The 133,528-nt window shown below is 37.6% G+C and overlaps 22 protein-coding genes across 22 annotated transcripts; 12 read left to right on the top strand and 10 right to left on the bottom strand.

Moving 5' to 3' along the window:
- Window positions 1-33,165: 33,165 nt before the first annotated feature.
- PG994_013620 (uncharacterized protein) lies at window positions 33,166-33,874 on the top strand (the record flags this gene model as incomplete). The annotated part of the gene is made up of 2 exons (XM_066865029.1): window positions 33,166-33,414; window positions 33,548-33,874. The coding sequence occupies 2 exons, from the start codon at window positions 33,166-33,168 to the stop codon at window positions 33,872-33,874; spliced, it is 576 nt and encodes a 191-aa protein (XP_066709990.1).
- A 407-nt stretch (window positions 33,875-34,281) lies between these two features.
- PG994_013619 (glycoside hydrolase family 17 protein) lies at window positions 34,282-35,281 on the bottom strand (the record flags this gene model as incomplete). The annotated part of the gene is made up of 3 exons (XM_066865028.1): window positions 34,282-34,460; window positions 34,550-34,892; window positions 34,919-35,281. 3 exons carry the CDS (start codon window positions 35,279-35,281, stop codon window positions 34,282-34,284), a joined length of 885 nt encoding a protein of 294 aa, XP_066709989.1.
- Window positions 35,282-35,808: 527 nt separating this feature from the next.
- PG994_013618 (terpene synthase) lies at window positions 35,809-36,693 on the bottom strand (the record flags this gene model as incomplete). The annotated part of the gene is made up of 3 exons (XM_066865027.1): window positions 35,809-35,935; window positions 35,995-36,068; window positions 36,151-36,693. 3 exons carry the CDS (start codon window positions 36,691-36,693, stop codon window positions 35,809-35,811), a joined length of 744 nt encoding a protein of 247 aa, XP_066709988.1.
- Window positions 36,694-36,987: 294 nt separating this feature from the next.
- Window positions 36,988-37,878, bottom strand: PG994_013617 (lanosterol synthase; the record flags this gene model as incomplete). Its single annotated transcript, XM_066865026.1, has 1 exon — window positions 36,988-37,878. The coding sequence occupies one exon, from the start codon at window positions 37,876-37,878 to the stop codon at window positions 36,988-36,990; it is 891 nt and encodes a 296-aa protein (XP_066709987.1).
- A 756-nt stretch (window positions 37,879-38,634) lies between these two features.
- Window positions 38,635-39,946, bottom strand: PG994_013616 (uncharacterized protein; the record flags this gene model as incomplete). The annotated part of the gene is made up of 2 exons (XM_066865025.1): window positions 38,635-39,278; window positions 39,601-39,946. 2 exons carry the CDS (start codon window positions 39,944-39,946, stop codon window positions 38,635-38,637), a joined length of 990 nt encoding a protein of 329 aa, XP_066709986.1.
- Window positions 39,947-41,318: 1,372 nt separating this feature from the next.
- Window positions 41,319-41,807, top strand: PG994_013615 (uncharacterized protein; the record flags this gene model as incomplete). The annotated part of the gene is made up of 1 exon (XM_066865024.1): window positions 41,319-41,807. The coding sequence occupies one exon, from the start codon at window positions 41,319-41,321 to the stop codon at window positions 41,805-41,807; it is 489 nt and encodes a 162-aa protein (XP_066709985.1).
- Window positions 41,808-63,466: 21,659 nt separating this feature from the next.
- Window positions 63,467-64,186, top strand: PG994_013614 (uncharacterized protein; the record flags this gene model as incomplete). Its single annotated transcript, XM_066865023.1, has 1 exon — window positions 63,467-64,186. One exon carries the CDS (start codon window positions 63,467-63,469, stop codon window positions 64,184-64,186), a length of 720 nt encoding a protein of 239 aa, XP_066709984.1.
- Window positions 64,187-64,845: 659 nt separating this feature from the next.
- Window positions 64,846-65,291, bottom strand: PG994_013613 (uncharacterized protein; the record flags this gene model as incomplete). The annotated part of the gene is made up of 2 exons (XM_066865022.1): window positions 64,846-65,077; window positions 65,209-65,291. 2 exons carry the CDS (start codon window positions 65,289-65,291, stop codon window positions 64,846-64,848), a joined length of 315 nt encoding a protein of 104 aa, XP_066709983.1.
- A 1,033-nt stretch (window positions 65,292-66,324) lies between these two features.
- Window positions 66,325-66,966, top strand: PG994_013612 (uncharacterized protein; the record flags this gene model as incomplete). The annotated part of the gene is made up of 1 exon (XM_066865021.1): window positions 66,325-66,966. The coding sequence occupies one exon, from the start codon at window positions 66,325-66,327 to the stop codon at window positions 66,964-66,966; it is 642 nt and encodes a 213-aa protein (XP_066709982.1).
- Window positions 66,967-69,871: 2,905 nt separating this feature from the next.
- PG994_013611 (uncharacterized protein) lies at window positions 69,872-71,494 on the top strand (the record flags this gene model as incomplete). The annotated part of the gene is made up of 3 exons (XM_066865020.1): window positions 69,872-70,246; window positions 70,310-70,447; window positions 70,538-71,494. The coding sequence occupies 3 exons, from the start codon at window positions 69,872-69,874 to the stop codon at window positions 71,492-71,494; spliced, it is 1,470 nt and encodes a 489-aa protein (XP_066709981.1).
- A 1,282-nt stretch (window positions 71,495-72,776) lies between these two features.
- On the bottom strand, window positions 72,777-77,594 carry PG994_013610 (transporter SEC7; the record flags this gene model as incomplete). The annotated part of the gene is given in 3 exon segments (XM_066865019.1): window positions 72,777-76,193; window positions 76,211-77,074; window positions 77,136-77,594. 3 exon segments carry the CDS (start codon window positions 77,592-77,594, stop codon window positions 72,777-72,779), a joined length of 4,740 nt encoding a protein of 1,579 aa, XP_066709980.1.
- Window positions 77,595-77,640: 46 nt separating this feature from the next.
- Window positions 77,641-78,414, bottom strand: PG994_013609 (guanine nucleotide exchange factor; the record flags this gene model as incomplete). Its single annotated transcript, XM_066865018.1, has 1 exon — window positions 77,641-78,414. The coding sequence occupies one exon, from the start codon at window positions 78,412-78,414 to the stop codon at window positions 77,641-77,643; it is 774 nt and encodes a 257-aa protein (XP_066709979.1).
- Window positions 78,415-80,594: 2,180 nt separating this feature from the next.
- PG994_013608 (dihydrolipoamide acetyltransferase component pyruvate dehydrogenase complex) lies at window positions 80,595-81,973 on the top strand (the record flags this gene model as incomplete). The annotated part of the gene is made up of 2 exons (XM_066865017.1): window positions 80,595-80,903; window positions 80,948-81,973. Coding segments are annotated over 2 exons (1,335 nt in total), but the record flags the coding sequence as incomplete, so codon positions are not given.
- Window positions 81,974-83,595: 1,622 nt separating this feature from the next.
- PG994_013607 (uncharacterized protein) lies at window positions 83,596-85,640 on the top strand (the record flags this gene model as incomplete). Its single annotated transcript, XM_066865016.1, has 3 exons — window positions 83,596-84,309; window positions 84,359-84,464; window positions 84,559-85,640. 3 exons carry the CDS (start codon window positions 83,596-83,598, stop codon window positions 85,638-85,640), a joined length of 1,902 nt encoding a protein of 633 aa, XP_066709977.1.
- A 559-nt stretch (window positions 85,641-86,199) lies between these two features.
- PG994_013606 (uncharacterized protein) lies at window positions 86,200-87,306 on the bottom strand (the record flags this gene model as incomplete). Its single annotated transcript, XM_066865015.1, has 1 exon — window positions 86,200-87,306. The coding sequence occupies one exon, from the start codon at window positions 87,304-87,306 to the stop codon at window positions 86,200-86,202; it is 1,107 nt and encodes a 368-aa protein (XP_066709976.1).
- Window positions 87,307-87,855: 549 nt separating this feature from the next.
- On the top strand, window positions 87,856-88,867 carry PG994_013605 (DNA-directed RNA polymerase III subunit RPC7; the record flags this gene model as incomplete). Its single annotated transcript, XM_066865014.1, has 2 exons — window positions 87,856-88,743; window positions 88,793-88,867. 2 exons carry the CDS (start codon window positions 87,856-87,858, stop codon window positions 88,865-88,867), a joined length of 963 nt encoding a protein of 320 aa, XP_066709975.1.
- Window positions 88,868-89,056: 189 nt separating this feature from the next.
- PG994_013604 (uncharacterized protein) lies at window positions 89,057-90,558 on the bottom strand (the record flags this gene model as incomplete). The annotated part of the gene is made up of 6 exons (XM_066865013.1): window positions 89,057-89,177; window positions 89,246-89,544; window positions 89,649-89,755; window positions 89,866-89,947; window positions 90,024-90,149; window positions 90,223-90,558. 6 exons carry the CDS (start codon window positions 90,556-90,558, stop codon window positions 89,057-89,059), a joined length of 1,071 nt encoding a protein of 356 aa, XP_066709974.1.
- An 886-nt stretch (window positions 90,559-91,444) lies between these two features.
- PG994_013603 (aconitase family protein) lies at window positions 91,445-94,190 on the top strand (the record flags this gene model as incomplete). Its single annotated transcript, XM_066865012.1, has 7 exons — window positions 91,445-91,514; window positions 91,567-91,947; window positions 92,027-92,421; window positions 92,475-92,582; window positions 92,657-93,114; window positions 93,165-93,199; window positions 93,268-94,190. 7 exons carry the CDS (start codon window positions 91,445-91,447, stop codon window positions 94,188-94,190), a joined length of 2,370 nt encoding a protein of 789 aa, XP_066709973.1.
- Window positions 94,191-98,040: 3,850 nt separating this feature from the next.
- Window positions 98,041-100,791, top strand: PG994_013602 (uncharacterized protein; the record flags this gene model as incomplete). The annotated part of the gene is made up of 6 exons (XM_066865011.1): window positions 98,041-98,396; window positions 98,457-98,637; window positions 99,377-100,110; window positions 100,162-100,291; window positions 100,351-100,481; window position 100,791. Coding segments are annotated over 6 exons (1,533 nt in total).
- Window positions 100,792-101,217: 426 nt separating this feature from the next.
- On the top strand, window positions 101,218-101,598 carry PG994_013601 (oxidoreductase- short-chain dehydrogenase/reductase family; the record flags this gene model as incomplete). Its single annotated transcript, XM_066865010.1, has 1 exon — window positions 101,218-101,598. One exon carries the CDS (start codon window positions 101,218-101,220, stop codon window positions 101,596-101,598), a length of 381 nt encoding a protein of 126 aa, XP_066709971.1.
- Window positions 101,599-102,563: 965 nt separating this feature from the next.
- PG994_013600 (uncharacterized protein) lies at window positions 102,564-103,146 on the top strand (the record flags this gene model as incomplete). Its single annotated transcript, XM_066865009.1, has 2 exons — window positions 102,564-102,620; window positions 102,706-103,146. The coding sequence occupies 2 exons, from the start codon at window positions 102,564-102,566 to the stop codon at window positions 103,144-103,146; spliced, it is 498 nt and encodes a 165-aa protein (XP_066709970.1).
- A 1,075-nt stretch (window positions 103,147-104,221) lies between these two features.
- PG994_013599 (uncharacterized protein) lies at window positions 104,222-104,785 on the bottom strand (the record flags this gene model as incomplete). Its single annotated transcript, XM_066865008.1, has 1 exon — window positions 104,222-104,785. The coding sequence occupies one exon, from the start codon at window positions 104,783-104,785 to the stop codon at window positions 104,222-104,224; it is 564 nt and encodes a 187-aa protein (XP_066709969.1).
- Window positions 104,786-133,528: the final 28,743 nt, after the last annotated feature.

Genomic DNA, 133,528 nt, shown 5'->3' with positions numbered 1-133,528 from the left:
TTAAAATAACTCTAAGGGCTCGGATTCACGGCCGCAAAACTATAAAACAACGGAATAAGTCCTTCTAAGCCTTAATAACAGCGGAAAAGTCTTAGATCGTGACTTAGTACCTTATATAGTATAATTTAAACTACTTACCGGCGTATATTATTTTCCGGATATTCGCTTAACGGATTTTTTAAGTTAACGGGATTAATATAATCCTTGGTAAATACTAGGTTAAAAGATTTATTACTCGTTATTTATTTATTAATACTACTTTTTTTAAAAGGATGGATTTTTTAAGGCTTAATGTAACTTTTATAAAAAAAATTATCGAGTTTTTCGAGCGGCTTAATAATCCTATTTTAAAATCGATCCCTTTAGAGTTTCGGTTTAACGTTGACGAGATCGGTAACTAGTTCGGCTATAGAACGAATATAATAATTATTAAACTTATTAGAATAAAAAAAATATTAGTTATAGACTCCTTTAATCGAGAATGGGCTTTTACGGTCGAATATAATAACGTTTTAAGCCGAGCCTTGCCTCCTTTTATTATATTTAAGGGTTAATAGGTCTAGTAGCAATAGTTTCCGGAAAAGGAGGACTCGCTAACGGATGCTATAGAGGATTAGGTTTTTACGATATCCCCTAAAGGCTAGACTAATAAGGAGCTGGCCTTAGTATAGCTAAATAAGGTTTTTATCCCTTATATAAAGCTTAAAAACGAGGACTAGTAGCGGTTTATTATTTTAAATGGTTACGCCAGCCACGTAAACGAGGATTTTATTATAACGTATTTAAAGTATAAGATATAGCTTTTCTTCTTTCCGGCATACTCGTCGTACCTATTATAACCCTTAGATCTTAATCTTTTTAATATATTAAAGAATATTTACTATTAAAAAATAACCCTATATTATATAGGGCTTAATAATATAAATATAAGTAAGAGGGACTTTTTTCGGTATTACGAGCTAGTTAGAAAGTTTATTTTTCGGCCGTATATAATAACTGGCGGTTAGGCCGTAATTAATATATTTCCTCGCGATATTAATAAGCCTTTTAATAGCCGGAACCGGAGGATAGAAAACCAGGTAGAGGCAGGACTATTTAAGCCTCCCTCCGACGTTTCCGATAAATAATTCTCCTCTATAGCGTTGCTAACACTTACGACCAGCCGCTAAATTAAAGAGTTAGCGGATACGCTTAATGGTAATAATATTATTTTCGATGGCGTAACGCGCCGGGTTTTATTCCGGAAGCTCTAAAAAAGTCTAAATACTTTAAACGGCTAGATCGGCTAATTAAAGCACGAGAAGTCAGTTTTAAAAGGTAATTTAAAGAAAGAAAGAGGTAAAAAGAGGAAAAGAGTAATACTTAACCTTAACTAGAAGTTTACGCGTATACGAGATGCTATAATAGTTAAGAGGGAGATAAATAGCGTTATACTGGAACCCTAGGCTATTACTTTTCTATTATCGGCGCCGGAAGCCGTTATAATTAAATCTAATTCTGAATCTAAGATTAAGAGTGTTATAAAAGCGTTTCGGGACTGAAATAATGTTTTTAAGATTTTATATTAATTTTTAATTAAATTATTCGTATTATTATTATATAGTATTGTTATTAGTTTTTAGGGTCGCCGTTGTATGGGGTGACCGTAGCACCGTCAGCTGGCTTATACTTACCCGGGTTAAATCGAAGAAATTTAAAAACTCTTTATACGGCGAGATTATTAATCTCTTCCGCGTTGGATTTCTAAAATAGATATCCGGATAAGGTAATAACGTCGTGTTATTAAAACTTAATTACTAGGTCGTAATTCTCTTATTTTTTTTAAGTAAAAAATACGGCGGTTAAAACGTTCCGGGGTAAATATTTTTTAAGTCGTTCCCGGCTACGTTATACGAGAACTACCGTAATTTCTTTAGTTATCGGTTTAATATCTAGGGTATTTACCGGCTATTTCGAATCTAGTTATACATCCGGCTTATTATATAATTTTCCGGCCTCTTTTTAATAGTACGGCTTAATTTAAGTTATTTAAAAAGCTTTCGGGCCGTTTAGGGTGTTTACCTAGATCGTACGGTTTTCGATAGTTACTATCTTATATAGTCCGGTTTATCCTTCTCTTTCTCGCTAGATTAAAACTTCACTTCGAAGCGGGAATATTAAGATATTATAGATAGCCGTTCTATTTTAAGTGTTTAGAGCTCGGTAAATATCGATATTTATACATATTTTCCGGAGTATTTTTATTACTTTTTATACGGCTTCTCCTCGTGCTTAGATCTCCGATAACGGTAATAAGTTCTCGTCGATACGAGGGTATATTTCGAATACGAGTAAAGTAAATATCAAGCCGTCGGGGCTAGCCGTATCGTTTAGAGTTTTAATAGCTATTTAAAATATTGTTTTAATATTTATTCGATAACCGAGATTTTTTTTATAAAATATCGAAAGTCTTACGTAACGAAACGTACGCTCGTTTAATTTTATTTATTATTTAATAAGTTTTAATAAGTATTTATTTATAAATAATTCTTATTAGTTATATATAGTTTCGAAATTCTTTTTAAAAATATATACCTAGATCGTACGAGATATAATTAAAAGGTTCTTAATATACGTATATTTAATATTTATAAAGAGTATTTTAAATGTTTTATACGCTAAATAAATATAGGAATATAACTATTTAAAAAAAACGTACTTAAATCGATTACGTAAAATATATTTTATTTATTAATATAAATAATATTTATAATATTTTCGTAATTAAAGTCGTATTCGTTTTATAGCGAGAATTTAAATCTTTATAACGTCGGATTATATAACTAGTATTAAGAGTAAAACTTTTAAATCTCGTCGAGAATAATAGGGTTAATTATAACGAACGCTATCCAGGTTCTAAAAAAAACCTAGTAAAATGTACTAAGGTTTATATTAATAATACGAGAAAGTATCTAGGCGTGCGATAAAAGTCGCTTTTATCGATATAATAAATAATAGCTCGTAAGAACGAAAATAATTAAGGTATGTAAACGTTTAAAAATATTTATAATAGTTTTATTAAAGCTATTTATTTTATTAATAAATTAAAATTAATATTTAAATTAATTATTAAAATAAAGAATATTTATATAAAATATATAAACAACGTTCGTAATTATATATTTAATCCTTTTTTTATTAATTCGTTTTTATTTAATAATCTCGTTTAAATACGCTCCGTATTATTTAATAATCTCTTTTAATTACGCTCTACGCTATTTAATAATCTCGCTTAAGCGCGCCCCGCGCTATTTAATAGTTTTTCCTAAACGTTTACCGTACTACGTAACTTATTAACGGTCGCCGTTATTTTATAAACGTATTTATTTTATTATTAAGCGTAGTAATATTATTATTACTCGTTATTAAAAAAGGTTTAACTCCGTATTAATATAGTTAGCGGTACGGTTCGTAGTTATAATATTATAACTTATTCGGGGTATAATAATTTTATACCGGTAGGTAAGGTTTTTTAGCCGTATAATTAAGTTAAGTTATAATACTATCCTCCTTTTTTTAATTATTTTATCCTTAAAGTATCGATTTTATAAATATCTTAGCCGTCCGTTATCGTAATTTATAATAAGTTTTTCCCTTCCTTATCGTTTTTATTATAATATATACTTATTATAAATAATCGCGTTAAAAAATCTCGAATTAAGCTTAATCGTTTTTTTACCGTTCGTTATACGGATTTTATCGAAGCCTTTTTTAAATTTAGTTTTAAAGTTATGTTTTATAATTGCTATTTCGTAAAGGGGTAATTTTATATAATAATAAAAAATATTAGTAAGTATAAAAAATATACTCGTATTAATTATACGTATAATAGTACCGAGGTTTTATTATTTTTTTTACGGCGTATATAAGACGAGCACGACCGCTTATTTCGGGAAGAGTCCGCTGTAAAAGCTTATTTCTTAGAGCTTTAACGCCAGATTAATAAAGCCGTTACTCGCTTTATTCGTCTCCGTAAATAGAAGGAGATAGCTCGTACTTAAAGGGTTAAATTAGTATAGTGTAGCTTGCGCTCTTTAAACGAACTAGAAAAGTAAAAGCGTCGGAAGTTTAAAGCCGTTATAACCATTTAAGTTTAAAGGGGGTTTAATATTATTAATTAAAACGCGACCAACTTCTTTTTTAAGCCGATTCCCGAGGTTATTATTTAAACGTCCGCAGCTCTTTAATAATATTCGCTAGGTGTTTCTTAGGTTCCTAGGTATTATTCTTTAGTAGGTAGCCTTTTTACTGGACGAGGTATTAAAAGCTTCGTCCTTTTTTTTTTTATCGATAATTCCGTCGATTTCGTACTCGTACTAATATGTTTCGACTTCTAGCTATATATCGATTAAGGTTTTTTCGGCCGCTAGTTTAAATAATAAAATATAAAATATAAAGTATATTTATATTATTTTAAATAGTAATAATCGGTAATTAGTTTTTAAAATAATTTTTACGATTTTAAATAATCCGATCTTTTTAAAGTCTAATTTATTATTTAGTCGTTTTATTTTAATATTTTATTATAAGAAGTAAAATTTTTTTTTTATAGGTTAATCTTTTTAACCTTATTTAATTAACGTATCTTTTTCTTTATTATTAAAAAAAGGTAAAGTTTTATTATAATATAATTTAAATTTTTTTTAATTTTTTAATTTATATAGTCGCGATTAGTATTAATTCTTTTTTTAAGGGTTTATTAATAATTTTTAAGTTATATTTATAGTTCGCTCGGAATAATAAAATATATATAGCTTTATTATTTATATTATTATAAATAAATTAAATTATAAGTAATAATTATATTTAATTATTTTATTTATAATTAATATAATAGCGTAGGTATTATTTTAAGGTTTAATTTATTTATTTGATTTTTTTATCCGTTTAGGGGTAGTAGGCCGTTTAGGGGTAGTAGGCCGTAAATAGTTTATATTTAATACCGAGTTATATTATAAATAATTTTTAAAATTTAATAATAAATAATTTATTTTTATTAGAAATAATTATTTCGGGTAACCCGTATTAATTAACGATTATTCGAAGAAATATGTACGCTAGGTTATTAATATCGCTAAATTTTTTATACGATAAGAAATAAGTATATTTTATAAATTTATTTATAATTATTAAGATATTATTATAATTAACCTTAGTTAGGGGTTTTTTTTAATAAAGGTAGCTTAATAACGAAATTAAGTGCGATAGTTTTTTATATTTTATTTAATAATAGGATTAACTGTAGCTCTTTATATAGCCGGTATCGAGTAGCTTTAATTTTATTATAGAGGTTATATTTATTAATTATTTTAATTACGATTAGTTTAAAGTTTTTATAATCGAATTATTTAATAATCCGTTTTTAAGTTTTAAATACTCTTTAATATCCGTAAGTAAGGTGTTTATAGAATTCTTTAATAAAGTTTTCGCGATATCGTTTAGAGATATAGATCTTATCTCGGTAGAAGGTAAGACCGTTATAATTTTCGAGGTAGTCTTTAAGGTAGCTCGCGGGGTTAGGGGTTTAGTTAAGTCGCTAGAATTTAATAACTTAATTGTTATTATATTAAACGTAGTTCGTAACGTTTAGTTATTTTAATAATATAAGGTTACCGTTTTAATTATAAGTAAGAATAGTACGTATCTCGGGCGAAACCTCTTTTTAGTGGTCCGATTATTAGTTTAATACGTCGACGCAATTGTTCTCGTTACTTTTTCGATAAATAATAATGAGATTAAATCTTAATAAGAATTTAAATTATTATATTTATTATTTATTTAATTTTTTAATAATAATAAACGTTATAAAGTTCTTATAATCGGTATAAACTTTAATTAGTTTTATTATTTTATTAAAATAATATCTTTATTTTTCGTAAATTTTAATAATAATTATTAATTCTTTATTATAGATTTAATAATTAAGCTTTAATTTATTAAGCTTTTTTAAAACGAATACGATTAGGTGTGATTTTTCGTTATTATTTCGTTAATTAAGTTATTCTCTAATCGTATAGTTCGATACGTCGGTTTCGATTTTAAAAAGCTTAGACAAATCTATTACGCGAAGTGTTAATTCGTTAAGGATTCGCTTTTTAATATCGCGAAAAGCCTTATCTTTTTTTTCTATTTATTAAAATAGTTCGTCCTTTTTTATTAAGTTTATTAAAAATATCGCTATCTTATTAAATCCGGGGACGAAAATCCGGTAATAATTAGTTAGTTTTAAGAAGGATTTAATTTCCGTAGCGCTTATAAGTGTAAATTATTTTTTAATTATTAAAATTTTTAAAGGTTTTATTCAGATTTCGCTTAAAGATATTACGTATTTTACGAAGGTAACGGATTATTAATAGAATTCGCTTTTTTTAAGTTAATTAATAGGTTAGCGTCCTATAGTTTTTAGAGTATTAATTTTATATATTTTCGGTATTATTTATCGTTCTCGGAATAAATAAGGATATTATCGAGATATATTATAATAAATTTATTAAAATATTTTTATAAAACGTAGTTAATTATAAATTAAAAGTTAATTAATATATTAATTAAGTCGAACGGTATAGCCTAATATTCGAAATAGCCGTACTTAGTTTAAAACGCGGTCTTTTATTCCTCTCTTTTTTTAATTCGGATTAAGTTATATATATTAAAGAGGTCGAGTATTATAAAAATCTTAACGTGTAGTAATTTATTTTATAAATCGCCGATTAAAAGTAAAGGGTATTAGTTTTTAATAATAATTTCGTTAAGTTTTTAATAATCGATATATATATATTATTTAGGTTTCCCGTTTTTACATTTTTTCGAAACAAAGAGGATAAAGAAGCCTGTTAATAATATAAACGGTCATATAATTCTTTTCTTAAAACTTTCCGTAATATACTCTTTTAAAGCTTATTCGTGTTTTTAATTAAGTTTATATATAGGTATAAATAAGGGTTCCTTCTTATTTTTAAGGGGTATTTTATAATCTTACCGTATATAAAACAGTAAACCTATTTTTAATTTTTTACTAAAAAATGTTTCGAATTACCGATACTTTTTTAATATAATCGTTATAATATTCGGCTTAGGTTTTTTAATAATAATATATATTTTAAAGATTTTAAGTTTATTAAAGGGTCGCTTTTTAAACCGTTATTTATTAATTAAACCTTTTTTTAATATATTTTATTAAAGTTAACTTATTTTTTAATTAATTTTAAAATTATTTACCCGTAATTAAAGTATTTTTAAAATTATATCGTATTTTACGACGTCCGTAATATTACACGTAATTCATTTATAACGTTTTCTAATATTGATCAGAAGGTTTGTAACTTCTTTTCGTACTTCTTTATCGTTATAAGTTATAAGTCCTTTATCGACGGTTTTAAATCGGTATAAAGCGTTTTTCTCCTATTATTCGAATTTAAAACAATTAACGATTTATAATAAAATATAGTTTCCTTACGCTCCGCTATCGAGTAACGTTTTAATATAAACTCCTTTTACGCTTATTATTAATATGATATACTTATAAATAATTTAATTATCCGTTATTTAACACAAGAACTTATCTTAATCCGCTTATTATCATCCTTTTATAATAAGCGGCGTCCGTTTCCCGAACGCTGCTCTTATAAGTAATTAATAATCTCTTACGATTAATCCTCGTATTATTATTATTACTCCTTCTGTTTTTTATAAGGCGCTTTTTAATATATTAATAAAAATATTTTTATACTCCTCCTTATATAAAATACTATCCTTAATATTTAAAATCCGGGTTTTTTAAATAATTTAAAAGTTTATTAAATTCGTAATAATTTATAAACGCTTTATAAATTCTTTAATATATTAAAGGGGTCCTTTTATTAAATATATATTTATACGTTTTAAAAACATTAAACGTTCTCTTTTAAACGTTTATAAGCTCGTAATTCTTTTTAAGCGTATTTAAAGTATTAGTTTTTAAAATACTCTTTTTAATTTCGTTTTTTTAAGTAATATTATCGTAGCCACCGTAGGTCTTCTTATACTGAGTAGGTATACGCGTCGTTTATTAGGGATCGACGTTCGAATTTTTTTAATAATATAGTCCGGGTATAATTACGTAATAGGTTATTTATTAATCCTTCGAAAAAATTATTCATACTTAAGTTTCTCCGCGAGGTATTCTATATAAGCATTGTGTACGTACGAAATCCATAAGAATATAAAATACCCTTCGTACGTAAAAAAAATTCGTAAATCGTTCTCTACGGCGTAATTACCGTGGATTTTTTAATTAAAACCGGCCGCGATAAGTATTTAACGTAAATATTTCGAGTCGGGGTAAAGAATATTAAAGATAGCTAACTATCTATTAGTTTTTAAATTTCTAAACTTAGCGATCTTATATATTAATTTATTTATTAATATATTTACTAAGCGTTTATAATTTATAAATTATTTTAACTAGCTCCTAATATTATTTATTAAATTATTATCTTTGTTATAAAAGAAAGGTCGTTCCTTTCGTATTATCGCGACGTTTTAACTATGGTCCTTCTTATTTCCCGGGGTTTTAAAAAATTATCCGATACTTTCCTTATCCGTTAAATAAGAGGTATACCTATCTATTACGACCTGACCTAAGCATGCGGCCAAGACCCACAAAACCACCGGGCCGGATTTACGATGCCCCCCCCAGGGTACGATATCACGGCTACCGACCGCGCCGCCAGTTATACCAACATAAGCGTACTAATATTATAAAAGCGTACGGCGATCACGACGATAATATCCTAAACCGTAGCAGGCTAAATACGGCCTAAAGAAGTAGTAAGGATAATATTACGTAATAGATCATAGGGATTACTAGGAACGGCGAAGTGAGTCGGTAATCCAACTAATAAGGGGATCACCCGGATTATTAAAATACGAGGGTGAACTAAGTAATTTAATAGATTAATAAAGGAAGAGATTAGATATATAATAATAAATGTTTCCTTTATATATTTTATATAAATACTCTTTATTTTAATAATTAATTTAAATATTAATCTTAACCTATTAATAAGGTAAATAGCTTTAATAAAACTATTATAAATACCCTTAAACCTATACACCTTAATTACTTTTTGTTCTTATAAATTATTACCTATTATATTAATAAAAGCGACTTTTATTATATGTTTAGGTACTTTTTTATATTATTAATATAAACCTTAGTATATCTTATTAGGTTTTTTTTAAAACTTAGATAACGTTCGTTATATTTTAATTACTTTTATTCTTACGAGTTATTATTTAAATTTTTAAATAATAATATTGTAAGAACTATATCTATATCTAGCTTTAATAATACCGTCCGGTAAGGAAAAACTCTTATCGCCACTTTTAGTATTTCTTAATGGGACTTTGTTATAGATATCGATAATAACGATAATAACGACAAGCTTATATAATAAGTGTTAATTAAATAAATTAAAAAATTTAAATAAAAAAGCGCTAATTATTAATATTATTATATTAAATTCGAAAAAAAGCGCGACGAGTTCCTAACTAAGGGTACTTTAAAATAAATACTTTATAATATTAATAAGTTACGTAAAGAAGTACGTTTCTTTTATATAGTTATTAATATTATTTAAACCTTTATTATATTAAAAAAAAGTATAAAGATTAATATATTAACCCTTTTTAACGGAATAACCGGAAACCTCTGAAGTTTCTTTATTTAAATTAAAGCCTATTAATAGTTTTATAAAAAAACGTTTTAAAACGCTACTTAGCGAGTCGTTTACGCCGCCTCGTTTTTTAAAAATAAGGTACTCGCTTAATTTAAACTTTATTTAAATAAACTCGTAAAAAACAATTAATAAATTAAGCTATACTATATAAAGGTATAACGTATTTTTAAAAGTTATGACGGTTTCGAATAAGCTTTTAAATTATTTTTTTAAAACCCCGACGAAAAGCGATAAGCGGAGAAAGAACTCGAAACCTTTAAGTAAAAAAGATTAACCGCTTTTTATATAGCCGAGTTCTAACGTATTATAATTCGATTAAATTATATCGAAGTTATAGAAATTATAATATATTATCGAGGATTAAAAAATAATATTAAAAATAAACTTAGCCGGCTTAACGCCCTTAATAACTTCTTTTTGTATATAGAATTTATTATTAAAATCGATACTCGTATATATAAGCGACGCCGTAAAAAATAGGGCGGACTTTAGCGGTAAACTAGTCAAACTTAAATTAATACGGGGCGATTATAATAATATAATTATATACCGCTTAAAAATATTATGGCGTATAGTTATTATAATAAATTTATAAACTTTAATATTATTAAATATAATAAATAGGATAAAAAGTTACGCGGTATTTATTATAATTATTAAAAATTAAGATATTATATTCGAAAATATTAAATATTAAAGAAAGACTTTTAATAAGTTTTAAAAAAATAATACGTTAACGTTATTAAAATAAAAAATATTTTTATAATAATTATTAAAAATAATAACGTTATTATTAAATATAATAGCTTATTCTGAATAGCTTATTATAATAATAGGTACATTTCTTATTTGGCGGATAAGGAAGGTACCGGATAATTCTTTAAAGCTTCGGAAAGTAAAAAGGATTATAGCCGAAGCGTTGCGATAATACGAAAGGAGCAACCCCTTCTTTATAACGAAAATAGTAGTTTAATAGATAACACTATAAACTAATTAAAATAATTAATAAACTATAAATATTTAATAAGTATATTAATAAACGAGTTAGTAAACAACATCGTTAAATTTAAAAACCTTAAAATCGATAAGTAATTAATTATTCTTAACATTTTTTACCCCGACTCGAAATATTTATATTAAATACTTATTACGGCCGGTTTTAATTAAAAAATTTATAATAATTACGTAATAAAGAACGATTTATAAATCTCTCTTATATATAAAAAATACTTTACGCTTTTATAAATCTCGTATATATATAACGTTTATATAAAACACCTCGCGGAAAAACTCGAGTACGAATAGTTTTTTCGAAAAATCGGTAAACGACTTATTACGTAACCGTACCCGGATTATATTATTAAAAAATTCTGAACATTAACCCCTAATAAATAATACGTATACTTATTAATATAAAAAGATTTATAATAATTACGATAATATTACTTAAAAAAACGAGATTAAAAGGAGTATTTCGAGGATTAATACCTTAAATACGCTTAAAAAAATCGTAAACTTATAAACGTTTAAAAAAAAGCGTTTAACACTCTTAAAATATATAAATATATACCCGATAAAAAAACCCCTTTAATATATTAAAAAACTTATAAAACGTTTATAAATTATTACGAACTTAATAAATTTTCGAATTACCCGAAAAACCTAAACCTTAAATATTAAGGACAGTATTTCGTACGGGGAGGAGTATAAAAACACCCTTACTAATATACTAAAAAGCGCCTTTTAAAGAACGGAGAAAACAATAGTAACGACACGAGGATCGATCGTAAGAGATTATTACTTACCCACAGGAACAGTATCCGGAAAATAGACGCCGCCTATTATAAAAGGACGACAATAGGCGGATTAAGACAGGTCCTTATACTAAATAATAAATAATTAAGCTATTCATAAATATATTATATTAATAATAAGCGTAAAAGGGGCTTATATTAGAGCGTTACTCGATAGTAAAGCGTAAGGAAATTATATTTCATTACGAATCATTAATTACTTTAAATTCGAATAATAAGAGAAAAACGCCCTATACCGACTTAAAACCGTCGATAAAGGATTTATAACGTATAACGATAAAGAAATACGGAAGGAAGTTATAAACCTTTTAATTAATATTAAAAAACGTTATAAATAAATTACGTATAATATTACGGACGTTATAAAATACGATATAATTTTAAAAATACCTTAATTATAGGTAAATAATTTTAGAATTAATTAGAAAATAAGTTAATTTTAATAAAATATATTAAAAAAAGGTTTAATTAATAAGTAGCGGTTTAAAAAACAACCTTTTAATAAACTTAAAATTTTTAAGGTATATATTATTATTAAAAAGCTTAAGCCGAACATTATAACGATTATATTAAAAGAGTATCGGTAATTCGAAATATTTTTTAATAAAAAATTAGAAACAAGCTTACCGTTTTATACACGGTAAAATTATAAAATATTTTTTAAAAATAGGAAAAAACCCTTATTTATAATTATATATAAACTTAACTAAGAGTACGAATAAGCCTTAAAAGAGTATATTACGGAAAATCTCGAGAAAGGAGTTATTTAATTATTTATATTATTAGTAGGCTTTTTTATTCTCTTCGTTTTAAAAAAAAGTAAGGATGGGAAACCTAAATAACGTATATGCGTCGATTATCGGAAGTTTAACGAAATTATTATTAAGAATTAATACCCTTTTTTTTAATCGGCGATTTATAAAATAAGTTATTATACGTTAAAATCTTTATAATACTCGACCTCCTTAATATATATAACTTAATCCGAATTAAAAAAGGAAAAAAGTAGAAGACTATATTTTAAATTAAGTATAACTATTTCGAATATTAAACTATACTTTTTAATTTAATTAACGTATTAATTAGTTTTTAATTTATAATTAACTATATTTTATAAAAATATTTTAATAAGTTCGTTATAATATATTTTAATAATATCTTTATTTATTCCGAAAATAACGAATAGTATTAAAAGTATATAAAGCTAATATTTTAAAAGCTATAAAATACTAACTTATTAATTAATTTAAAAAAGAGCGAATTCTACTAACGATCTGTTATTTTTATAAAATACGTAATATTTTTAAGTAAAATCCGAATAAAACCTTTAAAAGTTTTAGTAATTAAAGAATAGCTTACGCCTATAAACGTTACGGAAATTAAATCCTTTTTAAAATTAATTAATTATTACCGAATTTTCGTCCCCGGATTTAATAAAATAGCGATACCCTTAATAAACTTAATAAAAAAGGACGAACTATTTTAATAAACGAAAAAAAAAGATAAAGCCTTTTATAATATTAAAGAACGAATCTTTAACGAACTAATACTTCGCGTAACAGACCTATTTAAACCTTTTAAAATCGAAACCGACGTATCGAATTATACGATCGGAGGACAGCTCAATTAACGAAACGATAATAGGAAAATATACCTAATTATATTCTTTTCGAAAAAGCTTAACGGGCTAGAGCTCAACTATTAAATTTATAATAAAAAGCTAATAGCTATTATTAAAACTTATAAAGAATAGAGGTATTATTTTAACGGAATAATAAAACTAATTAAAGTTTATATCGATTATAAAAACTTTATAACGTTTATTATTATAAAAAAATTAAATAAATAATAAATATAATAGTTTAAATTCTTATTAAAATTTAACCTTATTATTATTTATTAAAAAAGTAACGAGAACGGTCGCGTTAATATATTAAGTCGATAACCGAACTATTAAAAAAAAGTCTTACTCGAAACGCGAACTATTCTTACCTATAATTAAAACAATAACTTTATATTATTAAAATAATTAAATATTATAAACTACGTTTAATATAATAACGATTAAGTTATTAAGTTCTAATAATTTAATTAAACCCCCGACCCCGTAAACTACTTTAGGGATCACCTCGAAAACCGCGATAATCTCGCTTTTTATCGAAATAAAATCTATATCCTTAAGTAATACCGCGAAAACTTTATTTAAAAATTCTACGAACACTTTATATATAAATATTAAAGAATATTTAAAACTTAAAAAAGGATTACTAAATAATTTGATTATAAAAACCTTAAGTTAATTATAACTAAAATAATTAATAAATATAACCTCTATAATAAAATAAAAACTACTCGATACCGGCGTATAAAAAGCTACAGCCGATCCCATTATTAAATAAAATATAAAAAACTATTATACTTAACTTCGTTATTAAGCTACCCTTATTAAAAAAACCCCTAATTAAAGTTAATTATAATAACATCTTAATAATTATAAATAAATTTATAAAATACACTTATTTCTTACCGTATAAAGAATTTAATAATACTAATAACTTAATATATACGTTCCTTTAAACAATCGTTAACTAATACGGGCTACCCGAAATAATTATTTCTAATAAAAATAAACTATTTATTATTAAATTCTAAAAATTATTTATAATATAACTTAAAATTAAGCATAAACTATTCATAACTTACTACCCTTAAACGGATAAATAAACCGAACGGATAAATTAAACCTTAAAATAATACTTACACTACTATATTAATTATAAATAAAATAATTAAGTATAACTATTACTTATAATTTAATTCGCTTATAATAACGTAAATAACGAAGTTACGCATATTTTATTATTTCGAACGAACTATAAATATAATATAACGAACGTTATCTAGGTTTTAAAAGAAACCTAGTAAGATGTACTGGGGTTTATATTAGTAATATGAGAGAGTATTTGAACGTGTAATAAAAATCGCTTTTATTATTATAATGGGTAATAGCTCGTAGGAACGAAGGTAATTAAAGTGTGTAGGTTTAAGGGTGTTTATAATAGTTTCGTTAAAATTATTTATTTTATTAGTAAATTAAAATTAATATTTAAATTAATTATTAAAATAAAAAGTATTTATATAAAATATATAAGGAATATTTGTCGTTATATATTTAATTTTTTCCCTTATTAATTTATTAAAGCGTTTATTAGTTTATAGTAATCCCGTTATTAGCTTACGGTAATTTATCCTTTAGATTACGGTGATTTATTCTAGCGGTTTATTTAAGGGCGCCGTAATTCCGTTATTTTTAGCTTACTCGTTAGAGCGGTAGTTTAGTCGCTCTTCGTCCCGTAGCTCCTTCTTAGCTGCTTTCTTGGGTCGGGTTTATTCTTTCGCTATTTAGAATATTTTCGTAGTTATATTTGCGCGTTTTTATAATATAGGAAAGTTTATATTAATATAGTTAATAATACGGTCGGTAGTTATAACGTTATAGCTTGGTTAGGGTATAGTAGTTCCGTTTTAGCGAATAAGGTTTTAGCCGTATGGTTAGGTTAGGTTATAATATTATCCTCCTTTTTCTAACCGCTTTATTTTTAAAGTATTAATTTTATAAATATCCTAATTACCTGTATTATTAAATTATAATAAGTTTCTTTTTTTTATTATTTTTTATTATAATATCTATTTATTATAACTAATTATATCGAAAAATCTCGGTTTAAAAAAACTATCGCGCGTTTAGTTCTTGCTATTAATGTGGAATCTATGGGTAACTTAATTAGTATATTTTATACTCGTTATTTTCGTTAAAACCTAGCTTATTATATAAGCGAAAAGTCGTTTCGTTATTTAGAATATATTCGGGTTAGCCGTTCTTATAATAGTATTTTTATTACGTTAGCCCTAACGAAGCTAGCTATTTAATAAAAAAAGCTAGAGGAGGAAAAGTTAAACGTAAAGGAAACTTTATTTTTTTTATAAACGTAGTTATCTACCGCTTTAGGTTATTTAGCCCGTTTTTATTATATAAAAAAGGTCGTAATAAAAAAGCGTTCGGAAACGTTTCGTCGGGGAATATAAAAACTAAATAAAAAAAATAATATTTTTTCCTCGATTATTAATTAGAAGAACTTCGTTTTTAATAATTTACGTTTTTTAAATATTTTTAAGGATATTAATTAGTCGTTTCTTAATTTAATAGGTTTCCCCAGCTTAGGCCGTCGATCCTCGCGGGGGAAGCTCCTCTTCAAACTTCTAGAGTTTTTCCGCGGCGTTCGCCAAGTATTTCCTAGGCTCTTAAGTATTATTTTCTAACGGGTAGCCTTTTTATTAAACGAGGTATTAAAAGTTCTATCCTTTCTTTTTTTTATTAATAATTCTATCGATTTCGTACTTGTATTAATCTATTTTAATTTTTAATTATATATCGATTAGGGTTTTCTCAGCTACTAATTTAAATAATAAAATATAAAATATAAAGTATACCCGTATTATTTTAAGTAATAATAATTAATAATTAGTTTTTAAAATAATTTTTATAATTTTAAATAGTTTTATTTTTTTAAAGTCTAATTTATTGCTTAATCGTTTTGTTTTAATGTTTCGTTATAAGAGGTAAACTTTTTTTCTTTCTTTAAAAACTAGTCCCTTTAACTTTATTTAGTCGGCGTATCTTTTTATTTATTATTAAAAGAAGGTAAGGTCTTGTTATAGCGTAATTTAGAGTTTTTTTAATTTCTCGATTTAAATAGTCGTAATTAGTGCTAGCTCCTTTTCCTTTGGTTTTTTAATAATTTCTAAATTATATTTATAATTTATTCGAAATGGTAATATGTGTGTAGCTTCGTTATTTGCGCTGTTATAAACGAATTGGGTTATTAGTAATAATTATATTTAATTATTTTATTTGTAATTAATATAGTAGCGTAGGTATTATTTTAATGTTTAGTTTATTTATTCGGTTTATTTATTCGTTTAGAGGTAGTAAGCCGTAAATAGTTTATGCTTAATTCTAAGTTATGCTATAAATAACTTCTAAAATTTAGCGGTGAATAATTTATTTTTATCGGAGATAATTATTTCGGGTAGTCTATACTAGTTAACGATTATTCGGAGGAATGTGTACGTTAAATCGTTAATATCGTTAAATTCTTTATACGGTAAGAAGTAGGTATATTTTATAAGTTTATTTATAATAACTAAGATGCTATTATAGTTGACCTTGGTTAGGGGTTTTTTTAATAGGGGTAGTTTAATAACGAAGTTAAGTACGATAGTTTTTTATATTTTGTTTGGCGGTAGGATTAGTTATAATTCTTTGTATAGTCGGTATCGGGCGGCTTTGGCTTTATTATAGAGGTTATATTTGCTGATTATTTTGGTTACGATTATTTTGAGGTTTCTATAGTCGAATTGCTTAGTAATCCTTTTTTAGGTTTTGAATATCCTTTGGTGTTCGTGTATAGGGTGCTTATAGAATTCTTTAATAAAGTCCTCGCGATATTATTCGGGGATATAAATCTTATTTCGGTAGAAGGCGAAACCGTCGCGGTCTTCGAAATAATTTTTAGGGTAGTTTACGAGGTCAGGGGTCTGGTTAAATTATCGAAACTTAGTAACCTATTTATTGTTATATTAAACGTGGTTCGTAATGTTTAATTATTTTAAGGGTACGAGGTTGCCGTTTTAGTCGTAGGCGAGAATTATTCGCGTTTCGGGCGGAACCTCCTCTTAATGGTCCGGTTATCGGCTTAGCGTATCGGCGCGACCGTTTTCGTTACTTTTTTAATAAATAATGGTGAGGTTAAATTTTAAAAGGAATTTAAACTATTATATTTATTATTTATTTAATTTTTTAGTAATAATAAACGTCGTAAGGTTTTTATAATCGGTATAGACTTTAATTAGTTTTATTATTTCGTTAAAGTAATATTTTTATTTTTTGTAAGTTTTAATAATAATTATTAGTTTTTTATTATAGATTTAATAGTTAAGCTCTAATTTGTTAAGCTTTTTTGAAAAAAATACGACGTGGTACGGCTTTTTGTTATTATTTCGTTGATTTAGTTATCCTCCGATCGTATAGTTTGATACGTCGGTTTCGATTTTAAAGGCTTTGGATAGATTTGTTACGCGAAGTATTAATTCGTTAAGGATTCGTTCTTTAATATTATAAAAGGCTTTGTTTTTTTTTTTATTTATTAGAATAATTCGTCCTTTTTTATTAGGTTTGTTAAAGGTGTCGCTATTTTATTAAATCCGGGGACGAAAATCCGGTAATAATTAGCTAGTTTTAAAAAGGATTTAACTTTTATAACGCTTATAGGCGTAGGCTATTCCTTAATTATTAAGATTTTCGAAGGTTCTATTCGGATTTCGCCTGGGGATATTACGTATTTTATAAAAATAACGGATTATTAATAGAATTCGCTTTTTTTAAGTTAATTAATAAGTTAGCGTTTTATAATTTTTAGAGTATTAATTTTACGTATTTTCGGTATTACTCGTTATTCTTAGAATAAATAAGGATATTATCGAGGTATATTACAACGAACTTATTGAAATATTTTTATAAAATATAATTAATTATAGATTAAAAGTTAGCTAGTATATTAATTAAGTTAAACGGTATAGCTTAATATTTAAAATAACCGTACTTAGTTTAGAACGCGGTTTTCTATTTTTTTTTTTTAATTCGGATTAGGTTATATATATTAAGGAGGTCGAGTATTATAAAAATTTTAACGTGTAGTAGTTTATTCCGTAAATCGCCGATTAAAAGTAAGGGGTACCGGTTCTTAATAGTGATTTCGTTGAGCTTCCGGTAATCGATGTATATACGCTATTTGGGTTTCCCGTTCTTGTTTTTTTTTAGGACGAAGAGGATAGGGAAGCTTGCTGGTAATATGGATGGTTGGATAACTCTTTTTTCGAGATTTTCCGTGATATATTCTTTTAAGGCTTGTTCGTGCTCCTAGTTAAGTTTATATATAGGTATAAATAGGGGTTCCTTCTTATTTTTAAAAGGTATCTTATAATCCTATTATGTATAAAATAGTAAGCCTATTTCTAATTTCTTATTAAAAAATGCTTCGAATTACCGGTATTTTTTTAATATAATTATTATAACGTTCGGCTTAGGTTTTTTAATAATAATATATACTTTAAAAACTTTAAATTTATTAAGGGGGCGTTTTTTAAACTGTTATTTATTAATTAAACCTCTTTTTAATATATTTTATTAAAATTAGCCTATTTTTTAATTAATTTTAGGATTGTTTACCTGTAATTAGGGTATTTTTAAAATTATGTTGTATCTTGCGATGTTCGTGATGTTATACATGATTTATTTATGGCGTTCTCCGATGTTAACCGGAAGGTTTACGACTTCTTTCCGTACTTCTTTATTGTTATAAGTTATAAGTCCTTTATTAACGGTTTTAAGTCGGTATAAAGTATTTTTTTCTTATTATTCGAATTTAAGGTAATTAATGATTTATAATAAAATATAGTTTCTTTACGTTCCGTTATTGAATAACGTTTTAATATAGACTTTTTTTATGCCTAGTATTAATATAATATACTTATAAATATCTCGATTATTTATTATTTGGTATAGGGACCTATTTTGGTCCGCCTGTTGTTATCTTTTTATAATAGGCGGCGTCTATTTTTTAAACGTTATGTCTATAGGTTATTAACGATATTTTACGATTAATCTTCGTATCGTCGCCGTTATTCCTTTTGTTTTTTATAGGGTGCCTTTTAGTATATTAGTAAGGGTGTTTTTATACTTTTCTTTATATGAAGTATTATTTTTAATGTTTAAGATTCGGGTTTTTTTAATAATTCGAAGGTTTATTAAATTCGCGATAGTTTATAAACGTTTTATAGGTTCTTTAGTATAGTAAGGGGGTTTTTTTGTCGGGTATATATTTATGTGTTTTAAAGGTATTAAGTGCTTTTTTTTAGACGTTTATAGGCTCGCGATTTTTTTTAAGCGTGTTTAAGGTATTAGTCTTCGAAGTATTCCTTTTAATTTCGTTTTTTTAAGTGGTATTATCGTGGTTATCGTGGGTTTTTTTATATTAATAGGTACGCGTGTTGTTTGTTTGGGATTGACGTTCGGATTTTTTTGATAATATAATCCGGGTATGGTTACGTAATAGGTCGCTTATTGATCTTTTAAGGAAATTATTCGTGTTTGAGTTTCTCCGCGAGGTGTTCCGTATAAGCGTCGTATATATACGAGATTTATAAAAACGTAAAATATTTTTTATATATAGGGGAGATTTATAAATTATTCTTTATTATGTAGTTATTATAGATTTTTTAATTAAAACCGGCCGTAATAAGTATTTAGCGTAAATATTTTAAGTTGGGGTAAAAAATATTAAAGATAATTAACCACCCGTTGGTTTTAAAGTTTTTAAATTTAATAATTTCGTTTATTAATTCGTTTATTAATATATTTATTAAATGTTTATAATTTATTAATTATTTTAATTAGTTTATAGTATTATTTATTAAATTATTATTTTCGTTATAAAAAAGGGGTTATTTTTTTCGTATTATCGCAACGTTTCGGCTATGGTCCTCTTTATTTTTTAAAGTTTTAAGGAATTATCCGGTACTTTCTTTATTTATTAAATAAAAAGTGTACCTATTGTTGTAATAGGCTATTCAGGATAAGCTACCATGTTTAATAATAGCGCTATTATTTTTAATAGCTACGTTAAGGGTAGCCTTTATTTTAATAATATTAATATGTTATCTTTTTAGGACTCGTTAGAAATCTTTTTTCGATACTTGATTTTTTTAAGCGTAATATTTTAGTTTTTAATAATTATAATAAATATTACGTAACTTTTTATTTTATTTATCGTATTTAATAACGTTAAAGTTTATAAGTTTATTATAATAACTATACGCTATAATATTTTTAAACGGTATATAATTATATTAATATAGTTACCCTATATTAATTTAAGTTTAATTAGTTTATTGTTAAAGTCCGCTTTATTTTTCGCGGCGTTACTTATATATACGGGTATTGATTTTAATAATAAATTCTATATACGAAAAAAAATTATTAATGGCGTTAAGCCGGCTAAATTCGTCCTTAATATTATCTTCAATCCTCAATAATATATTATAATTTTCATAGCTTCAATATAATTTAATCGGGTTATAATACGCCGGAACTCGGCTGTATAAAAGGCGGCTAATCTTTTCTACTTAAAGGTTTTAAGTTCCCTTTCCGCCTATCGCTTTTCGTCAGGGTTCTAAAAGAATAATTTAAAGGCCTATTCGAAGCCGTCGTAACTCTCGAAAATATATTATATTTCTGTGCGGTATAACTTAACTTGCTAATCGTTTTTTATAAGTTTATCTAAGTAAGGTTCGAACTAAGCGAGTACCTTATCCTTAAAAAACGAGGCGGCGTAAATAACTCGTTAAATAACGTCCTGGAACGTTTTTTTATAAAACCGTTAATAAGTTTTAACCTAAATAAAAAAGCCTCGGAAGTTTTCGCTTATTTCGTTAAAAAAGGTTAACGTATTAATTTTTATACCTTTTTTTAATATAATAAAGGTTTAAATAATATTAATAATTATATAACAAAAACGTACTTCTTCGCGTAATTTATTAATATTATAAGGTATTTATTTTAAAATACTTTTAATTAAGAGCTTATTACGCTTTTTTCGAATTTAATATAATAATATTAATAATTAGTACTCTTTTATTCGAATTTTTTAATTTATTTAACTAATATTTATTATATAAATTTATTATCGTTATTATCGTTATTAATATTTATAATAAGGTCCCGTTAAAAGATATTAAAAGTGGCGATAAAAGTTTTTCTTTATTAAACGGTATTATTAAAGCTAAATATAAATATAATTTTTATAATATTATTATTTAAAAGTTTAAATAATAACTCGTAAAAACAAAAGTGATTAAAATATAACGAACGCTATTTAAGTTCTAAAAGAAACCTAATAAGACGTATTAGGGTTTATATTAATAATATGAGAGAATATTTAAACGTGCAATAAAAATCGCTTTTATTATTATAATAAGTAATAACTTGTAAAAACGAAAATAATTAAAGTACGCAGGTTTAAAAATGTTTATAATAGTTTCGTTAAAGTTATTTATTTTATTAATAAATTGAAATTAATATTTAAATTAATTATTAAAATAAAAAATATTTATATAAAATATATAAAAAACGTTTATCGTTATATATTTAATCTTTTCCTTTATTAATTTATTAAAACGTCCGCTAGTTTACGGTAATCCCGTTATTAGTTTACGGTGATCCATCCCTTAGATCACGGTAATCCATTTTAGCGGCTTATTTAAGGGCGCCGTAATCCCGTTACTTCTAGCTTACTCGTTAAAGCGGTAATTTAGTCGCTCCTCGTCCCGTGGCTCCTTCTTGGCTACTTTCCCGGGTCGGGTCCATCCTTTCACTATTTAGGATATTTTCGTATTTATGTTCGCGCGTTTTTATAATATAGGAGAGTTTATATTAATATAGCTAGTAGTGCGGTTAGTAGTTATAACGTCGTAGCCTGGTCGGGGTATAGTAGTTCTGTTCCGGCGGGTGGGGTCTTGGCCGTATGGTTAGGTCGGGTTGTAATATATAACCTAAAAATTATTAAAAAACCCTTAAAAAAGAGTTAGCACTAATCGCGACCATATAAATCGAAAAATTAAAAGAACTCTAAATTACATTATAATAAAACCTTACCTTCCTCTAATAATAAATAAAAGGATACGCCAACTAAACAAAATTAAAAAAACTAACCTTTAAAAAAGGAAAAAAAGTTTACCTCTTATAACGAAACATTAAAACGAAACAACTAAGCGATAAATTAAACTTTAAAAAAATAAAACTATTTAAAATCGTAAAAACTATTTTAAAAACTAATTACTAATTATCGCTACTTAAAACAATATAGATATACCTTATATTTCATATTTTATTACTTAAACTAACGGCCGAAAAAACCTTAATAAATATATAATTAAAAATCGAAACGGATTAATATAAATACGAAATTAATAAAGTTATTAATAAAAAAAAATAAAGTTTTTAATACCTCGTTTAATAAAAAAGTTACTTATTAAAAAATAATATTTAAAAACTTAAGAGGTACTTAGCGAACACCGCGAAAAAATTATAAACGTTTAAAATAAAACGAGGTTAAAATTTATTATATTTTAATCCATTGCTTTAAACGTTTCGAAAAACTACGCCTTAATAACCGCCTTAGACTTAACGTGCTCGGCCGCCTCTAACTCGTCTAAAGAACGAAAACCACGCTTAGCTATCTCTACGCCACGCGTTACTAAAGAGTTCCGCTACTACCGAATTCGTTCCAGGCGCTGAAAAGCCCCTTAAGCCTCCCGATAAGCCTTCTCTAGAGCCGCGCTCGCCTCACGCAAAGAGTTGCTAGCCGCCTGCTCTTTAGAGCGTAGGCGACGGGACTTATTAACGACCCGAGACACCGTAAAAATCGATAAATCGGAACTATCGTAAGACCGACTATAACGAATATATTCTTTATAACGAGAAATACTATTTAATATAATATATTTTTACTTTTTTTTTAAATAAAGAGAGTACGGTATAACTTCGAAACTAAACTCGTCGAGAAGGGTAACTAAGTTATAACGTTATTCGGTTTTTTTAAACTTTATATAAAAAATAAATTTTTTAACTCGACTTAATATAATAAATAAATATTATAATAAAATATAACAAAAAAAAAAGAAGGAGTTTATTAAGAATTAATATAATAAGCGAGTAAAAATATTTAAAAAACTTAGCGCTTTAAAAATAAAGTAATTAAAAAAAAAAAATTATAACCTAACTTAAATATACGGCTAAAACCTATAAAACTACCAGGCCGGATTTACGATACCCCGCTTAAGGTACGATGTCACGGCCACCGACCGCGCCGCTAGCTATACTAATATAAGCGTACTAATATTATAAAAGCGTACGGCGACTACGACGATAATATCCTAAACCGTAGCAGGCTAGATACGGCTTAAAAAAGTAGCAAAGATAATATCACGTAATAGATTACGAGGATTACTAAAAACGGCGAAGTAAGTCGGTAATCTAACTAATAAAGGGATTACCCGGATTACTAAAATACGAAGGTAAGCTAAGTAATTTAATAAATTAATAAAAGAAGAGATTAAATATATAATAATAAATATTTCCTTTATATATTTTATATAAATACTTTTTACTTTAATAATTAATTTAAGTATTAATCTTAACTTATTAATAAAATAAACAGCCTTAACGAAACTATTATAAATACCCCTAAGCCTATATACCTTAATTACCTTCGTTTTTATAAACTATTGCCCATTATATCGATAAAAGCGACTTTTATCGCACGTTCGGGTACTCTCTCGTATTACTAATATAAACCCCAGTACGTCTTACTAGGTTTCTTTTAGAACCTAGATAACGTTCGTTACACTATCGTTATAACAAGCTATTTAAAATAGGCTACCGTATTTAATAATAGCGTTATTATTTTTAATAACTATTATAAAAGTGTCCTTTATTTTAATAATATTAACGTATCGTCCGTCGGGGACTCGTTGGAAGTCCTTCCTTAGTGCTCGATATTTTCGAGCGTAATATCTTAATTTTTAATAGTTATAACAAATATCGCGTAGTTTCTTATTTTACTTATTATATTTAATAATATTAAGGTTTATAGGCTTACTATAATAACTATACGCCGTAATATTTTTAAGTAATATATAGTTATATTAACGTAATTGCCTCGTATTAATTTAAGTTTAATTAGTTTATTGTTAAGGTCCGTTTTATGTCTCGCGGCGTCGTTCGTATATATAAGTATTAATTTTAATAATAAGCTCTATATACGAAAAAAAGTTATTAAAAGCGTTAAGTCGGCTAAGTTCGTTTTTAACGTTATCCTTTAATTCTTAATAATATATTATAATTTTTATAGCTTCGGTATAATTTAATCGAGCTATAATACGCTAGAACTCGGCTATATAAAAAACGGTTAATCCTTTCTATTTAAAGGTTTTAGTTCCCTTTCCGCTTATCGTTTTTCGTCGAGGTTTTAAAAAAATAACTTAAAAGCTTATTTAAAGCCGTTATAGCTTTTAAAAATATATTATACCTCTATACGGCATAGTTTAACTTATTAATCATTTTTTATAAGTTTATTTAAATAAGGTTCGAACTAAGTGAGTACCTTATTTTTAAAAAACGAGGCGGCGTAAATAACTTATTAAGTAACGTTTTAGAACATTTTTTCGTAAAATCGCTAATAGGCTTTAATTTAAATAAAGAAGCCTCGGAGGTTTCCACTTATTTTATTAAAAAATATTAACGTATTAATCTTTATACCTTTTTTTAATATAATAAGGGTTTAAATAATATTAATAGTTATATAAAAAAGACGTACTTCTTTACGTAGCTTATCGATATTATAAAATATTTATCTTAAAATACCTTTAATTAAGAGCTCGTTACATTCTTTTTTAAGCTTAACGTAATAATATTAATAATTAGCGCTCTCTTATTTAAATTCCTTAATTCGCTTAGCTAACGCTTATCGGGTAGGTCCGTTATTATTGTTATCGCTATCTATATTTATAATAAAGTCTCGTTAAAAGGTGTTAAGGGTAGTAATAAGAATCTTTCCTTACCGGACGGTATTACTAAGGCCAGGTGTAAATATAGTTCCTATAATGCTATTACTCGAGGGTCTAGGTAATAACTCGCAAGAATAAGAGTAATTAAAATATAACGAACGCTATCCGGGTTTTAAAAGAAACCTAATAAGACGTACTAAGGTTTATATTAATAATATAAAAAAGTATCTAGGCGTATAATAAAAGTCGCTTTTATTAATATCATAAGTAATAGCTCGTAAAAACGAAAATAATTAAAGTATATAAACGTTTAAAAGTATTTATAATAATTTTATTAAAACTATTTATTTTATTAATAAATTAAGATTAATATTCAAATTAACTATTAAAATAAAGAGTATTTATATAAAATATATAAAGAACGTTCGTAGTTATATATTTAATCCCTTTTTTATTAATCCGTTTTTATTTAATAATCTCGTTTAAATACGCTCCGCGCTACTTAATAATCTCTCTTAATCACGTTTTACATTGCTTAGTAATCTCGCTTAAACGCGCTCCGCGTTACTTAATAGTCTTCTTTAAGCGTTTACCGTGCTACGTGACTTATTAACGGTCGCCGTTATTTTATAGGCGTATTTATTTTATCGCTAAGCGTAATAATATTATTATTACTCGTTATTAAAAAAGGTCTAGCTCCGTATTAATATAGCTAGCGGTATGGTCCGTGGCTGTAATATCGTAGCCTGTTCGGGGCATAGTAGTTCCGTGCCGGTAGGTAGGGTTTTTTAGCCGCATGATTAGGTCGGGTTGTAATATTAATATTATTATAGCCGGCGTTTTTTAAGAGCGTATAAAGCTTCTTTATACGAGGGTGTTTAAATCGTTAATAGAGGTGTTAAAGCTATTTTTTAATAAAATATAATATTATTTCCGTACGGCCGGGATTAAAGAACGGATATCTTTATATCTTAATTATAAAGAATATTTCGTTATTTTTTCGTATAATAAAATTAAAGATATTATTATAATACGTTTTAAGCCGGTTAAAGTTATATATTAAAATAAGAAAGAGGTTATAAAATTTAAGATATAATATTTAATTATTTTTAATTAGTTTCGTATATCGATTATTTTAATTAACGAAATAAGCTTTAAGCTTTTAAACTTAATCTCGGCGCTGACCGAGGTTTAATTAATTTATACGTCTAGGTTCTTTTATATATAGGCCTTTGCTTAAGGCTTTTCGATTATTAAAACTAAGGCGGCGCCGGTATTTTAAAACTCTTTTATAAGTTTAATTATACGAGTTATTAAGGTTAAATTAATCGGCTTATATAATAATTTTTAAAGAGTAGATATCTTTATTAATAAGCCGGTAGTAGAACGCGGCGTTCGTTAAATAAGTAATACCTTATTATACGTTTTCCGGATTAAAATAATTATACTCCTTTTTGTCGTTTTTTAGCTCCTTTTTTTTTCCTTTTTTAATCTTGGATAAAATCTTCGTATTCGTTTTAAGTAACGAATTCTTATTTAATATTATTATACGCTTAAAGGTATTAGGTTATTATACGAGTTCGCTTTTTAGCTATGTAAATTATTAATTAATAACTTTATTTATAGTAAATTCGGCAGGTTCTTTATTTAAACTGCCGGTTTTTATACGATAGCTTAGCTCGGAACGTGTTCGTAAATAGTTAGTTTTTATTCTATTTTAGTGGTCGGTTATTATATAGTAATTTATTACCGTAAGCTACTTTTTTTTTTCGTGCGGTTTTTTATAAACCGTTTATTAATAAAGTATATATTTATAGCCGGGTTTCGATATAGTTCCTCCGTTAAACATTATTCCGCGAGCTTTTAGTCCGCTGTTATACTTAGCGATACGCGAAGGTCTAAGAATAGCGTTTCGTATATTAGTTTTTAGTTAATAAGGGCCGGTGTAAGCTTTAGAACTCCCCGGTAGGCTCGTACGATTAAGGTATAGAGAGCGATATTTTTTTCGAATCCCTTTCTAAGGGCTCGTTATACGAGTTAGAGCTTATTTAGTAGGATTTCTAAAATCTCGATAAATTACTTCTTAGGGTTTTTATTTTTTTATTTATACGAAAGAAGTTATTATTTAATCCGTAAAGTATTATACGTAGTTTATTATTATATTAAAGTTTAAATTTATAAGGTGATATATCTCGTTTTATCTCTTTTCGAGTCCGATATAATTAAAATAGAATACCTTTACACGGCCGGAAAAAATATTCGAAAAGATTATATAATATTAATCTTTTAATATATCTAGCCGTCGGCATGTTTTAATAAATATCCGTATTTTATTATAAAAGATATCGTATAGCTTACCGGTATAGTTCTTTTTTTTCGAGAAGGTAACGATTTTATTTTAATCGATTTTATTATTATAAATAGCTCGGCTTAAAAATATATTATACTCTATAACGTATATTAGATTAAATAATTATACGGTTTAGTCCGGCGGTATCGAAGTCGGAGAAAAAAAAAGATAATATTTTATAACGCTTGGGTACTTATAAATCTAGGGTTAAACGTCGGGCCTAAAGTGTCCCGTAGTATCGCGAACGATTGTTCCGTACGGAGACCGGGTGTTTCTCGCTTAAGCGGCGGTTATTCGATTATTTATTCTAAGGAAGAGTATAGAACATCCTCTTTTTAAGTTTCCGAAATCGGTTCTATCGGTCGGTCCTATTAGTGTATAAAAGCGGCCGGTAGTACTAGGCTTACGAGTTTAGTTTTAAAGGATCCGTTTATTAATATATCGATTTCGTATTTTTTAAAATTAAAGAGCTCCTTTTAAAACGTATAGTTAATTTAATCGAATTAGTGCTTAGTTTATTCGTTAAACTCGGTAATAAACGATTTTTAAAAAGAGGTCCTTTTTATTTTTAATATATAATATTTTAAGAAGTATTATATAAGGTATATTATAAATAATTTAAGTATTATTTTTAAAAAGTATGTTTAAAGGTTCCAGTTTTTAAAAAACGAGGTTAACGTTTTTTTTTAAACTAATAAAAAAATCCCGGTATTTTAAGAATTTTTTTTATATATAAATAGTTTAGGGTTTAAAGTCGTTAATTTATTTAAGTTCGATACGTTCGAGCTTAGTTTCGATTTACTAATCGTAATTAATTTTATTTTAATAAAGGTTATAATTTTATAAATTATATAATAAAGTTATTTAAATATATAATTATATATAATTTAATTAGTTTCGCGTATAATTTAAAACTTAGTCTCTTTCTTATAATATATATTTAAAAAAAGGGGTTCCTCTTCGTACGGTTAATTTAATTCAGCTCTTCCTCCGAATTTCTAACGGGCGGAAATTCTCGAGGCTCTTTAGCACGGTCGCCCTTACGTTAATAAAGACGTAAAACCGTCTCTTTATTCTTATTAATTTATAATTATTTTATATAATTATTAATTAATATTAAATAAGCTTTTATACGTATATATAAATAAGTTTTAAGTTTAATCGAGGTTATATTACTATATTTTTTTATTTATATTTATTTCTAATACTAGCTACGAGGGGTATCGTATACCCCTCTTAATAAAATAAAAAAGGGGTTCGTACGCGCAGGTACGTAGTACTCTTTTTAAATAAATATAAAAAACCTTAGTTCTTACTGTTTTAATAATTACTTTAAACTCGATTTTTTAATTATTAAAAAAGAAATAACTTTATTAAATACTAATATATATTTTAAAAGAATTATTTAATACTTTAAACTAAGCTATTTTTATTAAATAAAATATAACTTTAAATTATTTATTATAAAGCTATTATTTCTTTAGCTTTTTAAAATACTATACTTGTTTATATTATACTTGTTTTTAAGTTTAATAATATAAATTTAAGTATACGTAATTTAATTAAAAATTAAAACTTAATTACTTTAATTAATACTTTTATTAAATAAGCTTTTATATATACGTATAAGTAGGGGTTCGAGTTAGTGCTATATTACTATATTCTATTATATATATCTCTCTATTCTTACTAGCTACGAGGGGTATCGCATACCCCTCTTCATGAGGTAGAAAAGGGGTTCATGCGCACAGGCACGTGGCACCCCCTTTTAGGGTAGTATAACGTATCTTATAAGCGAATGTCCTACACAAGCGAATGTCTTATTTTCATAAATTTCCTTATAGCCTTAACCTTTTTTTATATTCTTATTACGATCGGCGGGTTGGTCCCCCGCGGGGTAGCACTTAAAGCGTAGAATTAGATAGAAATAACCCGAAGAGTCATTTCCGAAGCTTTTGCTTTATAGCGTAGTAGTTAATTTACACATATTATTATATAATAACTCTTCGCCCTTACTAAATAAAAGACGTAGGTTCGATTCTTATACTTATTAAATAAGAGCTCTTTTTAATTACTTAAGTAAGATCGCTAATAAGTAAGCAAGGCTTTATACGAACTAATTACCCGTATAAAAGCTTTAAAGTTTTTTTATATCGAGCTTAAATAAATCATGTAGTATTAAAGGTTTATTGCCCTAAATATAAGGGTATGCCTTTAAAGAGAGGGCATAGTATTACGATCGGCGGGTTGGTCCCCCCGGGGTAGCACTTAAGGCGTAGAATTAGACAGAAATAACCCGAAGAGTCATTTCCGAAGCTTTTGCTCTGTGGCGTAGTGGTTAGTCCACACGCACTGTTATAATTCTTTTACGTCTGAAAATGTTATAACTTTAAAAAAAGAGTAATATAATTCTAGCGCTTTAAACGCTTTAAAAAGACTTAATTTTAAACGTATAAAAGGCTATATTAATTTATTACGTCTTATTGAAAACTTTATAGCGTAAACGAAATAGTTAACCTATACGATGCGAAATATCTACGAACTTTCGAAAGCTTTTAAATTCCGAAAAAGATACGATTATTTGATATATTATTAATTTAAATACGCGATCGTTTCTTTCCCGGTTAAGTAATATAAAAGATATAGCGAATCGATTATTTAATTTATATAACGCGAGACGCGTCGATATTAATTAAGCTTTTAACTTTATATAATAATAATTAGACCTCTAGACGCGTTTTAATTAAAGAATCGATTATTAAAAAGTCTTTTATAAAGATCTCGACGCGTATCGCGCGTAATTTATTTTCGTACGAAATATAATTTATAAATACGAGATTTAAAAAGAGGATATTTATAACTTTGACGAGACCGGCTTTTTTATAAACTAAATCTCGTCCGAAATAATCGTAACTACCTTTAATTAAGGCGGAAAGCTTAAGGTAATATAATAAAAAAACCGAGAATAGGTTATAATTATTTAAAGCGTCGGATTACACGGTTATGTTATCTTTTCGTATATTATTTTTACCGGGAAAACGCACCTCTTTTTTTAGTATAAAAATAGCTTATTGCCGAAAGACTAGGTAATCGTAATTATTAAAAATAGTTATATTACGAATAAAAGAGGCGAGGATTAAATTTAATACTTTAATTAATATATTAAGTCTTATACGAAAAATTATTATCGCCTCTTAATCTTAAACGGTTACGAAAGCTACTACTCGATAGCTTTCGAGCTTTATTATAAAAAGAACTCGATTATTATATTTTATATATCTTCTCATTCGTCGTATAAGCTCTAACCTTTTAATATCGGCTATTTTCGTATATTAAAAAGGGTGTACGAGAAAGAAATTAAATATTTTATACGGGCGTATATTACTTATATTTTAAAGGAGGATTTCTTACTAGCGTTTTTAAAAACGTTTTAAGCGATTTTCACCGTTTTAAATATATAAGGAGGCTTTTAAAAAATAGGACTCGTCCCGTATAATCCGGAATATATTATTTTATAATTAAATATAAAGCTACGTATTTTAATACCTCCGGGGACATCTTCCGGCCTATTTATTCCTTAAAAATTAAAAACTTTAAATAGCCCGATTAAAGCTTAATCTTAAACCGAATACGTTCGAAACCGTATTGTACGGCATTAAAATAGCTTTTTAACGTTTATTTTAATTAGTTTTAATTAGATCGTAAAAGTTATAACGCATATTATATACCGAGTTACTTTTTTAAAAAGTAAAAACGCGATACTTCGAAAGGTAAATAAGATATTTAGCCGGCGCCACCGTACGAAAAAAAACGGCTATAAGATAAAAGATTATTTCGTATATAAGCTAAAGAAGACCTACAGTTTTAAAGGGACGTTAATAGATAGTTATAAGACGAATCGCGTCGGAGGAGTGGTTATACGAGGACGTTTAGGATACGCTTATAACGTTATAAAATCTACGGAGAGCCCGGGTATAATACGCGTACTTATTAAAATGATATAGAAGTATCTAGAAATAAAGATTTTAATTAATTTAATATATTAAATACGTTGTGGTAAAATTAATTTATATTTTATCGAAAAAGATGTAAAAGAATGAGACATTCGCTTATATGAGATATTCGCTTGTGGGATACGTTAAACAGCCTTAGTTTTAGCTGTTTTAATAACTTTATTAATAAGTTAAAAGTTAATATAACGTTTTTTTTATAAAGCTAGGTAATGTTAAAAGAATAAATTTATTTAATTTTCACCTTATAATATAAGGTTATTATAAAGGGTTAAAACGTATTAAATTAATTCTTTAATTTATATATACGTTAATATAACGTTAAAAGCTTTTTAAGCTAAAATTTAATCTATTAAATTTTTTTTTAAAGTAGAGAGAGCTTTTAATAAATAGATTTTAATCCTTAATATAATTATTAGCTATAAAGTTAATTAATAAAAGTAGACCGTAAAATACTTTAATAAAAAGTAACCTTATAAATAAATTTACCGCTTATTATATTTTAAATAATAATAAAAATATCGGTTTTAATATATAAACGTATTATTAATAAATTAAAATATATTTAACAGAATAAAATAATTTAAATTAAAACTCGTTAAGAAATCTCTTTTTAAATCGAAATAGCGGTGAATCGTGGTGGAGGTCAATTATAGTGTAACGTACGTTATATGTACTATAATCTACGTATACCTAAATATTTTCGATAGTAAACTTATGTTCGTTCTGGTACTTCGTGTTTCCCCATATCGCTTACTATCATGACTGCCTGCAATCATAGTAAGAGCGAGTGAATGGCATCAGCCGGAGAATTCAGCGTTCTATGCTCAGTACAGCGGGCTATCGTTTCCAACACAGGGGTCTTCGGGGTAGATTAAAAAATAAGCCACATAATCGGCCCACGCGGGTATTGGCTGACCGTGTCGACTCGGCACCGATGACCGTAGCAAACAAGGGATACATTAGATGGGTGAGATGTGGATTACGAAACATTAATAATCCCAGATTTTGGTGGCTTGCCGCCAGCTAAGCTGGCATCGTGTAAGATGCCGTAATGGATTAACCCCGCTTGACAAATGCCAACGGGAATGAGCTGGAATGCATGTCGGCATGGAAGAGGTCCCAATAGACCAGTCCAGCCAGGCTCTTTTTGCGTCCCCTTCCTTGCTTGTCCCGCGCCTTTCTGGCTCCGTCCAACCCCAAGAGCGCCTCCCATGCTGCAGTGTGCTCGCTCACCTCGACGATTTGTAAGACTGAAATAAGCCAGCCCAGCTCGGGTGCGGCTAATAATTACCTGGCTTGTTTGCTATGGCTCGGCTGTAACGCGGGAGACATCTAGCGATTGGTAGCTAAGAGTTGTCGTCGACACGGACCAGATGAGATGCCTACCTAGGTTGGCCGAGTACATAATGGGCCATGTTCTTTCTCTCTCATCAAGAAGTCTTGAACCTCATCGCTTCCCGTCACAGTCAATAGCAGACAGAGAAAGCAATAGAGACAACTCGAATTCATCTACACAACCTAACAAAAAGAAAAAAGCCACAACCAAAATGGCTCCTCCCGGTATTGTCACCACAGACCAGTTCTTGCAGACCGCCAAGTACCGCCGCAGCGTATACGCCCTCAAAAGCACCTCGCCCGTTTCTGATGAGCGCATCGAGCAGGTCGTCCAGGAGATCCTCTCGTTCGCCCCCTCGTCCTACAACACGCAGCCCGTGCGCATTACTCTCGTCCTGTGCGATAAGCATGCCGAGCTCTTCGACGAGATCATCGCGGCCGCCCAGCCTTTTCTCACCCAGGTCGCCGGCGAGGCGACTTGGGCGAAGATGAGTGGGCTGTTTCAGGGGTTGAGGGGGGGTTACGGATCGGCTAGTCCTGCTTTTTCTTACTTAATAAACACTTGCGCCCTTGCTTATAAACGCGCCCAAAAAGGTCCTCTTATGGGAACGCACCACCACCCTCGCCGAGTCCGGCCAGGCCCACCCCTCGGCGGCCCACATGTTCGGCCAGTGGAGCGACCACGCGCACGGCATGGCGCACCTGCTGACGTGGTCGGCGCTCGCGCTCGAGGGGCTGGCGGGCTCGCTGCAGCACCACAACGCGATGCCGCCCGTCGAGGCCGCCATGAAGCGGTACGCGGGCGTGCCGGACGAGTACAGTCTCAAGGCTAACCTGGTGTTCGGCGAGGAGGCGCAGGCGCACCCGGTGGGGCCGCCGCCGAAGTTGGCGTTTGGGGAGACGTTGAAGGTGCTGAAGTAAGTGAAGGGGTGGTTGGGGGAGAGATCTTTGCTTGGAAGTCTGGATGGAGGATTTGCGAGATTTGTGGCCCGGAGAAATGGAAATCATGACTCAATGTCTTTCTTGTGTTGTGGGAGCGATAACATATATGAGTGTGACATTGCCAAACATAGAACCCCCACTTGAGATTCGGGCCAAGCAAGCTAAGGTGTTTTGTCGTTCTGTAAGTAAAATATTCGTGTCTAATCTCGCCGTTACTAGAATTCCACGTGGTCGCCTCCTTAGATATAAAATCAAGTAATATAACAAGACTGGCATATATGTCCCCTTGAGCATGCCCAAATAAAAGAATAGCGATTTTATACAGCATTGCCCACAAATCCGAGCAAAAGAGCCCATACTTCATATTTAACAGTTCTATGACCGCCTCAACACGTCAGATCAAAGTAGGGCGTATTATTTTCCAATGGCGTGACCGCAAACGATATATCGGTCTGCGCCGTGTTCGCATCCTTCAGGGTATACCAGAAGGTATTGCGAGACCCAAAGAGGGGGCATCCCACGTCGTGCCAGTAGCGGCGGGCATTGTCGAGGTTTGCGACGGCCGCTCCAGAATTGGGTCCAACTTAGTGGCCCCAACATGTCAGTTACCTTTGCAGAAACAAGAAAAGAGAAACAGGAAAAAACAAGGGGGACTCGACTTGCCGTGCGGCCAACCAGTCTCCGTGACCCAGACCTCCTTCCCACCAGCCACGCTCTCCGTCTGCGCCAGCGCCGACCAGAAGTTGTCGGCCGCCTGGTCGATCGAGTTGGCCCGGGTAGTCTCGAAGTACGGGAACGAGTTGTGGCCCAAGAAATTGACTGAGTCGGCGACCCCCCGGTTCCCCGGCAGGACCCACGCTGTCCAGGTATCGACGTGGCCGACGGGCTTCCCCTCGAGCGGCGTCCCGCGCGCCCAGTCGCGCAGCCACCCGATGTAGCCCTCGATCTCGGCGCCCGTCGCGCCGGCGCCGGCGTTGTTGGCGACGCCCTGGGGCTGCTGCGGTACAGGTCCTCGGACCCGACGCTGACGCCGACAACACGGTCGGCGAGCGGGGCGCCCAGCTCTTGCACCCCCTTGAGTAAAGCGTTCAGTTCATTCTCATACGACGGCCGGCCCGCGCTCGCCCACAGGCCGACCAGGATCGCGGTCTCGGTATCGACGGCGGCGCGGAAGGCCGCGATCGGGTCCGCGGCCGTGCCGCACTGCACCGACGTGTACAGCCGGGCCGCGGTGAAGGGCGAGGAGGTGCTGGCGAGGTTCTTGGCTTCGGTGAAGAAGCGCACGAAGTCGTCGTAGCCGCGGCAGGAGCCGTCGTTGTTGGTCGAGCCGTAGTTGAAGCCCTTGAGCTGGGCCGAGGCGAGGGACGCCAGGGCGAGTGACGACATTTTCTTGGACCACATATTATTTTCTTTTCTTCCAGTCTTTTTATAGTACTAAGAAAATGTATATGATAAAAAATAGAGTTAAACTGAGCAGTGAAAAGGTGGAAATGTCGATTAGGGGCCGTGGTTCCCATAAAAATGAATGAATCATTGCAAATATATATACCTATACAATCCAAATCCTCGGATTCCCGGCTTATTGCATGCGCAAACTTTCGTGCTCTTGTGTATGACGTGGTGAGGCTCGTATTGTCTTAGAGCCAAGACTGTGGTGCTACGCGCAGAGCTCGCCTATTGGGCCACGAGGTGGGATCTGCGTGCTCTAGCTAAAGGCCAAGCTGCAAGCGCTACACCCGAATGCCACGTTCTACGACGTCTGATGGTAATGGATACGGGATTTCATTTCCCTGTGTTCCGAACCGCGGCAGCTATCGTCGACTCAGGTTCCCCTTGTGGAAACACCGCTCCGTTGGTATATACATACCTAACCATATACTACATATTGGGGTTGCCTATTTATCTTTATATAACTACTCGCCTAGAGATGATAATACTATACCCTTAGCTTGGCTCTTGAGCTTAGGGACATACCTCGCGTTGTAGGCGCCCAAGGCCATGACAGTGAAGTAAAGCTTGTAGTTCGGATACCCGATCATACTATTAAGATGTCAGCATACACAAGCCCCATTAGGTTGTAAATATTGGTTTGTACTTACCAGGTCTGATTAAACACCCCTTCGATGCCTTCCTGCAGCCACTCGCCACTGGACTGTTGTCGACTTCGGATGAGCTGTTGTCATGTCAGTCAATTAATATCAGACCACCCAGTTCAGGTTTCTTCTGTCTTTGGAGGTTCATCATCGTGTTCATACCTCTAACCCCCTCTGTATCGGAACGGGATCGGGATAGCCCGCATGCATGAGCGCCATGACGGCCCTGGCCGTGTTGACGACCTGGCTCGTGACGTCGTGCTGGATATAGCGCCGCTCGTCACAGGAGGTGTGGCGCTCGCCCCAGCCACCGTCGTCGCGTTGCTTCCCCAGCAGAAATAGGCACGCCTTGCGCACGCTCGCGCTGTTGCCGTACTGCTCCCCCGCCGCCTCGAGGCTCTGCAGCGCGAAGTAGGTCGCGTACGTTAAGCAGATGACCCAGGCGCCGTACCAGCTGCCGTCGGGGCGCTGGCGCGACCGGACGAACCCTACGGCCTTGTAGATGGTCCGCTGGATGTCGCTCGGGCGGTACGCGGGGAAGTGTCGCTGGAAACGGGCCAGCGCGGTGAGGACCGCTGTCGTGCACTCGGGGTAGGTGCACTCCACCATGATCTTGTCGAAGACCTCGGCCGGGTTCAGGTGGTGCAGGTACTTGCCGCCGCGGACTCGCTCGTAGCTGGCGTAGCCTCCGTCGGCGTTTTGCATCCCGAGTAGGGTGTCCACGCAGTCGAATAGACGCGCGTCGTCAATGAGCGATGGGTAGTCACTTGTATTCGGATCTCCACGTCAGTATGAATTATTCTTCTTTCCTGCAAAACAAAGACCTAGGGCCAAGCTATAAGGGATCTTCCTCACTACTCACCATTCTTTCTGCAGCATAAGAACCGCCTTTAAGCCCTCGGCTGCGCAGTCGGACACGATGTAACCATTGCTCTTGGTACTGAACGGCCAGCCCCCCTTGCGCGGCTACCGGTGGGGATCGTCGAGGTCGTCGCGCAGCTAGGACTTGTCCAAGAAACCCAGCGCCCGAAGGAGCGGGGCGCGGAACCGCGGGTCGGCCGCAAGGCCCGCCTCGGCCGCGGCCTGCACGATGAACGCCGTGTCCCACACCTGGACGCCTTTAGTGCCGCCGCACGTCATGCCCCGCGGGCCGAGCCACAAGTAGACGTCGACCGTTTCGCGGTGGCGCCGGACCCGCTCCGAGCCGGGCCCGTCCGCGAAGTGGGCCGCGGCCATGTGGAAGGCCTTGTTGACGGGCGCGAGGCAGTGGTAGCCGGTGTTGTGCTCCTCGCTCCGCATCAGCCGCGAGACGCGCCGGTCCGCGAGGCGGTGGAGCCAGCGCAGGCGGAGGAAGTCGAACCAGACCCGGAGGAGGGCGAAGCAGCACAGCAAAAGGGGCGAGATCGTGCGCAGGGCGTCCGACGGGGCCGTGTGGCTGCGCGCGCGGCGGAAGTCGACGGCGCGGTAGGGGGCCGTGTAGATCTCGTCGCGGATCTCTTGGAGCAAGGGGGTGAGCGGGACGGTGCACCGGTTCGACCAGAGGTACGAGGTAGGAAGGTAGACGGCGCGGCACTGCACCCACCAGCGCCAGGGGTGGAAGGGCAGCCACTCGGGCAGCGCCCACAGGTCCGTCGGGATGCAGTGGACGCCCTCCCAGCCGTAGAGGTTCAGGCACGCGAGCCAGATCTTGCCCCACTGCTGGATCCCGGCCGCGCCGCCGTGCGACAGCAGACACGCCCGGGCCGGGGCGAGCAGGGGATGGTCTTTGTCGTGGCCGAGCAGGCGCAGCATGACGTAGTAGAGGCCCGTCGCGAACACGGTCGATTTCCCTTCGAGGTGCAGGCCCCAGCCGCCGTCCTCGTTGGCGTGGTGCGCCAGGTAGCGCGTCATTTCGATCTTCCACTCGTCGGGATCGGGGTGTCCGTGATGTGCATGGCGAAGATCAGCCCGGGGAGCAGGAAACTCGGGCCGCCATAGTCGCAGGCCCAGTGGCCCTCGGGCAGTTGCATACGCGTCAGGAAGCTGAAGCCTTTGCGTGCAGATTCGTCGAATAACGCCCCGCTGCCTTCGCCTTTTTGGGATGCGCCGTTGGTATTCGAGGCAACGTTGACCTCGGTGTCACTCTTTTGGCAAATGGGAAGCCCCAGAAGATACCTCTCGGCGTCGCTCTGGAGAGACTCCTTGCTCTCGGCTTCGCTGAGATAAGTCCCAATGGGAATCCCCAAGGTCCGTCCGCAATCGCCAGCGCGTCAGATCCGTCGATGCCGCACGCTTGTCTTTCGCCATGGCGTCAGCGGCTTTGGTAGAAGCTCGTTCGTTTAAACACAATTGCAATGGCAGTTCTTGTTCCCTTTGTCCTACTGTATTTATGCGAGGGGATAAATGCCGACGGGCGATCGGCCTCAATGAACGGAATTTAACAATGCGCTTAGCATGAGAGATTACGGGTACTACTGCGAGGACATCAATCCTGAATCCCCACTCAAACCCCAGCATTGGGAGTACATTATTGGTATTGCTACCAGGGGTGACAGCAAAGGTGGAGTGATGGTGCTGACAATGAGTACAGGGGGATAAGATCATCCGGATTTTCCCAACGGCGAAGTTACTCCGATTCGCTGGCATCAGAAAGCGAGCTCAGTCAAGCTATGTACCTAGTCTGATGCTATCTACAGCAATACCGCCCGGCAGCGGAATCTGGGGTCGTGCAAGGGATAGCTTGGAAGCGTCCGATCTATTGGACTTGTCGATGGATCCTGACAATGCCCTACAGTTTCCTGCACTGACGAACAGTGTCTTGACTCTCCGTTCGAGGGCTTGGTCTCGTAAGATCTCCGCGAACTTGACGAGGTGGGTGATATCCTCGCGGGAATCTATCAGATGAAACCCGCAGATCACGACGACAAGTCCTGGGTCCATGTGGGAGAGGAGTACCTCGAGTATTTCCAGGCTTGCCGGTATGGTCTCCAACTTACCATCCAGCTGCCGTATTCTGTCTTCCACCAGGTCCGGGGTGTTAGGCAGTGAAACCGGCGCAATGCGAATCAGTTGGCTTATGATGGAGTAAATCATAGAGATGATTCCGGCATTCTTGACAGAACCCAGTTGGGGCTCGAACGAATAAGTGGTCTTCGCGTAGAAGCTGACGCAGTTGGTTCCAACTTCTTCGGTAGCGGTCTGGATCCTGGTGCCAATGCTTGAAAGGGCCTCGTCGAACGGTCCATATGCAGGTCCCTCTACCCAGAGAAGACAGGACTGGGGTGCTTGTAGCCATCGTTGGATATCGATAGCTACTTCGTTCGGAATGATCGGAGCGCTGATTGGAGTACAGGAAGAAGCATTTCTTGAGCTGGCCGTAAAGGGAGCCAGTACTTCCAGGCATTTCTCCAACTCAGCTCGTGCTGTATAGGACGGATCTGTAGCAGATTAACTTGGGGGCTTAACAGGGCCGGCTCGAAAACAAGATACCTTGACCCGCTTTAGCACCCGAATCCTCTCTCATGTTGTCCTGGAGTAATAGTTGGCTTTCACGCAAGCTGCTAAATTCTGCTTGGGCTTTAGCTTGTGTACGAAATGTAAAGAACAAGTCTTGCGAGAGCCAGAGCCACTCACCATGTTGGGCATTCGCCTTGAGCGTCTCACACACTTGAGCCCCGAGCCCTTGAAATTTGGCATCTAACCATGCATGTAAGTTGATCATGTGATCCTTGATCTCGTCGATGCCTGTCTTTTGTTCCGAGTGTATATCCTGGACCAGCCGGTCATTCATGAGAGTCATCTCGTCACGAACACGTTGGACCAGGAGCTGGATTCCCTTGACTCGTTGCTCGACGTTCTTGGTGTAGAATTGGTTGTCAAACGCCGTGCGGAACCGATTCCGCCAGGAACTATACCACTTCATGCTGTAACAGAGGAAGGCGAAGACGTCCTTGTAGAGTAGAACCACAAGCCTTTTCATCTCCGCTGAATTGCAGAGTTGTGTCCCTCTTCTGACGAAATTGAGGTCCCGACTGATGTCCTGAAGCGCTCGCGAGAGCCCCTCCGCTATCGTTTCATGGTTGACGGAGGCCTATTTTGTCATACATTAGCTTCAAGTACATAGTAGGGGCAATAGGAGTCAGGATGTTCACCTTTACCACCGTAGTGATGATTTCAGTAATGAGACTGGTGTACTTCTCACCGTTCGGTATCACACTAAACAGGTACTTATCCGAATCCATGGTGTCGAGGAATGAGAAGAACTGTGCCTTTGCCTTCCCAACCCCTTTCTCACTTCGCTTGGTCCACTGAGCCTGCGCGTCAGGGACGGCAGTCCACAGCGTTTGCATTGACGGGACCTGATCCCCCAGCCTCCAAATTCCCCAATGTCTAGTTTGAGGCTACGCCGGAGTTCACTGGCAGCTTTTGCCTCCAATTGAAGGACTTCGATATCTGGATCACTGTTATGAAGCGCAACTTCGTTAGTGGGATCGTTACTCGCCTGAATACATCTAGCACTACTCACCGTTCAGGAGCTTCGAAACGAAGCCAGTCCTTCCATATGGACGGTCGAAGCTCGGCCGCCTGAAGTGCTGCCTCGTGTGCAGACATAGCCTGTTCTAGTGTATTTCGGGGTCCTCTGCTCGAGACTTCGTTGGAGTATCGCCTTACGATGCTTGTAACTGATGGTTCATAGATGTCGCATTCCATCTCTATCTTAATGCATCATCATGTAGATTCCTCGTCATGACAGCGAAAACAAAGAGCCGTACCTGTCGCGGAGTTCGTAGCCTGGACTAGACGAGGAGCAACGCAATGCCAAGTAAGACCCTCGCCGCAGTGTCAAGTTTCTGTCACCCCGTTGCAAGTGTCGATTCGACCAGTTCGCTGCTGACCATCATCAGAAGAAGACCGTCTCCAATGATGTGTATCGGATAGCGGCCAAGGCGGGGTCGAATGCGTCAATTAATGATCTGACGCATACCGCCACTTTGGTCGGGCGTAGATTATGGGTGCTGGGCTGAGCTTTAGCATCGAGGGCACTCCTTCGATTGTCCCAGAAACATGCGACTTTCGAATTACGAGTAGCATGGAGCCTCCAATACCTCATCCACCAACAATGGAGCCGAGTAGAAGTGGCAGCGACCCGGGCACGGCGACTGGGGAAATGGGACACTCTTCATTGGGAAGTTCAAGGAAATCCCCTACCAAACCTTCCAGGAGCAGTGAAGCTACAGGGGCCACATGTACCGTCACTGGTGCTAGCCATACCAACCTTTTGAACTTCGGAATCCACGTATGTCCACGATGCAACTCTCACATCATTGATGAAGACACCGAAGAAGAGTTCAATGCTAGATGGAGCACGCAAGGATAAATCTCGCAACCGCGTTGGTACACTTGAGTCTGGTTCTGATAAGTTTGAATCAGGCAGCTTGAGGGTCAGTTCAGATACGCCGAATCAACTCCTCAAGCAGCTCGCCCAGGATGTTGGTTTCATTGCTCGCAAAGTAAAAGCAGAATGGTCAGGCACTGAAGATGAGGGGTCCGAAAACTCGGATGGCAACACAAGCTCTATCAACCCTATCGACACAGCATGCCCGGCAGAAGCTATCCAGCGTGATGATGCTGATGATGATGATGATGATGATGATGAAAAGAAAGAACTCCCGCCAGTCATACATCAAGAGGTTGAATTCCAAGACACAGGGGACGTCCAGATCCATTCACGACGTTGGCATGGGCCTTTTGATCTGACAGAAGCACGTAAGGGAAGAGCGGCTCGTGCTCAAAAGACTAAGCTAAAGCACCCCTCCACGGACCACCCCTTCGCGGACTAGAAAACCCACCAAACACACCCTTTTAATTCAAGTCATTTCTATAGCTAAAATTAGTCAGGACATGCTATTTTCTAGTATTTTTAATAATAATATAGTCTTTTATCTCCGTTTTATCGTCTTTTATTTCTTTTATATCGTTCTACGGCCTACTTAACACCTTAACGTCGGTGGATTCGTCCTTAAATACGACCCTACCCCTTAGCCTCCGCTTAGCTCGTCGTATATCAGCCATACGAATAAATCGCTATCCCGGTGCGATTTTTACCTTTTAACGTATCTTAGTAGTCTTTTTATTAACTTTAATTTAAAAATAATTAATTTAAGCCTCGAGGCTCGCGATTTTATTAATTTATTCGTTATAGGCCTTATTAGCCTTATAATAAAGAGTTTTTTAAAAAAGACATTAAAAATAAGGTTTATAGTAACTAATTTTCGATTATTATTTTTTAATACTTAATTATTAAAAGGTGCTTTAATAAGCGTTAAGGCTAATTCGGCGACGAAATTAAGCGTCGATTTTTTATTAATTATAAGTGGTAGCTTTAAACGTAGTCGAGCGATACTTTTATCTTTTAAAATAATATATTTTAATAATAAAGGTTTCGATTAATTCCGTGGATAAATCTTAACTATTTTCTAAATATTTTAAATCGTTAAAAGAATTAAAACGTTAATTTTAACCTAGCGGTATACTTTTAATATATTTAATTTAATAGGTTTAAGTTTAAAAACCGCGTTTAAATATACTTTTAAAAGGATTTTTAACCTTTTCTTTAATAGCTTAAAAACCCTTATATTTAAAACTTATACGATATAATTATAATATAACTTATAAAAAACGAGCTATATTTTATTAATAAAATAAAGCTATAGAAATTTTTTATTTATATATAAATTATAGCCGTTATAAATTAAAACAACTTATTTATTATTATAACGAGATTAAATATAAGAAATAAAGATATTTTAAATCTAATCTAATACTATAAGATTATTAGTCTACCTTTTAAACGATGCTTAAACCGCTAGTTATCTTAAAAATAGCCGTTTTAATCTAGAAACCACTAGCTTTAAATATCGGCCCCTTTAAAAATAACCAGCGGCGAGAGGGCTACCCCATTATAATATAACGAACGCTATCTAGGTTTTAAAAAAAACCTAGTAAGACGTACTGGGGTTTATATTAATAATACGAAAAAGTATCTAGACGTGCGATAAAAGTCGCTTCTATCGATATAATAAGTAATAGCTCGTAAGAATAAAAGTAATTAAAGTGCGTAAACTTTAAAGGTATTTATAATAGTTTCGTTAAAGCTATTTACTTTATTAATAAATTAAAATTAATATTTAAATTAATTAATAAAAATAAAAAGTATTTATATAAAATATATAAAGAACGTTTATAATTATATATTTAGTCCTTTTTTTATTAATTCGTCGTTACTTAATAATCTCGTTTAAACGCGCTCCGCGTTACTTAATAATCTCCTTTAATTACGCTTTACGCTACTTAGTAATCTCTTTTAATTACGCTTTACGCTATTTAGTAATCTCTCCTAATTACGTTTTACGCTATTTAATAATCTCGCTTAAACGTTTACCGTATTACGTAACTTATTAATAATCGCCGTTACTTTATAGGCGTATTCGTTTTATTATTAAACGTAATAGTATTATCGTTACTCGTTATTAAAGAAGGTTTAGCTTCGTATTAATATAGCTGGCGGTACGGTCCGTAGCTATAATATCGTAACCTATTCGGGGTATAATAACTCCGTACCGGTAGGTGGGGCCTTTTAACCGTATAATTTAAGTCGGGTTATAATATTATCCTTTTTCTTTTAATTATTTTATCCTTAAAATATCGATTTTATAAATACTTTAACCATTTATTATTATAGTTTATAATAAATTCTTCCTTCCTTATTATTTTTATTATAATATATACTTATTATAAATAATTACGTCGAAAAATTTCGAATTAAGCCTAATCGTTCCTTCACCGTTCGTTGTACAGATTTCGTCGAAGCTTTTTCTAAATTTAATTTTAAAGTTATACCTTATAATTATTACTTCGTAAAGAGGTAATTTTATATAATAATAAAAGGTATTAATAAATATAAAAAATATACTCGTACTAATTATATATATAATAATACCGGGGTTTTATTATTTTTTTTACGATATATATAAAACGAGCACGACCGCCTGTCTCGGGAAGAGTCCATCGCAAAGGCTTATTTCCTAGAGCTTTAACGCCAGACTAACGAGGCCGTCGCTCGCCTTATTTATCTCCGTAAACAAAAAGAAATAGCTTGTACCTAAGGGGTTAAATTAATACAGCGTGGCTTATATTCCCTAGACGAATTAGAAGAGTAAGAGCGCCGGGAGTCTAAAACCGTTATAGCCGTTCAGGCTTAAAAGGGTTTTAATATTATTAATTAAAACGCGACCAACTTCTCTTTTAAACCGATTCCCGAGGTTATTATTTAAACATCCGTAGCTCTTTAACAATATTCGCTAAGTATTTCCTAGGTTCTTAGGTATTATTTTTTAATAAATAACCTTTTTATTAAACGAAGTATTAAAAGCTTCGTTTTTTCTTTTTTTTTTAATAATTCCGTCGACTTCGTATTCGTATTAATCTATTTCGACTTCTAGTTATATATCGATTAAGGTTTTCTTCGGCCGCTAGCTCGAGTAATAAAATATAAAATATAAAGTATATCCGTATTATTTTAAATAATAATAATCGGTAATTAATTTTTAAAATAATTTTTATAATTTTAAATAATTTAATCTTTTTAAAATCTAATTTATCGTTTAATTATTTTATTTTAATATTTTATTATAAGAGGTAAACTTTTTTTCCTTTTTTAAAAATTAATCTTTTTAACCTTATTTAATCGGCGTATTTTTTTATTCGCTATTAAAAAAAGGTAAGGTCTTATTATAATATAATTTAGAGTTTTTTTAATTTTTCGATTTATATAGTCGTAATTAATATTAACTCTTTTTTTAAAGGTTTTTTAATAATTTTTAAATCGTATTTATAGTTCGTTCGGAATAATAAAATACGCGTAACTTCGTTATTTACGTTATTATAAATAAATTAAGTTATAAATAATAATTATATTTAATTATTTTATTCGTAATTAATATAATAATATAGGTATTATTTAAAGTTTAATTTATCCGCTCGATTTATTTATTCTTTTAGGGGTGGTAAGCCGTAAATAGTTTATATTTAATACTAAATTATATTATAAACAATTTTTAAAATTTAATAATAAACAATTTATTTTTATTAGAAATAATCGTTTTAAGTAACCCGTATTAATTAACGATTATTTGAAAGAATATGTACACTAAGTCGTTAATATCGCTAAATTCTTTATACGGTAGGAAATAAGTATATTTCGTAAGTTTATTCGTAATTATTAGGATATTATCGTAATCGATCTTAGTTAAAGGTTTTTTTAATAAGGGTAGCTTAATAACGAAGTTAAGTATAATAGTTTTTTATATTTTATTTAATAGCGAGATTAGTTGTAATTCTTTATATAACCGGTGTCGAATAGCTTTAGCTTTATTATAGAGGTTATATTTATTAATTACCTTAGTTACGATTAGCTTAAGATTTTTATAATCGAATTATTTAATAATTCGTTTCTAAGTTTTAAATATTTTTTAATATTTATATATAAGGTATTTATAAAATTCCTTAATAAAGTCTTCGCGATACCGTTTAAAGATATAGATCTTGTTTCGGTAGAAGGTAAGACCGTCGTAGTTTTCGAAGTAATTTTTAAAATAGTTCGCGGGGTCGGGGGTTTAATTAAGTTATCAAAACTTAGTAACCTAATTATTATTATATTAGATATAGTTTATAACATTTAATTATTTTAACGGTATAAGGTTACCGTCCTGGTTATAAATAAGGATAGTTCGCGTTTTAAGCGGGACCTTTTTTTAATAGTTTAGTCGTCGGCTTAATACGTTAACGCGACCGTTCTCGCTACTTTTCCGATAGATAATAATAAGGTTAAATTTTAATAAAAACTTAAACTATTATATTTATTATTTATTTAATTTTTTAATAATAATAAACGTTATAAAGTTTTTATAATCGGTATAAACCTTAATTAGTTTTATTATTTCGTTAAAATTATATCTTTATTTTTTATAAGCGTTAATAATAATTATTAATTTTTTATTATAAATTTAATAATTAAGCTCTAATTTATTAAGCTTTTTCGAAAAGAATGCGACCGGGTGTGATTTTCCGTTATCGTTTCGTTAATTAAGTTATTCCTCATCGTATAGTTCGATACGTCAGTTTCGATTTTAAAAGGCTTAAACGAGTTTATTACGCGAAATATTAGTTTATTAAAAATTCGCTTTTTAATATTATAAAAGGCCTTATTTTTTTTCTTTATTTATTAAAATAATTTATCTTTTTTTATTAAGTTTATTAAGGGTGTCGTTATTTTATTAAATCCGGGAACGAAAATCTAGTAATAATTAATTAATTTTAAAAAAGATTTAACTTTTATAACGCTTATAAGCGTAAACTATTCTTTAACTATTAAAATTTTTAAAGGTTTTATTCGAATTTCGCTTAAAAATATTATATATTTTATAAAGGTAATAAATCATTAATAGAATTCGCTTTTTTTAAATTAATTAATAAATTAATATTTTATAGCTTTTAAAATATTAGTTTTATATACTTTCGGTATTATTTATTATTCTCAGAATAAATAAGAATATTATCGAGGTATATTATAATAAACTTATTGAAGTATTTTTATAAAATATAATTAATTATAAATTAAAAATTAATTAATATATTAATTAAATTAAATAATATAGCTTAATATTCGAAATAGCCGTACTTAGTTTAAAACGCGGTTTTTTATTTTTTTCCTTTTTTAATTCGGATTAAGTTATATATATTAAAAAGGTCGAATATTATAAAAATTTTAACGTATAATAATTTATTTTATAAATCGCCGATTAAAAAAAAAAGGTATCGGTTTTTAATAATAATTTCGTTAAGTTTTTAATAATTGATATATATACGTTACTTAGGTTTCCCGTTTTTATTTTTTTTTAAAACGAAAAGGATAAAGAAGCCTATTAGCGACGTAGATAGTTGTATAACCTTTTTTTCGAGATTTTCCGTAATATACTTTTTTAGGGTTTATTTATACTCTTAGTTAAGTTTATATATAGGTATAAATAGGGGTTCTTTTCTATTCTTAAAGGGTATTTTATAATTTTATTATATATAAAACGGTAAGCCTATTTTTAATTTTTTATTAAAAAGAGCTTCGAATTATTGGTAGTTTTTTAATATAATCGTTATAACGTTCGGCTTAGGTTTTTTAATAATAATATATACTTTAAAGATTTTAAGTTTATTAAAGGGTCGCCTTTTAAACCGTTATTTATTAATTAAACCTTTTCTTAGTATATTTTATTAAAATTAACTTATTTTTTAATTAATTTTAAAATTATTTACCCGTAATTAGGGTATCTTTAAAATTATATCGTATCTTGCGACGTCTGTGATATTATACGTGATTTATTTATAACGTTTTTTGATATCGATTAAAAAGTTCGCGATTTCTTTCCGTACTTCTTTATTGTTATAAGTTATAAATCCTTTATTAATAGTTTTAAATCGGTATAAGGCGTTTTTCTTTTATTATTCGAGTATAAAGTAATTAATAATTCGTAATAAAATATAGTTTTTTTATATTTCGTTATCGAGGAAAGCTTTAATATAAACTTTTTTTATATTTATTATTAATATAATATATTTATAAATAGCTCGATTATCTATTATTTAGTATAAGGACTTATCTTAGTCCGCCTTTTATTATCCTTTTATAATAAGCGACGTCTGTTTTTTAAACGCTACTCTTATAGGTAATTAATAACTTTTTATAATTTATCTTCGTGTTATCGTTATCGTTTTTTTTGTTTTTTATAGGGCGTTTTTTAATATACTAGTAGGGGTATTTTTATACTTCTCTTCGTATAAAGTGTTATTCCTAATACTTAAGATTCGGTTTTTTTTATAATTCGAAAGTTTATTAAGTTCGCGGTAATTTATAAACGTTTTATAAATTCTTTCATATAGTAAGGGGGTTCTTTTATTAAATATATACCTATATATTTTAAAAGTATTAAGCGCTTTCTTTTAAACGTTTATAAGTTCGCGATTTTTCCTAGGCGTATTTAAAGTATTAGTTTTCGAAATACTCCTTTTAATTTCGTTTTTTTAAATAATACTATCGTAACTATTATAAGTTTTTTTATATTAGTAAGTACGCGCGTTATCCGTCAGGGATTAATGTTCGGATTTTTTCGATAGAATAGTCCGGGTACGGTTACGTGATAAGTTATTTATTAATCTTTTAAAGGAACTATTTATACTCGAGTTTTTTTACGAAGTATTTTATATAAACGTTATATATATATAAAATTTATAAAAATATAAAATATCTTTTATATATAAAGGAGATTTGTAGGTTATCCTTTACGGCGTAATTATTATAAATTCTTTAATTAAACCCGGCCGTAATAAGTATTTAACGTAAATATTTTGAGTTAAAGTAAGGAATATTAGGAATAATTAATTATTTATTAATTCTAAGGTTTTTGAATTTAACGATCTCGTTTATTAACTCGTTTATTAACGTACTTATTAAGCGTTTATAGTTTATAGGTTATTTTAACTAGCCCGTAATATTATTTATTAAATTACTGTTTTCGTTATAAAGTAGGGATTATTCCTTTCGCGTTATTACGATATTTCGGCTATAGTCCTTCTTATTTTTTAAAGCTTTAAAGAACTATCCCGTACTTTTTTTATCCGTTAAATAAGAAATATATTTATTATTATAATAAGCTATTCAAGATAAGTTATTATATTTAATAGTAGCGTTATTATTTTTAATAATTATTATAAAAGTGTTTTTTACTTTAATAACGTTAATATATTATTCGTTTAAAATTCGTTAAAAATCTTTCTTTAATACTTAATATTTTTAAATATAATATCTTAATTTTTAATAATTATAGTAAGTGCCGCGTAACTTTTTATTTTATTTATTATATTTAATAACGTCGAGGTTTATAAGTTTATTATAATAATTATACGCCGTAATATCTTTAGGCGGTATATAATTATTTTATTATAATTGCTTCGTGTTAGTTTAAGTTTAATTAATTTACCGCTAAAGTCCGCTTTATTTCTCGCGGCGTTATTTGTATATATAAGTATTAATTTTAATAATAAGTTTTATATACGAAAAGAAGTTATTAAGGGCGTTAAACCGGCTAAGTTTATTTTTAATATTATTTTTTAATTCTTAATAATATATTATAATTTTTATAGTTTCGGTATAATTTAATCGAGTTATAATACGCCGGAATTCGGCTGTGTAAAAAACGGCTGATCTTTTTTATTTAAAGGTTTCTAGTTCCTTTTCCGCCTGTTATTTTTCGTCGGGGTTTTAGAAAAGTGATTTAAGGGCTTGTTCGAAGCCGTCGTAATTTTTAAAAATATATTATACCTCCGCGCGGTATAGCTTAACTTATTAGTCGTTTTTTACGAGTTTATTTAAGTAAGGTTCGAATTAAGTAAGTACTTTATTTTTAAGAAACGAGGCGGCGTGGATAATTTATTAGGTAACGTTTTAAAACATCCCTTCATAAAATCGTTAATAGGTTTTAATTTAAATAAAAAAAACCTCGGAAGTTTCCGTGTTACAGTGCGTATAGACTAACCATTGTGCTATAAAGCAAAAGCTTCGGAAATGACTCTTCGGGTTATTTTTATCCAATTCTACGCCTTAAGTGCTACCCCGCGGGGACCAACCCGCCGATCGTAATATTATGCCCTTTCTCTAAAGGTATGCCCTTATGCCTGGGGCGATAAACCCCTAATACTATATAATTTATTTAAGCTCGGTATAAAGAAACTTTAAAGCTTTTATACGGGTAATTAATTCGTATAAAGCTTTACTTATTTACTAGCGATCTTACCTAAGTAATTAAAAAAAGCTCCTATTTAATAAGTATAGAAATCGAACCTATATTTTTTATTTAATAAAGGCGAAGAGTTATTATATTATAATACGTATAAATTAATTATTACGCTATAAAGTAAAAGCTTCGGAAATAACTCTTCGGGTTATTTCTATCCAATTCTACGCCTTAAGTACTACCCCGCGGGGGACCAACCCGCCGATCGTAATATTCCGCTTATTTTATTAAAAGGAGTTAGCGTATTAATTTTTATACCCTTTTTTAATATAATAAGGGTTTAAATAATATTAATAGTTATATAAAAGAGACGTATTTTTTCGCGTAATTTATTAATATTATAAGGTATTTATTTTAAGATACTTTTAACTAAGAGCTCGTTACGCTCCTTTTCGAGCTTAACGTAGTAATATTAATAATTAGCGCTCTTTTATTTAAATTCCTTAATTTATTTAATTAATATTTATCGGGTAGGTTCGTTATCGTTATTATTATTATTAACGTTTATAGCAGGGTCTCGTTAAGAGGTATTAGGGGTGGCGGTAAGAGTTTTTTTTTATCGAACAGTATTATTAAGGCTAAACGTAGATATAATTCTTATAATATTATTATTTAAAAGTTTAAATAATAATTTATAAGAATAAAAATAATTAAAATATAACGAATATTATTTAGGTTTTAAAAGAAACTTAATAAAACGTATTAAGGTTTATATTAATATTAGAACAGCCACTCCAGGGGCTTCTAGCACCTCTTAAAAGGGGGCGTTACGTGCGTGCGACGCACGGATTATTAGCCCCTCGTACGAGAAGGTGAGCGTTAGCGGCTTCCCGTTAATTAATAAATAGAAAAGATAAATAAAATATAAGTATCGTTTTAATTTTTATATAGTATATATATATATATTAAAAAGCTTATTTAATATTAATTAATAATTATATAAAGTAATTATAAATTAATAAGAGTAAAAAAACGGTTTTACGCTAGTATATAAGTAAGGCGACCGTATTAAATAGTTTAAAAGGATTTTTAAATCCTTAAAAAAAGTGAAGCTACTTTTTTTATACGAAGTTTAAATCTTATTTTTTTTAAAACGAATATTAAAAAAAAGAGATTAAGTTATAATACGGTCGGAAGACTAGCTAAACTATATATTATTTTATACCCGAAAATAACGTTATATGAACTAATTAAACGATATTTTAATAATGGCGTTTACCCTTAATACCTTTTAACCGGGCTAAGACCTTAATACCGAATAACTTAAAGTCCTTTAGACGTCCGAGCCGTCCGAGGCACTTAAAGACGAACCCGAGATTACGTACAAAGAAGCTATAGCGACCATGAGAATAAAACTCGGGGTTTAGAAGTAAATACCGACCTCGAGAAATGGGATAACGAGCCGGACCCGATATTATTTAAAATAATAAAGAAAGAATTAATAATATACGCCGCACGATTATTTTACGATTATTACTCCTTTAAAATTACGAAAAATACCTTTGCGAAATAATTCGCTTACGATTTCGTTAAATAAATAGAAGAGGTATTTAAAAATATTAATCGTACGTTTTTAAAAACTTTTTTTACGTATTTAGAAAAGAACGAAATCGATACCCCCGACGATAATATAATAACCGGGAAATTAGTAAAGCTTACTGTATATCGACGTACTTTATCGCTTAAGCTAAAATAACGACGCCGACCCCCGACCGTTTAAAGAGAGAGTACTGTATAGAATTTAATAAAATAACCGGCCGAAAATTATATAGTAAAATAAGAAACGCGGAAGACTTATACGATATAACCGGCCGTATAATTAAACGCCGATTACCGGTATCCCTCTTTCCCGGTTACGTATCCTGGTATACCCGGTATTAAAGCTTTTTAAGATATTGTTTTTTTCTTCGCTTTTAATTAGATACTTAACGTTAATACGTAAACGTTTAACCCGATATATATTATTACGTACGATATTTTATTAATTCGAATTATTTATAATAGGAAAATAAATAGCTTTAAAATCGTTCTATTTTTTAAAATATAAAAGAAGATTAACGATTATATCGGCGTACTATATAATATTTTTACCGATAAAGTACGACTTTTTATTAGGACCTGCCGCCGACTAGATATCTCGGAAAACTAGTATTACGCGATTTTTCTAGATATCTTAGCCGGCCGTACGGTAGATTTTTATTTAAATTATATCGGCTTAAATAAAAAATAGGACTAAATATATACCGATTTCGATAAATATTTTAATAACCTGGTAACCTATGCCTAATACTATACGGATTAAACGAATATTATATTTATACGATTAAAAATAGAAAACCCCGAGAAGTTGTTTTTAAAAGTTTTAAAAATATTATTTAATAAGTTAACCCGCGTATAACGAGCCCTCGAAGTAGAATTTTAAAGAGAAAAGCACCTCTATACTTTTATTATATGAGCTTGCCGAGGAGTTCCTAAGCTCGAACCGGCCCTTATCTACCGGTAGTTAATGTGCGAGGGTCTATTTTCTAACCTCCGAGCTTTGTTAAGTACCGCGATAAACCGAAAAATAATAACCGGTTATTTAACGGAAGAATTACCGCTAGAAATAACCCTTAAAGCGTATATAATTAATAAACGTTTTATTAATAATTATACGAGAGGGAATAGGCCGTCTTATGGTAATAAACCCTTTTATGGGAGTAAACCGGCATTCTTTAATAACCGGAATTAATGGATAATAATACCGTTCCGACCTAAATTAATATATAAAAATAAGCCGTTTTAAAAAAGAACGTGCCGAGTTTATTAAAAATAAGGATATTAATTAATAAATTATTCGTTTAAAAAATAATTTCGGGTACGAACCTAATACTTTTAAATATACGAGGTTATCGAATAGAGTCTTTTTATATTAAAAAAATACGAAATATTTATATAAGATTAAAAAAAACCGTAAAAAGATTTTAACGACGAGGAAAATTACGACTATATTAATTTAAAGGATATATAATAAGGAATTATTTATTTAATGGATACTGCGTTTTTTTACTGGCTTATAAAAAAGGATATCTATTTTTTAAAGTTTATTATATGAGCGGATTAATTTAATTTAAGCGGCTAGTATAATTAGGTATATTAGGGTAAACTCTAGGATACCGGTGCCGCATAGCTCTCGATAGTTGGTAAGCTTTAAGCCGAAGTTTATGTACGAGAAAACCTGGATATTTAAATCGATTAGACTCCCGGATCGGCCGAGATTAAATTCGGTAACTTATTTCCGGTATTATTAATCGATACCTTCGATATACGGAATTAATTAAGAACGACGAAATATTATATTTTCGAAACTTAAACCCTTTTTTTATTATCGTTATATAATATCGATAAATTTAAAACGTATTATAATAATATTTTTAATATTATTATATAAGCTGACGGGAAAATATTTTTAATTATTAAGAAATAGGGATATCTATTCTTTAATATTAATCGTACGGAAACGACGGTATACTTTATCGAAGTATAGTTTCGGTATTTTACCGTCGGTTTAAATATCCCCGTACGGAGAGGCTATATAACCTTTTAAAGAATATTAGTTATAACGACGTCGAAACTTCTATTTTTAACGAAATTTAGAAATTCTACTCTTAGTATTAAACGTACGACCCGGTATTACGGCGGTTTAAATTCTTATTTTATAACTTATATAATTTTAATTATAAGATCGTTATTAATATTATATATATTAATGGATAAAACGTATTATACGTTATTAATATTAATACGTTTTTTTAAGTAGTTATATTTTTAAAGTTATTTAATATATAAAATATTTAAAATACGCTTTATAAATATTAAATATATATTTATTAAGGCCCTTTAAATAATATTTCGTACAACCCTGAAACTTATTTTTAAAAGGAGTTCCGGGATTATATACGAGTAATAAGAATTATATATAAATAGATACTAATCGAAACTTATTAAGTAGTAGGAAAGATCGAGAGAGCGTACGTTCCGCTCCGCCGAGCGTACGATATTTTATAAAAAGAGTTAAGTAACCGTATAAACCCGGAGACGGTTCTTTAAATAGCGGTAAAAGCCTTAAATAATATTGTCGGCCCGAATGAGCTTATTCCGATACTTTTTATCTTCGGAGTATATCCCCGAATTAATACGAGTTCGCCTCCGTCGCCGGAAATCCAGGCGAGAGCGGAGGCCGTACGAAAAGCGATAAAGATATTACGGAAAATCCGGGTAAAGGTTAATATTAACCGAGCTTTAAATACCCGGAGCGGACCGTATATCCACGATATTTTTATATTCTCGTTCCGTACAGAGGTTTTTATATAGCGAAAGAAAGGAGGATGGATTAGACCGTACCCGATCGCCGTAATCGAAAACCGTATAGTCCGAGTTGATATATTAAACGGCTTAAAAGAGTTCCGGGTTATTTAAATTAAGCTATATTTTTAAAAACTTAAAAAACTTATAAAAAATACGGAAAGTAAGGATGGTATTACTTTTAAAATAAAGGACGATATTATTTCCGAAGTAAAGGACGTTAGTATTATAAAATAGTTTAAAGTTCTCGTATAATAAGGTCGGGGCCGACCCCGAAAATATTTATTTCCGTATAACTCCTTAATAATATTCCTTATTTAAAAAAAACGTAAAAACTACGACCTAGCCGTTAAGCTCCGGAAAAATAATATAATTACGGCTTTCGAAACCCCTTTTTAAGAATCGGATACGGAAAAAATAAATAACCTCGCCGTATAAAAGGTATTCGAGTTTATTCGATTCGATCCGAAAGTTTATAATAATTACCGGATCTTTAAAACCCGGCTCGTATAAGAGATTTAAAAAAAAATACTAAACTATATAAGAAATCCAGGCTCGTTATTTAAAAATATAAAAATACGGAAAAAAAAAAATCCTTACTTAATCGCCGATAATTTAAAGAATAAATTAAAAGCTAATATTCGTATTAAGACCGACCTTTATCTAGAACTTCGGAGCTTATAAAGAATTACGGGATATTACTTAAATATATATCTAATCGTATAATAAGCTTACCCGTATAATATATATAAAGCTTTTAAAAGAGCTCGAGTTTTAATACTTTAAAAAAACGTTTTTATAAATCGTATTATTATTATACGGCTTAATAAAATCCGGATTATATTAGTTTAAAACGTATTATAAATATTATATACGAAACTTAGGAATAACGGTTTTTATATATAACCCTTATTTATTTTTTATAAATAACGGCCCGAAAATTTTCGAAATTATTACTATATAAATTAATAATACCTTTAGCTTCGTTATAAGCCTTTTTTTTAAAAAAAAAAATAAAAAACTAATAAAAATAGCGTTCCGTATAAAACCGAAGGAGACCTTAATAGAAGATACGCCTGTAAAATTTAATAAAGGTAAGATTTTATTAAAAACGTACGATATCCTTTTTTAATAAAAAGGATAAACTAAATAGCTCTAACCTATAAACCTAAAAACTACCGATCAGGACTAGTAATATATTTCTTAGCGTATAAAAAGGGCGTATATCGCCTTAATCTATTAATCGGAGGTAGCGTATAACCTGTCGGTTATAACCTAGGTATAAGCCCTTAAAGACGAAGATATCGAACACCTAAACGCCCGAATCGTTTAATAGATCGAGAACTCGACACGAAGACTCCGATATATCCCTTTTATGTTACAGTGCGTATGGACTAACCACTACGCCATAAAGTAAAAGCTTTAGAAATGACTTTTCGGGTTATTTCTATCCAATTCTACGCCTTAAGTATTACCCCGCGGGGGACTAACCCGCCGATCGTAATACTATACCCTCTTTCTAAAGGTATGCCTTTATGCCTAAGGCGATAAACCCCTAGTACTATATAATTTACTTAAATTCGGTATAAAGAAACTCTAAGGCTTTTATACGGGTAACTAATCCGTACAAGGCTTTACCTGCTTACTAGCGATCTTACCTAGGTAATTAAAAAGAGCTCTTATCTAGTAAGTATAAGAATCGAACCCACGTCTCTTATTTAATAAAAGCGAAGAGTTATTATATTATAATACGTATAAATTAATTATTACGCTATAAAATAAAAGCTTCGGAAATAACTCTTCGGGTTATTTTTATTTAATTCTACGCCTTAAATGCTACCCCGCGGGGGACTAACCCGCCGATCGTAACATTTTACTTCTAACGTATAAAGATATATATCTTTACCGACGGCTCGTTCGTAAATAATAAAGACTTAACTTCTTAACTCGGATACCTTATCGTGCTTAGCTAAAAGACTGAGCGTATAAAAAACCGATTCGAAATTTAGGGTAATATTATTTATTAGAGTTTAACGAAATATAAAAGAGTTACTCGAAACATATTCGCTAATAAGCTATACGGAATAATTTCCGACGTTGACAGCAATATCGTATTAAATACGACGCTTAAAAAGATCGTATAAAGCTTAAGATTTTAAGAAATTCTAATAATCCTTTATATAAATTTAAGGTCTTTATATAAATATTTAATAAAGCTTAATATAATAAACGAAAAGCGATTAATAATTAATATTATATTGTTTCGAAAATCGTATAAAAAAAGGAAATAATAGAGATCTATTAAATAAACGGACGGGATAACCCGGCGGACGCTTTTATAAAGAAATCTTTAAATAAAGCCCTCGAATAGCTTATTTCAATGAATAAACTAATTATATAAATAAAAGCGTACGTTAAAAAGCTTCGCTCGTATAATAAGTAAGTAAAAAGTAAGGAGTAAAGGGGAAAAAAAGGATCTTCTTTTTAAAAAGAAAAACTGCTAATATTAGAATAGCCACTTTAAAGGCTTCTAGCACCTCTTAAAAAGGGCGTTAAGTACGTGCAACGCACGGATTATTAGCCCCTCGTACAAGAAGGTGAGCGCTGGCGGCTTCCCGCTAATTAATAAATAGAGGAGATAAATAGAATATAAGTACCGTCTTAACCCCTACGCAGCGTACGTACGTATTAGAAAGCCCATTTAATAATTAATAATATAAGAAAGTATTTAAACGTGCGATAAAAGTCGCTTTTATTAATATAGTAAGTAATAGCTCGTAAAAACAAAGGTAATTAAAGTGCGTAAATTTTAAAGATATTTATAATAGTTTTATTAAAATTATTTATTTTATTAATAAATTAAGATTAATATTTAAATTAATTATTAAAATAAAAAGTATTTATGTAAAATATATAAAGAATATTTATAATTATATATTTAATCTTTTTTTATTAATCTATCGTTACTTAGTAATCTCGTTTAAGCGCGCTCCGCGCTACTTAATAATCTTTTTTAATTACGTTCTACGTTATTTAGTAATCTTTCTTAATTACGCTTTACGCTACTTAATAATCTCTCTTAATTACGTTTTATACTACTTAGTAATCTCGCTTAAACGTTTACCGTGCCACGTAATTTATTAATAATCGCCGTTATTTTATAGGCGTATTCGTTTTATTACTAGGCGTAATAGTATTATCGTTACTCGTTATTAAGGAAGGTCTAGCTTCGTATTAATATAGCTGGCGGTGCGGTCCGTAGCTATAGTATCGTAGCCTGTTCGGGGCATAGTAGCTCCGTGCCGGTAGGTAGGGCCTTTTGGCCGCATGATTTAGGTCGGGTTATAACATATAGCTCACATACTCTAGGGTAGTAATCTATTCCCCTTTCTCGACGTCTTTCTTAAAAGCTAGATAACTAGTGGCTTCGGTAACCACCTAATAGTTACCGCTAATACCTTAGCCGATACTTATTTTATTAATATTATAAAAGCGTTTAAAAAGGATATTAACTAGCTTTAAAGTATTAAATCTATTAAAAAAAACGTTAATATTAGCGATAATTATTTTATTAACGCGGCTATAATTAATTATTTTAAACTTAATAGCTTTAACGAACTCGTTTTTAATTAAAAATCGAGTATATTAACGTTACCCTAGTATATAAAACGCCTCGAAAGCGTTTAACATTCGTTAAGCTATATATTTAAATTTAACGAGCGTTAATGCGAAGCTTAATTTAGCCTAGCCGATAACTTAATTCGCTAATTAAGTCTTTAAAAATAGTAATAATACCTGCCGGTCTTTATTTAGCTCTTATCGCGTCGGTATACCGGCTAGGCGCCGGATAACGTACGATCGGTCGGTATTTTATCTACGAACAGCTTCGCGAATACTTAGTTCGAGCTTTACGTTACGTATTATAGCTTACGCGCGTCTTTAAGTATTAAACGATAATATAGAGAAATAATTAAAAAAAAACGAATAAAATAATAATAATATATATAGTTAAGAGGTAAAAGTAGTAAAAGAAATCCATATTATTATCCAAGGGTCTAACGCGTTCATAGCGCGAAACGCGGTGGTCCGTAAAGGGGTGGTCCGTAGAGGGGTGCTTTAGCTTATAGCGAATATAACCACGATCCTTGGGACCGATTACCAGTGGAACGACGAACGGTCTGAGAAAGAACGCATCAAACTTACGAAAGCGGATTTCTTCCACAACCCTCGAGTTTATTTCAATCGAATCCATCAAAAGATGACCATTCAGTCCAAACAAGTCATTGCAACACTGCAATTGTTAGTGAAGTACTATCCCCCCTATCAACTTAGAAGCACGAGTTGTTAAACTCTGGTATCCATTTGGTATCATTGTTCATCACATTGCCAAGCTGGAGGAGTACAAAGAATCATTGTGTGGTGGTCGACAACTGACTTCAGCCCCTGAGGGCCAAAAGGGGCTCTTGGATATGCAGCGCGAAATTACTGTCAACCACCTTGCTCAGCTCTTCGGGTTCATGAAGACAACCATTTTCAGTCATCAGCTGGAAGCCGAACGTATGAGACACTCCCAAGACCCCCCACTATGCACCTTCTCCATGTTGTGGCTGTTGTATAAACCTGGAACGACAGTCTACGTCAAAAACGATGCGGGCAAGGCTAGCGCATAATTACATGGACTGGTCCGATTCGTTTGGGGCGAGGTTGTCTCCGACGAACGTCCAGATGCCCATAACATCGGCAATCAGACCGATGACATCAGCGGCGCCTACCATGTTGTTGTCAGAAAGTAAATACCCTAGAGATCAAGAAAGGAGTTTGAGGGTCAAGGTCTTAAGGGTCCGGTGATACAGGTTTGAATCAATGAAAAAACTGGATTTGGGGAAGGTAGTGCTGAATTTGTTGTGTTTGGGGACTCTCCGACAACCCTTCCATCGTACCTGCTCGAGCTTTTATACTCATGGCGTTCAGTCTTGTTCCATATCCTAATTCCCTTTCGAGCAAAACTTCGGAGGGACTCGGATCTTGGCGGCGTTACTTTGTAAGCTATTTGTATTGATACGAAGCTTCGGGGAGACGCAAGCCTTCTCAGTGTTACTCTACAAGCCTCTAAGGCTATTCTCCTTCCTTTTCAAAGTCACACTTTTGTATTTTGTTCTCATTTTCAACATGGCTATCTAGGATGAGACGAAAAAATATTTTCCTCGGCTACCATGGAATAGGCAAATGACGATGCTTAACCCCTTTTCGTCCTGGTCTGCAGCGGCATGGGTTATACTTCAACCCGTATAAGCCACCATTCTTTCGTGGTATGCAAGCTGTTGTGTGGATTGAGGACTTTGCATGACCTTGGATAACGTACGTCACCTTATAATTGACCCCTCCCCCCCCCTGTAATTGACCCCCCTGTCGACCTCCACCACGTTTCACCGCTATTTCGATTTAAAAAGAGATTTCTTAACGAATTCTGATCCGAATTATTTCATTCTTTTAAATATATATTAATTTATTAATAATACGTTTATATATTAAAAACGATATCTTTACCGCCATTTAAAATACGGCAAGCGGTAAATCTATTTATAAGGCTATCTTTTATTAAGGTATTTTACGGTCTACTTTTATTAGTTAACTTTACGGTTAATAATCACGTCGAGAATTAAAATATACTTATTAAAAGCTCTCTATAGTTTAAGAGAAGTATCTAACAGACTAGATTTTAACTTAAAAAGCCCTTAGCGTCACATTAATGCATACGCAAATTAAGGAACTAGCTTAGCGCGTTTTAACCCTTTATAGCAACCCTATACTATTGGGTAAAAACTAGATAAAGTTGTTCCTTCGACGTCACCTAGCCTTACGGACAAAAAGGCAACGTCGTATCGACTCTTAGCGTATTAATAGGGTATTAATTAAGGTAATTAAGTCTTAGTTTTTAATTAAATTACGTATATTTTAAATTTAAGTTATTAAACTTAAAAATAAGTATAATAAAAACGAGCACGGTATTTTAAAAGGTTAAGGAAGTAATATCTTTATAATAAGTAGTTTAAAATTACGTTTTATTTAATAAAAACAGCCTAGTTTAAAGTATTAAACGATTATATTAAAATATATATTAATACTTAATAGGGCTATCCCTCCTTTAATAATTTATAAAGGTAAATCGGTCTAAGAGTAATAGTTCCTTTAAAAGCTCGATAAATTTAAAGGATAAAAGTTCGATACAAGTAATAAAGGTTAAACGAATAACGAAATCGCCATTAAATAGCTCAAAGATGTTTTTATACTAGAAACCGCCTTAAACGATTTAAAGGATACTCGTTTACTTATTTTAAATAGTTATAATAGTTATATAACTAACGATTTTATATCTCTTTATTATTAAAATAATATTTATTTATTATTTTTACCCCCCTTATTTATTATATATTCTTTAACCCTTTAATATTAAAGTCTTTACCTTTATAAAAGCTTATTATTAAAAGGAGATCGGTTTTTTATCTTTATTAACGAATTTAGCTTTTATTAATAAACGAAACTTTTTTATATACTATATTAAAGCTCGTAAAAAGGCTTTATCGGCTTAGAATATTAAGGGTGGTTAACGTGGTAGTGGTCTTTAGCTCGTATATGCTACTAAGCCACTTACCAGCCCTCTTTTATTTAAAAATAATAACCGAAAGCGATCGGAAGAGATAACATAAGCCTTAGCTAGTTAAAATAAGGCCCTCACATTTATCTAAACTCCTTTAGCTAATAATATATTATAGTTAATATTAAAAAAAGTGTATTAATTTAAAGCGTTAAATTCGATACTTTTATTAATTAAATTAAAGCGACTTTATTATATAACGCTAATTATTTAAAAAGATTTAAAAAAATACTAAGAAAAGGATTATTTATTAATTAATACGGAATTATAAATCTAGTCTTTAAAAGAGAAGTTAGAGCTCGTAAGGCTACGAAAGAAGCGAAGGGTATAGATTAGCTTAAATTCGAAATTTATATTAATTAAGAGCATATAACGTGCAAGGGAGGGGTTAGACCTAGTTAAAATTAAGGAATCGGATTTTAAAATATCTATTATATTTACGGTTAAAAGTAATTATATTATAATCTAAAATTAAAGAAATGGTAACTATTTAGAGTTAGTGGTCAATTTATACCTTTAATTTTATTAGGGGGTCAATTATAGGGGGGGGGGTCAATTATGGGGTGACGTACGTTAGTGACCACACTTGTTGACCAGTAATGCTACGCCGCCCAACCAAGAGTTAACAGTGACGAGCGGAGACGATGGAAGCTTGATGGGGAAAAGTTAAACAAATATCAGCTGCTAGACTAGGCAGTGCATCCGAGGTAACCTAAGCCGCATATGCGGTTATAAGTCAGATATCGGACCAACGTCAAAGGGACCCATTAGTCTTATAGAATTAATGTCTTGGCTGGTCGCCAAGTTTGATGTTGGTCAGCTCAATCAATAAAGTCAGGCGAGAGTTCTTCTCGTCCTTCACGCAATTCTGCCGGCGGCAGAACTTTGAAAATCATAACCTCCTTCTCGTCAGAGATCGAACGTTATGACTTGATCGGGGTCGGCTTCTTTTGGCTTGGTATGACTCTATGGATCGAGATTCAGTCAACTGCGCCGGGTGGATGTTGCAAGACCTGGAGCAAAAGGGGCACCGAAGTCACCGAGGCACCCGCCTTCCAACAATTGTGTACATAAAGGTCGCAGGCGATGCCACCCATCTGGATGAACATGGCCATGCTCAGCAGACTATCATCTTACTCATAACTACATTTCCACATCTATCTTCGCCCGCCAGCATTAGCTTAAGATCTGATATCAGCCATCTTGTCTTCAGTTCAGTAGATCCATCGCTACCATGCAATTCAAGCGCTTAATTCTCTCCTCCATCACTGGCTTTGCCACCATCGGAGTATACGGCGGCGCTGCGATACAGCACAGACAAGGAATCACCGGAGTACGTCTGACACAATACGCATACTTTCGTGCTACAACCAATATAGCTGACCATGCGAACTCCCAGGTCTGCGCCAAGCGCTCCAACACCTGCTTTGGTGATGATGGCCCATTGGGTACCTGCACTAGTAGCACTGTAGGTCACGATAAGTCTTGACTGGACAATGAGATCAGATAGCCAACGAAATTCCACCTGTTATTTGCTTGCAGTGTGAGAATGACAACGACCCGTGCGACTATTCGAGAATCTGTAGCCCGCCCGCAGGTGCCTGTAACGTCCTTACTCGAGTGCTGAAGGAAAGGGGGGTTTCAGGGGTAGTGAAAGGAACTCAGCTCGTGTCAGTTCTGAATCCCACTGGGTAGATATTGTTATGATACGTATAAGCTGCCAATGAGGCTTTTTGTCATTGCCGAACGAGGGGGTGGAACGGAAGACCAGTTTTTAGTCGAGGCTGGGGAGGTTGCAATCTAGTTCCAGTCTTTTCTTGTCTAGAAAAACACAATACTCCTGAACACACCATCCGAAAATTGGACGCCGTGTTTGTCCCAGACTTCATGGTTGCGGTCGGCACTCTGTGATCAAAGGTTTGCGCCTTTGATCAGAACGCGGCCTTCAACTGTAGACGTAACATGAGTGGCTTCACGTGTTATCCTCTCGACTACGAGATACGCCCATAAGAGAGGGGGAAACAATCCGCGCACTATGTCGACTGATAGCGAATGGGCTGATTCGTCCGCCTGGCAGTGCTTAGCTGCAGATTGGTGCCTAATAACCGTGGTTATTGCCGAGTTGACAGACAACCAACGCGGGACACTGATTGGTGGCGTATGACGTCTCACCCATTACGAGATCTTAGCGCGATCTTGGCGAGATCTTGGCGCGATGTTTCGGAGAGACTACACGGTCGCAAGCTGGTATATTGTTCCGATAATGTAACGTCGGCTCGCTGATGCGCTGATGCGCTGATATACCTAGCTTCGAGTTCCCAAAATCTTTTCGCGAGCTCGGAAGCCAGAATCAAGACCTCCTACGAAGCTTTTCTGCCTCCAGCCTCGAGAATGAGGGCCGCTATCCTCGCCATCACATCCGCCCTCTGGGTACCCATCGCTCGTGCTTGGGACCCGAGCGAGAAGGATTGCCCCGATGAACCTTTTTGCCTCACATCGTTCGTATGGTGCGACCGCCGGACGACAGACTCAGACTGCTACTATCCCGAAGGGGTCTATCCCCCTTTCACATGACACTGGTTCCCAACAAGCGCTCGTGATGGAGAATTTCAACCACACCATCTCCTGGAGAAAGCAGGGTCGGTACAAGGATGACCCGGTGACAGTTCGTTGGGCGCTCGGCGGCGACGTGAGGTGGGAACTCAGTAAGTCGGACCAGCCAAGAATCTCATTACTCATCCCGCAATGTTTAAGGCATGGCGGAACAACAGATACGACGGAGACACATGCCATCTTCAACCCAGGACGTATCGTCCGCGAACTGTACCAGGACGTACTCAGCGAGTCTCACGGAGGCAGCAAGACCAATAACAACAGCAGCTACAGCTTCAGCGACGCCCTCGCACTCTACGGTCCTTACAACACCGTGTCGAACACGGTTGAAATCAGGCTACCTGCTGCGGCCGATCCGAAGGCGTACCACAATTCCCAAGACAACGTACCGTACATTTTGTCAGACCAGTTCATGGTGGCACCATCCTACGCAGGGAAGTTCCTCGATGCGCAGAAGAAGCTCGGCCATAAGGAAGAGCACAAGAAGTGGAGGCTGGGCGTCGGTATCGCCGTGGGACTGGGGGTCCCCATCTTGATGGCGGCCACGGCATGGGCAACATGGGTCGTGGCGAAGCGGAGGCTGGGTGGGAGGCACGCAGTTGCGTCTATCCTCCTAAAGAGTAAGAAACAGGAGTTTCTGGGGTCTACTTGTACTATTACCACATCTCACTATTGGCCCATGTCATATAATGCATTCGTTAGTTGACAGAATAATTCACATTTCCTTCATTTTGATAGTGCGTACGCACCTCAAAATTCCCCTTGCCAGTGCACATGACCTCTTATAAGGACGTACCGGCTGAGCATATCTTACCGTGCGTGTATCACTCGAGTAGTCTGCTAGACTGGGAATCCCAACGCAGTGATACTTAACAGCAAGGGTCGAGCAAACACTAGAATGAGGCGGGCACAGTGGACTTGCACAACTGAAAGGTATTGTAAGACTAAAAATAAGGCAGTGTTACTACATTGGGTAAGCTAGGGCGGGCCACGTGTGTCCTCAGGTGTGCCCTCACGGTTGTGGGTTCACCATGAAAGTGATACTACTTGATGTTTGGCAGATGGTACAAGAGCACTGCGGACTCAACGCATCCACCGAATCGCTACTCGAGTAGAAGATTGCTTGAGTAAATGTTTGGTTCGGTCTCGGTGACTGTATATCACCACCCGCCTTTTTTTGTCCGTGGCCCACTGCATGAACGGAAACCTGCAGCAGGCCACGGGACCTACGGGATTTACGGGGCTTGCTCTCTGTTTGGCCGTCCGGTTGAATTTTGCAAGGTCCCTTAACAATGGCCTGATAGTCTGGCAGCCCAAATGCCAGTTGGCTTTGACTACGACACTCGATTCGGACTGCTTGGCCCCTTACTCGAGGTCATGGAACACTTTCGGGTCGATGAGGAAATCCTCACTGCGCAAGGTTTTGTATACTTCGCCATCGGCGGCAGCAAAGCGTACAAAAATGAAGAGTGCCCTGGCACTAAGAGCAACTGGGATTTCTTCGTCATATTCGATGAAAGATCTCACATCAGGGCGATCACTGTGGATAAGATCGATGAACTCTATCGCATTTTGGGCATTGTCCAACCGGAGTATTCTGGAGATTGGGAGGCAGGTGATTTCTCGGGGCGGAGCGGATAAGAAGAAGAGTTATATGGGCTGACAGTCTACTCCTAGCTTCGCCCGACAGGATGGGATGTGGCTAGAGTTTCTGGATTTGCCGCAGACGGGTCCAGACGAACCATCACCATGTGTGCTTTCTCCTCCTTGTTGTCGATAGCCTCTACCCCTAGACCCACAGAGTTCAACATTGTATCGGCCAAGGTCTCGAGAGTCACAAGGCGGCGTCATCTAGTTTCTGGCTATGCCTGTTTCGTCGACCAACCCTCGTATTACAGGGATCGCCGACTCCTCCACGACGCCGACTTCCTGTGCCCATATGACGACCTTACGTCATGCAACCCCAGGCATCGCATTGGACCTCTTTCTCACGTCCAATTCTCTCTTTGAGTCTGAACCCTACTTCGACACCCGCCACTCGATCGAAAGAATACGGCAGCTGTTCGTGAAGAAGTGGGAAGCCCTCTCCGCTACCCCACCCTCTGCCTCCATGTTATACGGACACGACGGGTTCGACGAGAGATTCTGCCAGGATCTGCAGCTTGACTTGTTCAAAAGGCCTGTACACACACCACATTTTGCAAAGCATCCACAGGACCAGGATTACTACTCTTCATTCACCTTCTTCCGAGCGGCACCGAATCGGTCCGCGGTCTACAAGCTTCCAGCTGAGGAGCCGAAGCCTCTACACTTCCAAAGGGTCAAGGCCTATCGAATCGCTTTCACGAAACCCCCTTCTGCCTTCTTGGCGAGATCTCAAGGGTTCTATGGAGAAGTGTTCATGGCTGGAAGTTGGCAGGACGCGTTCACCAAGCGCGGGAACCATACCCCGGAAGAGCTGGCCGTCCTGCCCCACGTTAATCAATACTTTCCTCTCAAATACGTGCAGAATGTTCTAGCATTTGGTAGGGAAAACGAACTGCTTTTTCTAAAGCCTTTCCGAGGTAGAACATTGAGCGAGTTCCGCCTTGATTTCCACCGCTTCCGCCACGTACCTTACTCCCCCCCCCCCCCCCAAAATGGAAATCGACCTTATTGACTGGTTCATGAACATCGAACTCGCCAGAGCAGAAATAATCTACGAAGCATGCTACAAGTCCATCCAGTCACCGGCCGTTGCGAGCAAGCTAGAGAGGCAGCCCATCCGGGGGTGCTACTACGACCGTCTAGTCAGTGAGCGGTTCTCCCGGTTACACTCTGAGGAGTTCTTGACCAGCCTCTGCGATGGTGAAAAACTCATGTTACTTCTTAGACAAGAAGTTGATCATCAACGGAGAGCCTTACCCTTCTCTGCGCACTCACCTGGAGACAGCGAAACAGCTCCTAGACCCAGAGGGCAGTGTGCTTTCCGCAACCCCGGTGGCTTTCGGCCTCGGAGATGCCCACAGCGGGAACTTCATGGTGACCGAAGCCGGCGCCGAGGGCCCCATGCTGTTCCTCGACTACAAAGTGGCCGGGTTCCACAGCCCCCTCCTGGTCCTGGCCAAGGCGATCTACATCGACGCCTTCTTCGAGATCTTCTACGTCGACCAGCTGAATCAGGAGGACTTCGGCGTCGACTGGCGGCCTGCGGGGCCCGGCGCGCTGGCGATCCAGGCGCGGTTCCGCGTCGGGCCCGTGTCGAGGCCCATCGCGCTCGCGAAGCTCGAGTATCTCCTGAAGCCGACGCTGCAGCTGATCGACCCTAAGCCCGACGACGCCGGCCAGATCGAAAGAGCTTTGGGGCATGCACTGCTCGTATGCGCCCTGCTCACCCGGAAATCCAACGAGAACCAGAGCGCCTTCCTCTTGAATGTGGCGATGGGGGTACGGCTGGCTTGTGACATGCGGCAAGTCTTCTACGAGATGTTTGGGTGTCGTGGATGACGGGCTACAAGAAGCTCATGCTCCTGCCAAAATCTGTCTGAAATCTGGTGGTTGCAATATATATCTCGCTCAGCATCTCCATCACCACCACCCAGGCGTTGATATGTCTATATTATACTGTTTTATGCAAATCGTGAGCAACTAATTTAATGTGGCAGCACGCTGTAGCATGGTTCAGCACGAGACGGAGGCCCATCAAGGTTTAAGAAGGGCTTATGTGCTCCATACAGTGAGCGCATGTTTATAAGATGAATTGGAATGCACTCAGACACTAAGGACCTGTATATATGACATGAAAAAGGAAAACCGAGGCTTTGGTCCCAACACATAGATGGCTGCGGGACGGGTTCGTACATATAGGGACAGCCGGAACGCTATCACTGCACGACCTTTGGCCACAAGGAATTGTCACATGTTGAACATACAAATTCGATTTTGTCGGGCATGTATTTCGCCAAGGAAATCACGCTCTCTTCTCCATGCCAGCGAGCCTCACCGCTGCGCTACTCTGATTCAACCTATGGAACTTCCATGACTACCGACGCTCTCTAGACTCAGGTGAGCTTGGGCTTGCATGGAGTCGTGTCCGCTTAAAGCGGAACGCCTCACCCTTTATTACGAGACGTCCACTCCAACTATGCATAGTGTATATGACTATAATTAAGCTTCTCCTAAGTTCTTGCTGGAAGCATCGGGACTTGGGACAAGGAATAGACCAGGTATCGACCTAGGGCCAAATGAGGCTATTGCTAATCTCCGAGTTTATCGAGTGTGCTGGGGGTACAACTTTGCTAAAGACACTTTTTCGGCGCCGCTCGCCGCTCGCCGCTCGCCGCGACCAGCGAAAGTACGAGGCTTACCCCCTATATATGGACTCCTCTCCTCGTGTTGAGACTGTACATCCCGTATTTTCCCTAATCAGGATCTAAAAATCATCCCGTACCATGTACGAATTGCTCCGGGTTGCCAGATTGATCGGTCCGGGTACCAGGAAAGCATTATGGTGGTGAGAACATGGCGTCCAATCAGGGATGACATCAAAAAGGTCTCGACGTCACATTTAAGGTTTCACTCTTCGATAGTTGAGACAACTAGTCGGCGCCGGTTCATTGGGGAGTTCGTGAAATCCGTCTCAGGAACAAGCTTTGTCTCTGGGCGCCGCCATTCTGGCAGCCCCTCAAGTAAGCAGGGCTATGACATGATATCGTGGAATTACAGAGCTTATCTGAATACGAACAACACCAGCCACTCTGAGAAGCAAGAAAGACCGAAGATACCTATCTGCATGCTGCGGGATTGGGTTCGAATGTGCAATAATGAAGAGAATAGGTAAGCTGCAGACACACCACCTATCGGTGATGCCCATAATACCACCAATCTATGCCTGGTGACAGAACGAGAATTGTGCCCAGCCCAATTGAGGAGAGTAGCAAGGGAGGCAGTCCCACTCGTCTGTTCCGACAGCAAAAGTGCACTTTTGGAAAGGAGGAGTAAGCAGTAGCGTAGCCTAGCAACCCTACTTATGGATGGATGGAGTTGGGGTAGGGGTTGCTTTCTTACTACGTGGCAGGACAGATAAGTCAGGTAGGGCTGAAAGTCCTGGTCATGCTTCTCTGCATGTGTTAGATAAGTTCTTCTCTTCTCTGTCCTTGCCGATCTTTTGCGGTCTGGCGTTCCGAGTCTGCTGACTGGATCTCATATCATCTGCATAGCCGTTGCTCTCACTGCGGCAGAGTTCAGGTCTCAGGAACGGCTGTCCAGACTGCTGGGATGGATGATGGATTTCCGGTCCCTCCCTTGTGGTTGTAGCTGCAGTAAGATTTGGGACGGTGGGGTCTGCCGTTGGAGAAGGCGTGGTGGGTAGCGTAAGATTCTTCTTCCCTTTCACTTAGTTTTACCGAGTTGGGATCAAGGGTGCGAGGTCTCCCAAAAGGGGCCAATGAGAAGACTCGCCCGTCCCTCCCCAACGTACGTCTGTTCGCGCTTGGGTGCAGAGCCAAGACCGCCCAATGAGCTTCTTTTGACATGGGCCGGTACTGTTAGTGCTGCAACATCAACACTGACGCACACCATGTTCGTTTCTGCATCTCTGATGAGTGCCGGCGGTGCAAGAGCTGAAGGTGGAACCCCCGTCCGGCCAACCCTATTGCCCGCGGAGATCAATGGTCGGTACCCAATAAGATGCAGTCGCCTGTCTATCCATGTTCCGTATCTTCTCGAATAACTGGCCAAGGCGCGGGTGAAAACGATGTAATCGCCATCTCACATGATCATCCACAGGGCATTATTGTCGAGACACTGTTCTGCAAGGGACCAACTATATGTTACTTAAACCCCTCTCCACACCCCTATAGAATTCCACGGAATAGGCAATATGAAGCATACCGTCCATTCAGCCTAGTGTGTTGCTTACTTCTTGAACTCCTTCTCGAACCAGCATAACTCTCAGCAGAAAGATAGCACACGATGGTCGGCATACCCAAATCAAACCGTTGTAGCTTCTGCAAGGCAAGAAAGACGAAAGTAAGTCTTTACTATCTATCTGATTATTTTCTCCGCTTTATCCATTACAGATGTACCCTATATCATGTAAAGATGGAGCTTCTAATGAGAAACCCTCCCAATAGTGTGATGAGGCGTGGCCGACATGCGGTGCATGTCAACGTGCAAAGCGCCAATGTTCCGGTCCGCCTAGGATGAAGTTTGTCATCAATGGCTGCCACTCCGCATCCGGTGGCTACGACAGCGCATCTCCTCCCACCTTCGGTGGTGGGAGTGATACCTCAACGCCCAAAGATGATGATATCCATCATCATTCCAGGCCATCACCCCCACGGATCCTGAAGCGCCAGCCGAAATCAGGCTGGGAACGGACCGTTCCCGAGACGGGGGCAGCTTTCATCGAATGCGGCTGTCCAGACCATCGAAACCGCGCGACATCACTCCGACCCCCGTCGACCGACTCGCGGCGGAACTTTTATGGTGCCTGGACGCCGCGCCCGGAACGGGCCACGACTTACACCTGTGGGGCGCTTCTGTCGGGCTGCTGCCGCCTCTGCTCGGCCAGAGCGCAGCATTGCAGCATGCCACGAAACTGCTGACGACCTCTTGGTCCAACATGCAACGCGGATTGCCGAGAAGCGCATGGCTGGACGCCCAGCTCTACGACACCGCTCTTATAAGTCTGCGGCAGGCCCTGGTGCAAGCCTTCGAAGACCCGGCTTCCAAACTGACGATAACAACAACACTGGCAGCGCAGACGATACTGCAGAATGTAGAGGTAAATTAACAAACCAGAAGTTGCTGTTCTGTAGCGAGTGAACCATGGCTGAACTTGCGTTAGATAGTCTGCAATGATATGCATGTAAGCTACCAGAGCAACCACGCCGCCGGTCTATCCGCCGTTATAAGTGCTGGTGGTTGTAACCAGGGGTTCTCCGAGCTCGAGCTGCATTTGATCTTCGAGAGCTTCTTCACCGTGGTCCGTTATGATCTTTTTCTTAACCCGCTTGCTTCCTTAGTGAAAGATAAGAAGCCAGACAGACTAACCAACATGCTTGACCGAAAACAGCTGATAGGCGACGTGCGCCGTGGCAAAGACAGCGTTTTTGCCGACCCGGTCTGGTCCGGCGCTCTCTACAAAGCCCTCGACGCCGCCCCTCTGAGGCCAAAGCTGCTGAGCCGGTTCTGCCGGTTCTGGATCGAGGTCGCCGTCTGGCCGACCCTCGTGCGCCAGCTCCGACAGCTCCACGAGGCCCCGACCGACTCCATGCTGGCCGCCGAGGTGGTATTGCGGGCAGGCGCGCTGCTCGAGTACTTGGATGGGCTGGACCGGTCCGTCTTCGCCAAGGCCCTGGAGCTGGGCAGCATCGTCGAGGTCGAGAATAACGATAAGGGAAATACCAACCAGACGGCAGGCTGTGACGATGGTTTCACTTCAACCTCGTATGAATTCGCCAACTACAACCTGGCCAACTTCTTCCGCGCCCACGCCTTCTTCACCGTCGTGACCCTGCGGATCCTGCAGTGCGCCGATTCCTTCCTCGCCGTGGGTTCCCCTTATGGTTACACAGATGGCGGGGAAGACGACAGCTGCCGCCACAATGTGGAACAACAGCAACAGCAACACCAGCTCCTTGAATACAGCCGCCGGCTCTGGCAAGTCTACCCTTACATGCGACGCCGCCGGCCCCTGGAACTGGGCGGGGCGCTCCACCTCGTCGTGTTGTACGAAGCCGGCGATGCGCGGCAGAAGGCGCTCACCTGCACCGCTCTGCGCGGTGTAGAGTCGGGCCAGGATGGACAGTCTCCAGAGTTTTTGGCTGCGAGTGTACGTTTGGACGAGGAGGGCACTAAAATTTTGGCAGAAGCCATGGCACTTACTGGCAGATCCTTGGTTTCAACACATCCAGACGACGACGACGACGGACTGATCGACTGGGATGCCGAGCTGCGGAGTATGGATTCCATAGATCTGGGCAGTGAGCTGCTGTTTCCATGGGACTTGCAAGGGCCAGTGTGGAGTTAGCTAGCTATCAAACCAACCCCTTTCATGGTTACGTGCATGGCATGCTGGAAGGGTAATGCAATCAATGTAGATACTTGTTCATGTGGAGTTATGTGTATATGATACCACTATAGAGCTGAATGTTAACGACCGACCCCTGATTTCAATGCCCACCTTATCTGTCGACCGTTGCAAAATCCCTTATGCCAAAGAGTCACCGCAAAGAAATTTGGAGTTGGAATGTCTGTGGCACGCCCTGCAAAACAGCCCGGACCTGCCCGAACTCCGCGGGGAAAGGGAAAGCGCTACTCACCGTCATCCATCTTCCTGTCTCGGCTCCCTCCCAGGATTAGGTCAGCAAGCACCCTCTTTTCTCCTGTTGACGGTGATCCAGTGTACCAATCTGCAAGTTCGCCGAGATGGCAGTCGTCACAGTCGATCGGAGTCGGTAAAAGTTGGCCGAGACATTTGCCGATCTTCCTAATTACATGGTCGACAACAGATCATTCTACTTGGGTACAAACACAGCAGGGATCTTTTCTGACGGGTTCGAAGGATGAGTGTGGGCGGAGCTGTCATTTCGTGTGTTTCCCCAAAGTGCACTTTTTGGAGAAAATGGAGAGGGGACTACAGAGCTTTATGTATTTATTACTGACTTAACTTTGCCAATGCATCCCTCCGTCAAGTAAGAAAAGACCACGCGTCGAACCTTTCACCCCTGGTCTGGCCACTTCAGCATGAAGAACAAGGTACTTTCAGTTGCAGATCTAGCCTCGCAATCTTTAGCCAAAATTTCTAAACTTATCTCGAGAACATGGGAACGACGTCGTTGTCACTGCTGGACTGCAACACCCGAGCTGTCAGAATCCGCTGACATATTGCATTGATATTAGGACTCTACCAGTCACGCCCGAACCCCTGATGACAGACAGGCATGACCGTCAGGGCAATCAGGTCAATAAAACACATCGTATATCGACGAACCAAGTCTTGAATTCTATCGTTAAATAACGCTTCCTATTTTGATATACGAACAGAATGCTGACCCAAGTAATATCGCTGCCGTTGACTGGCGGCAATCAATTGACTTTCTTTTTTTCGAAAAAAAAAAAAAAAAAGTCATGTCGGGCGGAAAATTCAAGACTTGACGTGATACAACACACACTCATACGTACACACGCGCCCTAAATGCCTGCCTGCCTGCCCTAAAGAAGTTCTTCTATAATTGCTGAGTAATTGGCTGTGCTGTCTGCCTGGCCCCTCCATTTCATCCATGCAGCTTGATTGCTTGCTTTTCAGACAGCTAGCTCCGCATACGCATACCGACCTCGCCCTCCTCCCCGCCATGCTGCCCTCCCAGCTCCCCCGTCGTCGGCGTCTCCGTCGCCGCGACACTAATAATGCTATCCCGGCGCCCGCCCGCCATGCCCTCGATGTGCAGCGCCACCTCGCCGATGCGCCGCAGCACGGCCAGCAGCGCGCCCCGCAGGTCGGGGCTTACCTCCTTGCCGAGCAGCTCGACCACGAGCGGGTAAAAGGCCCGCAGGTGCTCCTCGAACTCCTTCTCCGGCCAGACCGAGTAGCCCTCCAGCACGTCCACCACGACGGGGCGCCACGCCACAATGTTGCGCTGCTGCGACTCCTCTTCCAGCGCGAGGTACCCCTTGATCACGTCCTTGCACAGCGGGATCAGCGCCTTCTCCACCTCGGGCCGGCTCTCCGCCCGCGACGGCGACGTGTCCGCGAACATGCGGAAGAGGATCTGGATGTACGTAGCAGCCGATCCGCTCTCCTGCTTCAGAAGGTTGGGCGGTTGCTTCATGAACCCTTCGCGCCACAGCCGCATCCGCAGCTCCTTGTCGTTGTTGAACTTGCGCGCGAACAGGAACGACTTCTTAAGCAGTGCCATCAGCCGTAATAGCTCGGCCGAAGGGATCTGCGAGTAAACAGCCTCATTGGAGAACAGTTCATTGACTGTCTCAATCATAAGTAGCTGTAGAACACAACGAGAGATGATCCGGTTGAAGAAGCGACGTCGAGCAGCTGTTACCACAACAGGCTGTTGCTGAAGAGACGAGCTGGGCTTGTAGTCTTCCAGAGGGGTCGCCGCCGACATGGTGGTGGGCGTGCGCAGACTGTCGTCATTGGCAGCCGCAGGACCCGGCGAACCCGATTTTGTTTCCGACTCCGATGGCAGGCCGTTCTTGTCGGTGCCGTTGATGCTCAATGCGTTTCCCTCCTCGGTATCATCGGTCGGCGTCAAGGGGACTTCAAAGCCAAGTCCGTTGGGAGGAGGTGAGAGGGCCGAAGGTGCGTTGATGGTGGTAGCCGAAAACAATTGATAAGCGGTTGTTCTCTCGAACAGTTCGCAGAAAGAGCCGACAATCTGGTTCCAGTGTCCAGCATTGAACTTGAGCACATTCTGTAGGATGAGCTGCTGCAAGCAATTGCTTCCTATCCGGGCGATTGTGTCGTTCTCTTGGCAAATGCACAGTGCCAGGAGGTCGAGGAATCGGTCGAGCATGTACTCCAATGCATCAAAGAAATGGGTAAACAGTACAATCATGTTCCGGAGAGCCTGGATCATAGTCGTTGATAGCCACACGGACAACTCTTCATGGCTCAATGCGTTACTAAGCTCCGGCCGTGATCGTAGCACGATGAAGATGGGGTAAAGCTGCTGGCGCCAGAGGATGTCCCAGAAGTCCGGTGGGAAGTCGCCACCATACTTGAGAAGAGCCTCGAAGAAGTAGTTGAGAGCATTGGACCGAACCTCGAGGTCTTCTCCATTCATCAGAACGTCATGGAAGGCAAAGAGGATGGGGAACCAGAATCCCTCTTCGAGAGAGGTACCACTCGGCTGTTTCGTCGAGGCATCGGGGGGCTTGGGCGCATTGACATCCAGAGTCCCTGATGCATCATACCTTCGCGAAAGGGGACACTCTGGGACCTTGAGCATCCGCGGAATAATAGACTTCAGTGCCTCCATCGCTTGTAAGCTCTTCCTCTGGAACTTGACATTCTTGGAGAACTCGGTCAGGCAGACAATCAAGTCCGTGAAGGCGCCCTGAGATATAACCACCCCAAATCGTGTCTTGTAAACCAGGGTGACGTTTTCAAACGCGAGCGTCACAATCGATTCGTGGGGGTCCTTGGCGGCCACTGTGAATACGCCAAACATTGTCCTCCACCCGGACCGAATGTTCTCCCCACGAGCCTGGATCATCTGAATCAGACAGCGCAACGCCATGTCTTTCACCGTTATATTGTTGGAGTTCGATATCACGTGCTCGAAGGGTTTCAGGAAGTCCTTTTGGAACTTGAAACCAGGCAACTCCTCGATCTCCATGAAGCGCATGGACAATTGGCGTAGAGAGTCGAGCGCGAAGTAGACAATGGCAGTATTGTTGTGGCATCCGACCTTGTTGAAGTGCTGGCCGAGCACTGCCCAGATGTTTGCCCACTCGAATCGTACACGCGTCATGTTGTAGTAGCTGATCTCGACAATTTTCTGTAAGCTGTAGGTGCGAGGCGAGTCGTTGGAGCCTGACACCTTGATCTCGTCCCAGCTGACTTCGGTCAATGCCTGAGCAAAATGAACGATCGCATCACCTTTGAGGTTTGCCGTGTTGCTGAATATGCGATCCACGCTCCTGATGACTTCCTCGGACCTGCTTTCGAGAGCAATCTCCATGGAGAAACCCTTCGGGGCCGTGTTGGATCGGTTGCGGTGCCGAGACGAAGCCGTCGATTTCTTAGAATCGTTGGTATTACTTCGCTCAGGTGGCATAAAGCGCGCCTTCGAGACATCAGGGATGGCGCCTTCATCGACTCCTCCGGATATTAACTGTAGTCGATCCAGCTGACTAATGCACATCAGTACATCCTTCCATGACTCTCGTAAATAGTCACCCTCAGTCTGGCCGAGTTCCAACATCGCTCGCAGTGCCTCCACATTCTTGGCGAGAATCTCCTGGGGGTTGTTGAGATTGGTGGCATTCTTCAAAGCTGACATGAAAGCCTCTCGAGGCGTCGACAGCTCGAATAAACAAGCAATTTTGATTGCTTGCTTCATACCCTCCAAACATAGCTTGTGAACCTCGATGTTACTGGCCTTCTGCATCTGGCTTGATAATGCTGAGAACAGCGACATCCAGATAACGTCGAACATGGGTCCGACGTGACGGAAGGACGTGGCAGGGATGAACTTAATGCCGACCCTGGCAGCGTTACGTCTCTGGTTCCTGAAGAGGTTCTTAAAGAGCTGCTCAGACCGTAAGGCGATTTCTTCCGACTGTTGCACGTGTGCTTCCCTTTGAAGATCGCGACCAACATTGGAGAAGGCCTGACCAAGACCCGCAGCAAAACCCGTCGATGGTGCCGTCGCCACACCTGCAGCCGCCGCCGCATCGCGTTCACTCTTCAGAACGATCTCGTCGTTTGCGATTTCATCGTAGATGCCCAGCAGGTACTCGTCGGGAAGATCGGCGTTGTCGTTGATACCTCTGTTGTTCTTGATAAAGTCCTCCTTGCTCATGCGTCGAGCAATCTTGCTGCTGTGAAGATCTGTGTTGAGTAGAATGACCGAGTAGGCAAGAACATAGGCGGTATCGGCATTCGCAAACGCATTGGGGTTGCCCATAACGTAACGATTGGCAAATTTGAGCATGAAGCGATCGATTTTCTGTGCTTCACCAGGCAGTCGGAACGATTGCAGAAACTGGCGCAGGAAGGGACGAAGCGCCTCTTGGCGAACTCCATGGTATCCACGAAAGCGTGCATGATCTCAATATTCTTGGGGTCACCTTCGCCAAGGTACTCTCCAATCTGTGCCTTGTCCAGCTGGGGATTCGAGATCAGGAACTTCGCGATGTCTTCTGGACTGTCGCTGGGAATGAAACCTCCCTGCAAGAGAAGTTTTATGCCTTTCTTGGGCTTCTCATTGAAAGCCCTGATGGCGTTCGTCATGGCAGTTTTCCTCGCCTTCTCCTTTTCCAACTGAGCAGGGTCATCCTCCATGATTGGCGTTGAAGGTGGCAGCGGGGTCTCGAGGCGTGATACGCTGTCACTGGCCGACGGATCGATCGACTCTCGTATGTCTTCCAACGAGGCGCGAGTCTCATCGGAAGAACCAGCGTTGGCGCCGGGTCGTCCTACCATGGACCAGTTGACTAGAGATCGAAGCGCTTCGACAAGCGAATCCAGGGCTGTCCGCTTGATTATGTAGTCCTTTGGAACCTCCGACTCGGTTTCCGCCGGGGGAGCGATCTGCACCACTGTCAAGGGCGGCGGTAGCATGCCCTTGAGCTGCCAGTCGGCGCCATTGCCAGAGTTCGAGAACTTATCTTCGTATAGCTGCTCCTGGGCGGACGTAATAGGCACCGGGCCACTCGCGAACTTGGCAAGATCCTCGATTATGGTTTGAAAGATGTTTGCAACGTTTCTGTCGCAATCGTAGTTCAGGTACGTCTCGACCAGACCTCGGGGGTCACCACAGAGACGGTTCAACACGTTGATAAAGTACAGTTTTTGAGACAGGGGCGCATTTCGCCTCGCCAGGAGCGCAAGATATACTTCGTTGAGGAAGACCTCAATCTCTTTCTGGTTCCGGGGTTAGTGCAGTCCCTCTATACTGGGGTTGATGGTCAGGGCGGGATGTTACCTTGAAAGGGGCTCGCATGTATTTCAACATGAGCCAAAATATTTCACAGCAGACCTCGAAGACCCGATCTACGGAGCTAGCGCCATTTCTTGTGATACTTAAACATAGATAATACTTAATGGCCTGGAGAAAGCTCGTCGGCTCGTTGCTCTTGGTGTTGGTGATGGTACATAGTGGAGAAGTGAAGATGAGAATATGGTTGTTCAGAAGGGTGCGGATCAAGTGCAGAGAGATGAGCTTGGATCGCATTGGCTGGCCACGGATGTCGTATAACTGATCGGGTGGCAGGATTTTGGTGGACAAGTTGCAAAACGAGCGGAAGACAAGGTAAGCATCCCGGATGTAAACTTCGTCTTCGGCGTCGAGGGACTCGGTCGAGTCTTCGCCATTGACACTCTCGCCTGTCGTCGGCTCCGATACGCTTCGCGCAGGTTTCGTCGTCTTTATTTGTGTGACCATGGTCGGCCCATCGCCTAGGTTTGAGTCGTCGAAGCTCTTTCTGTGCTCAAAGATCCTTCAGCGTCAGCTTCGCGCCGTCGTTGTTGGTGGATTCGGAAGGCGCTGTCTCGGACGCGCCATCATGCATGCCATCCGCCTCGTCGTCCCCTTCTGCCGGCACATGGTTGTTGCCATTGCCATTCATAGACTCCGGGGCGTCGAAGGTCACATTGCTGGTGCTGTGCTTCAGCTTCGACAAGCTCATCCTCGCCTCCTTCATGTGTAGCCTCGTCTTGACGCGCTCAAAGACCATGCCCACCATCTGGGTCAGGGTACCCTGGGCGGCCTGTTGGGTGTCGGTGCTCCTGGACAGAAGGAAGACGTTATAGACCTGCCGGACGGCCTTGAGGAGACCGGCGCCATGCACGACGATTTTATCGTTGAGGACGGCGGCAAGGAGGGCCTGGACGATGTGGCGCTGGACATCGACGGGTGTGGTCTCGCCCTGGAAACAGTCGCATATTGTGTCGATGGCTCGGTCGATGAGCGGGGCCTGCTCTGTGCCGTCTTGCTGGGTTGCGCCGGTGTGCGCGGAGAAGTAGGAGGAGGATATGAGCTTGCCTATGCAATCGAGGGCGGCATTTGTCAATTGGCTGCTGTTGAGCTTGGTGGCCAGCTGCAGGGGCGCGAAGACAACATCGGGGTCGGGCAGCGGCGAGTCTGCTTCTTTGATGGCCTTGAGGGCGGTTTCGGTCAGGTCGGCAAGCTGCTTGTTCCTCTGTGCCTCCTTGGAGGCCTGGATGACCTCCAAAGAGGACACCACGAAGACGAGAGAGGTCATGGCGTCCGCGTTCACGACTCGGTGTCGTGGGCCATTCGTGGTCGGCGTCGTCGTTGTCGGGAAGCGTGGGGTGGTGCTGTAAGGACTGGGCGTGTTGGTTGGTAATACGTGGTCTTCAAGGTATCCTGTCTTGTCTTGGATCTTGGGTTTGCCTGTGCTAGGGATGGATGTATGTACACTAGGTTAGGCAAATGCGCTCCTCTCGAATAGGATGCGGCGGGATCGATAGTTGCGGGCCAAATCCAGCAGTGGAATTCGTTACGCGCGCCGTGACTTAGTTCACAGATAGATCAGGCGTGTGGACAGCTGAAAGAGGGAAGGATTCCAGGATGGATGTGAACGCAGCAGTCTGGTCAAGTCAGGAATTATCTGTCCTCAGGATACATGGCATCCAGTAAATTTAGGGGGCAGATGGTAGAGTTGGAAAATAATTTGGATGGAACGCGAATAAAGTTCAACTGGATGTCGCACGCAGCTGCCAGCAATTCAATGACGATTGAAATAACTCAATGAGTTCTCGTGTCTCTCTGCTTTTGCCCAGTCCGTCCGGGAAATGCAATCGCCAATGCTACTGCACTGGACGTCGGTTACATAAACGTCCAGAAATCTGCAGCTGTTCTCCTCCTCGGGTTCGCGTTGCGTAGTACTCTGGGTCATTGGCCAGGGGGTGACGGGAGACACGGGGTGCGGTGCGAGGGTACGTACCGGCTAAAGGTAGGCGCTGGGTCCAGGTGGTCCCTCTTTCCTGCTCCCTGCTGGCAGAAGTTTAGTAGCACATACCAAAAATACGACAATACGACAACCGGTGCCGGACCCAAGCATCGATGAATGCTGACATAAACACGAGATTAAACACACTTGGCCACTTGCAGGTCCGATCTTCGTGAGGCGTGGGTTTGGTGATTTGATCTTGATATTAACCCAGAGAAAGGGGTGGCCTTGGTGTTCCTGAGCCCCATGTGGCTGGAGATTCCCAGTTCACTCAATCAAATATTGATTGACAAGCCTCCATCCATCTAAAAGGTTAAAAGTCAGGACTCCGCTATCCTCTTGGCTTCTGTGATTTGCTGTGAGGCACGAACCTGCGCAAAGGATGGTGGATGGAATAGCTCTCGATATCACCGAGACTGGTGAAATGCACGGCGGCCAGCTCTGGAATGGCAATTCCTACATGGACCAGCCTGATTATGCACCAACATAGAAGGCAACCGCTTCGAGCCCACGAACCATTCTGGTACGGCTTGCTACAGGAGAGACCCATTTCGGATTCCCAACAGCCTGGTTCTAGCTTCAGCTTCACACGATAAGCTTCCCGCCCTGTGCAAGATACCTATGCCTGCTTCTACATGCCAAGGTAAGTACTCCCAAAACCTGCAGATGTCATTGAATGGCATACTAGATCGGCCAGCAGATGATGAGTGCTACACGTACAGTAATAGCAGATGGGATCTATGCACTATATCTCGCTCGACCATCCCTGTGGACCAGGCCAGGGGGCCAAAGCCACATCTTGCTCTAACCCCATTGAGACAGGGCGATTTCTCTCAAATCTTAGGTCAGCAACGAAGATAGCTTCAATGAACCTGCAATATGTGTTCTTCTTGTTGGAATCCTCCAATGCTTGAGTATCTGCCTACCCAAAGAAATGCACGCAACACATCATACAAGATGATGTCCATTGGAAACCAATTGCAGATATGTCTGGCCTGATACAACTGATACTGTCAGTGGACGGGGAATTAATGGATAGCAGAGGCGCATTAAGCAGCTCGTCGGGGAGTGGGGGTCAAGCCGTAAGTGGCTAAGCGCATCGCTGGAACCCCAAAAAGCCAATTGCGACTTTTTTTCTTTGAGCTCCAGCCAGCTTGCTGGGAAGCGTTGAGAAGAGCTCCGGAACAGCAACGCGACGAAAATATCCCGCCGCTTACCCACGCCTGCCACAGGGACCTGACCTTTGGCCTACCACATCGAATTTTACGGTCTCTTGTCAACTGCCAGGCTTCGGAGAGAAAGCTTCACATTGATCCCAATTGCTCAATTGAAGTCCTTCCCTCTTTTTCTTTCCCATCCCCACGGAGCTCCAGCGTTTCAATCGCCTTCTTTTTTTCTCCCCTCCTCTCGATTTCCCTTTCTCGTCTTGTCCGGAACCCACCCCAAAATCTCCATCTCACCATGTTCAGCGCCGTGTTGCGAAGGCGAGCCCTTCAATCGACCTCCTCCCTCAGAGTCGCCGGCTTCTCGCCCCAATTAGCAAGATGGTACGCCTCGTTTCCCCTCACACCGTCATCAAGATGCCCGCTCTGTCACCGACCATGACGTCCGGCGGCATCGGTGCGTGGCAGAAGAAGGCCGGTGACACTATCGCCCCCGGTGATGTCCTGGTCGAGATCGAGACGGACAAGGCCCAGATGGACTTCGAGTTCCAGGAAGACGGTGTGCTGGCCAAGGTCCTCAAGGACGCTGGCGCCAAGGATGTCGCCGTCGGCAGCGTAAGTATTCTGTTCCCTCCCCCGGCCTCTCCGGTTCATCGCAGCCAGGCCAGACCCGAGTTGAGTTCGTGCTGACGGATTTTCCCCAACGTCAGCCCATCGCCGTCCTGGTTGAGGAAGGCACCGACGTCGCCGCTTTCGAGTCCTTCGGCCTCTCCGACGCTGGCGGCGACGCCTCTGCTCCCGCGCCCAAGGAGGAGAAGAAGTCCGAGCCTTCGTCGTCCGAGTCCTCCTCCGCCCCCACACCCGCCCCCGAGCAGTACTCCTCCGAAGGCAGACTCGAGACCGCCCTGGAGCGCGCCGCCAAGAAGCCCAAGCAGGCTGCTGCTGCGGCTGGCGGCGCTCCCGCTTCTGCGTCCCCTGCCGCTGCCTCGTACGAGGACATCCCGCTCACCAACATGCGCAAGACCATTGCCAAGCGCCTGCAAGAGTCCACGCAGAACAACCCTCACTTCTTCGTGACCAGCAAGCTCTCCGTCAGCAAGCTGCTCAAGCTCCGTGAGGCGCTCAACGCCGGCTCCGACGGCAAGTTCAAGATCTCGGTCAACGACTTCCTGATCAAGGCCATTGCTGTTGCCTCCAAGAAGGTCCCCGCTGCCAACTCTTCGTGGCAAGGCGACTTCATTCGCCAGTACAACAGCGTCGATGTCTCGGTCGCTGTCGCTACCCCCAACGGTCTGATCACCCCCATTGTTACCGGTGCCGATGCGCGTGGCCTCGAGTCCATCTCCAACCAGGTCAAATCGCTGGCCAAGAAGGCCCGTGACGGCAAGCTGAAGCCTGAGGAGTACCAGGGAGGCTCCATCTCCATCTCCAACATGGGCATGAACGATGCCGTCGACAACTTCACCGCTGTCATCAACCCCCCTCAGTCTACCATCCTCGCTGTCGGCACCACCCGCAAGGTCGCCGTCCCCGTCGAGACTGCCGAGGGCACCTCCATCCAGTGGGACGACCAGATCACCATCACGGCCAGCTTCGACCACAAGGTCGTTGACGGTGCCGTTGGTGCCGAGTGGGTCAAGGCCCTGAAGCAGGCCATCGAGAACCCTCTGGAGCTGATGCTGTAAGGTGGATCTTGTACAAGTAGAGAAATCGGAATATACATAGGAGGAAAGAGGGCGTTTGAGGCGTACTGGCCTCTTAATTGCTGATAGAAGGTGTATGAAAGAAGTATTGGGACACGTCCATATGTATTTAGCCAGTCTATCATGTGCTTAAAGACCACTACATTGCGCAGTCCTCCATTGGTTGCCCTAAGCGTATGTAGCTTCGAAGGCTGTATTGACATGTGATGGGTTCTGAGCTTTTTGGGGGCAGACAGGGCGAGACTAGAGGCCAGTCCAGCTTGGCTCCATGTATCTAGTCTTTTCAGCCTCGCTGGCCATGACTGCACCTGTGGCGGTCTGCTTAGTTCTCATGGCCACACTTGAATGCGTGGCTTGAACCTCAATACAGTGCTTTAGTCCCTGCTCCATATCGTTTGAGGGCCATATTTGATGTTGCGTGTGCAGTTTCGTTTCTTGGAGGGGCTCAGCTGGAACAATGAGCAAATTAATGACAAGCACGTAGAAGTCCACCCATAACCCGAAGTACGGCGGATTTGGGTGCTGGCCGGGCTGCCAAGCCATGCCGGCTATGAGGCGGAATAGTTGTAAGAGCCTCCCTCTCACTGCCGTGCACAGGCTTCTATTATTGACGCTTCTTTTGGGAGGGGACACCCTTAAATACATGTCTATACTTGCCGGCTCACCGCAAATTACTTACCCACCCTTCCGGCCAGCCCTATGAGAACAAGGAGGTATCTCGGTAAGAGGCACCGAGACGGGATTGAATAGGAACATGAGATCATCCATCTGTGACTAGACTAGCAATGGGTGCCTACATCTATAGGTACTCACACGACGTTTGTCGTTCTTTGTTCTTCTGTTAGCGAACAGTGGGGTTCGACGATAGATTTGGGTGCAGTGAGACGACGGTTTTTTCGGTAAGAAGGTAGGTAACTGGGCGACAGGGATCATAATACATCTGATCTGGTCCGATTGGATATATGATTTTGTAAACCTTTAACCTGCCTACTACATCCATCACTGCACTGGAAGCAAACAAAAACCCTTTTTCAGTACGTTTGGGGAGACACGGGAGAGGCAAAGTCTTCCTTTTTTCGTCTCTCTTGTCTTTGCTTTTTGTTGTTCTGGTTTGGCATATTCCAGGCAATGCTCGCTACTACTGCAGCGTTCGCATATCTGATGGAGGTAGTGGTGGTTGCCTTTCCTTTGGCCCAGGTTTCTGCCTTGCGCTTACTCGATCAATCAACTGAATGAGCACCAACACAATTCACCTCTCACTCACTCACACATATGTAACCTCAAAAAGTACGAGATCCCAGATCCCACATCTTTGTTCAAGAGTACTACGCAGAGCCTCGGCAGCGGAGAAGGCCCCCAGCCAGCCTTGTACACGGTTTCCTTCCAACACGTTCCTTAATTGTTTGCCTATTATCCTTGTAATCTTCTGATTCATCCGTTCGTTTTCTCCCATTGTTTGGTAGTATTAGAACCGCATACATAAGAGGGGGAGAGAGTCACACCAAACATTGGAGAGAGGGTACATACCACCCGCCTCTCACACATCAAACCAATTTGATACATACATACATACATACATACAGACATACCGATATCCCGTCAGCATGGACACCACCACAACCATGATTGGGTCGCACCCTTGCCCCGGCAAGTCCCGCTCGCGCCTGTTCGGCCAATCATCAGCCGACGGCGGCGGCAGTATTATGAGAAGTGTGCTGCTGCGGCACTTCGACGGCGCGCAGGTCGCGACGGCCCTGACGACGGTCGACCTGGCCTTCAACATGTACCACTACGCCTCGGACACGATCCGGGCCGTCTGGACCTGGGTCATCCGCCACTGCGTCGTCACCGTCGAGATCACCTACAGCAGCGAGCTGAAGCAGTCGGTCCTGACCTACGTCGGCGACCGGGTCCTGGCGCGGCGCCGCCCGACCGAGCTGCTGGCGCACGTGACGCAGCGGAAGCCGGGGGACCTGGACTTCGAAAACAGCAGTGACAGTAGTAGTGGTGATGGTCTTAGTAGTAGTGATGGCAGTAGGCCGCGCGCCGTGCGGTTCGTGCCCAAGTTCCGGTCCGTCTGGTTCTTCCACAAGCGCCGGCTGCTCATGGTCAAGAGCAGCAGCGTGACGACGTGCGACGAGCACGTCAACGACTACGCCGACATCCAGGAGGACCTAACAATCGTCTGCCTCGGCGTCTCGCCCGAGCCCATCGCCGACTTCCTCGACACGTGCCGCGCGCTGTACGACCGGAAGCGCGAGACCTACATCACCACATTCGGCAACAGCGGCGGCCACTGGAGCCAGAAGCTGAGCAAGGTGCCGCGCCCCCTTCTCGTCCGTCCACCTCGTCGAGTCCGTCAAGGAGGAGCTGGTCCGCGACATCCGCAGCTATCTGGACGTCCGGACCCAGAGGCGCTATCATGTGCGGAACATCCCCTACCGCCGGGGTTACCTGTTCTATGGACCTCCAGGTATGTGTTTTGCTTGAATCTTGTCACTTTTGTAGGTGTGTCTCTGTGTGAGAAAGCGAGATAACTTTGACTCGGTGGCTGACCCCGTATGCAGGAACCGGAAAGACCACGCTCTCAGAAGCCATTGCCGGGGTTTTCCAACTCAACATCTACGCCATCGACCTATCCAGCGTCATGAGCGACAAGGACTTGGCCAGGCTCTTCCAGACCCTGCCACCACGATGCATCGTGCTGCTCGAGGACATAGACGTCGCCGGCCTGGTCCGCGACAAGGGCACCAAGGTCATCGCCGCCTCCTCCTCTATACTGAGCACCCCTCCCCCACCACCACCGCCACCTCCTCCTCCTCCTTCGTTTCCCGCGTCTTCGGGCGACGCATTTCTGGCCGCCGTCTCCGCCATGTCCCCCGACCAACAAGCGCCGCTCTTCCCGCCCCCGCCGATCTTCAACCAGCCCAGGCCCCGCGCCACAGGGTGCACGCTCTCGGGCGTCCTCCAGGCCCTCGACGGCGTCGGCTCCCAGGAGGGCCGCATCGTCATCATGACGACGAACCGGCCCGAGGACCTGGACGAGGCCCTGATCCGGCCGGGGCGTGCGGACAAGAAGGTGCGGCTCGGGCGCGCGGACCGGGACGTCGCCCGCGACATGTTCATCCGGATGTTCGAGCCCAACATCGCCAGCAGCGGCAGCCATGATGGCGATAGCAACGACGACACTAAGGAAAAAACACTCCTCGAGGCGCCGCCGACCTGCTGCGACCTGTGCCCGAGTCTCGACATGGCCCAGATCCGCGTGCTCGCGGCCGAGTTCGCGCGCCAGGTCCCCGAGGATACGTTCTCGCCCGGCCAGCTGCAGGGGTTCTTCCAGATGCACCTCGAGTGCCCCCGGGGCGCCATCGCGCAGATCGCCGACTGGGTCGAGCAAGAGAAGCGGCCCCAGTTCGAGGAGGAGACGGCCCTGAACATCTGCGTGCGGACTGGCGGCGACAATGGTGGGCTGGAGGCTGACACATGGTACCGGCTCAAGTCCAAGAACACGCTGGAAAAGCTCTTCGACGATCTGGAGCGCCGTGTTGTTGTCCCGGGGGGCTGCTCGGCTCAGAACAAGGTGCGGCTCACGTACAGGGAGGCACGAGTGCACCGCAGTGATACTCCCGAAAGTGTAAGTGGAAATTAAACGCCCCCGGGCTCAAACCCGCCCATGAGTACTATACATGCTAACATGGCACCCGACAGTTGAAACTCAAGGAGAATGACAGGCTTGAGCTGTTTTTGGATCCGGCAAAGAGCAACGGGCATGCCACAGAAGAAGAGATTAGGAATCCCGCCACGAAGGATGCATGACTCTGAGAGGCACCAGCCCGAAGGGAAACTAACCAAGCATTTGTCAGAGACTGTTATTGGGAAACATAATGTTGGAACGTTTTGTGTCTGCCTATCTACTCACAGTTATAAGGGTGTGCAGATACAGAAGGCCATTCATAGTGCCATAGAAGAAGGCCTGCTCTAGGCTTGGTTGGCACTCTCAACCTTTAGGGGGGTATCATCAGTCATCAACTCGCATCCACGACCACTCAGCAGAACACAGAAGGACCCCGCGACGATGGGGTAGCAGGAGTATTGCGCGGAAGCACCTTGTGTTGCGTGCATGAACAATGTTTTATACTCAAGTTGGCAATGGGGGACTCATGGCGTTTTGTGCCGGAAATGCATATTTGGCGTTAGGGTTTTTATACTCATAGTTGTAGGATTTCGCGGACGAAGGATCGCAGCTCCTCCGCCTCCTCAGGGACCGTGCGGTTGGGCAAATCGAGCATAGCAGACCGCAGACGGTCATCGCCATCCAGTGCGTCTTTCATCAGCTTCCGGAGCGTGTCCATCTTGAACGTAGAGTAGGGGGTGATGCGCTGGAGGCTGACGAAGGACTCGAAGAAATCAACGAGGTTCAGGTGCATGAGCAGGTCCTCCTCCTTGTCGACCATGTGCAGCGCCACGAAGTGCAGGAGGCCTTGGTCGTTGCCGCCGCCCAAGGCGTGTGATGATAAGTAGCGTTCGTGGAGGTCCGGGAAATCGGTGCGGCTCACGGCGGCGAGGTTCAGGGCGGCGAGGCGGGGCATGACGCGGAGGAGCCGGCCTTGGGCGAGGGTCAGCTGCTGCTCGCTCAGGCCGCCCTCGGCGCTTTGGTGCGGGCCCCGGCTGCCCAGGGAGAGGAGCAGGCCGTAGATGTCGCGGTCGTGGAAGACGCGCCGCCACATCAAGCCCTGTCCCGGCGGCTTGTTGCGGATGGCGATCTCCATGCCGTTGACGGAGGAGCCACCGCCGTCCGAAGGCGGCGGCCGCGTGTCGCAGTCGGCGTCCAGGAGGTCACCTAAGACCTTGGTGCCCTTCTCGCCGACCTCGACCTGGGGCGCGCTCAGCCAGGTGGTGAGGAAGGCGGCGACGATGCTGTTCATCATGGCAAGGATGGCGGCGTCGGCGGGCGAGCGCGCGGCCTTCTCGAGGATGGCCATGGCGAGCAGGTTGGCCGAGGGCGCCGGGGAGCGCAGGGCCTGGATCAGGGCCTCCTCGGACGCCATGGCCAGGACCTGGGTGAAGCTGACGGGGCCCAGCAGCTTGACGGCCAGCGAGCAGAGCACGGCCGGGTCCTGCTGGTACTGCTTGAGGATCTCGGTGAGCTTGGGCAGCAGGCGCGGGATCAGGGGCGGGGTGTTGGCGTCGCTCAGCTGCAGCTCGACGTCGTCGAAGAGCTTGGCGGTGGGCGGCAGCGACGGGTCTTCGAGGAGGGCGTCCAGGTGGGCGTCCAGCTCGTCCACCCCGGTCACGGGGATGGTGTCTGTGTCCATTTTGACGGCTATCTGGGGCATCTAAGTTGCAGTGATGATGAATAGGAAGGAAGAGAATCAAGTAGCTTATTCGTTTTATCTTGGATTGCTGAGAAAGCAGAAAACACTCGTGAACTTGGACTCAGCAAGCTCGGCTGATTCTTGGGTGGTGACAATCTCTCAGGCAGGCAATCAACTGATGGCGTAAGTCATCAATGTCGCCCACACCAGCTTCATTCACTAACCAACATGCCAGGTACGCTGGAGGGAGGAGCTGTCCCTGATTCTCTGTCCCTACTGTTTGGCGTTCAATGGCGGGGGTGGGGCAGTTCCTGTAGGCTGTAGCTCGCTAATCAACCCCACTAACCAGGCCCCACTAAAAAGTTGTCTGGTCGGATCTTCAACTTTGTGACTGACAGAATCTCAATTACATCCCATTTACGCAATTACTCACATCCTCCATTCTTGCAGTGACCAACCACCCACGCCAATTCTCAACCTACCGCACTTTCTGCCCCCTTGGATCCTGTCACATAAACACGCCATACTGTACATGCACGTGTAGCCCCGATGTCTGGCCGCGGCGGTAGAGGTGGCGGCAGAGGCGGCCGCGGTGGTGGGCGGGGTGGCCGCGGCAATCTGCCCTGGGACTACGATCCCGCCGGCATCCAAGAGCAGCCGAAAGAACGCTACCCAAAAAGCTACAAGCCGCCGCGCGCGAGCAACTTCCCCCTGTCGGCCGCCGAGGCCCGCGCCGTCCGCTACTTCGTCCAGCTGCGCCGCGACTTCCACAACTCGGCCCTCTACACCCACAAGCACCTCGCGCCCGACTCGGCGGGAACGTCCTCGAGCCTGACCGACCCCGTCTGCCGCGCCTACGGCCAGCAGCAGCTCAACGCCCGCTACGGCGTCAAGACCAAGGCCGCCGTCGACCCCTTCCTGAGCGTGCCCATGTACAGCCACAAGTTCGTCCACGACGCCCGCACCCTGCCCGACTTCCGCGGCCGCGAGGTCCACCACGAGCTCTTCCCCGAGGACCTCTGGAACACCATCGACGGCACCGACGACGGCGGCAAGGCCGCCGCCAAGGCGACCAAGCGCGGCCTGAAGCGCAAATCCATGGCGGGCGGCGGCGGCGGTGACTTGGACGAAGACGACGAGGACGATGAGGACGTCGTTGGTCGCCACAGCAAGCGCAGGGGCCCCGAGACGGACGAAGAGCGCCGGCGGCGCATCGAAGAGGCCGCGCAGGGCAAGGACGAGGAGGGCGACATTGCCGAGGAGGACCCAGAGGAGGACGAGGAGGAAATAAGTCAAGAAGACGACGACTTCGAGGAGGACGAGGACGGCGGCGACTACGATGCCGAGCAATACTTTGACGGTGGTGATGATGACTACGGCGACGAAGAGGGGCGGCGGCGAATCCGCCATGGACTTCTAAGCGATACCTTGCATTGGGTTTGGCGTTCTCGGGGCTCGGTTGTATTCTTTCTGTCGGCACTTGCAGTTGGTCGTCACATCGAGGGCCGAGGCTCTCGCGGCCAAGGGGCCACTTCTCAGAACTGTTATATATTCCTGGTAAACTATCTATTGGAATTCTACCGTCTGAAGATAACTTTTGTCGTCTTCCATCACTTACCTTCCTTGTGCATACCATTAGCCTCGACCCCTTTTCAAGATCCGCTTGGCTGATTTGCAAGGATTATCGTCCGTGCTCGTTCGTGACCCACGTGGGGTGTGTGTGTTGAGCTGGAACCTGGATGCAGGCGGTCTATTGCTTCAAATTGTCCAGGATTAACGCTACTTCATCTTCAGCAGCCTCAAGGATGTGTTCAGGGCTATGAGCTGGCTTCCAGCCAATCTCTTGCCCATGCTTGGCGGTAAACGTGCAACTAAGATTGAACGTCAGTCAGTCTATACATTACACTCAAAGCAACAAATGAGATGAGGGTAAACTTACTGGCCGCCCAGGTGTACCGGCACGAGCTCCGCCGGGCAGCCCATGGCCTCGCCCATCTCCTCTAGCGCAGCACGATCCGACATTTCGATCCTGGCGTCGTCCACGATGTTGTCACTGCGTTTCGCGAGCGCCGTGGCCATAGCAGTATAGAGGTCATCCCAGACGACGCTGCCCGAGGCAGCAAGGTAATATCCATTTCTGCCGGACCCGATGCCTTCTCCCTCTCCGCTCTTCAAAATACCGCGCAGAATGTCCAGGTACAGGTTCGTGTTGTCGATGACGTGACAAACTGGCCAAGTCTGGGTTTTTCCTTGTCAGCTTCTTTGCTGGTATATATGGATGTGCGTGCGTGCGTGAGCACGATTGATTGATTGATCGATTGAGAGGAGTAAGCTTTTCTTACCGGTCGCCCTTCATCGGCTCTGTATACACGACGCAGCGCCTTGGCCGCTTTCACAATGGCCACCGTCTGGATGGAGATGACATTGCCAAAGCCCTCGCCCTTGCCATCTATCGGGGGACATCATCAGTCATCAGCCGAATCAGAAAGGGGCAGGATCCCGACACTGTTACAGCATCTGGTAACTGAGAGATTCGGTGCTGTATGGTCGGAAACTTACAGACGATGCAGGGAACGAAGATGTAGCTCTTGACACCGTGAAGCTCGCACTGCTCGATGACCGTGTTGTTCGTATTGACCGGCTATGCATGCATGTAACTCTCTGTCAGTACCCTCAATTCCCGTCGTGTCTTGACCAACCATTTGGGCAGGACTTACGGTCTGCATCACCGCGTGCGGAGCTTGCTGATGTTTTTGGATTTGATACAAGTCCGGGTCATTATCCCGAAGCTCGCGATCATGAGGGGCGCCCGCATGATTTGAGAAGATCTTGGCTCCCGAAGTCTAATCCGAGGGATAGCTCAATATGTAAGCCAATCGCGCGTGGCACGCCATCTGTGGGCTCTGGCAAACTTACGTGTAGGAAGTGCACAATCTGGCCCGTGGCTCTCTTCACTTCGGCCAGGGCCTTGATCATGTGCACCTGCGAGTCCGACTGGAAGGCGTCGATCAGGTGGTAGATGACGGTGATCTGGTGGTCGACCACGCCGCGACGCACGGCGGCCTCGTCGTACGGGTCGAAGGTCAGGGGCTCGGCGCCGCACTGTTGCTTCTTCACGGCTTCGGCCTGCTGCTCGGTCCGGACCAGGGCGTACAGTTTGCCGTAGGGGGGCAGGTCGGCTGCCGCCCACCGGGCGAGGAGGGTGCCGCCTAGGTAGCCGGAGCCGCCGGTGATGAGGATGTTGCGGGGCATGACGGAAGCTAACATGAGGTACTTGGCTGGCTGTTTCGTTGACACGAGCTCTTGGCTGCGCAGGTTGGTATATAAGATTTTATCATGGAGTTCTCCATGCCGTCGCCTATATCAGCACATGTGGGTAATCTGAAGCCCGCTCGTTCTCATTGCTATTTCAAAGCCGGTGTTCTCATTCAACCCGTCGGTGTAACGATGGAGCCGCATCTTGGTGGAGAGCAACCAACGGAGACCCGATGCCACAGTCTGACCAATCAGAATTTACTAGGAACAAAGTCCGCCCTGTCTTAGTCAACAACAGCAGCATAGCAGCATTGCCGGAAATGGCTATTATTATAGTTTGTCGCTGAACTGAGGACGTCGCCTCAGAGACTAGAAATAATGAGTTTTCTTTGCGCTGCTGTATGCCAAATACGATGTGTGTGGGAGAGAGAAACTCATTAGCTGCACATAGCCGAAGCGGCTCCGAAATCGACAACCATCCCGTCTGAACCATTGTCTTGACACCTCGGAGCCGTCAGAAACCCGCGTAAGAGAACATCCTTGTGCATCGAGGACTCTCACTGGCCATATCCGGAATCGAGAATCCCGATTCGGGTAGTCAATGGCTGCACCTTCCGGATCTGGGCTTCCGTTATTTGGGGAAATAGGCAATCAATGCCGTTGGGTCCATACCCTCGGCTCGCGGCTCCGACATCATTATGCTCTGCGAAAGGCCACCACCCCGTAGTCCGGCCATTTATATAGATCTCGAAATAATACAAGATGGTTGAACATCCTCGTATTTATATTACATGCATAGGTTTTTCTCTCTCTACAGAGCGAATCATTGCAGGTCGAACATCCAACGCCACTAAGTCAGGATAAGCAATCGATCATTGGCAGCATGGGGAGCGTCCTCCCGCAAATCGCGGGGCTTCTCGAAAGCACCCGGGGCGTGAAAGTGCAATTTGAGAGTACGCAAAGGCAAAGCAGCCGAACCGATAACTGAGGGCTAACAGCATTTAGATACCGAAGAGCATCCCTTGCGAGCGATCAGGCTCGCATCTGCCAGAATCCGCGACGCGCGCCCGCGAGAGTCCGAAGCTCTGCAACAGGTGCTGGCCATCGCGGCGAACGCACCCAACTATGGCGGCCTGGGTTTGGATGCTGAGACACCAATATCCGAGGCAGATCGCAGCGAGCTCATCTTCCTGGTCTCGGCCTGGTTGGAAGCGCTCAATTCGGCCGACAGGAGCAGGCCAGCGCTGGGACCATCAGCTACCAAGCCGGCGGATCGCCGACCCATGAACATCACCGAGAAGATCTTTGCTCTGCATGACGTCGAGACGAAAGGATGGGTCAAGCCCGGCCAGATGATCCGGGTGCGGGTCGATTGGATCATGGCGAGTGAGTTCAGCTGGCACGTAGGTATAACGAACAAGAACACATGCTAGCCGAGAAGAAGAAAAAAACATGATGCTTACAGATCGCACCCAACAGGGCATGGTGCAAGTATACGACCGCCTAGGCAAGCCCGGCATCTTCCGCAACGACCGGTTCTGGCTCGCGGGCGACCACAGCGTCGAGCCGCGCAACCTGGACACCCCGCTGAGCCGGCAGCTGATAGCCCAGTCCGAGGGCGCCCGGCGGGCCTTCAAGATGACCGAGTACCAGGGCATGAACTACACCATCATGCACACCGAGTTCTTCCGCGAGCGCGCGCAGCCCGGCATGCTCGTCGTCGGCAGCGACAGCCACACCTGCAGCAGCGGCGCCAACGGCTGCCTCGCCGTCGGCCTCGGCGCCGCCGACGTCACCATGGCTCTCGTCACGGGGGAGACCTGGTTCCGCGTCCCCGAGGTCGTCGAGATCCGCTTCGAGGTCGGCCGCCGCGCGGCGTCGGTGGGAAAGACGTTATCCTGTATGTGTTGCAGCAGCTCAAGCGCAACACGGTTGCTGCGGACCGTGTCGTCGAGTACACGGGACCCGGGCTGGACTACTTGAGCCCAGACGCCCGGTTCGCCATTGCGAACATGACAACAGTGAGAACAGCGCGACACATAGGTGATAACAACAATGTTGAAGATGATGCTGACCATCTATCTCGCGGTAACAGGAATTCGGCGGTACCACGGGCATCTTCGCCCCCGACCACCACACCGCCTCATTCATCAACCAGCGCAAGCTCGCGCGACACAAGAACCACAGCTACTACTTCAAGCCCGACCCTGGCTGCCAATACGCCGCGTCCCACGTCATCGACCTAGCCCGGGCCGAGCCCTTCGTCGCGCGGTACCCGAACCCGGACGACGTGGTGCCCGTGGGCGCGATGGCCCGCCAGGTCCTGGACGGGTGCTTCATCGGCGCCTGCACGACGGCCGAGGAGGACATCATCCTGGGCGCGCTCGTGCTCGAGGCCGGGCTGATGAAGGCGGGCAAGACTCCCGTCGCTAAGGGGAAGCGCAAGGTCGTCCCCGGAAGCCGGCCGATCCTCGACCGCCTCCGGACGTCCGGTTTGGCCGACGTCTACGAGTGGGCTGGCTTCGAGATCGGCGTCCCGGGTGCAGCTACTGCGTGGGTGTCAGCGTGGACGTGGCGGCGGAGGGCGAGGTGTGGCTCAGCAGTCAGAACCGGAACTTCAAGAACCGAATGGGCAAAGGTGAGATCTTGGGATCGTGTCATATATTCCAATACCAGTTTTTCGCGACTAATCATTCTTACATATAGGCTCTATCGGCAATTTGGCGTCAGCGGCTACTGTGGCCGCTTCCTCGTTCGAGATGAAAATGACGTCGCCGAACGATCTGGTCGCCATGATCTCCGACGAACAGTGGGAGAGGGTAAAAGGAAAGGGATCCCTCTCCTCGGGTCCCGAGGTAGAGCCGCAATGGGTCGAGCCCCCTGAGCCTACGGCTGCTGCTGACCCGAACTCTGTCCGCAACGCAACCGCGAGTAACACCAAGGATGAAGAAGAAGCGGAGAAAGGCGAAAAGGAAGAAGAAGGAGTTGCTCCGAAGCTGCAAAACATCAAGTCCAAGATCTACCGCCTAGGCGACTTCGTCGACACGGACGCCCTGGCGCCGGCGCAGTTCCTGATGACGGCGGGCGGCGACGCCGGCTTCGGCGCGCACTGCCTCGAGTTCACGCACCCGGACTTCCGGCAAGCGGTGGCCGAGCACGGCGCCCAAGTCGTCGTGGCCGGCCGGGCCTTCGGCTGCGGCTCGTCGCGCATGGAGGCCGTGCAGGCGCTGCGGGGCGCGGGCGTGCGGTGCGTCATCGCGCGCTCCTTCGCCTTCATCTACGCGCGCAACCAGCCGAGCCTGGGGCTGCTGGGCATCACCCTCGATGACCCGGCGTTTTACGAAGCGGTCGATCGTCACGGCGGCGAGGATGTCCAGATCGAGATCGACCTCGTGGCCAATGTGGTCAGACTCGGAGGGGGTGGTGGCGGCGCGAACGACGACAACAGGAAGAAGGAGTTCGCGTTCGAGCTTAGCCAGATGGAGAAGAGACTCACTGAGCTGGGCGGCGTGGCGCCTGCTTTCAATAAGTTCGGCAAACAGATCTTCGATGCCTTGACGAGCGGGAGCCGCGGCGTGCAGAAGGCATTGAAGGAGGCTCACGGGACTGGCAGTTCTTTGGCCTGGTAAAGACAACCTACTACTTCACTTGTTTCACTGCTTATCTGAGGAATTTATACGATACCTAACCCACCGAATGTTTTATGCAAGAATTTTTTGACGTACCTGCTGACCATGTTTTGCCGTGTTGGGGACTCATGGTAACATAGAAGAGGCCACCGAGATGCTGACGCTTTTGTGTTCCTTTACAAACAGCGGGTTCAACACCCCACACGCTCAGCGAGAGCCTTTTCATGTTCGATGACGACTTCTCGGCGCTCGCCCTCGGGCTCGAGTTCCTCCCGGCGCCTACATTCACATCTACCGTAACCTGGTCCCCGCAACACTAGCCCGCCGAGTAACTCCTGGCACCATTGAGACGTTATCGAAACTTCGTGATTATGGCTATTCTTGAGCCATTTCGCCGAGGAGGAGTATGAACAGCTCCTTCGGCCCATCGTATATAGGCGAACCAATACGTATCGCTTTGCGGTCGTACTCATCAAGGCTCAAAGGGACCTGGGTTTCAGAAACCAGAACCTTGATAAGTTGAAGTGTTTCGAGCATACGGGCGCCTGGTCGATGAGGATGAGATGTGCGAGTGCATAGTCCCCGAGAGGTTTGACGGGCTGATAGGAAGGCCCAAAGAGTCAGATAAAGAGTCAGATTACCCACTAAATCCATTGAGCAGAATCCAGGACACTCTGTGTTTATAACAATATTAGAAATTTAGTCGTCTTTTGACATACATGGAGTCTACTCCCTAGCAATAGGTTACTCATGACCGGTGCTAATCTTGGTATTCACTAAGGAAGATTCAACGCCTATGTCAAGACCAACAGGTCTAATATAGAGTTCAAGGTTATCATCCGGTATGGGTGGCCCACGATAAGTCTACTACTGCCTTGGCCCCCTTTGTCAGTCACGTAACATTCAAGTGGGGAATCATATACGACGATCATGTCCTAGTATGTCACTCGGCTAAGGGGTTGGCTTCGTCGTGTGTATATAAAGATGCATTTCGGCATAAATGTCTGACAACAAGCCACGTGCTGTGCCATCTAAAACAATATTAATACAATGCTTGCAAGGAAAGCAACACAGAAAGAGTGAAGGGGGCATTCAATGTGCAAACTCTGCTGTTATGGCCTTGAGGCCTGATCAAACAACTGCAGCGAACAGAACCCCCCACGGCGATGAGGCTCAGCCGACCACAACGATAGCACGAGGCCATATGTGCCACCCGTCGATTCGCATTATTGCCACTAGCTCAAGCCGAAACTGGAATGTACTGGTCAGGAACGGATAGATGTATAGCTTGGGTTGGATAGCGTCCTCACCAATGCTAGCCCGAGGAAATGTAACAATAGTAGCGTACAGCTCCGGCTCCGGGGTAGTGGAGCTTCGCGGCCCAATGCGCGGGAGTGGCAGAAGCTGAATCTGCAACGCGGTATCTGCCGTTGTAGGTGTTTGGCTGTGGGACAGGCCCGAATCTGTGGCTGGCATCAGGGGTAAAGTAGATTCCGTATCGGACAGGTCCTGAACACGGCGTATGCGCCGCTGGCATCTGATCCAGGTCCAGGTAAGAGCGATTGCCGAGGGCAGAGCTAGGAACAGGCCAATTATGGCGACTATGGACTCGGTGGAGAGTTCCATCTATTACTGGTGATAGTTGTGGAACTTTATAAGTACGCAAAAGGGGAAGAATTCGTTGTTGAGCTCTGTATGTTCCATATTGGGGCCTTCTCGCACTTATATGTAACTCGCAGAGGGCGGTCCTACTACCACAAGGCAGGCGGGGCGATGCAATAGACTATGCTGTGAGGAGGTGTGGACAGGGTCAAATCAGCTGTCTCGAGTACATGGTAGGTAGGGCAATGAGATTACCACCAGCCGGTACCAGGTACGAGACTCGACGCCACCAAAATCTGTCAATACGACTATGCGGGAGCCGCCAGTCGGGTCTCTGCTCAGGTTTTGGGAATGTCCAATGAGAGAAGCAGCTCTCGCCCCCTAATTAACTACACCTCCGAATATGGCAGGCCAACAGGCTAGAGCCCAGAGCCCAGAGTGTAACGAACGCTATCCGGGTTCCAAAAGAAACCTAGTAAGACGTACTTGGGTTTATGTTGGCAATACGAGAGAGTATCTGAACGTGCGACAGAGGAAACGCCCTGTCGATACAATGGGTAATAGCACTTTGGTTCGCAAGGTAATAATAAGGGTGGTCGAGCGAAGGGCTTCGCACAATAGAGTCGTTAAGGCTGTTTGCCTCACCAATGGGTTAGATTGATGCTTAAGATTGATCACTGAAGTAGAGAGTGTCTATATGAAATACATAGGGAATGTCCATCGCTTATATATTCCGTCTCCTCCTTCATTGATCTCTTGTTGCTCCGTCCTGATCAGTCGTGCTCTGTGATTGCTCAGTCGTGCTCCGCTGAGCTGCGTCTCTTCTCCGTATCATCACGTGACCAAGGCTGGCCGTCCAGTCTGGTCTGTCTGTCCAGGTCTGTCTGTCCAGATCTGTCTGTCCGTTGTCTGCCCTTGTTTGCTTGTCTTGGGTTTTTCCTTCGATGACTGTCATCGTGCCCCTGATGGGTGGGTCGGTCATCGTTGGTGGGTCGTAAGCGCTGATGCTGGGTTTCGTACATGTCCCGGGTCAGGTCATCGTAGAGCCGTGCCGTAGGTGGGTCTTGGTCGCATGGTTAGGTCAGGTCGTAACACAGAGCCCCATAGAAGTTTTGGGAAGCACCAATCATGACGGTGGCTGCTTCGGCTGGCGACTCTTTGCAGGGCGTATATGCTATTTCACCTGCAGGCTGGGTTTTTCTCGCTCCTATTGGCGGTTCCCAAAAGCTTTCAGGTCCTTCCGCTATGGCTGCTTCTTTTTGGGATCAGCCAATGGCTGTGTGGATTGCCCACTTTTGCCCGTCACACAACACCAACATGAATCTCGAAGCCCATCCGCTGCTTTCGAGGGACAAATCTTTTCCATCTCTTTCAAGTCCATAGCCTCCATCTTACTCTCCTCCTTCTGCTTTCTCTCTTACTTTCCCCTTCGACATCAAGATGCCATCCTCCTATAGGGAACTAGAATGGGAGAAGCACAGAGATCTTCTCTGGCGCTTGTGGGTGAAAGAAAAGCGGAAGATGCCTGACCTGATGACGGAGATGGCAGCCTTGGGCTTCGACCCGCCGTAAGTCCGACCTCACACAGCGAATGGAGAGCTTAGCCCTCCTGACATCACCTTATCGCCAGGCAGAGCGATTACGAGGCTCATTTCAAAGCATGGCGTTTTGCCAAAAACCATATCAAGGAAACCTGGAAATACGTCGGGCTTTCAGTTGAGAAGCGCAAGCGAGCTGGCAAGGAGAGTATTGCCATTGTCGATGGCTTGCTCATTCCACCCAAGAGACTCAAGCACGAGATGAGTCGTCACTTCTATACGCAACTCGAAAAAGCCGCCAATGGTACGTGTGCACACACTATATTGTTAATCCTTTGCAGCGTAGCTGACAAATGCCAGCAAACCCTTCGATGCCGGCTGAGCCCATGATTACTGTCTGTACGCCACCTGCCATGCAATTCGAGCTTCAGTGGCCTCGGACACTACCTTGGTTCCGCTTCAAGGGGCAATTGTCGCATCTTCTCCATATCGCATCAAGCACAAGCCAATCCCAACAACAACTCTCAATAGCCGCGGCTCAGCAGTCTTTCTGACAGCTATTAAATGCCACCGGGTGGCTTGATGACAAAAAGCCACTGAGCGCTTCTCAACTCTCAACCTGCTTAGAGACTTGGGTCCCAGAAGAGTTTCCTGGAGAGCACGTCCTTCAAGCCCAACGCACCATCAAGAATCGATGTCCTGACCCAGGGATGGCCTGTTTGAGCCTAATTGTGTATATGGCTTCCAACAGTCATCCTAGATGGCAATCCGAAGAAACTGTATTTCGTCAGTTCGTCCATTCGGGCGTCTTGGATCGAACTATACTTCCCCAGCACTCACTTCGGATGGAGCCGGCCATTAGAGCTTTCTTGGAAAAGATGTACAAGTTGGCTATCATCGAGGGTCATCGAGAAGCGCTCCGGTGGCTTATGCACCTCGGTATCAAACTTAGCACACATCTACCTTTGATACTTGTACTTGTCTCCGAATATCAAAACAAATCCCGTCTCGCTCAAAACTCTGGCATACTGGAGGATATCCTATCCTTTGGGGCGAGGCCGGATGAGTATCGCTGTCGAAAGCATAGCACACCAATTGATTAACCAATTGATTACACAACTTACAGTCACGACTTGGACGCTTTGGAGATGTTCGTAATACATCAGAAGACTGGCATGGCTCAACAGGCGTTGAGCGATCCGATTGGCACATCATCACCAGGCACGCTAGCTGAGGTATTTTACGCAGTCCATACTGGCGATTACCACCTTTTGGTTAAGCTACATCATCAGGGCTTTAAGTTCAACGTACGAAATCGATGGGGGGTGTTCCCGCTCGGATTAGCAGTGTTTCGACACGCATGGAGTTTATGTAAAGCTCTCCTGAAGATGGGGGCTTCACCAAATTTTGATCCTTCTGGCAAGTCTAATCGAAACCTTCCTTCGGCCCTACATATCGCCGTTGCCATGGGACAACCTGGACTGTGTGGTCTGCTTCTAGAACATGGCGCCAAAATACACAAGCCTGCCATACAGTCTAGCGTATTACTGGATCTTTCTAGGGGGTCCGGTACATCGGGACCATTATCACCTCTAGGATTTGCAATTGATCATCAAAGTTGGGAATTTATGGAGCTACTTCTGTCTTAAGGAGCGCCACTTCGACTACAGGCAGTAGAACGTGGAATGGACGACATGAATCCGCCGGTTTCATTGGTGCAAACTCTCGTTGAATACGGTATCGACTTGTAATCGAGAAACAGTGACGGGGAGACCGCCCTGCATATCTGCATAAGGCGCAGAGCGTTAGCCACGGCCAAGTCGCTCCTATATTTGGGCGCGCAGATTGACGCCTATGCGGTGCAACTAATGCATCCATGCAATAGCTTGGACGAGATGTTTCTAAGGCACAGGGATCATGCCCTAATGAGAGACGCCTGCAGTCATGGGAACCTGGCCCCCGTCCATGACTTGACTCAAAGTATCTCTGAGTCGAGGCCATGAGAGTCACAGTCCAGACCCATCATGGAGAACTCACTGTATTCAGGAATTACTTCAACGTCGAAACCAGCCGAATACTGCCGCCGGCTTAGCCGTCGTTGTGTCAGGCTCGGTCCTTGAGGTTGAGCAATTCATATCACTGGGGTTCGATCCTCGCCGGCGATATCCATGGTCTTTGACAGCCCTGCAGTGTGCTGTGCATAAGGGGCAAAAGGATGTGGCAAGGTTCTTGCTTGCACTAGGTGTCTCGGTCAGCGCTTGCCCACCCTGGAAAGAGCTCACTCCCACGCCCCATCCTGAATGTCCCAAGGCAATTCGTGCGGAACGGGGGATAAAGATCGAAGGACGGCATTTCAGTATGCTGTCCAGAGCGGAGAATTTGGAGATGATTGACTTATTACTCAGACACAAGGCTAACGTCAACGAAGGCCCAGCACGCTACGCTGGTGCTACTGCTCTTCAGTTGGCCGCTATCAAAGGTTATATTGGCATCACAAAGAAGCTCATTGACCTTGGTGCTGACGTGGATGGTGCCGGCGCACCGTTTCGTGGCCGAACTGCCCTCGAGGGTGCTGCGGAACATGGCCGGCTGGATACGGTAGCTCTATTGCTTGAAGTGGGCTGCCATATTCATGGCGAGGGCAGGGATCAGTACATTTGGGCTGTGAAGCTCGCACGGGAAAACGACCATCTGGCATTGGCTTCCCTCCTAGAAAGTAGAGGAACATGGACGGAGAAAGATGAACAGAATCTTGCCGCCTGCCAGATCGACGAGGAAGAGTACGAAGACCCACATAAGGGGTGTCTTGGAGTGTGCTGTCGTGATTGTAGGAGTGTGGATGACAACCTGGATGAGCCTCAGTGCTGGGAAACTGGATCGACAGGCTCTGATGGAGATCTCGACTCGCAAGACGAGGATTACACCACGCAGGAGGACCAAAGTATGCCAGAGAGTCCTCATGTATATGTAGATATGGAAGAGGGGGAGACCATTTTCACATCAGAGATTCACCGATTCAGTTGGCGGTACAAGACGGTGTCGAGGGGTCTACTGAAGATGTGCTGGCTGGCGGCTCGGGCACGGTTGATCCGATGTCTAGCTGGGGTGATTGGGCGTTTGATGACGAAGGCAACTTTCTGGGTCCTCTGTAGTAGCTTCTATATACGTTGTATGATTTATGACACATTTCAATCATCAGTTACCCACGCCGTCCTTCGTCGATATATTATGCAGATCGCTAGATTTGCTGGATATGTTGGCAAGCTCCATCCTCCGATGTGGTCATGAGTGAAACGCGCTGGGCCTAGAAGGAAGCACTCAACAAGCAGACCAGCAGCCCCTGTATGCATGACAGGAGGTAGTGTGACCGCTGGCCCGAGCCAACAGAATGCAACGTTGACTGGTTTGTTTGCTTCCAAGCCAAAAAATCTGTGCTGACGTACTCCTGATTGGTTACCAGGTTTCCGGGTTGCTCCGCGGAGCATCCAACACACACAACACCTTGCCGAGGCCGCCGCGGCCGTCGAGGCCTCGGGCCGCCAGGGGCTCGACGTGCTGGTCAACAACGCGGGCGTCGGGTACACGATCCCCGTGCTCGACGTCGACGTCGACACGGCGCGGCGCGGCGCCTCTTCGACGTCAACGTGTTCGGCGTCGTGCGCGCCGTGCAAGGGTTCGCGGACCTGCTGATCCGCAGCCGGGGCCGCGTCCTTAACATGAGCACCAACGGCACCGTGGTCAACACGCCGTGGATGGGTATGGTTGATCAACCCCATCGCTTTCAGCTTTAAATGATGTTCCGCGTTCGCTAGCTGATGAGTCGTGTGTTGCTGAAAACAGCATCGTATACCGCCTCCAAGACCGCGCTGACGTCCTATTCGGAGACTATGCGCCTCGAGCTGGAACCGTTCGACGTCACCGTCGTGACCATCATCGCGGGGACCGTGAACACGCACTTCCACGACAACGAGCCGCGCTTCCTGCTACCCGAGGGCTCACGCTACGCGGCCATCCAGGACATCATCGCGGGGTGGGCTAGAGGCAAGCTGAAGCCGCCGGGGTGCTCGGCCGAGCAGTTCGTCGAGGCCATCGTCGGCGACATCGTGGGACCATGGAAAGGCGGCATATTGTGGAGGGGCCCGTACTCCGGCAGTATCAAGTTCATGTCTGAGTGGGTGCCGCAGTGGTGCAATGACGCCATCTTGAGAAGTATGAACCTGGGCTTCAAGGAGCTTGGGCAGCATCTGTCCGGGACGGGACAAAAGTAGCCTCATGCGCTCTTGGGAGACAGCAAGATAGAAGGTGGTGATGACTGGCAACCCTGCGGCATCAGGGCTTGAAACCAACTTGTACAGGATTCGCACCACCAGATAAGTAGGCCTGCATTATACGGACATGTCCCTTGTTGTCAATTTAGTAATGAGCGGGACCGCTTCCGCCCGATCAAGGCAAAAATCCCGAATGGGGACAACCGGACCGGGGGTCAACCACTGGTCGGAGATCGTGGGCCACTGTCGGGAGATTTGATCGTAAAGAAAAGCCCGCTTTTATCCATTACCCTTTACAGCGGTGTGAAGAATGAAGGACAAGGGGGTGAAAAGTACTGGCTCAAACCGCGCTCCAAATGTCAAGCAGAATCTCATGCTCCTAGCTAAGTGAATAGGTGCATGAGATCAACCATTCAACCAGTTTCCTGGGTATACGGACTCTGCATGATATGTGTTAGCGCTCTATAATAACGGCATCCAATTCTTCATTGTCTGCGGCCGTCATGCGTTTCTCCATCTCCTACCCTCGCACTCCGTGCTTCGCTAGCGGTTCACGGCAGTGCTGCGCGTGCTGTGGCGCCCGCTGACGAAGAATTGGCGGTGGAAAGCAGAGGGCTTGTCGGGGGCATTCTCAGCAAGGTACTAGGTCTGGGCGACGTGCTCAAGCAACTCGACCAGATAAGAGACCCTAATACCATCCTCAACATCCTGAATGGCGTGAAGCCGCAGGCAACCTGGACGAGTCTCCCAGAGGTGTAGGGGACTTTGCAGAGCATATATGGGTCTGCGACGCCTACGAACCTCTACAAGAACGTTGCTTTGCAGTTAGCTTCGGGTCTTGGGCCACAGGAGGTTGGCAAGGACTTAAAGACTATCATCACGGGATACGCCGATGGCGAGAACTCGGCGAACAACCCCAACAGCCTCAGCGTGATCAGCTGGTCGCAGGGTGGCTTGGACACGCAATGGGCCTTCACGTTCTGGCCCTCGACGCGGGCGGCCGTGTCCAGCTTCCTGCCCGTGTCGCCCGACTTTCACGGCACCGTGCTGGCGAACGCGCTGTGCCTGTCGTCGGCCAACAACAGCGACCCGGCCGTGATCCAGTAGGAGTACACGTCCCGCTACATCGCCACGCTCCGGGCGGCCGGCGGCGACAGCGCCTACGTGCCCACGACGACCTTCTACTCGGGCTTCTTCGACGAGATCGTCCAGCCGCAGCAGCACGGCACGGGCGCGGACGCGAACGCGTCGGCCTACCTCCGGGACGCGCGGGGTGTCGGCATCGACAACGTCGAGGCGCAGGTCGTGTGTCCTCCGGGGTCGCCGGGCGCGGGCTTCTACGACCATGCCGGCATGCTGTACCACCCGCTGACGTACGCCCTCGCCCAGGGCGGCGGCGGGCCCAGCGGCCTCGGCCGCGTCGATGTCGAGGAGGTTTGCTCTCGGTACGCGGCGCCGGGTCTGACGCTGGAGGACGTATTGGACACGGATTCGGTGGGTCGGCTCAACTACGAGAAGATAGTTGATGGCAAGATTTACCTTAGGTAATTATTTAGTAGTTTCGATATGTAACTGGGTCGCCTTATTACCGTACTATAGAACCATATAGGAAACATATATTCCAATGCTTGTGCTTTCTGCTTAATGAATCGGGTTGCCGCTTGTGGTGAAAAACGATATATAATTACTAGAAACCTCACTAAACGCGACTATCTAGACTAGTAAGCTTATTGCGTTCTTCTCTTCTTAACCCCTGTACTCTTTACTCTGTCCTAGACCGGAGACATGTGGGCCTTATGGCCTTGGACAGTTGTCTTAACAAAGGCCAGATGCAGAAACTTGAGACACAGAATAGTTCGTGGACTAGAGTGTCACTTATGGATACTCTTTAAGGAAGCTAACCATCGAAGATAAGCCTCATCTCTCCGCGACATCAAGTGCCTCCTGCTTTAGCACTTCGTCTGGTGGACTGATTAACTCAAGCAGTAGCCGCAACATTGATTCATTTTCCCTCTTAACAGCCTCCAGGAAAGCGCTGCCTGGTTCGGAGCTATCCGCAGCGCCGTGTTGGAGGAGAAGTCTTACGCCATCGGGATTTCCGTACTGAATGGCGCCCTGGAGTGACCGGGAACCAATTGTTCCCCCGTTCTGAGTAAATACGCAAGGACTTCAACATGCCCACGGGCTGTAACCACGTACAGCTGCCAACTCAAGCCAGCCATCGAGGGACTCTTGCTTTATTTTCTCCGTCGGGGGTGTGTTCCGGTTCCGTGCCATGGAACTGTCCCCTGTCAAAACAGTCTTTACATAGCTGGAAAACGTGGTCGAATGTTTCAATGCTTGTTGTCAATCTCAGGGCATTCACCAGGTAGGGCTCATGCCAAACATATCGAGGTAACAGGCAAACCTCCAGGGTTCTCATCTGATTACCTTGGGCCGCGAACTCAACTACATCTTCCCGTGCAAATTCAAGAATGTCTGGGTCTTGTATCGCGTCTAGCAGGAACCGCACCACTTCCACATGGCCCTGGAAGGCCGCGACCGCCAGCGGATAGGCTAGTAAAGGATTATTCGATGTCAGCGCTGTGACCAGCTTTCCGCACCCAAAAAAGTTTAGATGGACTCACTTGGGCTCAGGTGGGCCGACCCAGTACGGGCGAATCAAATGTGTACATTCCTCCTGGTTGGGAGGTAGCTGTTTGACAAGAGCCAGGTCGTTTGTAGCAGCCGCTGCAGCAAGCAGAGCTCGTTTGAAATCCTCGTCGGAATCTTGCATGGGCCCTATCTGTTCAGGCAACGTGAACCATTCATATCGCTGCCTTCTGGGGAAAAGCTGGCAGATCTCCCACAGGTACTGCCTGAGGGCGTCATGGTCATCCGAACTGGTCTTCCCGCCGCGGAAAGCCAAGACGCGCTCTGCAGCCAGCCGAATTATGCGAATCGACCGCGGGAGGGGCGTATGGGTGCATAGAATCTTGTGCATAAGATATTTGGGCCAGAAGGGTGAATCCTCAAGTTCCGGGAGGCCATCGAGAATCCCAGATTCAATGATGGCTTCCGTGACCTCGCGGTCCCAAGAGCGATGGACGAAGCTAAAGCGTACAGCGCGTCGTATTTTACGAACCTTGACTGCCTGGACCATGATCAGGCGAGCGATCTCGAGGGGTATGTTGGAAAAGCCGTCCATGGTTGATCAAATTTGACGTGCTGAAAGTCCACAAAACCAAGGGTGAAAGATGGAGGGCAATTGCGTAATCGCGAACAGGCAGCTGCATCAGTTGACGTTAATTTAGAGATGTGATATACCTACTATATAGACCCCCTAAAACCTACTACAGTACGTACCCCTGAAAGTGCATACGACTTAGGCTCGCTTCCTTTATATATTTTAGGGCATACATACACTTTAAGGCTCGTACGTGACCTTATATAAAGATTATCCTAAATATATTAAAACAGTATTAAAAAAAATTTATAATATTATTACGACCTAACCCGACGACACGGCCAGTATCCACCTTCGGAACGGGATCACGATGCCTCGAAGCGCCTATGAGGTACGGAGCGCAACCCGACCCCGCCGGTCAGCACGTACAGCCCCACCTACGATGACAAAACCCACTACACTACTAAGTGGCCGCCAGGGCTAATACCACGATAATAGTTAGCGTTCGACATAGACACCTCGAAATAGCACCCTAGTATAAGCGAATTATATTATAAGTAATAAAGAAATTTAATTATTTCATTTATAATTAATATAATAGTATAAACATTATTTAATTATTTATTTAAAGGTAATAAAGTATAAATAGTTTATATTTAATATTAAATTAAATTAAAAGCGATTTTTAAAAGTTAATAATAAATAATTTATCTTAAGTAAAAATGTTTGTTTTTAATAACTTATATTAATTAATAATAATATAAAAGAATATATAAATTAAGTTATTAATATTATTAAACTTTTTATATAATAAAAAGTAAATATATTTCGTAAATTTATTTATAATTAATAAAACATTATTAAAATTAATTTTAATTAAAAGTTCTTATAATAAAAATAGTTTAATAACGAAATTAAATGCGATTATTTCTTTCGCTTTATTTAATAATAAAATTAATTATAATTTTTTATATAAATATTATATAATAACTTTAACTTTATTATAAAAGTTATATTCGTTAATTATTTTAATTATAATTAATTTAAGGTTTTTAAAATTAAATTACTTAGTAATTCGTTTTTAATTTTTAAATATAATTTAGTATTTATACGCGAGGTATTCGTAGAATTCTTTAATAAATTCGTTTCGATATTATTTAAAGATATAAATTTTATTTTAATAATAAAGAAAGCCGTCTTTTTTATATAAGTAGTTTTATATTTAATTAATAAAATTAAAGCCGTTATTTACTTAAATATATCGCGATAATATTAAGTTTTTATATTAATCTTTTATTAAAATAGTTTTAATTTTAAGTAAAACTATCTTTTAATTATTAAGTGATTAGCTTAATATATTATCGCGACCGGTTTTATTACTTTTTTAATAAATAATAATAAGGTTAAATCTCGAAAAGAATTTAAACTATTATATTCATTATTTATTTAACTCTTTAATAATAATAAATATTATAAGGTTTTTATAATTAATATAAACCTTTATTAATTTTATTAAAATAGTATTTTTATTTTTTATAAGTTTTAATAATAGTTATTAACTCTTTATTATAAATTTAATTAATTATTTTATATTAAAAAAATGTAATTAAGTGCGACTTTTTATTATTATCTTATTAACTTAACTACCTTTCGATTATATAATTTAATAAGTTAATTTAAACTTTAAAAAGTCTTATAAGGCTTATTATATAAAGCATTAATTTATTAAAAATACGCTTCTTTATAGCGTAAAAAGCTTCGGCTTTTTTTCGTTTTTTAAAATAGCTTATTTTTTTTATTAAGTTTAATAAAAGTGTCGCTAACTTATTAAACTAGGGGATAAAAATTCGGTAATAATTAATTAATTTTAAAAAATTTTTAACTTTTATAACGCTTATAAATATAAACTATTCTTTATTCCTTAATATTTTTAAAGGTTTTATTTAAATTTTTTATAACATATTATATATTTTATAAATATAATTAATTTTTTTAAAAATTCACTTTCTTAAGTTAATTAATAAATTAATATTTTATAATTTTTAAGGTATTAATTTTATATACTTTTTATATTACTCGTTATTTTTAAACTAATTTAAAATCTTATTAAAGTATTTATATAAAATATAATAACTTATTTTATAAGCCGTTAATTAGAAAAAAAAGTACCGGTTTTTAATAATAATTTCGTTAAACTTTTAATAATTAATATATATACGCCACATTAGTTTTTTATTTTTACTTTTTTTTTAATAAAAAAAGTAATAAATATTATTAATAATATAAATAATTATATAACTCTTTTCTTAAGGTTATTTATAATATATTTTATTAAAGCTTATTTATACTCTTAATTAAGTTTATAAATTAATATAAAAAGGTTTCTTTTTTTAAAGTATCTTATAATCTCATTATATATAAAATAATAGGTTTATTTTTAATTTCTTATAAAAAAAGCTTTAAATTATTAATATTATTTTAATATAATTATTATAACGTTTAACTTAAATTCTTTAATAATAATAAATATTATAAAAACTTTAAGTTTAATAAAAGGTCGCTTTTAAAACCGTTACTTATTAATTTAAACTTTTTTAATATATTTTATTTAATTTAATTTATTTTTTAATTAATTTTAAAAATTTTATTTTATCATTAAAGTATTCTTAAAATTATATTATATTTTATAATATTATATATAATTCGTTTATAATATTTTTTAATATTAAATAAAAGGTTTACGGTTTCTTTTTATACTTTTTTATTTTCGTAAATTATAACTTTTTATTAACAGTTTTAAATTAATATAAGGCGTTTTTTTTAATTTAATTTAAAAGAATTAATAATTTATAATAAAACATAATTTATTTACGCTTTATTATTAAATAACGCTTTAATATAAACTTTTATTATATTAATTATTAATATAATATATTTATAAATATCTCGGTTATTTATTATTTAATATAAAAACTTTCTTAAATTCGCTTAATATTATCTCTTTATATTCGGCGGCGTTCGTTTTTTAACTAATATCCTTTTAAGTAGGTAATAAACTTCTACGATTAAACGTCGCGTCGTCGCTATTTTTTACCTCTTTTTTAATAAGGTGCTATTTAATATATTTAAAAAGGTGTTTTTATACCTTTTATTATATGAAGTACTAGACTTGATATTTAAAATTCGAGTTTATTAAATAATTTAAAGGTTTATTAAGTTTATTAAAGTTTAAAGCTACTTTATAAGTCTTTAACTATAATAAAGGGGTTTTATTATTAAATATATATTTATATATTTTATAAGTATTAAGTATTTTGTTTTAAATATTTATAAGCTCGTAACTTTTCTTAAGCGTATTTAAAGTATTAATCTTTAAAAGAAAATTGTTATTTTATTTTATTAAGTAATATTATTATTATTATTATAAATCTTTTTATATTAATAAATATATTTATTACTTATTTAATATAACCGTTGAAATATTCTTAATAATATAATTAAAATATAAGTATAAAATAAATTATTTATTAATTCGTTAAAGAAACTATTCGTTATTAAATTTTATTATAAAGTATTTAATATAAGCGTTATATATATATAATATTTTTAAAAAATTAAATATATATTATTTATAAGCGAAATATAAAAGTTATTACTTATAGTATAATTTTTATTAACCCTTTAATTAAAATTTATTTTTATAAGTATTTAACGTAGGTGTTTTAAAGTTAAATAAAGAGTATTTAAAATAATTAATTAATTATTAATCTTAAAGTTTTAAAGTGTAACGATTTCGTTTATAAGTTTATTTATTAATATACTTATTACTTTATTATTATTAAAATTACTATATATTAAAGTAAATTCTTTATATATTATTATAATATTTTAATAATAATTTCTTTTAATTTTAAAAGCTTTAAAAACCGTTTAATTTCTTCTTTATATATTAAATACATGGTATATTTATCATAATGAGAAGCTATTTAAAATAAATTATCGTGATTAATTATAACACTATTCCTTATAATAACTATTATGAAAGTATTTTTATTTTAAGCAATATTAATATATCGTTTTTAAAGACTTTTTAAAAATTAATACTCTTGGGCGTAATACCTTTATTTTTAATAATTATTATAAATAGTAATCCTTTTTTTATTATATTTATTATATTAAATAATATCTTTATTTATAAGTTCGCTATAATAATTATACGTAATAACATTCTTTAATTATATATTAATATATTAACGTAAGCGCTTTATATTAATTTAAACTTAATTTTTTATTATTATTACCCGCTTTATTTTTCGCCGCGGTGTTTATATAAGGGCATGTTAAATTTAATAATACGTTTTATATACGAAAAGAAATAATTAAACGTATTAAGCCGGTTAAATTTATTCTTAACTTTTTTTTATAACTTTTAATAATATATTATAATTTTCGTAGCTTTAATATAATTTAATTAAACTATAATACGTTAAAATTTTATAAGATAAAAAACGGTTAATCTTTTTTATATAAAAGTTTTAAGTTTTTTTTACTTTGTTATTTTTCGTTAAGGTTTTAAAAAAGTGATCTAAAAGCATCTTTAATATTATTATAACCTTTAAAAATCCGCTCTACCTTTACTTAGTATAGTTTAATTTACTAAGTATTTTTTATAAGCTTTTTTAAATAAAGTTTAAACTAAGCGAGCGACTTTTTAAAAAAAAAATAAAGCGGCGTAGATAACTTTTTAAATAACGTTTTAAAACGTTCTTTTATTAAACCGTTAATAAGTTTTAATTTAAATAAAAAAAATTTAAAAATTCCCGCTCGTTTTATTAAAGGTATTAACGTGTTAATCTTTATCCTTTTTTTAAATATAACGAGGGTTTAAATAATATTAATAGTAATATAAAAGAGGCGTACTTTTTCGTATAGTTTATTAATATTATAAGGTGTTTAATTTAATACTTTTTTAATTAAAAGTTTATTACGCTTCTTTTAAACTTAATATAATAGTATTAATAATTAGTATTTTTTTATCTAAACTTTTTAATACGTTTAATTAATATTTATTAAATAAAGCTATTATTATTATTAATTTTTATAATAAGGTTTTATTAAAAATTAATAAATATCTTCTTTTATTAAGTATAAATATAATTCTTATAAGATTATTATTTAAAGGTTTAAGTAATAACTTATAAGAGTAAAAGTGATTAAAAAATAATAAACGTTATTTAAGTTTATATTAATAATATAAGAAGTATTTAAATAAATAAAAAACGCTCTATTAATATATTAAATAGTAGTAATAATAAAAGTAATTAAATAAAAGTATATATATAATAGAATTATTAAAGTTATTTATTTTATTAATACGTTAAACTAATCGTTTAATTTTATTATTTTTAATTTATTTCTTTCGTAACTATTATTATATTTTTAATAAATAAACTTATTATTATTAATTAATAATAAGTATAAATTATAACGAACGTTATTTAAGTTTTAAAAGAAACTTAATAAAATATATTTAAATTTATATTAATAATATAAGTATTTAAATATATAATAAAAGAAGCGTTTTATTAAAAAAATAAGTAATAATACTTTAGTTTATAAAGTAATAATAAAACTTAAGTAAATAACGGTATTTATATAATAAAATTATTAAAGTTATTTACTTTATTAATAAATTAAAATAATAATTAAATTAACTATTAGAATAAAAAATATTTATATAAAATATATAAGGAATGTTTATTATTATATATCTCGTTTTTCTTTTATTAATTCTTTTAAGATTATAACGTTAACTAGTGATTTCTTTTAAATAGTTTACTTAAATCACCGTGATTCGTTAACTTTTAACTTTCTTAAAGATATTATTCTTATCTTATTTTTATATAACTTAAATTAGTTACTTATTATTAATTATATAGTTTTAATTATTTAAACTTAATTATTTAATTTATACTAGTCGCTTAATACTAATACTATTATTTTATTTCGTATTTCGTTTATAATAATCGTTATTAAATTTTTAATAACTAAGTTTATTATTAGTAATAGATTATAAGCGTTAATTAAGTAAAGCTAGCTTATATTAAGTCTCGTATATATTTTAAGGTATTATAAAGCCGTTTCGAAAATAAGTTTAACTTATATAATTAAGTTAAGTTATAATATTATACCCCTTTTTTTATTATAATATATATTTATTATATTAGATTATGTTATAAAATTAAAAATTAAAAAGACTTATAATCGTTCTTTTTTTAAATATATATTATTTCTAATAGTTATATCACCGGTATACCGTATTCTTATTATTTTAAAAATAAAAAGAGTTATAAGATCACGGAGCGCTTTTTTAATATAAAGAATATATTAATCGTAATCGGTTTTATAACAAATTCTTAATAGCTTTTTATTTTAAAAAGATATTAATATAATAATAAAAATTAGAGGTGGATAGATAAAAAGCGAGCGAAAAGCTTTTATCGCTTTATTTAAAGTTAACGAAGTTATAGTCTTAATTCACCGAAACGGCTAGCTATTTATCACCTATTTAAAAAATTCGACGTATAATAAAAGAATGAGGTGCCGATTTATTTAAACGAGGGATATAAAAGCTAGACGTTGAAGATAAAATCCTTTTTACTTTAAATAATTATAAAGGGTGCTTAGTAAATAACCTTTAATATATAAGCGTCTCGGCTAATATAAATTAAGCGTTTTTTAATTTAATGTACCCTATAAGCGAAATAACTATATAAACGAATTAACTACTTTCTAAGACTTTCACTCCTCCGACGCGATTCGTTTTATAACTGTTTATTAATATTTCTTGAAAACTGTAAATCTTTTCCAGCTTATATACGAAGTAATCCTTCATCCTGTAGCCGTTTTGTTTTCGTACGGCGGCGCCGGCTAAGCATTTTATTCGCCTTTCGTAATACGCTTACTTTACCCTTTAAAAGAGCGAGCCGGTATATAACTTCCGTTATACTTTTCGTAATCTAGTTAAGTCTAATTAAAATTAATATCGAAAAGCTATTTTAATACCGTACGATTCTATTTCTTACGTATTCGGTTTAGGATTAGGTTTTAACTAAGTTGTTTAAGGTTTTTAATTCTTAAGGTATAAGTAGGGCGGAAGAGGTCGCCGGAGGCGTCGGTGTACGTAGCTTCACATTTAACTATAAAATAATAGATTCCGGATCGTACGGTATAAGTCCTATACTTCGGAAACCTCCTTAAATATTTAAAACGGTAAAAGTCGCCTAGAATGCTTCTAAGAACGCTGGTAAGAAGTCTTCCTTCAAGATATAAGTAATATACGCCCGTATAAGACCCTTGATTTCTTTCTTGTACGACTTTTTTAACGTATAAAAACAGCTAATATTAAGAGGTTAAAGCTTATATAATAAATAAGAAAATATATAAAGTATAATAATCGAGTTTCTTTTATAATAAAGCTCGAAGGCTGTCGAATAGTAGCTTTTATAGCCGTTAAGGACTAATAAGTAATAAATACTTTTATACGAGACCTCGTATACTTATCGAAATATCGAATCTAGCCCTCGCTTTTCTCGTTCGTAGTCCAGCCGTTTTTAGTAATTACGATCACCTAGTCCTTTAGCAATAAGCTGTTTTTATATTAAAAAAAAGGTACGTTTACCCGGTAAATATAATATATAGAGGGATAACGTAACCGTATAATCTAACGCCCTAGATAATTATAACCTATTCCCGGTTCCTTTATTAAATAACCCTAGGCCTCTCGTATTAATCGGAGGTTATAATAATTATTTCGGACGAGATTTAGCTTATAAAAAAGCCGGTCTCGTTAAAGTTATAAATATCCTCCTTTTAAATCTTATATTTATAAATTATATTTTATACGAGGGTAAATTATGCGTAAAACGCGTCGGGATCTTTATAAAAGACTCTTTAATAATTAATTCTTCGATTAAAACGCGTCTAGAGGTCTAGTTATTATTATACGAAGCTAGAGGCCCAGTTAACGCCGACGTGTCCCGCGTCGCGTTAAAAGAGTAATTGGTTCGCCATATCTTTATTCGAAGCCTAATTAACGCCGAGGTGTCCCGCGTCGCGTTAACAGAGTAGTTAATTCGCTATATCTTTAATACTACTTATTTAAGGAGGAAATAACCGCGAATCTAGGTCGATTATATATCGTACGATTATATCTTCTTCGGAATTCGTTAATTTTCGAGAATTAGCGGGTATTTCGCGTTTCGCAAAAATACTAAGCTATCGGTTACGAAGGGTTATATAAGGGACTTTATACGTTCGAGCTACGCGTCGAAGACTTAGTTTCGAGTCGTTTTTAAGCGCTTAAAACGATAAAACTATTTACCCTTTTTCTTAAATATTAACCATAATAGGTAGTAAAAGAATTAAGTTATAAAAGTTATTTATATAGAATTTAGCGAAAGTGGTCAATTCGCTTATATAGTTATTTCGCTTATAGGGTACGTTAAGTAATTTTAAGGACCTCGGTTTATTAATCGAAGGGTTTTCGTTTAAATTCTTAAAGCTTTATAGCGACGTTTTTTAAGTTTTTAAATATTATTTCTTAATAAATAATCCTTTTATTAAATGAGGTATTAAAAGCTTTACCTTATTTTCTTTTTATTAATAATGTTCTCGATTTTATATTTATATTAATTTATTTCGATTTTTATATTTTTAAAGGCTAGTGTTACAACCTGGCCCGACTATGCGGCCAGGACTCATACCTCTCGACACGGACCAACGATAACTCGAGACGCTTACGGAACCCCGTAAAATCTAGTTAGCGCTTACGCCCTACTAACGATGACAAGCCCCACTACACCGCCATAGAAACTACGACGACTAACACCGCGATAACCGTACGTTGGAATTAATTAATTAAAAATAAACAGGAATAAGTAAATAAAGATAACTAATATAAGATAAATAATTAAAATAAGATAACGCCTATAGGTTACGTAAAAATAAAATAACTACGGGATAGCAGCTCTCGGGATCTCGACGAGGTTTAAAGAGCCGGCTTAATAGGATTTCGCGAGATCCTCGAGGTCCTCGAAACTTAAAGGATATTAATAAAGGAGGGATTAAATATATAACGATGGACGATTTCTTATATATTTTATATAAATATTCTTTATTTTAATAATTAATTTAAATATTAATTTTAACCTATAAATAAAGTAAACAGCCTTAACGAATTTACTATATAAATACTTTTATTTATATATTTTATTATTATATTATAACCCGGCTATTATATATTATATTAATAAAAGCAGACTTTTATTACACGTTTAAATACTCTTTTATATTATTAATATAAACCTTAATACGTTTTATTAGGTTTTTTTTAAAACTTAAATAACGTTTATTATATTTTAATTACTTTTATTTTTATAAATTATTACTTAAACCTTTAAATAATAGCCCTATAAGAATTATATTTATACCTAGGCTTAATAACACCTCTCGTTATAAAAAGGCCCCCGTTATTACTGTAAGTACCTCTTAACGAGACCCTACTATAAAGGTAGATAGCGATAATAATAACGACGGCCTTACCTGGTAAACATTAATTAAACGAATTAAGGAATTTAAGTAAAAGAGTACTAATTATTAATATTACTACGTTAAGCTCGAAAAAAGTGTAACGAGCTCTTAATTAAAGATACTTTAAAATAAATACTCGATATAAACGAGCTACGTAAAAAAGTACGCCTCTTTTATACCGCCGCTAATATTATTTAGACCCCTGTTACACTTAAAGGAGGAATAAAGATTAATACGCTAACACTTTTCGATAAAACGAGTAAAAATTTCCGAAGATTCCTTATTTAAATTAAAGCCTATTATATAATAAACGTTATCTAGGTTTTAAAAAAAAACCTAGTAAGACGTACTAAGGTTTATGTTTAATAATACGAGAGAGTATTTAAACGTGTAATAAAAGTCCGCTTTTATTAATATAATATATAATAGTTATAAAAATAAAGGTAATTAAAGTATATAAATTTAAAGGTATTTATAATAGAGTTATTAAAGTTATTTATTTTATTAATAAATTAAATTAATATTTAAATTATTTATTAAAATAAAGAATATTTATATAAAATATATAAAGAACGTTCCTCGTTATATATTTAATTTCTTTTTTTTAATTTTTTAAATTACTTATTAATTTACGGTAATCCCGTTATTAGCTCACGGTAATTCATCCCCTGGATTACGGTAATCCGTTCTTAGTTAGCTTATTCTAGGCGCCGTACCTCTGTTACTCCGTAGCTCGTTACGTAACTCGCCGTGCCTCGTTCTTACGTCCTTTTATATTCGTCCTATCGCCGTACGGGCTAGTGCCGTTCGCGTTATTATACGCTGTTAGAATACGGTTGAGTTTATGTTAATATAGCTGGCGGTGCGGTCGCTGGCTGTTATATCGTAGCCGGATCGGGTTATCGTAGTTCCGTGCCGGTGAGTGGGTCTTGGCCGCATGGTTAGGTCGGGTTGTAACATATTAGCGATTTTATAAAATAATGTTCTAAAACACCACTTAGCGAGTTATTTATGCTGCCTCGTTTTTTAAAAGTAAGGCACTCGCTTAATTTAAACCTTACTTAAACGAGCTTATAAAAAACGATTAGTAAGTTAAGCTATGCCGCACAGAGGTATAGCGAATTTTCGAGAGCTACGATAATTTCGAATAAGCCTTTAAGTCATTTTTTCAAAACCCCGACGAGAAGCGATAAGCGGAGCAAGAACTAGAAACTCTTAAATAAAAGGGATTAGCCGCCTCTTAACAACGCTAAATTTCAACGTATTATAGCTCGACTAAGCTATACTAAAACTATAAAGATTATAATATATTACCGAGGATTAAAAAAAAACGTTAAGAACGAATTTAGCCGGCTTAATACCCTTAATAATTTCTTTTCGTATATAGAGCTTATTATTAAGATCGATACTCGTATATATAAATAACGCCGCGAAAAGTAAGGCGGATAATAACGGTAAACTAATCGAGTCTAGGCTAATACCAGATAACTACGTTATTATAATAATATAATGCTAAAGAATATTACGGCGCACGGCTATTATAATAAGCCTATAAGCCTCGACGTTACTAAATATAATAAGCACGATAAAAAGTAGCGTTTTATTTATTATAATTATTAAAAATAGGGCTATTACGCCCGAAAATGTCGGACCCCGAAGAAAGATTTTTAAAAAGTCTCGGACGGACGATATATTAATGCTATTAAAGTAAAAGACGCGCTTATAATAATTATTAAAGGTAGTAACGCTACGACGAAATATGGCAACCTACTTTAAACAGCCTATTACGACAACAAGTACGCCTCGCACTTAGTAAATAAAGAAAGAACTGGATAGTTTCTTAAGGCCCTTAAGGACAAGGGTAAACATAGCCGAAGCGTCGCGATAATATAAAGGGAACGACCCCTCTTATATAACGAAAAAAGTAACCCTATAAAAGGTATAACGAGCCAGCAAGAGCAGCCGATAAGCTACGAACGATTAGTCGGCATACCGATAAACGAGCTAGTAAGCGAGATCGCTAAATTTAGAGACTTAAGGAGCAGCGGATGGCTAGCCATTCCCGGCGTTCCTTACTTAAACTTAAAATACCTACGCTAAGTACTCATTATAATAAGATTTAATTAAGGGATTTACGGTAATTACGTTATAAGAAACAACCTTCGTATCTCTTTTACGAGCGAGGCATACTTTACGCTTTTATAAATTTCGTACGTATATAACGCTTATACCGAACACTTCGCGGAGAAACTCGAGCACGAATAGTTTCCCCGAAAAATCGGCAAGCGACCTATTACGTAACTATACCCCGATTATATAATCAGAAAAGTTTAGACGTTAATCCCCGACGGATAACGCGCGTACCTATTAATATAAAAAAACTTACGGTAGCTATAATAGTATTATTTAAAAAAACGAGATTAAAAGAAATATTTTAAGGACCGATGTTTTAAATACGCCTAGGAAAAATTGCGAGCCTATAAACGTTTAAAAGAGAACGCTTAATACTTTTTAGACGTATAAATATATACTTGATAAAAGAACCCCCTTATTATATTAGAAAACTTATAAAACGTTTATAAACTTTAACGAACTTAATAAACCTTTAAACTACTCGAAAAACTCGAATTTTAAGTACTAAGGATAATATTTCACATAGGGAAGAGTATAAAAACACTTCCGCCGGCGTACTAAAAAACGCTTTATAAAAAACGAAAAGAATAATAGCAACGATATAATAATCGATCGTAAAAAATTATTACTTATTTATAAAAATAGCGGACGAAAAATAGACGCCGCCGATTATAAAAGGATAATATTAAGCGGATTAAAATAAGTCCCTATATTAAATAATAAATAATTAAGTTATTTATAAACATAATATCTTAATAATAAGCGTAAAAAGAGTTTATATTAAAGCGTTACTCGATAACGAAAGGTAAAGAAACTATATTTCATTATAAATCGTTAATAACCTAATATTAAAATAATAGGAAAAGGACGCCTTATACTGACTTAAAACCGTTAATAAAAGATTTATAACGTATAACGGTAAAAATATACGGAGGGAAATCGCGAACCTTTTAATTAATATCGGAAAACGTTATAAACGAATTACGTATAATATTACGGACGTTATAAAATACGATGTAATTTTAAAAATACTTTAATTACGAGTAAGTAATCTTAAAGTTAAATAAAAAATAAGCTAACTTTAATAAAATATACTAAGAAAAGGTTTAATCGATAGGTAACGTTTTAAAAAAAGACCTCCTAATAAACCTAAAGTCCTTAAGATATATATTATTACCGAGCAGCTTAAGCCGAAAATTACGACGATTATATTAAAAGAGTACCGGTAATTCGAAGCCCTTTTTAGCGGAGAACTAAAAGACGGGTTACCGCCTTATATATAATGAGATCACGAAATACCCTTAAAAAAAAGAAAAGAACCTCCCTTTATATTAATTTATAAATTAAATTAAGATTATAAATAAGCCCTAAAGGAATATATTACGTAAAACCTCGAAAAAAGAGTTATACAACTATTTATATTACTAACAGGCTTTTTAATTCTCTTCGTCTCGAAGAAAAGCAAGGACGGGAAACCTAAGTAGCGGATATATAGCGACTATTAAAAGCTTAACAAAATGACTGTTAAAAACCGATACCCTTTACCCTTAATTAGCGACCTACGAAATAAGCTATTATACGCTAAGATTTTTATAATACTTAACCTCCTTAACGTATATAACTTAATTTAAATTAAAAAAGGAAAAAAATAAAAAACCGCGTTTCGAACTAAGTACGAATATTTCGAATACTAAGATATACCGTTTAGTTTAATTAATATATTAACTAGTTTTTAAGTTATAATTAATTATATCTTATACGAATACCTCGATAAGTTCGTTATAATATACTTCGACGATATTTTAATTTATTTTAAAAACGATAAGTAGTATTAAAAACACGTAAAGTTAATACTTGAAAAACTATAAAACATTAATCTATTAATTAACTTAAAGAAAACCGAATTTTATTAACGATCCGTTATATTTATAAAATATATAATATTCTTTAATAAAATTTAAATAAAACCTTTAAAAATTTTAATAAGTAAAGAGTAGCTTACGCTTATAAGCGCTATAGAGGTTAAATCTTTTTTAAAACTAGCTAATTATTACCGGATCTATATCCCCGGATTTAATAAATTAGTAACACTTTTAATAAACTTAATAAATAAAAAAACGAACTATTTTAATAAACGGAGAAAAAAAACAAAGCTTTCCGCGCCTTAAAAGAGCGTATCCTTAGCGAACCAGTACTTCGCGTAGCAAACTTTATAAGGCCTTTCGAGGTCGAGACCGACGCGTCGAATTATGCGATTAGAGAATAATTAAGCTAACGAAACAATAACGGAAAGTCGCAACTTATCGCATTCTTTTTTTAAAAACTAAATAAATTAGAATTTAATTATTAAATATATAATAAAGAATTAATAGCTATTATTAAAACCTACGAAAAATAAAGGTATTATTTTAACGGAATAATAAAACCTATAAAGATTTATACCGATTATAAAAACCTTACGATGTTTATTATTATTAAACAGTTAAATAAACGATAATTATAATAGTTTAAATTCTTATCCGGATTTAACTTTATTATTATTTATTATAAGGGTAACGAGAACGGTTGCGCCGACGCATTAAATCGATAACTAAATTAGTAAAAAGAAGTCCTACCCGAGATAAAAACTATCTTAATATACGACCAAGACGGTAACTTTATGCTATCACAGTAGTTAAACGTTACGAACTAAGTTTAATATAATAATAAGTAGATTAAAGAATTTAAATAATATACCCCGAAGATATTAAACTCTGTCGACTAAATAAAGTATTACTTTAATACTAAGAACGGAATTACTTATTACCGAGATAAGATTTATATTCTAGAACTATATCGTAAAGAATTCATTAGGGAATTCTACGAGCACACCGCGCACGAATACTAAAAAGTATTAAAAACCTAGAAACGAATTACTAAGCAATTTAATTACGAAAACCTGAAATTAACCGTAACTAAGGTAATCGGCGAATATAACCTTTATAATAAAGCTAAGGCCTCTAGATATTAACCGTATAAAAAATTATAACTAATCTTACCGCTAAATAAAGCGTGGAAAATAATCGTACTTAAATTTATAATTAAGTTACCCTTATTAAAAAAACCTTTAATTAAGATTAGTTACGATAATATCTTAATAATTATGAATAAATTTACGAAGTATATATACTTTTTATCCTATAAAGAATTTAGTAATATTAATAACCTAGCCTATATATTTTTACGAATAATAATTAACTAATACGAGTTACTCGAAACGATTATTTCCGACCGAAATAAGTTATTTATTACTAAGTTTTAAAAATCGCTTATAACGTAACTCGGCGTTAAATATAAGCTATGCACGGCTTACTACTTATAAGCGGATAAATAAACTAAATAAATAAATTAAACATAAAAATAATACCTACGTTATTACGTTAATTATAAGTAAAATAACTAGGTATACTTATTACTTATAGCTTATTTCGCTTATAATAATACGAATAACGAAGCTATACGTATATTACTATTTCGAATAAATTATAAATACGACTAAGAGATTACTAAGAAACCCTTAAAAAAGAATTAATATTAATCGCGAATATATAAATTAAAAGACTAAAGGAATCTTAAACTACTTTATAATAAAACCTTACCTTCTTTTAATAACGAATAATAAAATACGTCGATTAAACTAAAATAAAAGGATTAACCTTTAAAAAAGGAGGAAAAGTTTACTTTTTATAACGAAATATTAAAACTAAGCGACTAAGTAAAAAACTAGACTATTGTAACGAACTGAGTTTCTAGGGAAACCAAGTAGAACGTACTGGGTTTATGTTGGCTTAGACGAGATAGTATCTGGGCGTGCAATAGGTCTTCACACCTATTGATATAATGAACAATAACCGTAACTTGAATCGTAGACTTGAAGGTGCAATTTGAAGTATTCACAAAGGTCGTCAAGGCATGTGCCTCATCTATGGGTTAAGATAGATGCTTAGATTGATCACTGAAGTAGAGAGTGTCTATATGAAATATAAAGGGAAACGTTCGTGGTTATATATCCAATCCCTCCTTCACTGATCTCCCTGGATCACCTGTTGGCTCATGGTGATCCGTTGTTGGCTCACGGTGATCCCGTTGTTGGCTCACGGTGATCCATTCCTTGGATCACGGTGATCCATTCCAGCGGGCTCACTCGGGACGCCGTGGTCTCGTGACGTCCGTCCTTGGCCTTCATGGGCATGCGTTCGTCCCATGGTCTGCCGGAGAGGCGTCGTACTGGGCCGTCGGCCGCGGAGTAGGGGTGAGTTCGCGTTGGTGTAGCTGGCGGTTCGGTCGATGCTGGTGGTGTCGTAGCCTGGTCGGGGCATCGTAGTTCCGTGCCGACGTTTTTGTGGGTCTGGGCCGCGTGATTAGGCTAGGTCGTAACAACTATAAAAGGATCGGATTATTTAAAATCGTAGAAGTTATTTTAAAAATTAATTACTAATTATCGCTACTTAAAATAATATAGATACACCTTATATTTTATATTTTATTACTCGAGCTAGCGGTTAAAAACACCCCGATAAAAACACGGCTAAAAGTCGAAATAAATTAGTACGAATACGAAATTAATAAAATCCTCGAAAAAAAAACGAATTAAACGAGGCTAAAAATACTTTATTCGATAAAAAGAATACTTATAGGAAGATAATACCTAGAAACCTAGGAAGTATTTAGAGAATACTGTTTAGAAAATTTAATAGTTTAAAAAATAAGTTTAAACTCGGCTAATAAAGAAAGATCTAACGGAACGTCTAGATATACGCCGTTCTAATTAAAAGAGAAGTTGAAAAGTAGTAACGAGAGCCCTTTAGGGGTCGATCCGGTCGTAACCCTATAACGAGCCTCCTCCTCAGCTTCTTCACGCTCTACACGCTTAAGCTCTTCGACGGAGTCGAAACTATACTAAACCGCCCGCATTATCTTCTTAAACTATAGCTTCTTTTGTTTACGAAGACGCTATACCTTTATACTTATTTCGCGACGACGCTCTTTAACTTCTTCGATTTTCGCCTCTAATTTAAAATACTATAAGGTAGTATTTAATAAGACTTTTAATAAAAAACCTATATCGTAATTAAATTAATAATTAATAATATACTCGCTATAATGAGAAAAATCGTCCGGCGAAGCTCGATAGATAAAATTACGACGAATATAATAAGAGTAACCGTTTAGCATAATGACAAGACTCTTAAAGATAGCTTAAGTAAAGAGATTATAAATATAAGACTTCTCGGTCTTAAAATATTTTAATATATAACGTTTCTTAACACGATTAAAAGATATAATAAGTATATATTATAATAAAAGTAAAAAAAGGGAAGGAATTTATAAACACCCGGCACGACGAGACCTCTTAAGTACTTATGTCGGCTAAACCGCTTTAAAAATAAAGCAGACTAGAGAGGGGAAATAGTGTTACAACCTGGCCCGACCATACGGCCAGGACCTATAAGTTACGTAAAGATAAAATAATTACGAGATAGCAGCTCTCGGGATCTCGACGAGATCTAAAGAGCCGGCTTAATGAGATCTTGCGAGATCTTCGAAATCCTCGAAACTTAAAAGAGATTAATAAAGGAGGAATTAAATATATAACGATAAATAATTCCCTATATATTTTATATAAACACTTTTTATATTAATAATTAATTTAAATATTAATTTTAATTTATTAATAAAATAAATAACTTTAATAAGTTTATTATATAAATATTCTTATTTATATACTTTATTATTATATTACGACCCGGCTATTATATATTATATCGATAAAAGCCGACTTTTATTACACGTTTAAATACTTTCTCGTATTATTAATATAAACCTTAATACGTTTTATTAGGTTTTTTTTTAAAACTTAAATAGCGTTTATTATAGCTAGTTTAAATAATAAGATATAAAATACGAGGTAAAGTTATATTATTTTTAGTAATAATAATCGGTAATTAATTTTTAAAATACTTTTTACGATTTTAAATAGTTTAATTTTCTTAAAGTTTAATTTATTATTTAGTTATTTAATTTAATATTTCGTTATAAAAAATAAACTTTTTTATTATTTTAAAGGTTAGTTTTTTTAATTTAATTTAATCGCTATAATTTTTTATACGTTTTTAAAAGAAAACGAGGTTTTATTATAAAGTAATTTCTAACTCCTTTAGTTTTTTAATTTATATAATCGCGATTGATATTAGCTTTTTTTTTAAAAGTTCCTTAGCGATTTTTAAATCGTACTCATAGTTCGCTCGAAATAGTAAAATACGTATAATCTTATTATTTACGCTATTATAAACGAACTATATTATAAGTAATAATAAAACTTAATTATTTTATTTATAATTAATATAATAGCGTAGGTATTATTTTAAGGTTTAAATTACTCGCTTAGTTTATTTATTTATTTAAAGATAATAAGTTATAAATAGCTTAACGTATCCTACAAGCGAATGTCCTACACAAGCGAATGTCCCACTTTTATAAATTTCCTTATAGCTTTAACCTTTTTTTATATTCTTTTACGTCCGAAAATGGTATAACTTTAAAAAGAGAGTAATATAATTTTAACGTTTTAAGCGCTTTAAGAAGACTTAACTTTAAATATACGAAAAGCTACATTAATTTATTACGTTTTATCGAAAACCTTATAGCGTAAACGAAATGGTTAACCTGTACGACGCGAAATATTTACGAATTCTCGAAAGCTTTTAAATTTTAAAGAAGATGCGATTATTCGATATATTATTAATTTAAATACGCGATCGTTTCTTCCCCGGTTAAGTGGTGTAAAAGATATAGCGAATCGATTACTTAGTTTACGCGACGCGGGACGCGTCGGCGTTAATTGGGCCTTTAATTTCGTACGATAATAACTAGACCTCTAGACGCGTTTTAACCGAAGAATCGATTATTAAAGAGTCCTTTACGAAGATCCCGACGGGTATCGCGCGTGGTTTACCCTCGTACGGAATATAATTTATAAGTACGGGATCTAAGAGGAGGATATCTATAACTTTAACGAGACCGGCTTTTTTATAGGCTAAATCTCGTCCGAAATAATCGTAACCACCTCCGATCAACGCGGAAGGCCTAGGGTAGTATAGTAAAGGAACCGGGAATAGGTTATAGTTATCTAGGGGTGTCGGATTACACGGTTACGCCATCCTTCCGTACATCATCTTTGCCGGGAAAACGCACCTCTCTTCCTGGTACGAAAACAGCCTATTACTGAAGGATTAGGTGATCGTAGTCACTAAAAATGGCTGGATCACGAATGAAAGAGGCGAGGACTAGATTCGACACTTTGATTAATATACCAGGTCTTGTACGAAGGGTCGTTATCGCCTCTTAGTCCTGGACGGCCACGAAAGCCATTACTCGATAGCTTTCGAGCTCTATTATAAAGAGAACTCGATTATTATACTTTGCATGCCTTTTTATTTGTCGCATAAGCTCTAGCTTCTTAATATCGGCTGTTTTCGTGCGTTAAAAAGGGCGTACGGGAAAGAAATTAAATGTTTTATGCGGGCGTATATTACCTATATCTTAAAGGAGGACTTCCTACTAGCGTTTTTAAAAGCGTTCTAGGCGACTTTTACCGTTTCGAATATACGAGGAGGCTTTCGAGGGATAGGACTCGTCCCGTACGATCCGGAATATATTATTTCACAGTTAGATATAAAGCTACGTACTTTAATACCTCCGGGGACGTCTTCCGGCCTACTTATTCCTTAGGAATTAAAGACCTTAAATAACCCGATTGAGGCCTAATCCCAAACCGAATACGTTCGAAACCGTATCGTACGGTATTAAAATAGCTCTCCGACGTTTATTTTAATTAGCCTTAACCAGATCGCAAAAGCTATAACGTATATTATACACCGAGTTACTCTTTTAGAAAGTGAGAACGCGACACTTCGAAAAGTAAATAAGATGCTTAGCCGGCGCCGCCGTACAAAAAAAACGGCTATAAGATGGAGGATCACTTCGTATACAAGCTGGAGAAGATTTGTAGTTTTAAAGGGACGTTGATGGATAGTTATAAGACGAATCGCGTTGGAGGAGTAGTTGTACGAGGACGTTTAGGACACGTTTATAGCGCTATAGAATCTGTGGAGAGCCCGGGTATAATACGCGTACTTGTTAGAATAATATAGAAGTATCTAAAGATGAGGATTCCGATTAATTTTAATATATTAAATACGTTGTAGTGAAATTAATTTATATTTTATTAAAAGGGGTATAAAAGAATGGGATATTCGCTTATATAGGATATTTGCTTGTGGGATACGTTATACTTTATGCCGAGTTAAGTTATAAGCGATTTTTAAAACTTCACGATAAATAGTTTATTTTAATTAAAAATAATCGGGTTTAATAGCTTATATTAATTAATAATAATATAAAGGAATATATAAACTAAGTTATTAATATTATTAAACTTTTTATATAATAAAAAGTAAGTATATTTCTTAAGTTTATTCGTAATTATTAAAACTTTATTATAATTAATTTTTAATTAAAGGTTCTTTCAATAAAAATAACTTAATAACGAAAATAAATACGATTATTTTCCACCCTTTATTTAATAATAAAATTAGTTATAGTTTTTTATATAATCGATATTTAATAGCTTTAACTTTATTATAAATATTATATTTTATAATTACTTTAGTTATAATTAGTTTCTAGTTTTTATAATTAAATTACTTAATAATTCGCTTTTAAGTTTTAAATATACTTTAATATTTATACGCGAGGTGTTCGTAAAGTCCTTTAATAAATTCGCTTTAATATTATTTATAGATATAGATTTTATTACGATAATAAATAAGGCCGTTTTTTATATAAAAGTGGTTTCGTACTTAAAATAAAGTCGAAACTATTATTTATTTTTAAAAATTTCTAAATCTATTCTTTATAAAACTATATTTAATACGTAGCTTAAATATATTATAATAGTATTAGGTTTTCGTTTTAGTCTTTTATTAAAATAGTTTTAATTTCGGCTAAGACTTTTTTTTAATAATCGGGTTATTAGTCTAATACGTCGGCGCGATTATTTTTATTAGTTTTATTACTTTATTAAAATAATATCTTTATTTTTTATAAGCTTTAATAATAGCTATTAGTTTTTTTATCGTATATTTAATAATTAAGTTCTAGTTTATTTAACTTTTTAAAAAAGAATATAATAAAGTGCGACTTTTTATTATCGTCTCGTTAATTTAGCTCACTTTCGATCGTATAATTTAATATATCGGTTTTAATTTTAAAAGGCTTTATAAGGTCTATTACGCGAAGTATTAGTTTATTAAAGATAAGCTCCTTTATAGCTTAAAAGGCTTCGGGTTTTTTTTCTATTTATTAAAATAGCTCGTCTTTTTTTATTAAGTTCGTTAAAGATATCGCTTACCTATTAAATCCGAGGATAAAAATCTAGTAATAATTAGTTAATTTTAAAAAGGATTTAATATTTATAGCGCTTATAAGTGTAAATTATTCTTAATTTATTAAAACTTTCGAAGATTTTATTTAAATTTTCTTAAAAAATATTATATATTTTACGGATATAATTAATAATTAATCAGATATTCTTTTTTAAATTAATTAATAAATTAATATTTTATAGTTTTTAAAGTATTAGCTTTACTTATTTTTTATATTATTTTTTATATTATTTTTTATATTATTTTTTATTTTTAAAATAAATTAAAATATTATTAATGTATAATATAACGAACTTATTAAAATATTCGCGTAAAAAGGAATTAATTATAACTTAAAAACTATTTAATATATTAATTAAACTAAACGGCATAGCTTAGTACTTAAAATATTTATACTTAATATAAAATACAGGGTTTTATTACTTTTATTTTTTAATATAAATTAGGTTATATATATTAGAAAAGTTAAGTATTAAGAAATCTTAACGTATAATAACTTATTTTATAAGTTTTTAATTAAAAAAGAGAGGGTGCTAGGTTTTAATAATAATTTCGTTAAGCTTTTAATAATTAATATATATATATATATAACGAACGCTATCCGGGTTTTAAAAGAAACCTAGTAAGACGTACTAGGGTTTATATTAGTAATACGAGAGAGTATTTAAACGTGCGATAGAAGTCCGCTTCTATCGATATAATAAGTAATAGCTCGTAGGAATAAAGGTAACGAAAGTGCGTAGATTTAAAGGTATTTATAATAGTTTTATTAAGGCTATTTACTTTACTAATAAGTTAAGATTAATACTTAAATTAATTATTAAAGTAAAGAGTATTTATATAAAATATATAAGAAATGTTTTCCGTTATATATCTAATTTCTCCTCTACTAATCCTTTAGATCACCTGTGGCTCACAGTGATCCCGTTACTGGCTCACAGTGATCCATCCCTTAGATCACGGTGATCCAACCTTGGTTAGCTCACTTTGGGCGTCGCGGCTTTGTTGCTCCGGGGCTCGTCACGTGACTCGTCGTGCTTCGTTATTATGTCCGCCTGCATTCGTCCCATCGCCGCGCAGGCCGCTTATCTTATCGCACGCTGTTAAAGTGTGACTACGTTCATGTTAGTATAGCTAGCGGTGCGATCGCTAGCTATAGTATCATAGCCGGATCAGGTTATCGTATCCCCGTGCCGGTGAGTGTGGTCTTTGGCCGCATGGTTAGGTCGGGTTGTAATAATATATTACTTAAGTTTATTATCTTTACATTTCTTAAGGATAAAAAAGATAAGGAAGTTAATTAACGATATAAATAGTTATATAACTCTTTTTTTAAGTTCTCTATAATATATTTCTTTAGGGCTTATTTATACTCTTAATTAAGTTTATAATAGGTCGAAATTCGGCGGTATATAACGAACGCTATCCGGGTTTTAAAAGAAACCTAGTAAGACGTACTTAAGTTTATATTAATAATACGAAAGTATATCGAGATATGTAATAAAGGAAACGCCCTATCGATATAATAAGTAATAGCATATTATAACCTAGCCTAACCATGCGGCTAGGACTTATAACTCTCGGCACGGACCGACGATACCTCGAAACGCTTACGAAACCCTATAAGAACCTAGTTAACGTTTACACCTCATTATAATAATAAGCCCTACTATACCGCTATAAAAACCTCGATTATTAATACTATAATAACAGTACGTCGAAAATAATTAACTAAAGATAAATAAGAATAAATAAATAAGAATAGCTAGTATAAAACGAATAGCTAGAATAAAATAACTATTATAAGTTACGTAAAGATAAAGTAATTAAAGATTAGCAGCTTTCGAGATTTTAACGAGATCTAAAGAGCCGGCTCGACGAGATTTCGCGAGACTCTCGAGATCCCCGGGAATTAAAGATATTAATAAAAAAGAGATTAAATATATAATAATAAAGGATCCTTTATATATTATATATAAATACGTTATATTTTAATAATAAGTTTAAGTATTAATTTAACCTTTTAATAAAGTAGATAATTTTAATAAATTTCTTATATAAATCCCTTCTCTTAATTATTTTTATTATTACTTATTATATTAATAAAGTGTTTCTTTTATTATATATTTAAATACTTCCTCGTATTATTAAAATCGATACGCGCTTATATAAACGTCGCCACGAGAAATAAGGCGGTTTATAATAATAAAGTAATCGAGTTTAAACTAATACGAAACGCTTATATTAATATAATAATATATAACTTAAGAATATTATTACGTATAGTTATTATAGCGGACCTATAGATTTTAACCTTATTAAATATAATAAATACGATAAAAAAAGAACGTTACTTATTATAACTAATAAAAATAAAGGCACTAAGCCTTAACGAATTTAATAAACCTTTAAGCTATTTAATAAACCTTAATTTTAAATATTAAAGCTAATAATTTATACGAGGAGGGGTATAAAACCACTTTTATCGGCGTATTAAGTAATACCTCACTAAGAAAAAGGGGAAGAATAGCAACGATATAATGCTCAATCGTAAAAGCTTATTACTTATTTAAAAGAATATAGGCCGGGTAATAAACGCCGCCGAATATAAAAGAATAATATTAAACGAAATTTAAAAAGTCCTTATATAAAATAATAAATAATTAAAATATTAATAAATATATTATATTAATAATAAATTTAAAAAGAGTTTATATTAAAGCGTTACTTAATAATAAAACGTAAAGAAACTTTGTTTTATTATAAATTATTAACGTCTTCGAGCTTAAATAAGAGAAAAAAAAACGCTTTATATCGATTTAAAACCGTTAATAAAAGATTTATAACTTATAAAAATAAAGAAATATAAAAATAAATCGTAAACCTTTTAATCGATATCGAAAAACGTTATAAATAAATTACGTGTAAAATTAAAACGTTATAAAATACGACATAATTTTTAAAATATCTTAATTACGGATAAATAAATTCAAAATTGATTAAAAAATAAGCTAATTTTAATAAAATATTTAAAATATATATTATTATTAAAAAACTTAAATTAAACGTTATAACGATTATATTAAAAAAGTACCGGTAATTCGAAGCTTTTTTAATAAGAAATTAAAAATAAGTTTACTGTTTTATATATAATAATATTACGAAATATCTTTAAAAAAAAAAAGAAAAGAACCTACTTTTATATTTATTTATAAACTTAATTAAAAATATAAATAAGCTTTAAAAAAGTATATTATAAAAAACACGAGAAAAGAGTAAGGACGAGAAACTCAAGTGGCGTATATATATCGATTACTAGAAACTTAACGAAATTATTATTAAGAACCGGTACCCTCTTCCCTTAATTAGCGACCTACGAAACAAGCTGCTACACGTTAAGATTTTTTTAATACTTAACCTTCTTAACAAATATAACCTAGTCCGTATTAATAAAAAAGAGTAAAAGACCGCGTTTCGTATTAAATACGAATATTTCGAGTATTAAGCTATATTATTTAACTTAATTACTATATTAATTAGTTTTTAAATTATAATTAATTATATTTTATATAAATACCTTAATAAATTTATTATAATGTATTTCGAGAATAATAAATAATATAAAAAATACGTAAAATTAATATTTTAAAAGTTATAAAACGCTACCTTATTAATTAACTTAAAAAAGAACGAATTTTATTTATAATTAATTATAACGTACCTTATAAGCGAGCTACGTATATAAACGAGTTAAATACTTTTTATTATTAAGCTTTATAAGTTATAAATTAATTTAATTATAACGCTTATAATTAATTAAATATATTAATTATTATTATTTTTAAAAGATTTTATATTATTTTAATAAGTACGCGTATTATGCCCGGGCTCTCTATAAATTCTATAGCGCTATAGGCGTGTCTTAAACGTCTTTATATAACTACTCATCCGACGCGATTCGTTTTATAATTATCTATTAATATCCTTTTAAAATTATAAGTCTTTTTTAACTTATATATGAAATAATTATTTATTTTATAGCCGTTTCTTTTTCGTACGGCGGCGCTAACTAAATATCTTATTTACCTTTCGAAGTATCGCGTTCTTACATTTTAAAAGAGTAACTCGGTATATAATTTACGTTATAACCTTTATAATCTAATTAAAACTAATTAAAATAAATATCGGAAAGTTATTTTAATATCGTATAATACGGTTTTAAACGTATTAAGTTTAAGACTAAGCCTTAATCGAGTTATTTAAAGTTTTTGATTTTTAATAAATAAGTAGGCTAGAAAACGTCCCCGGAGGTATTAAAATGCGTAGCTTTATATCTAATTATAAAATAATATATTCCGGATTATACGAAACGAGTCCTATCCTTTAAAAGCTTCCTTATATATTTAAAACGGTAAAAATTGTTTAAAACGCTTTTAAAAACGCTAATAAAAGTCCTCCTTTAAAATATAAATAATATACGCTCGTATAAAACATTTAATTTCTTTCCCGTACGCCTTTTTTAATATATAAAAACAGCCGATATTAAAAGGCTAGAGTTTTTATAACGAATAAAAAAGTATAAAAAGTATAATAATCGAGTTCTTTTCGTAATAGAGCTCGAAAGCTATCGAGTAATAGCTTTCGTAGCCGTTTAGGACTAAAAGGCGATAATAGCCCTTCATATAAGACCTAGTATATTAATTAAAATATCGAATCTAACCCTCGCCTCTTTTATTCGTAGTCCAGCTATTTTTAATAACTAAGATCACCTAGTCCTTCGGCGATAAGCTATTCTTATATTAAAAAGAGAGGTGCGTTTTCCCGGCAAAATAAATATACGGAGGGATGGCGTAACTGTTTAATTCGACGCCTTAAATAATTATAACTTATTCCCGGTTCCTTTACTATATTATCCTAGGCTTTCCGCGTTAATCAAAGGTGGTTACGATTATTTCGAACGAGATTTAACTTTTAAAAAACCCGGTTTCGTAGAAATTATATATATCCTTTTTTTATATCCTATACTTATTAATTATATTTTATATATAAGTAAATTACGCGTAATACGCCTTAAGATTTTTATAAAAAACTCTTTAATAATTAATTCTTTAATTAAAACGCGTCCGGAGGTCTAATTATTATCGTATAAAGTTAAAAGCTTAATTAACGCTAACACGTCTCGCGTTATATAAATTAAATAATCGATTTATTATATCTTTTATATTTCTTAACTAAGAAAAAAATTATCGCGTATTTAAATTAATAATATATCGAATAATTAATTCTTTTTTAAAATTAGAAAACTTTCGAAAGTTTATAGAAGTTTCGGATCGTGATCGAATTCCGCGTCGTCGGCTACGTAACCTCGACTCTAAGACATAATATATTATTACAGCTTTTCGTATACTTAAATTCGGGTTATTTTAAAATACTCAAAGCGTTAAATTAAACCCTTTTTCTTGATTTTTTAATTCTATGCTTATTAAAAAGGAAAAGTTAATATAAAGTTAATTATAAAAAAGTTAATTAAAAGTGCGCAGCTTACTTATGTACGCAGCTCGCTTATAGGGTACGTTATTCGTTATTATATATCTCGTCTCTTTTTTATTAATTCTTTTAAAATTATATTATTAATTAATAATCTCTTTTAAGTAGTTTATTTAAATTAATATAATTCGTTAGCTTTTAATTTTTTTAACTATATTATTTTTATCTTATTTTTATATAACTTAAGTTAATTATTTAAACTTTATTATTTAACTTATACTAATCGATTAATATTATCGTTATTATATTATTTTATATTCTTTTTTTAATAACCGTTATTATATTTTTAATAAGTGGGTTAATTATTCTTAATAAGTTATAAGTATTAATTAAATAAAGCTATATTAAAAGTAAGTTTAAGTTATATAATTAAGTTAAATTATAATATTAATTAAATAAAGCTAGTTTATATTAAATATTATATATATTTTAAAGTATTATAAAACTATATTAAAAATAAGTTTAAATTAAATAATTAAATTTAGTTATAATATTTAAATAATATTTATTATTAAATAACTTATATTACTTTTAACTATATTTTAAATTATTATTACTTTTATAATATTTAATTCAATTATAACGCTTGAAATTAAATAAAATCACTCGGTATTTAATTTATTATTTAATTTTATATTCTTTTTATATATTTTAATTTCTTTCGCTATAAGTATTTTAATATTTATTATTAATCGCTTTTTATTTTAATACACTTTTATTTTCGGTTTTATTAATTATTAAATGTTTATTTTTTTATTATATATTATATAAATTTCTTTAATAATAGAGGCGTTTTTAAATTATAATCGAGATTTTTTAACTTTTTAACGCTATAAAAGAGTTAAATTAACCGTTTTAAAATATATATTTAATTAATATAATTTATTATAAAACGAATTATATTATTATTTAAAATACTTTTTAAATTTTCTTATATATTTTAACTTTAACGCGTAATAACTTTATAACTATAATAATTATTAAATTTAAAATAAATTAATTTATATTAATAATTTATATAAAAAAGATATTATAAAAATATATAATGTTTTTTATTTTACTTTATATTATTAAATTAATAACTAAACTTTACGATATAAAACTCGATATTTATAATATAAATTAAATATAAGTAAAAAGAGGTATTTTATAATTATATAATCGATTTTAATATTAAAAAACTACCTTTTAATATAATTAATAAAATAAATATGATTTATTTATTTATCGCGTCGCGCGGCGGCGAGCGCGTTAATAAGTATTAAGTTAACCGCTTTATTAATTATAACTTAAACTTTAAAACTAAAATATATTATTAATATAATTACTAAAGGGCTTTTTATAAAAATCTAAGTTTTATTTTAAAAAAGTTTAAATTAGTTATAAATATTAAAGCGAAATATAATATCTTTAATAAAAATATATATATTTTTAACGAGATTAGCTTTATAATAAATATAATAGAGTTAATACTCGTTATAATACGAGTTAATTATTATAAAAAAGCGAAATTAATATAGCTTAGTAATTAAAAATAAATAACGGTTATTAATTATATAAAATTAATATAACTTTATAAATTAAGCTCGTGAATATAACTTATTAAGTAATTAAATTATTAAATTAACTTTTAATAATTAAATTAATAATAAACTTAAATTAAATTAAATACTTTAAAAAATATATTACGTTATAAAAAGAGTTATTATCGCCTTTTAATTTTTAATAATTACGAGAGTTATATTTTAATGTAATTTAAAATATATTATAAAAATAAAGATATTATTACGCTTAATATACCTTTTTATTTATTTTAATCGCGGGATATATGCTTTAGCCGCTATTAATCGAGCTATTTATTAAATCGTTAATAAATTATATTATAAAGCTTAAATTCTTATTTATTTTTAAAACCGCGTATTTTATTATTTTTATAAAAAATAATATTAAATTTATATTTAATATACTTAGTTTAATATTTTATTTTTTTTAAATAAAATAATTAATA

The sequence above is a fragment of the Apiospora phragmitis genome (genome assembly GCF_038363925.1).
Source record: "Apiospora phragmitis strain CBS 135458 chromosome Unknown utg000011l:1.0-3236445.0:1.0-3240683.0, whole genome shotgun sequence".
Taxonomy (NCBI): domain Eukaryota; kingdom Fungi; phylum Ascomycota; class Sordariomycetes; order Amphisphaeriales; family Apiosporaceae; genus Apiospora; species Apiospora phragmitis.
The sequence above is the reverse complement of the archived record's forward strand: the minus strand, read 5'-3'. Positions and strand labels throughout refer to the sequence as shown.